Source organism: Calypte anna, chromosome 14 (assembly GCF_003957555.1).
Source record: "Calypte anna isolate BGI_N300 chromosome 14, bCalAnn1_v1.p, whole genome shotgun sequence".
In the NCBI taxonomy this organism is placed as follows: Eukaryota; Metazoa; Chordata; class Aves; order Apodiformes; family Trochilidae; genus Calypte; species Calypte anna.
In genome coordinates, this window is record NC_044260.1 from 9,354,481 (window position 1) to 9,477,125 (window position 122,645).

A 122,645-nucleotide genomic window follows, 5' to 3' on the forward strand; every position below is an offset into this window, starting at 1 on the left:
ACACTTTTGCTGTTTCTTTTTCTGAATGTCCCAATTAAGGATTTTTCAAGCTGTCCCTCTTGACAACTATAGTCAAACGTACTGCATCGTTTTTTACCTCTCTGAGTGAAAAACTTCTGCCTGACAATGATACTATACATTGAAGACAACCTAAAAAACCAAATGCATTAGCTGTGCTCCCTCCTGCTCTTTCACTCCTCTCTTCCCTTATTCAGATGCTTAAAATTCACTCACATTCCAGCTCAGTTACATCTAAATGGAACATTGCATTCCTTCTTAGAAGTATCTGCAGTAAGGTGATAATTCATAATGCAAAATCCAGTCCCAGCTTAATGTGGTAGTAATAGAAAACCTCTTTTATCCCCTTCACTATATAGACATGCTATATACTTTTACAGTACTACACATGATGCAATACTGCAGGTTCTAGATGAGTACAAATTCAATACAGAAGGGTAATCAAAAAGGAGAAAGACTGTTATGGTCTACGTGGTACTAAATACTTCTCTTGTTTATTCATGAGGTTTTTATTAAACTCCCTGTAAAAGAAATCCAATAGAGATCCACCAGAGAGATCTGATGCAAGATTCAGAGCTAATAAAAGCCATAAAGAAGTTGAATAATCATTCTTCTCTATGACATTAGATGTTATGTACGCAGCCTGCAGACTCGTTTCACTATAATTTTACCCTCTTACTCATCTTACTCTAATTCAGTGAATCAAGAGATGACTCACAGAAAATCAGAATCCAGGCACAACAGAGATACTATATAACCAATCTTTTGTTTTATACTGGGAATGTCAGCAAACTTACATGTATACAAGCTGACTGCCCTCCTTAGTACTCAGTTTAAGGTTTTGACTGTTGGATAATCTCTTTTTACCTTAATCAACTGCACTGTGACATTAAATTTTAAAACAGGCTGGGGTTTTTCCTATGGTAATAATGCTGTACAACTGACTCAAGAACAATTGTTAAGGATAAAATCGTAATTAAAGATATGTGCCCAATTTACTTGTGCTTAAGAACTACTTATTACTCATTCAAAGGAATACTTTCACACAGATTAAAAACACCATTTCTATCTATGCTAGGCATGACCCTCCACAGAATTACAGAGGGAGCTTCTATGATTATAAACTTGGCTTTTGAGCTTGTGCCTTAAGCACTAATCTGATGCACAGCTTTTTTGACTCCAGCATTGCAGGTAACTTGTTCTCATCCCCCCTATTTAGGGAAAATAAGATAAAGAATAAATCCCTTATATCTGTCACCAAACCCCACTCTAGTAGTTTTTTGTCCACCCTGTGGTGGACACAAATACAGTCCACTTCACATGTTATCAAATACTTTTACATGGGTACAGACTCTTACAGAGATTTTTATAACAGCAAATTGAGCCTGAACACAGCCTGAAGGTTTCACAAAGAGCCCATCTTCTGTGAGCATCTCAAAGTAGTAGTAAGAGGGCTGCCTCCACCCTACTGTTCATTAACATCTCTATTAACATCTCCAATAACATCACCTTCTCTCTTGGTGTTGACTGCCCATTACACATAGACTGAAGGTGAGTCAAGGACACACTGAAGAATTTTACAAGTCCAATCAATGTTTCAGAATATTGCTGCAATAATGAAGTAATTTGACACAGTAACTCACAGTCAATACACAAGGAAACAAATAAAGTGCCCAAGTGTGTAGCAGAATTTCATGCTTTAGCACAAACAGGCCATGAGCAGAGGGTGAGCTTGTAATTGAGAGAATTGCTATGGTAACCAAAGGTGGTCACACATAATTCGGTGTGAAACCACATGAGGCTTTATGACAGAGGTGTCTGCATATATTATCCAGCACATCTTCTGTTTCTTAAATAGAATTATATTGTCAGGTCAGACAATATTTTCCATATTTTATGTGCCTCCTTTTTGAGCAACAAAAAAAAAAAGGCATCTCTGTGGGCTTCAGTGACAATTTCAGCTCTTCAGTACCCTTCTTATGGACAGAAGCTTAAATGTGACTCCTTCATTCAAGTAACAAGCAACAAGAGAGAATGATGTTTGCAATGTATTTATAAGAAACTCAGGAAGAAATCTCTCATCTATATGCAAAGAAAAGTTTGAAGTGAGGACTCTCAGCCCAAATTTACTCTCGAGCATGGGTCAAGAACAGAGACATTTAACTGCTTCCTAACCCAACTGAATGAGACAGAGAAGCGAGATAATTCCCTGTGCTGGTAACATTGCTTCTCAAAATGGGACTGTTCACACTGTCTAGCTCCTTGATATCATAGCCTTGATACTATGCTGTCTTAGTTAAAACAGTTGTTGTTTTAAAGCTGCTATTCTGTTACCACAATTAATGGGAAAGAAGAGTTATAATCTTGGAGAGTGAATTATTCTGTGCAACCAAGGACAGTATGGGAGGAGCAGAAGGGATGCTTAAAACTCACACTACGTCACCCAGTGACACCTGCAGCAGCAACCAATTGTTATTAAACTGATCTACTTATATTTATGAAAGTTATTTACCAACTTATGCATCTCCTGAGTTCTGAGTATTATCGTAACTAATTAGATTATGCATTATCTATGTAATGAATCATCTATTATCTGTGTAATGAATCATAATGAAGATGAAAGGAAAAATCTCATTACTTCAAATGGTTGTTCTGGCACAAGATTTCTAAGGCTTCTATTAAAACCCTTTCTTGAACATGTGGATATGGATGAAAGTTCAGATCTTTGAGTAAACACCCCCCAACACACCCCATTTCTCTATATAAGCTGCATTTAAAAGGCACAGACCTACTTCAATGCATCCAATATGCCTCTCATCTGGAGGAATCTTGTGATGTTCTCAGGCCAGGATGGATTTAAAAATGGGGATGATAAATAAATCAGCTCCTGCAGACGAGAGATGCTTTGAGACTCGATTCTGCTAAGAACTTCAAAATCTTAAATTGCCCTTTTTCAATCTAGTGTGTATTACTGGGGATTCTCAAGGTGCATTGTATTTGACAGTACCTCTGCATCCAAGGAGTCAATTAGCAAGTTTTGACTTAACACATTTTTGCATTCCTGTTGTCTACAAAACAAGAACATACCTGTTCTGCATCTATAAATGAGGTGGTAGTGAGTTACTAGTCTCTCTGCATATCTGAAAAGGCTGCTCATCCACTCTGAAAGTGCAATCTGTATACACAGTAGGACATGAAGGCAGTCAGGAAAAGCATATCAGACTGGAAAATACACAGAAATAAGTAAAAACTCTCAGTCAGCACTGTACTGCCAATCTAGCTGTTCTCTGCTGTTTCTGCACATTCAGATTTGCCATTAATTACATCCTAGCAGGAGTTCTGCATAAGCAATGTGGTCAAAGAAATTTTCAATCACTAAGGTAAAGCAGAACATCACAGTGAACCTCTGTCATGCAGGGAGGAGAACTTTGCCCATGCTGATTAAGTACAGCAGCTGACAACAGATGTTATTTGTTAATTACTGACATATCCAAAGGGTCCCATGGTTTTGACAAAATCCGTAACAGATACATTATTTACTTTGTTGTATGTCATCATTGAATATGTGTTACCAGTTTGATGTGGAACACTTTTTAATTGTTGTTTTTGATACCATCCTGCATTAAATTCCTCACTCCTTTCTCTGTTGCCTCTTGAGGCAACAGAAAGTCTTCTTTTGTTTTCCTTTTTTTCTAGTATCCAATTGCCCTCTATTTTCTGATACAGTAGGACTACTCAGAAACACTCTTATATTTTGTGTGCCAATTCACACATTTTTTTCATCCTTAAATATCAACCAGATGGTTTAAAAAAATGCCAGTTATGTCTAATACATTGTTAGAAATTAAAGTTTTACTGCAAAATGCCTCAGTTCTTATTAGCTGCTTGAATCTATATGTTATCACTTTGGATGCACAAAAAACTTTGTTCCATCACTGTTTGAAACAAAAACCTGCTGAGAATTTAAGGTGCTTCAGGATAAATCTGAGTGAACAGGGGAACTGTGTGCTGCAAAGTATTAACATGTCTGTCTAATGCTTAGATCTGAAAAGCAGCTGCTCAACAGCTTAAATAGCACAGTACAAAGGGCATACTGATTTTTTAGTCTTACAGCTAAGAAATACTTACTTGGGTAGATCAGTGGAGACAAAATATACTTCTGATGACAAATGTCTGAGGTATTCTCTGCTTTGACTTGTAGATGAGAAGTTACTGAATTACATTCAATGATATTTCATTTCCTACTTCTCTATAAGCCTACCTTCTTCCCAGCTTGGAAGGCACCTGAAAATCTCCATTGCTGAAAAACAATTTTCTTACAACATATAAAATTAGTAACTTTAATAAATAATTTAGTTTCATACTAGAAACTGAGATGTAGAAACTCTCACTGAAGTCAACACATGTGCAAACAACGTAATTCAATGATGAATTAGCACTTGAAAAAAAAATTGGGAAATGAGGAAAAAGAAAAAAAACCCAAAAGATATATTTAAAAATATTAAACATTAAAATATTAACCTGAATAATTATTTTCTTGTTATATTAGTTTCACCTGTAAATATTTTTCACACAGGGAAGCTATGTAATATGAATATGAAATCTATTTGACAATAACTCCCAAAGAAACCTGGAATTTGATTGCTCTGGCATAACTAGTTGGCATCATTATAGAGGCTTAGGTCATGCAAAGTTGATGACTTAAACACAGAGTATAACAAACTATTGATGTACCTTAGCTGTTTCTGAACATGTTGCACTAGGAATAAAATTCATTATGAAAATATTCTTAATAGGAAAATGAACTAGTTAAAAGTCAGAGCTGAATCACTGTGTAAGGATGAATTTGCCAGGCATACAAATGCTGGAAAACTGGGCAAGGGCAGCTCTTTGGGATCCGAGAGGGACTCCAAATATATCACAAGCTCAACACAGAAAGGTGCGAAGAACAAAAGTTCAAGTACAATTAAAAAACAAATAAACAAACAAACAAACAAAAGCATATAAAGCTTCATATACAATGAAGAAGCACAAAAGCACAAACCACAGCAGACTTGGCATTTGGAACAAAATGTAGGAAGTGCAGAGGCTCACTATGCTGTGAGAGGCAATGCAGGCACCCAGCCAGGGCAAAGCACAAGTCACTCAGAAGAAAGCTCCATGGGAAGGACATCTACTGATGCAGTTAATGAATCACCTCAATTAATGGAACAACTATAAGGTAGATATGAGCAGGGATATAAGAGCACTTGAAAGATAAAGACTTTCTTATTTAGAAATAACAAATCCAGTGTATTTGATGTGGTATATGCATTTGCTGAGCAGCTTTAAATACTGGGAAATTTTAAATGTTGAAAATGATGTGAATATTGTTCAACTGGAAGTACAAAAAAAGTTATGATCATGGTACTTAGACATCATAGAATGAAAACTTTCCTTATCACTGAATCACAGAAGTCCTGCAGAGCTTGTTTTTACATGAGGGCAGCATCCAGGTAAGAACCAGATACAAAAGTATCAGCCTGAATATCCAAAACTGTTGTATCTCAATAAAAGGACAAATGTATTTATGGCAAGGTAAAAAAGCCAAACATCACAAAACACTATAAGCATGTAAAATCAGTCCTTGCAGAAAACCTCACGACTCATGGGATTTTTTAGTGTCTTTTCCTATCAGAATGTGGCTTGCAACATGGAATGTGGCTCATTGTACACAGACAAAACCAACAAAAGGCACCCCCAGCCCTGTTCCAGCAGAAAGTGAAATACAGTGATCATAAAAGTCACCACCCTCCAAGGAGTTACAAGCTTGTTTGCATATCACAGACTTTAAAAAAACTGCTTTGTAATTCTTGCTTTCTATAAAAGGCAATGAAATCAGAGGAAGAGTGACATTTCCAAAGTAAATCCACATCACAGGTGTGAAAACAGTACATATCCCAGACAGTCTCCTGATCTGTACTGAAACTCCAAGTAAGCTGAAATTATAGAGCCATTTAATTCCCAGTAGAAACCATGTATTCAGTAGTTTTTTGTAGTAGCAACTTGCATTGCAGTTTTACTTCTTCTCCATGTGAGTAATTTATCCAAGATATGTTTAAAAACTAAAATGTTTAAGATCTTTTTCAATAAATACTTCTCATATGATAAAAACACTTAACAAATCTGTCTGATACCTACATGCATCATTCTAGAATCTCACTGAAAAAAAATGAACATACATGAGAAGCAATTACAAAACAGCTGAAAAGAACAAGTAAGGTGTAAGTGTTTCAAACAAGAAAAGATGTTATTTTTTATTTTCTTCTTGGTAAAGTAGCATATTTCAACCAGATTACAACAAAATTACCACAGGATACTTAAAAAAAATACAGGAAAGTATTTAGAAAATTATTTATAAACACATTGGCTTAGAAATTCTATAATGTAAACATTAGCTTAACAAATTAAAATAATATTACAAACAGTTTATTAATAGTTGTTTGAATACTGTACATATATATGCTTCAGAATTAATACTATGTTTCCTAACACAACAGAAACAAAAAAACAAAACAAAAAACCCCAAAACCAAAACAAAAACCAACAAAAAACAACAAAACCCCCCCCCCAAAATGCACAAATAAAAATCAAGAGGAAAATCCATCTTTTTCAATTGCCAACAGGTTTGGTCCCACATACAAGATACTTAACTTTTTATCTCAGTGCTAAGGTAGAAAGAAAGCACAGCCTTTCAGAATTAGATTTGTAACCACATCTATATTTCTATAATATTTAGCATCTTAATTAATACTCCACTCAAAAAAAAATTAAAAAATAAAAAGAAATTTTTTTAAAAATTTAAAAAACTTTTAAATTTAAAAACAAAACAACAACTCAAACCAACAAACAAACAACTACCACAGTTTAACTTAAGTCATGGCATGGACATAATTTCTGAAGTCTTCTTAAAGAAACAGATTTCACCTACATAGAAGTCCAATACCTCTGTTTTAATGCAGCAAATTTTTTTTTTTTAAGTCCAGATTTTTGCAGCAATTTGTAAGTATGGAAAATTCATTCCTCTCTAACCATTTCAGTGCTGTTTTCTAATATGAATTAATGCTATTATTAAACAAAACCTATCCCATTACTATTAATTAGAAGTATGCTCTGATTATTTTTAACAAGAAATTTTATAAATAATCTAGACTATTGATAACTGGACCATAAAGGCACAGTTAGTGCAGAATAAGAATCAAATGAAATGTAGAGTGCAGACCACTGTGCAGAATAGGTGTTTTACCTTCCATTCAATATGTGTAATACGAAGCAGGTTAACTGAGATTCTTAAGCATATTCTATAGTTCATATATATAATTTCATATATTAAAATGATTCTTTCCATATTTAATGCTAAGAAACTACTGAAGTGGCTAAATAATCAAATTTATATTCCATGTGATGCAGGGTACTGACTGAAATATCCTAGCATACAGAAACTGGAGAAAAATTCTTTACTTTCTAACTTGTTTAATCACTTTTCCAGAAGTGACTCTAGCTCCAATTCAAAAATGTTCTTATTGTTTCAAGGAGAAAGTTTTTCTCATGTTACACACGTTTACTTTCATATACACTTGAACTCTAGCTAGAAAAGCACAGTGCTGTTGCCAAGATCTGCATGGGTGTAAAGGAGCAGAATTTGTTGAAAAAGTATTTCTGTTCCTTTTAAACAGCTGTGCAACATCATAATTTCAGCAGGTGACTGTGCTTCTATTCACAGGTATATATTACCTGTCCTCAGACTTACAGGATTTTAGATGACAAATGTTTTGGAGTGAGGGGTTTGAAGCTTTGAAAAGGCATGAAACTTAGAGCAGAAGTGAGAACACTGTGTGCTTGAAGCAAAAAGAATTACATCCATATATGAAAGTATTAATTACTGATTCTGTTAACAAAATAACGTATTCTGAAATCATTAATATGTCCTGACAGTATCATTAGTTAACCTAGGGTTCAGAGAGTCTCATTATTATTAGCTTGCTGCTCTGAGTCAACCCCAATTTGTTAGTAGGTTCTTATTAATTAATTTGACAGCTGTCATGCAGTTATTGTTCTAGACTATAAAACACTGCTTTGTAAAAAAAATTGTGACCTTAGCAATAGGTCACACTTTTGAGCCAGTGATCTTTAATACCGTTATGTCCTTTCTCTTACTACTTGTATTAATCCAATCACAATGGTTTATGACTTGCATTAGATTCTGCAAGATAGTACAACATGATTGCAACTATCACATCAACAATATATTCCATAAAAACTACTAGCTTTAAAGTTATCAATCTTTCTACAAGTATGTAACATAATAGACTTACCAATTTAAGCCTTTATAACTATGTCAATAACCTGCTTATATAAACCTTGGAAATTTATTATTATTACTGAGAAACTTCATTTAATGCAAAAGCCAAATCAATACTGTGCATTCTCTATATTGAATGATAAAATGTCCAAATAAATTTTGATTCTGAAAAATCATAGTATCTAATGAAAAATGATCACATCTGCAAAACATGAGTTGCAGAGAATTCTGAGAGTTTTGCCTGCCTTGTGTTTCTTAGGAAATCATTCATTTTGCAGGTAATTGGAGAACTGCATTAAAATCAAAGCAGTCCCACTTATTTTTACAGTGTATTTTGAATAGTCTCTAAAGGCTCCAGATGAGCAGCCCTAGAGACCTAATATGGCCACGACAAAACAGGAATGAAATGGAAATGGTATTACAAATTCAAAGATAGGGTCTTTTAATGTCTTGAGGTGATAAAAATTTGGGCATTCTTATCACTAGGCATCTACTTGCAGTCATGCAAGTACCTCACTGATCTTCAAAATAACCAGGTGTTTAAAGAGTGAAAGCTATCTTGTAAAGAATTATCTTCTGAGATTTTAGAGGAACCACAAATGAGCTTTTAAAAGGATTAGTAATGCACCCGTTATGGTATCTTGTATCACGAAGTTAACATCATTTGCAGTCTGTAATCTTAGGAGCTGATACACAATTCAGCTAAAGCCAACAAAGAACAATTTGGACACAGTAAACAAGTTTAGTATTTTTATGTCATTTATATACCTAGATTAAAAATTACAAGAGCAAGATAATCAGGAATGAAATAATTTAAGAGCCAAAACTATATACAAAAGAGATCCCTTCTAAACACCACCACCAACAACAAATTAAATTTAGTCTGCCCTAAATAAGATTTCTTACTATTTGCAGGTTTTTAAATATAGAATACTTTAATGTGCAAATTTCCTGAAAATTAATACATCTTCATGTTACAAATAGATACATCACAAAGGTTTCCACATAGTGTTTTCTTTCAGATTTGCTGCAATTCAGTGTTAATACATGTGTGTCACATTTCTACTAACCAAGTCTTCACTTTATGAAAAATGCACTTAGAATTGTTTCAAAGTGGGAACATCATTATAGCTACTTTTCTTTCCAACAGAGACAAACTATACTATCAGAAGTATAACAGACTGATGAGCTTGGAGAAGCTTTAACTGATAAGCCACTCACTTTCCTTTCTTCTTAAATAAATGTCCATCTGTAGTTTACATAAAACACCAACAGTAACTAATCTTTTAATAAAACAAATAAGGTAGCTCCTAGGCTGGCCTTTTGGATTTCCCATTAATTTATTTCATAAATGAGATATCTTCTGACTGAAAAACATTGTAACATGATTTTACTTTGCAGGATTTTACTGAAATTTCTGACCAGAAGAGTGAATTCCACTCCTCTCAGCCACATTTTACTACCCAGTGCAACCTCTAAGCTACACACTTCAGTGTGTAGAAATCCAGCACCTGGGGCTCATAGTTGGGCACTCACTGTGTGTAATGAACCCCAACTCACTCTAGAAGGGCCACTGAGAATGACTGGACCACTTACCTGACTAAACAATACATGATGGTCACATGTTTGTGGAATCAAACTTCCAGTTTGCTGGAACTTTAGGAAAGCACCAAAGTAAAAGATCTGTTATTAATCATAAGCTTGTTTTTTTCTCTGCAGGGTCTTATTAGATTTCAGTATCTAAGGATGTGACAATGTAATATAATGAATTAATAATAAAATTACAAGACACGTTAATTTAAATAACATTATCCAAAAGAACTACTGAGAAGGAAGATGTTATTGCACAAAGGAAAATCAGAATAAAATTGATAGAAAATTTCAATGTACACTTAAACTTAATGAAGACAAGAAGATAGCTAGCATATAATTAACTGCCTACGGCAGTGCAGCTAATGGTTACTGAACTGGATTCCAGTTAATCCATGTCAGGACCTCCATCACTTCTAACAGTTCTTGTCAATTTTTTCAGTTACTTTCACAGTAGTACCATTACAAATTACCTTTCAATATGAGGTGACAGGTAACAGGCACTTTCATTACTGGCAATTTTTAAGTATCACCATGTGAATGATTTTCCAAAATCAGAGTAAGAATTCCACACTGCCCTGTTATGATGTTCTGTTCTGTAACATTCACAATGAATAAGTAACAAAATAGAACCCAAGACTTGAAAACATTGTTTTGTACCATGCTAATTTTGTCTATCCTTGTGGTGGTTTGTAGAAATGAAGAATATTGCACCCAGAGAAGAGCAAGACTGAAATTTCACTAAAAAATTATTACATTCTCCAACTTTAAAGAATTCCTTCCCACAAATGAAAGCTAAGAAAAGTGAGAATACCTAACTAGAAATGTACAAAAGCTATTTTCCACCTGTAATGTTTTTCCCTTGTCACCTACTTTGTCAAGTTTAAGACCTTATTGTGTGTCAGGTTTACAATAAAAAAACCCCAGTCTTCCTATTTACAAAAGGTAATAAATTAGTGAGGTTCCTTTAAGTACATCTTTCTCACATGTTAAGTAGTAATAATCATAACTTTTCTTCTAAGGAAAAAAAAATAGACAATACCCATGTCTCTCTGGAACAGGAAAATGTACATGCGGAATGGGAGTCAACACAATAGAAAGAAGGTCTTCATAGTAAGAGGAGAACTTCTGAAGAACAAAAGAGAATATGTGCAATGCTGCTTTACAAAACAAAGAAAATGCCTATCAGTTTGCTGAGCCCTTGTGAAGAGCCCTCATATTCTTTTGAGAAACTGATTACCGCCTTTCAAAGTAGTTGATCAGGATATGACCCTTAGTAATGAATGTCTCTTTTTCAGGAGTTAAGTTGATGCAGCTGTAGTCTCTTCAGGAGCTTAAATTATAAATAGAGTCTAGGAAGGAATTACCGAACAAGTTAAAAGTACGTGGTGTCAGTATTCACAATTAGGAAAAAGGGTCAAAGATCACCACTCTGAGGTTCCAGGCTTCGTGGCTCTCTTGGATGGCTACGAGACAGTTTGGGGAAGCGTGGAGTCACTCTTAAGCGATTGCTTTTGCTTAGTGGTTCTCCAGAAGGTGGAATATCACTAGGAAGACAAGAAATGAAGACAGGAGCAGCTAATTTATGTTAGACGTAAATTATTCTGTAGTTATTCCAAACATGAAAAAAGCAGATGTTATGAGGGCCTGGCACATGACTGCAAAGTATGGCACACATCTTCAGCTACACAGAACTGCATTCTTTCTACTGGTATCTCGAATGTGAATTACAAAATGGGCTCTTTCAAAAATGAGAACTAGTAGAACTTTCAGTATGTTATGGAAGATTGCAAATTACAGGATAAAAGCATATCTCTATGAGCTGCAGTTCAGAAATGGTGGAAAAAGCATTTTGAAGTGATAAAAGTACAAGCAAAATAGACAAAAGCTTGGATGATGCTCTATTTAACAATCCTCTAATTATGGATGGATGTATCATTACATGATGAGGTACACTAGTAATACATCCCTGCTGGGAATTCTTCAGTTTCTTCTGGCCCACAACACACTATAGTCATGAATGAGCCTTTTGGAAAAGACTCAGAGAAGAAGTACATTAAGTTCAACAACAAGCAGTAACAGAAAATTCCAGCTTACCTAGGTGATATTCAGAGGCTATAGACTCCTCGGAAAACTACAGTATAAAGGGATAGCATTGTACTTTTGCCATTCTTTTAGAGGACTCCACATGGTTTTTAATTATACTGCTTACATACAGATCAATAAATAAAACTGAACTTTGCATTTTGCAACTCAGCTAGGCAATAAAATTACACAGTGTACAAAGCCAAGCTTATTTGTGTAAGTTAAAAAAACCACACCCGGTAATACCTATAAGGGAGGATTTTCTCATCAGCAGTTCTTGCCAGGTTAAAAAAATACAGATATATTTTAGAACAATCCCTGCATTTCCTCTCTTTAGTTTTTCTAAGTATTCCTCTTTTTCCTGCATTGACCTTCCTCACAGGTCAGACACATGTGAAAGCCACAGGCACTCAGGCTCCACTTCAACATTTTGAGCACCTGCATGAGGAGAAATCTGAACAAAGCAAAAGCCTTGAATAAGTAGAGGGACTGAGATGAAAATTCACCTGCAGGAAGTAGAGATCTTCTGCAAGATAAGGAAGAGGTATCACTGGTAGCCATCAGCTTTACTTATCTAAATTCCTGATATAATAATACAGGATTTTTCTAAATTAGGATTCACCACACTCCTGTTATTTATTCTTCCTAGATAACTAGGTTATTCTAACCTAGATAACTAGATAACTAAGCATATCTATCTTCCTAGGTATCCTAAAGAATTCCTTCACATGAAAACCTGCATAAAATACATGTTGTACACATCCTCCTCTCCACTAATAACAATATGAACAAGTTAGAGCTTAAATTTTTTTTCTTGTCACTAAGCAAAAATTAATGTAATGTGTTATTAATTCTTGGTAGCCAATGATATAACCAGACTTCCAGTTCTAGTCCTATGATTTATTTTGAAACTGAACTATGCTATCAAAGCTGCTGTAAAGAATTCTGACCATGTAAATCCAATTTCAGCTGTTCTCATTAGCATGGATTTCTGTTAGTAACATGAACATTATCACCCATTATTTTTATACTATTTATAAAGTTGCAGCAATATAGTGTTGATACTCCAATGCTTGTAAAGGAGTGCATGGCATACTGGTTTCAGGGTGTTTCATGTTATATATGTATTTCTCAGAGCATGTAGACATAAAAGCATCTAAGTATCAAAAGCACAATAGAATAAATTAATTTTTCAATTAATCTAAAACAGGTTATTAACCAGCATTATGTCTGAAGCTGATAGTACTTTATCAGGCAGACTGCTACATATATATGGTAGTTTACCCAGCAGGTGCAAGCAGTGTGTTATGTGTGATCTCTAATTTGCTTAATGCTTTATAGAAAGTGCATTTTAATACACAAGCTCCTCCTGCTGGCACATCCACAAAATGACATTAGTGTCAACCAACTGGGAAGTCACTTTTCCCTTCTGGGGAAAAGCAACATTCAAAGGAAAAAAGTGCAAAAGGTATGAAATTAATCCCCTTAAAAATAAGATATATTAATTAATATCAGTCTATCCTGATAGACATAGCTGAGATAATAAGATCATCTTATGATGATTACATGAACCCAAATGCCCATGGACAAAAATTGCAAATAATTCTGCTAATTTAAATTATGCTACTGCAGAAAGATGTATCTAACAACAAGATTATAGATAATTTGTCTTAAATGTCTAAGCTAATTTTTATAATAACAATCCAAATTCTAAGACAAATCATTATGTTGTATAGGTTTACAGAAACTAATTTATATCTGAGGACTTAGATCTTCATGCAAGTCATATGTTTAAAAGTATATATCTCAACTCCTTTTCCATCATCCTCCCTTCTCCAAAACCTGGTAAGAAAATTTTCTATCACACTGGTCTGTTTCAGCTCTAGCTTTTTACTCAACAATGAAAATGTTGACTTTCAAATAACATGTGGAAAGTTTAACTACTAAATTTGGGAAAAACATTACCAACCACCCCCAAATGCATGGGAATTAAGTACGATGAAAGGATTATTCTCCTATCCCTCTGTCTTCTGTTATGGAATTCAATAATTTAGTTCTGGCTTTGACAGACACTTCCAGAGTCTCTGGCACTATCCAAGACACCTTTTCACCTTCTTAAACCTACTGACATTTCAACAGATACTCATTGCAGATATTCCACGAACCCTTGGGCAGAGGTACCCACCTTAAACACCTTAAAATAATCCTGTCAGTATTTCTGGCAAACGTGCATGAAGATGAAATTGAGATGCTTGAGGAAGAAGGAGTAAGTACAGCTACAATGTTTGCAAGTCCTCTCATTTGCCTTATTCAGCAAAACCAGTCTCTAGGCTATTTTTTTTTGGGTTGAGTTAGAGTTCACCTATAGTTGGCAGATGTACTCAGATTAAAATAAAAATTTTATATATATATATATACATATATATATATATAAATCTAAACCAGTTAGCAGATACTCTAGAATAACTCTTCCAGAACAGCTACCAAAGTCCCTGTGGTGAGCACTTACTCTTTGAGTCTAAATCTGTCTGAGTTACCCCTGTTCAGTTTTAGTATAACATTCTGCTTCATTCTATTACCTTCTCAGCCCCTGAAGTCTTAACAGGGTTTAATTTTCCAAGCTGAGTCTGGCAGGCAGCTGGATGCTTGCCAGACATTACCCTGTTCAGCCCTGGAATATCCAAGTATAAAATGCTTGAGTTCTACATTCTCAGCTTGTCCCATTCCAGAGAAAAACAACTTGCTCAGGCAATAAATTCCTCCTTCTCACCAGTTCACTGTTTAGCTTTTAAGTATTTCTGATTGACCTGCCCAGCGCTTGTTTGGATACCAATTCAGTTTCATTGATTTTGTTTTGGTGTCAAGTTCTGCCTGAAGTGCATCTATAGAAAACAGCTTAAAATAACTGGTCTTTTTAATCAGCTTATGGGGTTTTTTTATACCTTTCATGTATTGCTTTCCATGTATCAAAGTGTCAATTGCATTTTGTGTGGTTTTCTTTACATACTTTGACATAGAACTGCAGTAGTCTCTTAGTTGATATTAAGAACATCTACATGAAAAATATTATTTCCCATCTCATAGTCTACTCTTTGGGATAACAGAAAATTTATAAAAATCATATCTCATGAGAAAACAGAAGTTTAAGCAAATCTTAGGAGTGTAGTAAAGGTTAGAATCAGGTATTTCTGATCTCTCTCTCTCACACATGTAAATCCATCTCTGGAGACATTAATGATTCTAATTTTGTTTGAGTTATATTCTTGTGTTATTAGTATTTTTGTTTGTCATGAAAATAATGTAATTTCTGGTTATAACTGGATTAAGGCAGGCAGACTCCTAAAAAATCTAGTACTAAACAATGTCAGTACTATATCGAGATCCTTCATTGACAAATGAGAAGTAATTCTGAATTGCCAATACAAGGTATTTAATCTGCCAATTAAAATCAGCTAAAACACCTTCTTACTCGCACTGTTTCCAGTTTGCTGAAGTGCAAAAATATTTGGAGCCACAGTCATGCCATAACTCCTCACTTTTAAGAAATGAAATATAATTATTAATGAGAAACAGTGCTCTCCATCTATTAATACAAATAATTAGGCTGGGATGCCTAAATAGTGAGCTATTAAGAGAAGAGATAGAAAGATCTGGGTAAAATGATTCCTCTGTAGTACACTGACATTATGAATCCAGAAGATACTATTAATATTGTCAGGTTAAAACTGAGTAATTATTTCCTAATAAGATTAGATCTGAACTGAACAAAAAATGAAAAGCAGTAACTGTAATATTCTATTCAACTGTTCCTTGGATGGTTCCTTCTACTTCCACATGCATACTTCTCCAGCAGAACACACCATTCATAATGATGGATTCAATCTCATCTTGATGTAAAATAATTACAAACACATAATCATACTCCCACTGCTGTAATTTAAATGATCCTAACTTGGAGATTCTGATGCTACACATCACTTGCCATATCAGCAGGAAAGTTTTCTTCATAAATATAACCTGCATTGATATTTGACTTTTCCTGTAAATCAGATCTTATCATCCATTACCTTTACTTCAAAGTTGGCATAACAAGATGGTTACTATACAGTTCATGTTTGGTATCCATTAGTTATACGCTATAAAATTACAAATACCTGTGATTAATTTTGGATGAAACACACTCTCATTTAGGAAGTGCTCAGAACTCTGTAAAAATGATCTTTTGTTAATCAACATCTGAGCAACACACCTAGAGTCTTACTTCTTGGCATTCTAATGCATTATGACACTTGAAGTTGGAAATAGTTACTTCCCAGCTAGAATAACATAATGCATAACTATGGTACTCATGCAAATGATCTCTTCACAACTTACTAAAAAGTCAGAAACTACTCACTGAACATACAAGAAAATGTTCACCAACATATGCTATTTATTTATAATTGATATATTTGTTTTGTGTATTTCAATGATTAAGTAAAAGGCAGTAAGTTTGGCTATTCCATCTAGATTTCCCCAACATTCTACTTGAGTGAGGATTAGCTGAATTTCTGTAGGCAGTATAATCTATCACTTCTCTGTGATAAGGTAGTGCAATGAACAAATGCTTCAGAAGCAGAACATGTTCCAAGGTTGTTTATATAATAACAAAATGTAGGATTTGCTTTCAGAAGAAGAGTGTTCAGTGAATACCTGAATTTGTTCTTTCCTCCTAGTACTGTAATTATCATCTTTAAGGAAAGCAGAGACAGATCTAGGATACATTTTCAATGAAAATATTGAGGTAACTAAAAACAGAAGATGGCCATCAGGATTTAAAATGCATCACATATGTGAAAATAAAAGGAGTAAAACTCTTGTTTGACAAGTAGCAATTTCTGTGTGCTGAGACAGCAGTGCCTTAGTGATTACCCAGGCATTTCCTCCTCCATATTCACAAGTTGTTTGAATGGAAAAATGACATGATATGGAGACAACTTTAATTACCTAATTAGCTTTTAAACAGCCCATAATCAATACAATTGCCATTGGAAGTACAGAAAGAGTTTACAGAAAGTGTGTTCTCAGGCACCAGAAGAAGCCAGTAAAAGGAGTTATATATTAACACTTGTGAGCAACTACACAGAACGAAAAATGCAAAGGAAAGTTGGCCACTTTTCCTACCCAGCAGTGGAAAAAGAAAAAAAGAAAGACTTATCATCTCTTCTAATTTGCCCAATTTTGCCAATATCACAAAAAAGAAAAATCAAAGCTTAAAATGTTTCTTCCTACCAGTTCATCTCTATCATTTACCTGATACTTGAGCTCACTAATGTACTTAAGAGTAATTTCAATAGAAAATCTGGTGCATATTCCTGCCTTACTTCACCGTGTCTGTCTTTTAACCCTTGGCATCAGCTTCCTGGGCAATGCAGCACAGACACCAGTCTCCTGTTCTGGAAATCTGCCACCTACATTTCCACTTATTCTGGGAGCAAACAGCTGTTGGTGCTTAATTTCTAAGCTATGGGTAAAGGCCCTGGTGGAGCTGGTTGGCTGCTGTTTCCCTGTTGAGAGTCTTTGTCCCCTCCATGCTCCTTGACTCTTCTTTCCTCCAAATTCAGCTAGGCAAGGATACCTTCCCACAAGCACCAGCATTTACTCAACATAGTTTAAATAGTGTCCATGAGAATAACACACCTCAGCTGTCTTTGCTTTGCAAGTAAACTGCCTATCATAAAAAGCAACCTACACAATTACCATTATTTTATTTTTAAAAACAAAACCCTTCTTTTAAAATCACCATAAAAGCAAACAGAATTGAGATCAAAACATGTTGTTTTGGTCTTCCAAGCAAGTGCTTGAGTTTTAATTGCTCCATCAAGTTAAGAGGTATCAGCTGCTTCTCTAAAGTATCTTTATTTCTCATGAAGATTACAGCATGATATTAACATATGCAAGAAGGCAGAATAGAGCTGACATGACCATTCTTAGCAGCAGATCCAGATTAGAATGCATGTCACGTTAACAATAATAGTTATGAATGGGAAAAATTAACAAACTTTAAAACTGCTACTAGAATGATACATAATCATAACTCTTTCTGGAAAAATATGTTAGAAATAATAAAAGACAAGAACAGTGTTTTATAGCAATCACTTTTTCTGATTTTAAATTTTTTTAATTACTAAGAGCAACTCAGTGCACTCCAACCATAAACCTGATAGTAATACTAATCCATGACCAAAGAACTCAAAAATATATAATTTAATCTCAACCTTTGGGAGCTTCTAGAATCCTCATAATTTTAGCCTATTATTTTTAGATTCCATAAGCTAAAAAATATTCTAATTGAGTTGGATAGCACAAAGAGAATAGTGTACCTGCACCTGGGAACATAATGACAGTAAAAGACTAGAGACTTGGCACAGTGGAATTAAACCTGTACTTCCCAAGTAAACAAAGGTAATCAAGATGCAAAAATATGTAAATAAAGTCCAGAATTGAGTACTGTCAGCAGAGTAACAAGGGAAGTGCTGAATTTGTTCTTGGTGATGAAAACAAGGACTAATGTTTACATTTAATCCAAAACAGAAAAGGAAGCTAATCAAAGAAGGTATGACATTGCCCAGTAAATAACTAGGGAAGCCACCTTGGGATGCAACAGTTGGGATGCAACAGTCGTGATGGAAGAGACAGAAAATAAACAAGCATCAGGCCAGCCAGCAAAGTGAAGACTACAGTAATCAGAAGCCAAAATCACATTTTCTGTTTAATGAGATTTCAATTATTTTCTCTGTAAGAAAGAAAATAGCCATGATAAATACAGGTTGCTCCTTGCTTAATTATGACTTTGAATGAGGCTAAAAGAAAGCAAAACTTGCTAATAGGACTAAAGGCAGAGTACATGATCTCCTGAAATATGGAGTCAGTCCTTCAGGTTCAGAATTTTTAAAATTTATATAAGCTTGGTCCCTCTTTACTGCAGATGCAACTTTGCCAACAAGTTCATAATAAAAGTAAAAAAAATTTTCAGTAAGCCTCCTCCTTGCTATAATATTGAAACAGAAAACAACTTAAAACAACAGTGATCAGCTGTGACTCCCCATACTGCTGGCAGCCATTTAAGTGCAAATCCAGCCCTGGAGCTGCATGCCTGGCACCTGGGCAGTAGCAGCTTGAGAGGTGCTGAATGTTCTCAGCTACACAGTAAAACCTGTAAATGCCTGCTGCTACCTGAAGTACCTGTTTGCAGCCCAGCTGAGTTTTATCCCATAAGGAAGTGAGAAGATCACAAGAAAGGCATTTTCATCTTTTACCTATGAACTCCCCATGAAGTACATCCTCTTCTTATCTCTGAGTTTTGTGGCTATTGGTGACATAAAGGCTCTGATGTTGGGAGGATTACTACAACCTTGATACAGGACATTTTATGGTTCTGAATAAATTTTAACTAACTGTTAACTGAAAATCTGCTGATTTACCAAAAGAAAAAAGTAAAAAAAAAAAAAAAATTCTGATTTTACACTTCCCCTGATTATTTACAAATAGACCAATGAAGTTCCTGTATGGAGAGGTCAGGATTGCACATCAATTTATAAAGTATGAAAAAGCAGTAAGATTATGCAGAATTTTATCCTTGTTAGGTAATTTCTGCTTTGTAAGCAGCAGAAGAAAAGTCTTATGAGATACAGTACATAGCATGTTCCTACAGTTTGTCCTGGCACTACCACTGTATAGGCCTGGAAAGCAAAGGACTACACTGGTGCAATGTGACAACCACTTGTGCCCCACATTGCTGCACAGGGGACACACCTTAACTTGACTGCAGTAACAGCTCTAGTGTTAGACATGAAGCATTTTCAGTCCTACACATACAGCTGCCCTGTGCTTAGGAAAAGCTGGACACTGGATTTTGTTGGAGACCTCAAGGACTATGCATTTGGCTCAGCTGTAGTACTAATAGTAAAATTATGATAAAATATTCAGTTTGCCTGACAATGCAAACCAGCCCTATTTTATTTCTCTTGGTCAGACCTAGTTATTCTCAATAGCTACTGCTCTAGGATTTCTCTTTTAATATGTAGGAGTCTTCTACTGAAAGAATTTTAAAGCAGCCAGACGTTCAGAGCTCTTCCGTATAGCTATGACTTACCCAGAAACTGTTTTAAGACAAGCTGTTTACAATGCAGAGGTCTCTAACACTTTCTACAGTGAACATCAGTCACAGAAGCCCAAAATCTTAGTGGTTCTCCTTACCACTCATCATGCCTTTTAATAAATCATTAAGTGTAGATGTGTTATACTTTTAAAATCTTAATCTAGAAATAAACCTGCACGCTGCTGTTGTATAATCAACCACTGGGGGACTTCACTTCATGAATATGTGAAGATGTGTAGAAAAATTACTCTCATCTGCTGTTGGACATGGTGTCACCAGCCATCCCAATAAAAAAAAAAAGATCTTTCTTGTACTTTCTGTATGGAATTGGGTTATTTTAGTAAGAGTTACATTGAAGAAGCCCATTTCACTATAAAGCATTAGGAAATCTGCAGCTATTGACTACATCATCATAGACATTAATAGCTTGATGTTATACTTAAAATTGTGTTGTAAATACATGAAGTACTCCAGTCATTTTGTCCCTGGTTTAGGGCCATACTGAAACAAGCATGGGGAGGGAATCTGTGCAATCTCTGCATGCTGCAGAAAAACCAGAACCCTGCGATGAAGCTGCCCCTGTTATTTCTGCATAGACTTCAATAGACCAGGTCAATTTGCACTTCTGGTTTGTATCTATATTTGTTAATTTGTATCTATAGATAACACATTTGGAGACCTCTGAAGCAGTCTAAAGAATATTCCCAAGGAACTAGCAACAATCACTTTCTTTACTCATTTGTTAATGAGGTGAAGTGATATAGCAGGGAAGTATGCATGCATATAAATACTTTTGGTTATTAATAGATGAGTGCTTATAATTACCCCAAGTCATTCTAGAAACCCTTCAGCTAAGTGGTTATGGATTTTGCTATCATCAGAGACATACCAAACATTAAAAATAAGAAACAAAAATACCACCCAAAATACAACAGACTTGAATATTATAGCTAGCAGATTAACAAAGTCAAGGAACAAAGCTTCTGGAGGATGTTTTGAATTTCAGTGATGGCCTGTAGCTAATCCATGCTACTTTCACATGAGAAACTGATGGCTGTTGAAATATTTTTTCAGCACAGGTTCAAACAAGGAAAAGAAATATCCCACCTCCTTTTGAAAAACTGTGCAGTTAGCCATAAACCAACTTGTTATGGTCTCGATTAAAGCCAAGGAAGTGCACAAGTACAAAGATGCCTCCTTTATGAGGATTATTTGCTTCAGGTATTTGAAGCAAATATGAATGCACACATACGTTTATCCATTCCTGTCAGTGTTGCACAGAAAGGAGTATCAATAAGCACTGGAAAACTGCAATATAAGATGTATAAACAGATTTTTCTAAACCACATTTTCATGAGTATTCTGTACTGTTTCATATGCTAAGAGAACAGACTAAAGAATATATATATCCACCTCAGCAAAGCCTCTTTCACTCCTTAAAATCTTTTCCACTGTGTAAAAGTAATTTTTGCTTTTATTCCCAGTGAAATAAGCATTACAAAATAGTTTTTCGTCCAATACTCCAAACCTGACAATTGCTTGAAGAGAAAATTTTTAGTAATTTTCTTTCATTAATGATTTTTTAAAACAACTTGTCATTCTAGTAATTATGTAGAATTTACACATGGGAGTATATTTACACACACACACACATTCTGATTTAAAGAACAGCATCTTTTCAAGACTTATTCCCCCACTTTTTTACCTTCCTAACAGATTCCTCAAGGGCAACTGAACACTGACATTTCAGGAGATCTGTAGCAAACATCATAAACTCATGTTTGAGAGCTTAGCTTACAATATTTCTGACAATGGATTACATAAATACACTACACCAAAACTATTTGCAAATGCCATCCTGTGCCAAAAATGTTTGCAAATGTCACAGAGAACCTCCCAATATGAAAAGGAGCATTCTTTAATCTAGAGTGATTACTTCTGCTCAAAGGCCTGATCTAAGGGTGACAGAACACAAACAGTGCTTGACTGATGCCTGCTGTGCCCCACTATAATTTGCATCAGGAGGAAGTGAAAGGATGCAGCAGCTTACATGAATCGTTGTTTTTTGGCATCAGATATCTCGAAGAAATACCATTTCCAATTTCACAGAGCACCAGAAAGACAATTTAGTGATAAGACAATGGGTGTTTGAGAACACAGCTCTGTTGCCCTGACTAGAAGGAGGTAGAGCTAACCTCTTCAGTCATGTTACTCAGGCCCTGGTTCCTAAACAATAAATCCACAAAATCATGCTCTCACTGGAGAGTGCTGCCTTTGTATAACAAATACTCATTACAGGTTATTTGTGATTGCTTCCATTCTTCCACATTTCAGAAAGTCTTGGAATAAGAGGATTTTTTACATGGTTTGTATTGTTGGCAAACATCTTAATCTTTAATAGAATTTAAGCTAAAAATGGTATATCAAAACTTCCTCTTGAAAATAGACTCTGAATTTAGGCATATCTTTCCTTTCAGCATATCAAAGAAAGTCAGGAGTAGAAATAACTTCACCCTTTGTTAGAACAGCACAGCTTCAAAACCTCCTAAAGTGCCAGAGTTGCATCATATGCAACTTGCAAATATAAATATAATGTGAACAAGAGATTGTTTTGGTTTTTCCAGTTCCATTAATCGTTTTTTATTCATTCTGTGAACATCTGTGTAAACCAATACATCCCTCTTAAGCTGTACATTTTGAATTCTAAATAAAAAATAAATAAATCACTAAACGTGATTTGGGCTATGAGAAAGTATCCACAAAGAAAGAACACAATCCCAGCTATTCAAAGCCCTTGTGCTACACTACCTACCTGAAATCTGCTTTCAGCTGTATGGAGAATGTAAATTTGAAACTTTCTCTTCCTGGAAATTTCATGAGCTTTTCCAGGACTCTGCCATTTCAAAAGAGAGAGTACAGATTTTGGTGTACTCAAAGCTATCAGTGTACACTGTGGAATAAGAGATCATCAAAAGGGGTCTCCTCTAAGGCACTGTACTGAAGATCATGGATCTCAAAGCTTTCATACCCATCTGCACTTCCACATTAGATTGCTCTGACTGACCAGATGCCTTCTTACAAAACAACATGTTTATTTGAATAGTTTCCAAAGCACTTTCTGGTGGTACACTTATTTTCTTTAAGAGACCTGCAGATGGTTCCCTTTCCCTACCTATACGTTCTCCAAAATACATCTCCTGAACTAGCTGTTACACAATCTTCAGCCACATATGCTGATATTTTACTGTGAATATCTAAAGCTGGCAGTTTTCTTAAAATATTTTTCATAAAGGGAAACTTAACAAGTAATTATAGAACAGCCAGTTTAAGTGCAGCTGTGCAATAAGTATTAAAAACTATTCTGTGGGATTTAGTAGGCCAAAAACTAAGCTTTGAAAACCACAATGTCATTACAGGGCACTCATGTAGATTCAGGCAAGGGGGGGCATGTTTTACTGGTGTTCTTTGACAATGACTTTAAAATAAGAACTGAGAAATCTAAGACAGAAAAACAACCATGGCAGAGATTGTTGTTGTTGTTGTTAAATCTCTTTTCTGTTTTGATTTTACGTTGCTCACAAAATTAAAGAGAGTATTACAGCTGTACTCTCCCTATTGTGCCCAGCTTCAAAACTGAAACTTTCTTTCCTGCCTTCACAGCCCATTTTTTGATACCATGGTCAGAAACACCTGGCGCAGTACAGAAATGCCTCAATACAGAGAGTTCACTTTTTAACAAGGGAGTGCATGTGATTTGCTTGTTACCAAGGAAACAGGATCACTGCTGTAATGACACAAAACTTTGCCCAGCTTTCTTTTATGAGAAAAATCTTAACCTCTTCTTGCACTGCTACAAGTCAGGGACACAAATGGTACAGTTTAGAAAACTTCTCTCTTGCTGAAGAGAGATTACTGGCAAGCAGTAAAGGAGCAAGACAAAAAGGAAGAGGTAAACACTACTAAGAATGACAAATCCTCTCTCAGAATGATCTTTTATTACTAAGTCTGTGCTTAATTGCAAAGGAAAATTACCTAAAGTGATGATGCAACTCCAGGGGCCCAATGAAAAAAATATTTAAAAGCATCTTGATCTAACCAGTTCAACTGACCAGCATCCCATCATGCCCCAAGTTTCCTAGACTATGAAAAATGTTTATGCAAAATAATTGTGTTATGCAAACTGGGAACCAGGCATAATCAAGAGTAATAAAAGGGACTCAATAACTCAATGTCACTACATTAAGCTATTTCTGCATGCCATAGAGGTGTTAAATTAAAAGATATTGGGTAAATTGATTATTTCCTATTTTCATGGTAGGCAGTTTGGCATTTTCTTTAACTTTGACAGCCACTTTTATTTGCACAAAAAAGACAGATGGAAATAGACCCATCAGAAAATGCACAGCACAATTAAAACCTCATTTTGTATAGAAGTGAAGTTTGCTGTAACATTGAACATGGCTTTGTTCAATATGGAGTCCATTTCTTTCAGAGGTTCAAAACTGTCTTTTTATAAAGAAAAATGATATGTAGCAATTAGTTAACAACAGCAACACATAAAGTGCTTTCTGACTGTTACTGTCAATGTACTTGCTTGAATTTTTTTGTCCCATTCTTTTAAACTACATAATGGAGAACAACTCATGTACATTTCTACACACATAAAAGAAATATATAGTACCCTATCCCTCATTTGCTTCAACCATTTTAGACACTAAGCATCAACATTGCCTGTTTTAACATTCTTATTTTCTCAGGCAGCATTAAACAAGAGTTTGTTCTGAGGCAACTGTAAAAGATCACAAGCCCTCAAATGCCTTCATCGGTGAACGAAGAGTATTCAATCCCAGTACAGTATTCACTACTCTCATAAGCACTGTAAAGGTCACATTGAATACAAAGAAGCATGACAAAAATCTACTAGAAAGAAATATGCTCATAAATGTCTATTTGTGGGGCCTGTTGAAGAATTTGTAGCAATTAACACTGCAGAGCAAGTCTCACTCTCTTTATTGAGACGGTAATCAGTGTAAGAGTCAGACTATTTCAAAGTGAAGTTGATTTTTTTGTAAGAGCAAGACTTAATAATGAGGAAGCAACACAGATTTTTGATCTGAAATGTGAAAGATTACAATGTTCATATGCAAAGCAGATCTCACTGGTAATTTCATGTGCCTCTTGTAAATCATTAGTAACTATACATAAGAATTATTCCCAATTAAAATTTGGTATTTAAGCTCAACATGGTAGTTACTTTATTGTTAACTTCTGTAAAACTAGTCCCAACAGAACCAAGTTGAAGTCACCAGACATGTTAAATGCTGATGGGTATTTGGAATACATGCCCACCTACAGCAACTGTCTGATGCTCTATTGCCATAACTATCCTGAAATAAGAACATCATGGACTGAAAACTCTTTGATTGGAATGTATATATATTCACTCAGAATGTTTATCAGAAGAAAACTGCACACTGAAGAAGACTGATAGGAAAGATGTCAACTCTATCAAACATGAAATAGAGAATCCCACATAGAGGCAGGGAAGAGGAGGTGCAGCAAACACGAACAAAAATGTGTATATATCACTGCTCTGATCACAAATTAGATTAATTCTCTCTGCAATACTTTCAATGACATCTCTGTAATGCAAATCGATCCTTGGGATCAAAAGAGAGAAAAGCAAATGAAATTTCTTGCTAGTACAGATAAATTCCTCCCAGTACAAGTGGCATCTTTCATAAGTATTTCAAGGGTGTGTGCTCCCATAAAAACACTCTTAATTCATATTAATTGAGCTGGAAAAATCCCCAGAGATAAAGTAAGATTTGATCAATAATGTACTCAAGTTAAAACAGAGCTTCCTGAACTCTCCTGCAACATCTTTCAACACACAACACAATCAAATAAAACTGTGCTACAGTTTGCATTACGGAGGCAGTGATCTTCCACAGATAATATAGTTTCCTGACTCAATTTACAGTTTTTAGCATTTATTCAGATCATTTAAGAGACTAACTGCTTGTATGTAAAGTAAGAAATAATTTTGCAAGTCTTATGTCTGAACAAAACAGGAGGATGCAGGACAGTTCTTAACACATGGAAAGGTGCAGCAGAGTTGCAACACGTGCTGACATACTTGGCACATGTTTGGATAAAACCAAAAAGCCAAATACCTCTTGTAAAGCTGAAGTAACATTACTTCTCAGTACTGGTTTACTATATTCAACTCATAGTCCTTTTAACCTTAAACATCCTGTGCGTGAATCTCTCCCTGCTTATTCTTGCCCTATCACTGTTTCTGTTCCAGGTGATACATTTATTTCCTTATTTTCCTCTAAGATTCACAAACCCTCTACACAGAGCAGAGAAAGGAGGATTAAATGAATTTGTAGAATGCCATGTAATAAATGTCTTCAACGTCAAAACATGAAATTAAAAAATAAAAATTGAAACATCATAATACAATTTTCTAATCTTAATTCTTACAGAAGGGAAAAAAGAGATTAAAAGTATGAATTCCCATATACTTTGACTTGACAATTTTTGCCCTGCTTCTTTCACATTTCAGTTAGATCAAAACAGGCATGATACTTTTTTTAAGTTTGATGCAAGGCCTCATAGGTAATGAGAGGCTAAAAACAAAACTGTCAGTTACAAAGTGAAGAACACAGAAACCAAGAATAACAGCAAAACAACCAGAAGTTTCTTAAGAACAATCCACAGAAGAACAATGCATTTTTGCAATGGAATTTCCTCCATTGTAAGAACATATTAATCAGATTTTAGATATCCAAGGTATTTTTACTTCAACAAGCAACAGTGCTTGACAACACAGTTCTATTAAAAGATAAATATTGTGTAACATCTCTACATAGTTTCCAAAGTAGATCAATCAACACAGCAATAAATCAGTTTCATTAGCACGTTTCAGGCATTAGAAAGTGCTTTACTAATTAAAAGTCACATATTTAAATAAATGCTGTTCCCAGTTTGTTCATGTAAATTACATTCCTCTGTATCAGTGCTTACTTACTGTTGCAGAACATAACAGATATATTAAAGAGCTACTGATGTCATTCAGTGCTAAGTTGATAAGACAAGCTGCCGCTTCAAAGGATGCAATCAGGTAAAAATCTGGCCACTAGCCATGATACTGTAATTTATTCTATTGGAAGCAACAGATATGTACACTAATAGGTTTAGGTGTCATACCATTGCCAGCTCTGTGAGAAATTAATCTATTCAAAATAGAATTTAAAACTTCCTGACTTCACATCAGTATTACTTTGCAGTATTTCAGGGATTGCTTTGTTTGCTTTTAATCTTTATCTGTCAGTGCACTACCTGCAAGATACTGGCACCATATGCACTGCAAATTGAATGGACAGGACAATTCTGCTCTCTCATTTCTAATTCTCCCAAGAACTTATGGGCTGGAACTGCAGCTCTAACATGTTTCAGAATGTGCAAAACAAAAACCCAGCAGAAAAATCAAGTCCCTAGCATTTATTGGAACAGGTGTATAACTAAACACCACACATCCCACAAGCATCACTGATGCATAACTAAATATACAACCACACCCTAAAAGACATGGATGTCAAAAGGATCACAGAAGCTTTTTGGTTGGAAAAGTCCACTACCTATGAACAGAACTTTTGCTATCAAGTATGCTGCCAGTAATGTCATCAAGTGGATATTTTTTGACTATTACCATGCTCTAATCATCACTGAGAACTGTCAACTCCTCTGGTGATCAAATGCATCCTGCAGACAACAGTTTCTCAGAATCTGTTATAGCCTCTTCTCTGATGAGTTATTGGCAGATTCTCTGCTTTCTTTAAAGAATATGTTTGAGCAGCTGCCTCAAGAGAAAATATGCCCAGCTCTGCAGCTCAGGAAAACATACGATTGTTATCTAGAAACTGTTCTAAGATGTACAGAACCTTCAATAACACACTGGCTTGCTTTTTTTTGTGTTTCGTTTTGGTTTTTTTTCCCATCTATGTTTAAAGAAGCAAGTTATGAAATTAATTTGACAAGAAATTGCTTGTTCACTAATTCACACAGCTACACTTAACCATTTTAAAATAAAATATAATTAGACAGGAAGAGAAAAATATACAAATTTGCAATTGAATCTTAAATTCAATTACAAATGTATTTTCTATCTGGACATATTAAATGTTACCATTAATGAAAATAGATTGTGTTAGCAGACTGCAAAATTCAGCTAAAACAAGTTCAACAACTTGACACTTCAATCTGATTAGTAAGTAGGGTAATAGTGCTCCAGTCTCATCCTCCAAAATAAATAGAAAAACAAAAATACAAACCTCACACCGACAAAAGCAAAATGAAACTGAAAAAGACAAAATAAAACAGAGCAAAACCACCTAGTGTTTGAAGAATACCTATGGATGTAGTTTTTGAGGTGTCTCTGATATTTTTGAAAGCTTTATACAGTGATTTTTGTTCAGTTGCCATTTAAATAAAAAAATACTTCACATGTCATATATTCCTTTAAATATTACAGAAGCACTTATTTGAATTCTAGTTCCAAAAATCACTGTTTTAAAGAGTTTGGAGATGTCTGCTTTATATTTTAAATTAAACTGTGATGAAAAAAGCTTAATAGTTTAACTACTTCACTGATACTTACACAAAAAATGGCATCAGCTGAATAAGAGTCTCTTTTTTGGGATTGGCTGTGAATTCTGGCACAGTTTGAATAATTTTGTTCATTACATTCCTTAGGTAATTTTGTAGCTGCTTGCGTCGCTCTTCTACAAACTTTGCATCCTAAAAACAGAATGGAAAAATATAAATGGTTGAAGATGTTTTCCAGTTCTATAATGTGACTATGCAGCCCTAATAAACATAAAATTTGATATTTTGATGATCTTTGTTTATTATGCCTATAGAAATATGTTGGCAATATGTAATAAACCCTTGACTCTGTTCTTTTTAGAGATAAAGGAAAACCATGCAACCTAATAAAACCTGATTCACAAAAACATCCACTGACAGGATGATGAATTCTCTCTTTGGCAGAATGCCTCTTCTATGGACCAGAATTCTCCTCTTATTAGTAGATCTCCATAAAATGCTACCATCTGAGAAAAGCAGTGCATTACACGGGCAGAGAGACAGTGGCATAAGAATTTATGTGATTCTTTTTAAGATGCAGAATTACCAGTCTTTGCAGAAGGAAATACCAATTTATTCCCACCACATCTTCACAATTCGTACTTTTCCTATGCTGGGCACACAAACTCCAGAATGGATTCATTTTTCTCCAGCTTTTTTATTATGTTAATAAATTACTGCTCAGTGATAGAATTTTCATACAATAGAATCACTGAATGACATAGTAGATTGCTCTTTTAAAGATCATATCACAGTTCTCATAAAGCCACTTTACTCAAGTTCCTATAGTATTTTAGATGTCAGGGTTTTATTCTATATTGAACTCCATAAATAAACAAAATAATTCTATAAACTCCTAATTCTGCTGATGGACCTAAAAATTAAAAGTCTTAACAACCAGCACAATGCCAAGCATCCTGTAACATCCATCCTACCTTAAACTTTTTTCCTATGAAGAACATCAATCACAGTGAACTATAATATGAAGTCTACACATTTCACTATAATAGGTTTACAGTGAAATCAGGTGCTGGCAGGTTTTTACTACAGTCATTACACTGTATCTAAAAAACGCAGGGACTCTAATAGCCTGGTTTAAATGTCAGAGTGTGTTCTTGAGGCATGCAGCCAAAACTATTATTAAAAAATAATAGCTCTCAAATGAAGACTATTGTCTGTAAATGTGTCTATCCAACCTGTATTATTTATGGGTAAGAAAAGCCATTGAAATAAGTTCTTGTTTCTTGCCAAACAACTGACAAGCCACCAAAAAAACACCACAAAATATATTTGACAACACTCAATAAATTCACTGTGTTAAAGCTGTTCCAGCCATGCTGCCATGAATGGGATGCAAATATGAGAATCATTCCTTCCTTAGGTAAAACAGACTAACTCATCCAGGCAGGAATGGTCCTTCAGATTCAGGACTGCTGGAGACTTTCTAGAACATTCATTGACATTTTGTTCTGTTCTTGTCTCTCATTAGGAGAAATTACACAGAACAGCAACATTTTTAGGAGACAGAAGAAAATGAGAAAAGATTTGGAAAGGCATTCATCAAAATAGTAATTTAAATTCATAGAATTAATAAAATCAACCAAACAAATAAAAACACACTAAACACCCAGCCAGTTAAGTAAGGTACATTTTCAAATATTGGCAACTAATCCTGTATATGAAAGATAGCCACATTTTTTATAACTTAAGGAAGTCTTTTCTGCTCATCTTTGATTTGCATGTGATTACTTAATAACACATTGTTGCTGTAACATTTATAATAGTAGAAGGCAGTCACTTATACAGGCTTCAAAAACCGAGGCAGTGCACATGTTGTTTAATTAAGTTCACAAAATTCTTAATTACACATTATTTTTTGTTTTCTAAATATGAACTTACACAGCTCTCTGGTCTTCTTTTACATTCCATTTTTATACAAATACATGTAATTAGCAAGATCACTGTGGAAAAAAAACCAACTATGTATTACATGGTTTTCTTTTTATCAGTCCCATTAGTTTTCAGCAACACACACGTGCTATACACACAAGTTGTGTCAACTGGTTTACTGATAAACAATGGAAGTCTGAAAACTCTTGGAGACTGATACCTCATTAAAAACCAAAGCTGCATTGCTGTCACTTCATGCATTCCACTCTGCAGAGGCACTCACTCACTACTCCATAACTGAGTACACTTACTACTCAAAGGGAACAGAGCAACAGCTTGCTCCATGCCCCTCTGCACTGATGAAGTCTGGACAAATGTGTGGAACAGAAGTCTATACAAGCTGCTGGGAAACATTAAAGCAAAAATTTTAATGTGGCAATACAGAATATTAGAAAAAAAGGAAATCTAATAATAAATAGAAGTGTAGTGCGATACAAATTAACTAATTGACTAACATAAATTTTATTATTTTTTCTCTTTTCATTAAGACTTCTGTTTCAACTGGATTTTTTTACCAGCTCAAGGAACAGCCCTGCCTTCCTATCTTTTACTTAAAACACTTGACCTATCACATTAGTAGGGACACTGATGTGCCACCACCAGCTGTGTCAGGCAGAACACAAGAAAGTGTGGCATACAGAAGACCTCAGTGAAGAAGACAAAATTTGTGGAACAGCTTTGGTTCTGAAAGCATGAGCCGTGGTGGGTTTATGTTTGACACGTGAGACCATATCAATTTTGGAGTGATCCTCTCCCCCAGTCTTACCTGACTGTGTGTAATGGAGGAAGGAGGTAGATTTCTTTGCTCTACTTGCCTGGTCCCAGTGCAGACACAGCCTCAGCTTAGAGCCATTCCAAAGAACCACATTTCCATGAGTGTGTTTCATAACTTCTAGCAATTATGCTTTCAAGCCCCCGAGAAATTCTTCTTTTTTAACTACCACATTCACTAGCATTTTTACAGTTCTGAAGAATTTTTTGGTAATAAATCCTCAACAAAGATATTTTCAGAGACATCTCAATTATGTTAAAATCTGTTCTTGAGCAGAGGCTGCATTCTTTTAGTATGACTTCTTTACTGAACATGTATTTAAGTAAATATTTGTATCACAGGCTGGACAACTTTGTTATAAACATAGAAGCAAAATGCTGATTGTAGGTACTTTTTATCTCCTATGTTATTGCAAGGAATCTCATTATCTACAGAAAACAACAGCACAAAGGAGTTTTCTAATTAAGACTGCCGGAACATGCTTGGGAACTGCATTTTTGCTGTTTACAGCTGATCAAAACAGTGCTTTTAATATATAGCTATTTTTCTGCCATTTATTCAAGCGAAATACAGAAAATCTCAGAAATTAAACTCAGCCTGAAAAGAGTTCAAACTGTTCTTTTAAATTTGACCTCAAAACCAGAATTCAAGCAATCTACCATGAAATTCTGTACCATGTACTAAGGCCCACTGTCCTTACCAGAAGTAATGTACACCAAGGTCAAAACCATTCAGCTCTAGGTCTATACTTTATCACTAAATGTGCATTTTGCAACAGCAGGTCAGCTACTCAGAGGAATTATTTTACCACACAGGTGCTACTGCCAAGTTGTTGCAGTAATAAAGAGGTTTTGTCACAAAACTGTAAATAGAATAACTGGTAATAGAAAACTACAATTGGTTCAAAGCTTGACCATTTACTTCACTCTCAACTTAAAAAAATGTACCTGTTATCCCCTTTTCATCAGACCCAATTATCTACAACTTAAATCTAGTTTATCTTTAATATTCCAACTCCTAAGTTGTGTTTTTGTTTACAAGAAAATGGACAGGAAAGGTTCTGTTTTGGTCTTCTCCCAGTAGAAAAACCTCGTTTCTTTAGTAGATATATATCTTTGGTGTTTGTATGAGACTGTCTCTGTCAATACAAATCTACAATTCCGTATCTATTCACACAGGAAACATCAAAGATCTTCCCCTAAGATTCAATATACAGATTTATGTATGCTTGATACAAATGTGCTGTGAGGATAAAGTCATTTTGTTAAAATTACAACTACATATACTTATGCAAAACAACAACAAAAAAAGGATATTATTACAAAGACAAAAGGTACTTTAGGAAATTCAGTTAGGACAAATGTATAGAAGAAATTGGATGAATACAATGAATAAATAGCAAGTCTTGTCTCTAACAAGGTAACAGACCTTGTGTCTTGAATCATCAAGCCAGTCACTGGAGCATTTGAAATCTGAATCACAGTGGAAATTTCTTAGTTTCATAAATGCCTCTTTTTATTTGCAGGAATGCTTTATGAATTTTACCTGCCTTTATGACATATGTTGCTTTTTGTAAAAAAACAGCACTAGCAGAAGCTCTGGACAAAACCCAGTAAGTTCCTTCAAATATGGCTATAAAAATAAATTCTGAATAATTGTGGCCCTTTTAGGTTTTTTTCTTTCCCCAGAAGCACATGCCAAAAACGGCACTAAACCCAGCATTGGCCCAAAAATATTTAGTTCATGTAGTTTCAAGAGCTTTAGGTGTTTACAGGACAACATATATATCATTTGGAACTACTACAGACAAAACTGAGTTTTATATAACTTTCTGTCCATTTTGATACATGCATTCTTCCATTAACTGGATTCATCCATTAACAATTCAGGATCACATGTTTTTAAGCATTTCCCTGATTCAAGCCCTAAATGCTATTTCTAAAAATCTTTCCTTAAAGCCGTTTGAACAATTAGCTACAATCATTACCATTTTAAAACCAAAATGCATCCCTAACTGACCCTTTTAGTTACTTCTGAGTCCAGTGGTAGACTGGTCCCACCAAATGTGAAGTATTCAAAGAAGGCAGAAGCTCTGCTTTCAAGATCTGAGATTCCTTTTTAGATCAAAAGATAAAACTTTGGAGCCATACATTCTCAGTGTGAGGGATTATTTATGGACAACTACTACCACTCTTTGTAATGAAATTGCAATTACCATGCTGTACTTGAAAAGCAGCTCCAATCTAAACCAAGAGACAGCCTCACACATTCAGCACCACCTGATTAACAATACATTAAAGGATTCTGTACACTGAAAAGGAACTAGGATATGCAGGGATACATTGCCTGTGACTATAATCTAAACCCCTGCCAAACTGGTTGAGAATCTCTGTTTCCTTGTTAAAAGAAAGGCTACTGTAGAGAGAGGGACTCAGTTACATAAACCTGGAAAGACTCTAATGTGTCTGAGGGCACCTTGGCCATATTTACCAACACGTTATGCAGAGTAGAATTATTGTAAACAAAGTGTTGATTGTGACTTAACATGCAGCATTTACCTTCAATCTGTAAGCACATTTTCTAAAATATAAGGCTACTGCTGTTTCTGCACAAACTACTGCCCAAGTTATCTTTTAGACCACAGTTCCACAGCTTGTACTTTTGATTAAGAATCCACAAAATTTCAGTAAACTGCTTCAGATTGCAGAAGCATCAAAACACATCTGGTAAAATATTTTTAATCTGAAATTAATGGGTCCCTAAATATTTCATGAAATCCTTTTTGTCTGAGAATTTGCCAAATTTCTGCCCACAGCAGAATGCAAAATGTTAACACCAAATTACTAATCTCTAGCAATAAGAATACGTAACTGAAATCTTACAAACTCAACTGATACATTAAGCTTTAAAACCATTAAGAAGAGTCTAATGTACCACATATATTACACTGTTTTAAAGGTCTTCACTAAAGGCTAAGTTCATTCTAAGTTCCAGTTTAAATTGTTTCACACAATTGCTTGTCTTTCATATACACTGTTAGTATGGCAGATGGTAAAATATTGATATCCTTCATAATTAATGGATCAGCTCACTTAAGATGTTTCAAATGCTTCTGTGAGCTGTTGGAGATGGTATGATTGCCATGGTTACCTGCCATGATTTAGGCACAGATAAAACATTTTTATATTCCAAGTTTGGTGCTGTTGCCACCAACATAAGATGCACTGCTTCTGATGCTCTAAACATTATTTATCATTTAATAAATGATACACCACAACAACAAAAGCAAACAACAAAACAGCTCAGACCTCAAATAGAATAGAAGGAAACAGGCTTTAGGACCTTATTGAGAGCTGTATCAGCCTCAATCAATGTACCCCATCCTAAATAGTGCTATTCAAAGATGAACCTGCAAATGCAGACATAAACTCAGGTTATTCTCACACAGCCTAGTACTTTTCATCATCTTGGTCAACCAGTCTTTGCAAAATTATTCTATCAGCTTTTGTCTATTTACAAGACACCAAATTGTTAAGCTCAAAGTAAAGCTGGAAATCAGAAGCTGAAATGAGAGTAAACATTCAATTGCAGAGTCATTCTCACTGTTTAGTGATTAGAAAGTAGATAGCAAGTATTCATTTACAGTCTAATTGACACCTTTGCAAAGGTCACAAAATAACATGACTTAAATACACCTGTTTTTCAGTGACTACTGCATCATAAAAGAGTTTTATGGTGGCACAGTTTTCAATACTAAATATACCAAGTATTACCATATGAAAACCATCTCAAAATTAGTGAAACTACAGAAGCTTAAAATTTCCATCCTACTTGTATTGCCATTTCTGTACAGCAGAATCTGATACCTTTTTAGTGTGTTTGACACCCTTGCTAGAAAAAAACCTCAATTGGTAAAGTTATGCTAACAAAGTCCAGAGTCACCTAAACACTTTGTTATGTAAAGACATAAATACCAACCAGGTGTCAATTTGTCAGCTGGTCAGAAATAAATTGTGAATCAATAGAAAGGCATCAATAGAAAACTGCACCCCTAGGGATTAGCTTTTGTTCAGCTATTGGACAGGGAAATTCTATTTGTTTTCTCCTCAGACTAAGTATTATCAATCTACTCTTTTTTCATTCAGGTAATGATGGAAACTACCACAATAGTTCATGAAACCGAGATCAACTTTTTCACTAGCTTATATTACAGTAATACCAATGGAACAATAATAGTTAAAATTTGCCTCAGTTCAGTGCTCCCCCCAAAAACAGGAGTTTTCTTTCTTAATTACTCTCTTTTACCAGATTTTAAAATGCCCTGAAGACCAATAAAGAGAGACTCTATATTCAAAACAACAACAGAAGTCCCAAACCCCACTAGAAACATGGTAAATACAAAAGTGCTTACAGCATACACACTTATATATAAAAGCTTATATATAACAGCTTACAGTGATGCCTGCCCTTAAAAATAAAATAACAAATTTATTTCTTAAAATTTGAAAACACAGCAAAGAGACAAACTCAAAAAGAGATTAAAAAACCCCAAAACCCTACAATCTCTCTTCTACCCTCTCAGCAAGTGAAAGACATTGCTGTCTAAAGGAAATCTGCAAAAAGGCCACTCACTGGCTTCTGGCTACTGTCCAAACCTGTGGGCTAACAGTATTAAACAGCTAAATTTTCAACTCCAGCAAGTATGATTTTGGGAAAAAAAATTATCAGTACAGAATTTTACCATCCCAACTGCCAAACAACAGCAGCACAAAAGATGGTATTTGAACTCTAATCCCACTCAAAAGACTTGATGCTCCTTTAATCGAAATTTTATTTAGATACACTCTGATAATTCTTTCTTCTGAAATAAGGAATACTAATACCAAGTGTCCATTATTTACAGTGCTTCCCTGTAAAGATATTTTACATTGTGCAATGAGTAAAAACAGATTTTTCAGGCAGAAAGTGTCTCCAACATTTCACATGATCTTAAGTATTCAGTATTTAATTTTCTCCACTTTTACACAAAATTAACACCAAATATACTTAGCACTAGCCCAAAAAAATGAGGAGAAATTAATATTAGAATTTGCCACTATTTATAAATCACTACCCTTCAGGGCAAAAATAAAATTAAGTCAAGCAGAATGACAGGAACAGAAAGACAGAAAAATACAGGTGATAATTCAGATTCAGATACAGGAGGTCTTAGCTTTATTTCTGTAATCAAGTGTCCCTGTTAAGGTTTCCCGGAAAGGAAATTTATTAATTCAAGTAACTTGGCAATTCAGCATCAGCATCACTGTTAGAAATAAATTTAGAAAAATATTTGTAATTCTTTAATTTTATACCAGGAAGCTACTAGAATACCTAAATAATGCATGAGTTGTTATAAAACTGCAATATTTTTATCTAGCAGTTGTCCAGGCTGCACGTAAATGATATCACATTCCCCCTCACAGTGTCCTGATATAAAGCACCACCACCTGAACTGTTTCTATGGGCTCTATCTTGAATAATTTGTTAGAATAAATTGTTTCTCTTAACTGTAGGATTAAAGTACATGAAAAAGTAAGATTATCTCTTGAAAAGCAGAACTTTGTTTTGTAGACCTTAAATATTCTGCAATATTCTAAATATTCTGAGCAATCCTCAACTTCAAATTTTTAATATAGAACTTCAAGATTTATATTTCTAAAGCTTTTCTCCCTTAAAAAATTGTATTCCATTTCTGCAAGATCAGAGGTTCATAATTCTCAACTAATTCTACTTGAAGACATCAGATATCAAAGCTTAGTACCAAGAAACATCATTTGTCCTGTTTTCCCACAGGCATTAGCTGTAAGTTTTGCTTTCTTCTCTGCTTTGTAAGTCCCAGTTCCCTATGACAGTATGACTTTGACAAACTTATCAAATGAATGATAGTTCCCATGAGTTCTGAACTCCATAAAGTACTAAGGCACATATATCTGAATTTTTTGTTTTAATGCAAGTGAAATACATTTACATTTTAGCATGCTCTGCTGAATCAGAGAAAAACTCCCAAGTCTAAAATGAAATTACAACCTTTCCTAAGATTCTTTCTGAATCATCCTATTGTATTATTTTATGATTCTATGATCATCTTTGAAGCAGTCCATATTTCTTCTGTTATTGTCTATGTACTAGTTAACAGGAACTGGTACACTTCCTATTTAAAAACTTCCTACGTGGCAATAAAATGTATATTGGACATATGCATGGAACTTGTGAGTCAGTTCCTGTTAACTATGAACATGATTTTCCATGTCAGTCTAGAAATCCTGGTTGTGGGGTTTTTTAATGTGACGGTCTAAGATATTTAAAGGAATAATACTGAAATTGGAAAAAGCATGAACACAGGGTCTTCTCCAGACCTGAAAGACGCAGGAAGTTTCATTCTTGCTTTCTGTCAGTACTGAATGCTCGTATGTGAGCAGTAACTCACAGTTTCACAGGATCACAATAGCAAAATACATATTGTGTTATTGTATGTATACAAACTATGCAATGTCCTAAGCACAGGACAATAAACATTGCATTTTGAACTCATGTTCTATGTTGCAAATGAGACAAGTTATGGCAAACACACAGGTGTTTTTCCTGAGGAAATCGCTTTTTCTTGGAGAGTATCTACTGAGTATGCCAACAACCTTGGAAGGAAAATCATGTCAGAATCATGTTGTCTGAAAAATACTAACAGAAGAAATGTTCTGAGGTTTTTTTCCCAAGCAGCTATATCATCTAGTCATTCATCTGTCTCCACAGTCCAGCCCAATAGTAGCTACACCCATCTCTTTCCTACTGAAAAATACTGCCACAAAAGTAAAGTTCCTGGTGAACAGAACTTGCAGAATTACACTCCAGAAGCCAACTTCACAGGTATCCTGAATGCTGTCTTTGATGTAAACACATCATATGTGTCCATGTGTATATATAAATGAATCTCTTAAGACACATACATGTAATATTTACAAACTTTTAAAATAAAACAAAAAAATAAAAACAATATATAAAACAATAGAATTACATATACAAAAAAATCTACCATTTAGCTTGGCCATTGATAGGTGAAAGGGACACATTTACTTTATTAAACTAACATTTGGGCATGAAACAGCTTACAGACTTGAGCTGCTTGGGCTAAAATTGATGAATGATATTGCTCTCAACATTGTCACCTAGACAAAAAGCTTTTTTAAGATTTTTGTATTGTTCCTCCTATATAGCTGAGGAGTCATGGCAAAGTCATTCTGCTCTCATCTCAGAAAAGTGCTGTGTATTCTTCCCATATAGGGTATCTGATGCTTTAAAGGAAAGCAAAGGATATCATGCACTCAAGTCAGCACTCAGTGGAAAGCTACCTTATTCAATTTCTACACACTTAGACAATCACTGAATTCCCATCTTCAGTGGAAGCAAAGAACCATTCTATTTTGATATGTCCTCTACTGGGACAATACCCTTGCAAGAGGATATTTAATTAGACATTTGCTCAGTTACTAAAGTCTGTTCTTCAAGTCTAACAATTTGTCTACTGCAGAAGTACCAACTGAGATTTTAAGGATGTTGCAATATTAAAAAAATCAGAAGACTCACATATAATTACTTATTCATTAGCCTTAAAGCAACATTTCAAGATGTGGGACACCAACACAGCATCAACGAAGGTTCAGAAGCTAAATATAAAGATTCATCTTAAAGGAAAACAATAAGCTATATTGCTTGCAAAAGCATGCAGGGATTCCCTTGCAATCAAGCACTATGTTTTGTATAAAGCTTCTCTTCTTGAGCTTCACATAACTCAGTACGTTCTAGGTCCAGAGGACCAAACAAAAGAACAGTTCAAGTGTTAAAAATACAGACCAGCTTTGTAAGTTTTAAATTAAATGATCTGTGGTTTTAAAAAGAATTACAAAAAAAGAGAATATATGACATTTTTCTTTTATACACAACAAAAGGGAATAAATGTGTTTCTCACCTTCACTCAAACAAAACATAGATAAACTGAAGGAACAGTGCTTATTTTTACAAGGACTACTTAAAAAGATTTTAAGAACTACTTGCTACCAGCACTGAAGGATCATTAGTAGAAAATACACAGGATGGGGACTAGTATATTTGGAACTTAATACATGGACCCTTGCAAACACTATTGTTACATTTTCCTAACTGTTCTCACTTGATTCAAATTTATAAATCAAATCTTTAATTGCTTTAAACAAGTTCTAACTTAGTATATTCAAGTCCTTAAACTGATACACTGAAAATAAGGTTAACAACCTGAAAGGCAAACACACTCTCCTTTGTGATTGAAAAAATGTTACTTGCCCAAAGCACCATTCTTTGCAATTCTCTGTTCATTTTCCACTAATTGCTTTTCTGTATGTTAAATGTACATTTCCTCAAGCATTAAAGCTGGTTCCTAATTCTACATACATAATTTGCTGAAAGATCATGAACATGGACTGTTCAGATAAATTGTCCCAACTTACAGCAAACAAGTGAAAGACAAAAATACATTAAAACCTAATAATTAGAATTACTATATTAGTCTTAATCTATTGTTTTACAGTTGTTCAATATTTTTAAAATTCACTTCTATTTGATGACAATTTACATGCAATAATACTTTATTTTCTTACTTTTTCAAAACCTCATTCAGCTGAAACTACTTTTTTTTTGCATGTTTCCTGTGTCAAATTCTGCAACTTGGCATTTCAACATGATCTCCCCAATTTCTGTTGTAGTAAGCAGGAAAATTATGCATGAAACTTAAGAGCTCTCCATAGTTTTTCCTACATTTACTCTCTTCTTGTCAGGTTCCCTTCTCAGAACTCCAACATTTTGCACAGGAAAAGAGTGAGCAGTATTTTGTGCCTGCAGTTGTGGTTCCAGGTCATTCTGTAGAACATGGTGTCCTCCTGTGGTCTAGGAGGCTCCCTCCATTTGAGACATAACAACATCAAATTTAGTGCTGGTATCAAGGGAGATATCAGTGACTGCAAAACCCTCTTTCAGCACCACTAAAATTTGCACTAAGCTTATCACCTTCACTGGCTTCACAGTGCCAAAGTACAATATCTTTCCAGAGTTCCTGGCCTGTGTTAGCAAATTTCTCCAGTAACAGGGAGCTGAATGTCAGCAGTTTTCAGCAGCTCAGGTACTGTGAAGGAGCAGCCCATGAGTACATTGTACTGAACATGTGTGCAATTAATAACTTCATTCAGATAAAGACCTGAAAGATACAAAAGTGCTGTGGAAACAAGCTCATGTGATAAACTAATGTGAAAGCTCCACTTTGTGACTTGCAAGGTATTTACAGCAGACAGCCACAAGCCTAATCACAAATCAGTTTCCATCATACAGCTGGCATATGTCTCATCGCAGGAGTCTTAGGAGTTCAATGGATAGCATCCAGTTCTTACTGTAAAGAAAAGATGCTTTTTCTGAGATCGGGTTCAACAGAAAGTGATGGTGGGATTGTGCACAATTAAGGTAGAATTTTGGCCCAAAATGAAAGCACTGAAAGAATAAGCAATGCAAATTTTTTAATTAGTTCCTCAACTGATAATTTTTTATGCATCAATTGTGCAACTGAAGTTGTAATTCAATTAGTGTTTAAAGTAATTAAAGATGAGAGATTCTCAAAAAAAGCTTAAAAGAAAGCTTTTGTAATATATTGAAGTGGGTGATCCTCCATCACTTCAAAAAAGAATTAGCTATGTAACAGAGAAGAAAATAAATTATTTCTATTAAAAAGCTGGACATTAAAAATGAAATGGAAAATGCATGATTTTCTAATAAAAGTAAAATAGTAGAAAAGCTCTCTCAAGTATTTCATTTACTAGATTAGTGGGCAGTGAACAACTATGCTAACTCTGAACTTTATATGACTACAGATTCCATTGATAAATTCCAATACCAGATTGATAAACTGATATGTTTATAATCCCCTCCACTTATTTCAGATCACATGCAATACTATTCATTTCATATCACGTCCCAAGCTGATCCACTGATTTTCACAGAACATTTGGGAAACAATTTAAAGTCAGTTCTGAATCAGTCAGAATCTTTAAACATACTCAGTTTACATTCACTGACATCTGAAAGCCATTCAATAATTTCTAATTTTTCTTTTTTTTTTATTAATTTTGTATTACTTCATAGGAATTAGCAATGATGATTTCTCTATCATAGGCAAAGCTGCAACAGCTAAAATGATTCTGACATTTCAGTGATGCATGTATTTACACAGTCATGAAGATCTTTGAGCACTTGAGACATTACATCAGCTTTCTTTTGATGACTACACTGATTTGATGACTACTATGATTGGTGCTTCTTAGATACTTGACAAAAGAACTCAGTGATACTACAGCTACAAAAAAGCAAAAGGAGAAAACCCCATGCAGAAGCAAACAAATTCCATTAACATTAGGAATGCTGATTTAAGCACCCAGGGGTTTAGTACAGACATTGTAAGTCAAAAGCATAATTTAAATCTCAAACACTTTACTTGTGATAGTTAAATGCATTTTCCAAATCATTCCTACATTGTGAAAAAAAAAATTACTTATATAGCTTCTGAATCCTCACTGGATTTGTGATGTATTCTGCAATGTGTATTTAAGCTCTTGAACATTTTAAAGTACTGATGATTAAGGATTAAATTTCACAATACTACATGTTTACTACAAATATACTAGAGCACTAACTGCATTTGTTGCAAAATCCCCACATGATAGGAAAACACAGAAATTCCCATTTAAAATTGGAGAGCTAAAACACAGACACGGATTATGGGATTTAAGCACTCAACTTATTTTAAAAAGCTGGTTCAAAGAACTTATAACAACTGCTGAACAGCACATAAAATTTGCTATTTAGACTGTACAGAAAAATATAATGAATTACTGACCACTGTTATGATGGCATTCATTGAAAAGAATGGAGCAGAGAGTACATTTTGCATATATGACTGTCTAGTCCCATTGTGGGTGATTGGTGCATGTGTCTACTGTGCACATCACCAAGATTTCATTTAATAAAAACAGTTTCCTTTACATTGAGTGGAAAAAAAAAACAATGCATTAACTACAGGACCAGTGAACATGAAGCTGATGAGAGCAGTCTCTATAAAAAGAGCAGGAACTGTCTAGCAAGTGTAAAAAATATCTATGATATCCACTTCCTTGTTTGTGTGGATAGGAAAGGTTTTGTCCCCAACTCTTACTGATCTATGAGTTCTTTTAAGTACCTTGTTTCCAATGGCCTTTTTAGGTGGAAAGTTAAAAGTCCTCACTTGCTGGTATTTATTTTGTAGTTTATGGTGCAAGCTTCTGAACTCCGCATATCTTCGATAAACATTCCATTCATCATCCTTTATCCTAATATAAACCTGGAAAATACAGACATGGAAGGAAATAATTTAAAGACAAACCACTGGACTAATGTATCTACTTTACACTTTAAAGCTTCAAAGCTAAAGAGCTTCCCATTCGTGACACAATGGTACCAGACAATTCAGGATCACTTATCTGCAGATAGATCTTACTGTACATTTGCTGCTTCTGTTCTACAAGTCCTTAATCTTATTTTTTCCCTTTCTCCTTTTCCTCTTTTTTTTTTCTTTTTATTATAGTAATCAAGACAAACGTAGGCTGCTCATTTTAAAATTACTCTGGGGCAACCATGGTAGTGCTTTTTGTTACCATGGTTTCCAGCTTATTCGAGTAGTCAGTGACCAAAGGAAAAAAAACTGCAACACCACAATAAAATTTATCTCTATGTATGCAAGGCCATTTTACAACTTTGAAAATTAACTTTCTAGCTCCAGATTTGCAAAATGTAATTTTATCCAAAGTATGCAACTTAATTCACTTTGAAAAAAAATTACATTGAAAACTAAACTAGAAATTTTATTGTTTGGAAAATAAAAACAGTTCATTCTTTCTGCTTGTATAGGACATTAAGTATAATTTAACACAGCTGTAGTTTTTGTGATTATGTTTTTGTTTGCCACTCAATTATTTCATGAGCATATTACCAATTACATGCTAAATATTCCCATTCTCTAGAAAAATTTCATGCAGAAGTGAAATGCACTTGCAGAAAGCTAAGGTTTTATTCATTACTAGGAAATAAGCTTTCCTCTACAGAAATAAACCCACGGTTTAAGAGTGGGTGAAAAGCACATGTCATAAACTACAAACCAAGCATCAAAACTTGAGATACAGAGTGACCTGTTTCTTAGCTGCTTCTGTAGAATCTGCAAGCTCATTCCTTCTCATATGTGTGTTAACTTCAGTATTTTGCATCATAAATTGAACTGGAATACTACTGATGACACTGCACTGCCTGGCTTCTCCAACAGAATCCAGTAATATACTGTTGTATGGGAAATATCAGGAGAAAATATAAAAATCACATGAAGAGTGGGCAGTAACAACTTTATTTTTGTGAACACTAAGAAAAAGTTAAATTTAGATTTAGATGTGGCTGATTCCACCTCTCAATTGTAGATATTCCTGAAGACTAAAATATTAGCAAATTGAGAGGAGAGGGGCCATGCTAAGACCTTACCAAAAAAATTTTACTAAGGACTCATGGTATTTTAGAGACAAAGTGATGCCAAGTGAATGTTTTCTCCCAGAAAAGCAGCTTATGCAGACTTCCTTTGGTTGGGCCTTTAAGAGGTCCTCTTATCTCTGCAGACACCTAGTTTCTCAAACTTACAGGAGGCTTCTGTCTTGCAACAGTACACAGTATACCATGCAGATACCATGCACCTTCTGCAAAATTATAATATATCACTGTAGGGAATACTCAGATATTCCTAATATTTGATTCTATTGAGTAACATGCATATTTTGGGGTTGCTAGTGTACTTCATGTTTCATGACAACAAAAAATTAATACTGTAATTCCAAACTTAGCATATATAAGAATACAGGAGAGTCAGAGCACTGTGTGAATTGCAACTATATATGTAAACAAAAATTCAACTAGTTTTGGTAATAAGAATACAGACAGTGTAATGATAGACCCAATATAATAAGTCTGCAAAAAGCATTCAGATTTCTTTTTCATTTTTTTTAAATAAAGCAAGGATAAAGTTAAACACCTGCAGGAAGACTTGTTTTTAAAATTCAGTACACCTCAGAAGGAAAATGAAGGCAAACATCAAATAGAAGTATTTTGTATAATGTTGATGAAATTAGTTTAATGTAGAAAAATTGTACATTCTTATACATACCAAATAATCCTTACTCACCCAGTTCTAACCTCTCTCTCTGCCTAGCTTGCTTCAATTGTTTGAATATTGTTTGAAATTTTATATACATTTCCAAGATTCATATTTCAGCTTCTATATGGGGGACAGGGTCAACAAAAAAGCTTAAACTATTTTTAAACAAATTATTTAATACGGAATTCTAATTTAATGAAGCCTTTATCTTTGCACATGTAATCTGGTGAATCACACAGTTCAATATTACCTGTTAAGATGGAACCCATACTTAACTAATTAAGGAATCCAGTACACTGTAATTGAAATTTTTAGAGGACTGCAAAACCAGATTAATTTCTTAGATAGAACTGTAAAAATTATTTCTTCCTGTTTTCTTCTATGTCCATAGATATCGATTTCTTTCAGAAGTTAAAAAATGAAAATGCAACATTTGAAGCCCTGTGATACATTGAATTCATTGACAATCATATAATAGAGTATATGAAAGGCATAGTAAAGTTCCTGATGTAGTACACATTTAAAGCTTTATTATCTCAATGGGGAATATTATTCACAAGCCAAGGTATTTCAAGACACTTAAAGCAATTTCACTTGGGAAATCAAAGCAAATCCTAAATGTAAAACTGCTTGGATAAACTTTTTTTGTCAAGTCACATAAGGCATATGGAAGGTGAGCAATGAAAGACTACTAAACCACATAAAAAATGTAATGGCACAAGATGTAAGAGAACTCAGAAAATTTCAGCAGCAGAACACATCAAAGGATATAACGAATACTGAGAAAGTTTGTAAGGAATCATTCCTATGATGGACAAAGTCATAGTCTTTCTTATCAGCCCAAGGGAAAAAAAAAAAAAAAGATGGGCAGTACAGGGAATCAGAAAGATCCCTGGAAGCTACTGTGACATTTAGCACCTAAACAGGCATTACTGGGGAGTGTGGGGAGAGGGAGGTAAATAAAAAAAGAGAGTAATAAAAGCTGTTACTTCTTCATCATGAAATATTTCTGTATTTCTGAATCTCTTTGCCTCAGTAATAAAAAGAAGGTTTCTGGAGAGCCTTTTCTTTCTTTATGCTTTTCAACTCGCTCCCCAAGCATATGACAACAAAAAGAAAAATTAGCAACTGCTTTGGTTGAGACAACTCAATCAACAGGAATACAAAAACTCAACATGCCAAGTGGTACCATTATTATTTTAATGTTAAGAAAGCTAAGCTTGACTGGTGACAGTTTTCTTCTTTTACCTTTACATGTCAGTCCAGCAAGAAAAAGGAAAGCAGACACTAATTTGTCATGGGAGTTCTGATCATGGTAAAGAAGCTGTAAGTTTTTTCATTAAGATGAGAATATTTGCTTCAGATACAGAAATATCTGCCTAGAGAGAACATAGTCCTCAGAAAGGACAAAGTAGACTTGGAACAAATAAAAATTAAACAGAACAGCCTGCTCTGCCCTCCTGTTGGGTTTGAAAAGCCAGTAGAAGGGAATTATATCAATGAAGTTCAAAGATTTCAGCTTGTCCCCTCCTTACAGGCAGAATCTACTGACAAAATATTGCATTGCCTTTACCTCTTGCCTTTAAAATAGTACATTTACATAATTATATATTATATTGTATTATATAACACAATCAAATAATCATAAACCAACCATAATTTCATCCCAGGCCCAAACTGTAGCACTTGCAATATCCCCAAATAATCTTCTAAACTACTATAATTAATTCCCAAAATACTTTAATCCTACTGTGAACCACACTATCTTTTACCAACCTTAACAGTAAGGGATAAATTCAATTCTTTTTTATTCTCTCAAAAAGTAATGTACTAAACAGCCCCAAAAGACATCTTCTTGTGCTACAGCTACAGAGGGGAAACAACAAGCACATGACAGGGACCTTTACAATTCAGTTCAGAATTACTGCTGGAGAGTTGGAAGTAATACAAGGAAACAGAATCTCACCTGCATTAGAAGTTCTCCTCAATTACCCACCAGGCTTACCATTTCACTACCTCCACTATACATTTCCCTTAAAAAAACTAAACCAGAACACACCAGCTAGTGCTTCTGTAGAGTACAGCTACCATAATCTAAAAAACCTGACTGAATAGTCTTTCTCTGGAAAGAAGAAGATTAATTCACTTCAGCCAGAGGTGCAGATATATTCTGGGATGAGCTTCCATCATTACTACCAGTTCTGTTTCTCAAATATTGGACTATAATGAAAATAAAGTTTAAAAAGTCTTAAAACTAATTTGACTTGAATGTACATCCTTAATATTTAGAAAAACAAAATGTAAAAGAGTTTGATCAGTTTAAGAACTGACTGTTTTGAGGGGATTGGAATTACCTTTCCTATTTTATACTATGCTTTTCTAAGAGGACTGATGTATTTCCATCTAGTTAGAAAGCTTCCACCAAAATTATTTCTGCACTCAAAATATATAGAAGTATGAATCCAAAGGGGAAGCATATCATGAAAAAAGAAAAAATAGTTACATTTCTTGACTACTTCAGAGCAATGGGACTCAGGAATATAAATTCAACCTGAATTCTCAAGTTACCTTTCAAGGGTGAGAAATGAATACAAATGGAAGTTATATTTTGAAACAGCTGCAAGACTGCATTTATTGTTAAGTTCCCCCTTTGAAAATGATCCAAGAATTTCTGCATAATGAACAACAAACCAAACAATGAAACTTTTCAGCTGTGATATGAGCAGTTTTTTGTCTGCCTTTCTACATAGAGACGTAACAGGAATTAAGGTGAACGAGCTTTTATCTCACTAAGACTATTTTATCTACTTACACAAAGACTAAAAATGCTGTAGTACATTTTGATATGTAAAATCTTCAACTTTTTTATATTTAGGTTCATAAAAATGAACAATACAGTGTCAAATATTTAAGAGAATGCAAAACAAAGCATGAGTTTTAAAAACAGGCAATCTTTTTGTACCAAAGAGAGAAATATCATGGCTAAGCACTCAATTACATACATGCAGAATTATGTTCACTCTGTTTCTGTAGTTACAGTTCTGTCTCTATTCAGCAAAGCAGGACTAAAGTGACTGGACACTAAAGAAGAAAAGGTACATGACTGTGCTTTTGGTGGATGTAATCAATACCTTTTTTATTTTTAATGCAAATCAAATCAGCACAGATTTCAATCAGTAACATAATTAGATCTTTTCGACAGTGAAATATTACTTATAAAACCCCAAAATAACTAGCACCATTCCACAAACATAAACTTCAAATTCATGCAGTCACTGCAATGCATGAGAACCACTGCAGTGAAAGAAGTTTCTGCAGAAAAGAAGATAGGCAAAACAAGAGAACAGCTGGGTTGTTCTCCAAAAAGAGTATTTTGGGTACTCTAACAAGGGAAAGGAGAATATCTCCCCAATCAATTTGTAACCAAGATGACTGCTATTATTCTAGATATTCACTGGATGCAAATTATTTTCTTCTTTTCGCAGTAAGTATAAAATAATTTGAAAATTTAAAATCTACTTTTATTTTCCTAGTATTGTTTACATCCAAATTAGCATTTCTGTAAGCATATCAATGTATTGAGCTGCATCATGGATTCCTTTAGAAAAATAAGTAATTGTAAATGTCTCCAAAGACTGATCTCATATTTGTATACTCCCTCCACCCAAGCTTTTAAAAAGGTTTTCTCCTTTACCTACTCCTATGCTTCTCTGACATGTTCTAAAGTCCCATTACAGAAAAAGTAGGATACTCTCCTTTTTTTGTCTTATGCATCCTCAAACCACTCTTTTTCAGAATGGCATGAATTGCTAACCTTCTCTGAAATTCTCTCAATTATTCTAGGGCATCTTTTCTACTTGTGCTGAGCTGCTCTTGAGAAGGAATACGATTAGAAGATTATATCTATCTCCATTTGTTGCCTATTCTGCAACTATTTTAACTATCTATCCACTGTCTTCCCTTGTTAAGACTTCTACCTCTGATGAAACACTAACACTGTGCTGGCTGGTATATAAATTATAGTCCAACAACCACATCTGGCAGACCCCAGACTGCTTTCACTGCTTCATCTTTCACATAAAGAATTTGCTGGGCACTCCCCCTCAAAAACTCTTGAGTACCAGCTACTATTTTCTTCTATTTCTTTTATGCTGTTTTTCTGTGAAAATTGTTCCCTGTGTTTAAGCATTAAGGCACTGTGACTAGACCCTTTGTATGACAGTCTCCTGCTTTTCCTTCAGAGCAGAAGTAGAAAAGAAAAACATATCTGCATAAATATTTGTTCTGTAAAAAGAAATATCATGATCAAAGATATCAGTCAAGATTAAATCTAAGACTGAACAGAGTCAAAGGACTGAAAAAGCTGTAAGAAAACGATGTTTATTGATTATAGTCTGGGGGGGGTCCTAATCATACACAAATAGCTACAGTTTTACCTGATTAAGATTTTGATCTTTAATTTCATTTGGTATAATGTAAATGGTTTGCTAGTCTGCAAATAAGGGAGATTTGTAAGTAACCATTTAAGTCTTGATATCACTCTAAGAATCACAAAATCTCTTGCATTATCTTAAGTGTCAGTCACTGGTAATTATAGCACAAAGGATAGAACTAGTGGTACTTGCTGCACACTTCACAGGACAGTGAAATCCATATATATGTATATATATATGTATACACATTTACAGAATATGACAAGATGCACTACAGATGGGAAATACAGTAAAATAATACTTTTACAATTATCATCTTGCTTCACAGGCACTAAAGAAACTGCAATCAACTATCACCATCTAGAGGTAAAATGTAAATGCAAATTTTTTTATTTTTTTTTTTTATCTGGATTCTGTGTTTATCCCTGTGAATATAGTAGGGAAGAAATATTTTTAATTGTAGAGTGACTGAGCAACATCTGCCTCACAAAAAAAAATTACAAGAAAGATGAGCATCAAACTGCTAAGATCATAAATTGTAGTAATCAAAAAGCAAATAGTTAACTAGAGAAGCCAAGATTTTTTTTAAGAGCAGCCTTTTTCCAGCATGATCCTGATATTTAAACTGTCTGTTCAAAGGACTAGACTTCCTTATGAGTTACTTTGTACAAAATAACATAGTTTCTTTATAGGTGGCTAGGTCCTTCAATACTTATGACTAAACAGTTTAGCTTACTAAATATCCACTACAAACTTCGATATTATAAACTTCTAAACCTCTGATGTTACTATTGGACTCAAACTGGATAACAATAATTGTTCCAGTGTTTTTGCTAGAAGATACTGTTACAAGAATGTAGCCTGAGCTCCTGCCACAGCCCAGGTAATTTCATCCACTAAATAATCCTTATGAATTGTTGATTTATAATAAGGACATCAGCAGGTAACCTAATTAATCTTTCTACTCAGGTGCAAAATTAATTATACGAGTAATCTGTCAGCACTAATGAATGTCAAGACAGTTGCCAAGATACAAAATTAAGCAAAAAAAGCTGAGCAAGTATAAAAAGAGAGGATGCACTTCTGAAAACATAGGAATTATCTTGCCAGGCAACGTTTTTAAAAATTGTGTCAGATTAGATAATTTAAAATCTTCTGGTACCTAAATTCAAAGTTCTTTTGTCAGTCAGTTTTCAGCTATTTCACCCTTAAATTCCTGGTCAATTGCATGTGGAGATTTATATGTTGTTCAGTAAGATCTTCAACTGGTATTTCATTTAGAAGAAGTGTACACTTCAGCCAATGCAGTCCTTTTACTAGCATATTTTTTAAAGTATTAAACTACTGAAAGTCAAAGGATGAAATATGCAACATAAAATAACAAACAACATGATTCTATGCATAAATATATATGAAGTTACTGATGCTGTTCATCAATTGATCTCTAATGGAACTATACAGAGATCTTTGAATTATTAAAAATGTGCCATTTCAGTCAGAAACTTTTACACAGAATCTAAGTTAAGATGTATCACTTACCTGATAAACATGGAATGCATTAGCAGCTTTCCCACGCAAAAACACTGAGGGAATCCAAACATTAATAAGAGCACGATTTGATCTGAGGAGAAGACAAAAAAAACCTTTAAAATAAGGCATTTTTTCTTATGTATAAGAATTGCAAAGCATCTATGTTTTATTTAGATAATGATCAAAGTGGCCAATAAAGCAACTTAACATTTCAACTGGAGTATCAGGAACATTGTAGTTCTGCCTGATCCTTTCCTGTCTGCTTTATCTAAAAGTGTTCTGTAAAATTAACATAACTGAAAAAGAGTACTTGAAACACTACCTATTGCTGTTGTTTCTTTGGTGGTTTTTTTAGCAGCATGCATTTGGTAACATTACATTATACATATTAAACAAAAACTATTAATTCCGAGAAACAATATTTTGGTCTGCAAAACTCAGGAAAAAAGAAAAAAAAGTTAGTTAAATAAGAGCACTGTACAACTATGGAGAAGCCATTTCCATCCATTTCTTTTAATTAATTGCCAAATTCCTATGATTCAAAGACACTGGCCACATTCACCCACAAAAAGCTAGATTCATTATTCTGACACTAAGCAAAAATCACTCTAGAACAATCTGGGATGACCAACTGGGATGCTTACAGGGTTTTTTAGTACTACATCCTAATTCTGATTAGGAATTATTCTGTAGAAATGAGGAAGATTAATAGCATCTAGCATCTATCAAACCCAAAAAAACAGAAAACAGTAAGTTCTTGGTGCTTTCTTAGGATATCAAAACCTAGAGCACTGAAAGAACATTCCAGTGCAATCTTCAAAAATCTGAAGTCCTTGCATTACATAATATTAAAAAGCACATAAGGGCACAGCCTGTGCCTCTTCATACTTTTTAACAATAGAACACCGTGGCTGTGAATTCAGTTACTGGAAATAATATGGTAAAAGGAAATTATTGAATAAGTTTGCTTAATATTCTGACCCATAAAGACAGGATGAAGGAAAAAGTATGTGTATCATGAAACTTACATTTCAAAATCTGACAAACTCTGATCTTCAGATGTTTGACTCAAATCTCCAGGGACCTATATTTACAGAAGAGAAGTAGTTCCCACACACTTGTTATTATGCCTTATATATATATATGTATATATATACATAATATTATATGGAAATTACATTTCAGCATTCAATTTTGAAAGGCAAATAAAAACTACTACTGAGGAACAATAAAAGAAAAACAAACAATAATGCAACAGAATCATGAACATATCAACCTTGCCAGTTTTTCATCTTGGAATTTTCTTTTACAACCAACATTTGTAATCTTACAAAACACTATTTAGCTACAGAAGGACCTAAAGATAGCAATGATGGATCAACACCTGCAGAATCATAAGTAGCAGCTGTGCAAAAAAAGATCAAGAGTACTTGGAATTGAAAGTGTATTAGCTTTTTACCTTAACACTAGTTAAGCAAAAAAGGGTATTTCCTCACCTTTAACTACTGTAAAATCTAAAGCATAACTAAGAATATTTATTGAGTTTTGATGAAGGAAAACAGCTAAAAGTTATTAACTTCCTCAGACAGCTTCTACATTACTTAAATACTAGTTCAGTGTATCTATAATGTATGTTGCATGCATATTACTATTTTTCAGAATGCTTTCTTCCAAAGAGACCTAAATATACATTATTGCTTTTGTAAAGCCAGTATTTCTGTATTAATTGCAAAGCAATAGAAAATTTCTAAGAGAACTAAAGAAAATTCAGACGTTTTGGCAGACTAGCTCAAGACCTGACAACACATGAGACAAAGCTGAATTTTGTCTTCCCAAGATTAAAGGGATATGGCTCAGCAAAAATAGGTCACTCCTGCCAGAGAAAGGAAAAGAGTTTTGCAGAGTGAATACAGCTGTATGACATAAATACAGGGCATATATAACAAGTCCTGAACCCCTCTGCTGTCTTTTTTTCATAAGGATGAGGTGAGAAGGGCCAGCACAAACTCTCTCACCATTACCACCATCAGCTATTTTCTGTTCACAGTCCAGTCCACCCTCCACTGGGGGATCATGCAGCCTGATTTGCCAGGACTCTTAGGTAAGAGATCAGACATTCTTCTGTCTTGCCTACAACCTGCACCCTATTTCTGCATTTATCTGAAGTGGCAAATGCTACCATCGGATTTATAATTAATTTAATTAACTCCAGTAAAAGTTCTGTATAAAAAACTCAAAACCAGAGTGCGGACTTTGGAAATAAAATAAAATTTTAAAAGGATTACATTAATGAGCTCCAGTGCTTGCACATCTCTGTTGAAACAGAGTGGCTACCAGTTTTGAGAAGGTAATTGCAGTGTTATTCATTGTAATCAAAACAGTGAGAGAGACATCAATGTAATTCCTCATACCCTTGAAAACATAAGACTTTTTGTTTTAATATTCCTCAATGTTTGATGCAGAAATTCTGAAACTCAACAACAAGAAACGAAAACATCATTATGAACAACTCATTTATAAATTACAGCCATTAACATTTATTATCATCATTAAAAGGAAAGGAGGAGACTCTGAAGAATCATGGAAGCTGTTTTTATAACAAATTGTGAATTAGACACTATTTTAATAATATAACGTTAAGACTTGTCTGATACTTTTAAAGAAGTCGAAAGGCAACCAAATATTCACATCCCACCATTTGTGGCAGCTACACACTTTACCAAGTTTGAAAGTTCTAATTAAAGTCAATTAGGAACAGACAATTAGCACAGAGTTTGTTTACTAACACAGAATTCACTTCCTAGGACAATGCAAAAATCTTTAGCATCATGTTCAATTCACAGTTTCATTCTAGACAATAGTAACTAAAACCAACTAGCATTCAGCTAGGCTTTAAAAATACAGTATCACTTCCATTTCTTAAAAAGTTTAAGGAATTACTTTTCTCTTGGTGCCTGAGACACTGAACATGGTATCAATATCTAACTACTTGATTAGGATATGGAGATACATGGGTAAAACCAAAAATCTCTGAACAGGGACCCACAGCCCAAAACCTGTAAGGAAGAAAGCACAGCTCTAATATGCATATGATTCATCATTTGTCATCTCTTAACACAATAATGTGACTGTTCCCATCTAAAAGGGTAAAAATTATAGGTGAATTCCTGCTTCACTAATGCACAGAACTGTCATAAGCCACCTTACAATAAATGTTATGATAAAACAGGAATGAATGCTTCCAATGTAAACAAAAAAGTAAGGAGCAATACCACATGATCATATGATGAAAACCTAAAAAAATATGCTCCCCTCAGAAGGTAGACAACTATTAGGAACATTTTTACTCATTCCATTTCTTCTTCATCAAGTTTCAAATTTCAACCCAATTTTTCTTTTAAAACAAAAAGCCAAAGTGAGGTAGTAGTGGGCATAGAACAATTTTATTGTCTGAATTTATCTTTTACATTAAATTCTGCTAAAGAGAAATAATAAAAAAACTACGTGAGTTCATGAGAGATGTGTTAATAGCTGTTACTTGTTATAAGTTGATATAACTTTATTTCACCACAACAGCTTTGAGCTTATTCCAGATTCTACATTGTAATAAACAAACACTTACTGGCCCTCTCAGATCAATCAGTTCTTGTCTCATCTGGGACACCAGAGCTTCTTTAGCCATCAGAGCACGGTGCAGCCGCTCATTGAATTCAATCAGTTCCCCATGCATTTCAGCTACCTGAAAAACAAAGGCAAGAGATAATTGTGTTCTACACTGAATAAAACCAAAGCACACTATGTAATTTCTTACATGTATATCAATATTTATATATATTATTTTTTATTTTAACAAACTCGTCAAGTAGTGCATCTCCCTTGCTAATGCATTAGTTTGGACATGAAAAACAGACACTGTTATAATGATTTGTTGTAATGCCTTGAAATGTTGGTATTGATTTTGAGTTGTTCTGAAACCAGCAGCAAATTACTAAAATGCAAAAAAAGTAATTACCTAATAACTAACCTTCCCTGTAATGGGATTATCAGGAGGAATAAAAGCTGAAGACTTCCAGACATTATTTAAACCCAAACAGACAAACATTTTTTGTTTGCCTGATTATGTAAATAGCTGTGGATTAATATTGGTGGTTTATCTTACACAGCAAAATACAAAAAGCATGCAACATATCAGAGTTACCATTCTTTTTCACACCTCACTTTCTGGAGTTGCAAAGGTTTAATGTAATATTAATATAGTTTCAACAATCAAAATAAGTTTATTACTTTTTATAGTGTACTAAAACAGCTTTAACTTATTGCTTTTTTCTTCCTGTCAAGCATTTCTGTTGCACTTAATCCAATCAGAAAAACTTTGCCTCCTAGACTCTCTTCTGGCTCCTCCTGACAAAAATCAGAATATTATGACTTTCATGCTAATAAAACCTTATGTATTCGTATTTCAATTGTTCATTCAACATCAGCCTTGAGAAAAAAGCTTCTTAGACTTAAACACTTCTTAGTAAATAGTAAGCTCATTTAGGAAAAAGAAATCTAAATCCATATGAACAACCTAATGTAGTAGGTGCACTTAGCAACCAGCTTTGTTTCACATATTACAAAATTATCCACTAAATCATCAACTTTACAAGATAAAATAATAGTATAATGTCATTAGTTCTGAATAAATTATTTTCCATACTAGCTTAACCTCTCATTCCAGAAGTGACTGATGTAATATTTAAGAATAACATAGGCCCCTCTCTGATTCAGGTTAACAGTAGCAGAATATTGTTAATACCAGAGAGCCTGGTCTGGGGGGACAGAACTACCTGGTACTTCTCATTAAAAAAGATGCAGTATGCTACTAGTTGCAAAAACAGAGAAAAAATGTATTACTGCTAACTGATTCGTTGTTATCAAAAGCAATAAATAAATTTATAAGCAGATTCAAAACACAGTAGTTTATGTATTTGCAATCATGTTTGATTTTTCAGTGCCTGTCTCTATTAGAGCAAAATCCAAAACTATCCAATGTAATATCCAACAGGTTTTTCTCCCTTTAATTTGCATGTCCTTGAGATAAGTTTCTACTTGCAGACTCAATTAACATGTAAATTCAACAGCTCTCTCAAAACACTGGAAATAATACAAAAATTTGTGTCCCTAGCAAAGTTTAATCATAAAAATAAAATTCATAAGCAAATAAGACAGCAAATCACTTGTTACATATTATCAAAAGGATAAACTGGCAGTTATGTTACTTGTGAAAATAATTTTTATTACTAGTTAAGTTACTTGAATGTATTTTTCTTAGACAAGAAAAACTATTACCATCACAGCAAGCCAAAAGGAGCTATGAGATTTACTGCTGAAAAACAATATTAATTTAGGTTCCTATAATTTTTCCTTCATCAAGACCTGCTAAAAACAATACAGAGGTCTCATTATAATTATGGACTTCTGTTTTATGTCATCACACCTTCCTTAATTCATTCCACACTGAAGCTTAAGCAATAATTTTCCCTACTGGGACTTCTGTCATCTTCAGTTATTTCTGTCCAAAGCAGTATTTTTGAAGCAAAAACTTGAAGAAAAAATGAGCTAAGTTTCCCTTGGCCAGATAATAATTCTGATGTGGTTCTGCTTGGAGAGCTCAAATCCTTTCCACAAAGGGGAAGTGAGGCTAACATGAAATATGTAGACTCCACACTAACATAAGGTGTTCAGTCAAAAGACCTGTTGTCAAAAGAACCCAAAAACCTAAGATTGCTCCAGTGCCTGGCAGCACAGCAGCTATACTGACCACTGTGATCACATCTGAGAGCAGTCTCCAGAGAAGTGGCAAAGGTAAACACCACCTAATGTTCCATAGCAAAGGACTAGGATGTTAACTTAAAACATGCTAGGAATGCTTTTGTAGGCCTATGAATAATACAATCTGTCTTAGAAGGACATTCTTTTAGAGGAGAGAAACAGACTTTTAAGAACTTGCAATAATAAAAAATTAATGTTTTTTTTTTAAAGGATGTTTTAGTGGAACTCAGATTTATATATATATATATAATTTGCAACTAAAATTTGTGACACCTTTTGCACTAGCCACATTGGAATTTTGTCAGCTATAGGCCTTTGCCCACAATTGTGAAATACAATACAATGTTTTTCTGAAGAAACTCTTTACAGAACTGGAAGTTACTTCCTTTTGCTCTCAGTGAAAGCACAGGCATATTTTTTCCATGAGATGTTCTTTTGCAAAAATTAACATTCTACTATATTTTTCCCCAACAGAAAAAGACAGATTTTGTTCCTCCACAAGTGAAAAACATGAAACCTCAAAATGGAAGACAGTTCAGAAGAATCGACTGATATAGCCACAAAATGCTTATTAATTGCTTTCTTTTTCAAAACTTCCATTTTGTGTTCCTGATATTTCCATCTGCAAGCAAGCTATTTGGTTCGAGGAATACTATTTAAGAACAGGGTTGGGCTTTGTTTTGGTTTGTGTTTGGGTTTTTTATGATTTTGGTTTGTGCTATGGATTTCTGTTTGAGTATTTTTGTTTCTTTGGTTTTTCACTACAGCTACTTAAGGTAAGCACAAATCACAATCAATCACAAACAAGCAGAAAATAATCTGTAGCTTTCACCTGAAACCACATTGGGAACTGTACACTCTAGATGAACTACATATTAATGCTTGCAATATTTCACAGTCTTTGTAAATTGTGTGCAGTATTACCAGTGTTTACTGAGATTAATCCTGACATACAAAAAAGCACCAACGTGTCGAACAGGAAAAACACTCCATTGGCAAGACCTGTGCCTAGCCAGGGGAAATGAAAATAACCAGCAAACACAAAATCAGATACACAGGATAATGAGATTAGTAAGTATTAATAAGGGGAATAAAAATTAGGATGTCTCTAGCAGCTGCATCCTTCCACGTATCCTCATGACAAAGCCCAAGATGAAAGAGCTGAACAACAAAGATTAAAACAAATCACTATGGACCATTACTATCTTTTCCCAGATCCTTTAAGCTTCTCATTTCACACCTAGAGGAAGGTTTCACCTTATCCACTGTGACGAGAGGGCTATTCTGAATTGCAGCTCATTATCCCTTTACTCAGATTATCTTCATGAGCTAACACAAAATGTTTTGCATGTTCAACAAACATTCATAGAGATAATCTGAGATCAGCACTGAAGTACAAATAAACAGTCACTACCAGGAGACCACTTCTCATAAACACTCTGTAGCCTACCTCCAAAAGCATTGAGATTTTGAACTAAAATAATGTTACTACTGGACACTAAAAATCAAGATCAAAAAAAGTGAGTTCACATGCCACAAAACATTGTCAAGTGTAAATCACTTTAGAGATTTAATTCATTTCAAATAAAATCTTGACAGGCTAATTTTTACCTAGCAGGCTTTACACTTTGCATTTTGTATTTGAACTACACAAGTGCAATTGTGGTTCCATACCTAATCCTAACCAGCTGGTGAGTTGAAGCTGATTTAACAGCATACAGATCCAGCACTTATTAATCACTATGGAACCCAGAAACTGCAACAAAGATGTTTCCTTTCTTGCTCAGTTTTCTCATTGCTACCCCTCATCTGCCATACTTTGACCTCAACAAGAAAATTATTTCTCACACCATCAGCCACACTTCTTGGCCCCCTCTTCTGCAAGAGGGCTGCCTAAAGTCATGTCCATCTGTGGTTTCATTTTAGATATTCTTGTAGGTCCAGAACAGAGTAAAGGAAACAGAAGAACCTGACCAAAGGTATGAATTAGGGAGAGAATTAGTTTCACATGGTCTTATGACAAAAGGATAACCAAGTACAAATGTTTTAGAACTGTATTAATCTCTTTGATGCATGGTCTGCATTTTTACTCATCTTCATGTTAATCAGTTAATATGAGGACCCAATTTCAGAGTATTTTGGGTAAGAGAAAGATATAGAGAATTGTTATACTTTTTATAAAAATGTTCATTTAATATTTAATAGCAGATATGGGTATTAGAGATTCAATTTCATTACTTTTGTCTGGAAAATAATTTTTATTTCAATTTAGGATGAATCTCTAATTTTCCTTTTTTTTTTTCTTCAATGAGTTTTACATTAGCCTGAAAAGTGACTCTTGCATGAAGAACTTTTTCTAACATGGTAGATGTTAGAACTAGTATCTCCCATCATCCATTTCCACACCGTAGCATTCAATGAGCTACATGATACAGTATTACAAAAATGCAATACAGTTTGGCAATCACAAAATAGTATAAAAGCACAAAAAGTTTCAGATTTCAGTATGTCCTCATTTTGGAGCTCAACTGACAAAACAGCAATCCCTGTAATTATGCACTGTAACTTACACAGTACCAGAAACCCTGTGATACTTTCAACTTTACTACAACCATTTCTAACCTAAAGGAATTTGTTTATTTATGAAAATCTTCATTTTAATATTGAAGTACAAACATGTACCATTATTAGGAATACTATTTCTAGTTATCTGAATTGCTTTAAACATGCTTTGGAGTTGAATAAACAAATTTGTACCTTAAAAACAAAAGCCTGAAAATAGCCTTTTAAAAAAATTTTTAAAGCAAAAAATCAACTTCTCTTATACATCAATGGGGGAAAAAATAACAAATAAGCAAGTAAACTATTTACACCTTCAAATGTTGTGTTAAAATTATAATTCCATATAATTTGAGCATTACAAACTTTACCTCAATTAATTTTCTTTCATAAGAGCTGGCTAGTTCCTCATTGCTTTCTACTTGCTTTTGCTCTGGAACAGTAAATTCACCATCAGTGCTCCAAATGTTTGGCAGAACTACAACAAAGAGATAAGTCAAATTAAAATGTTAAACTACATTAACATCTAAGACAACCTGTTTAAAAGTAAGAGCTCTAAAAGCAACAATTAGTAAATATCTCAGAGTAGGATGTGATACTAAACATTATTACAAATACTAAAATACAAATGCTGCAGGAAGCTTTCTTGTGAGCAAGATTTTATACAGGTACATATGCAAACTATATTTGGCTGTTCTATGCCTACAGCAAACCAATATATGTAAGGTAGTACCTGCAAGTCCTATCCAAAGCCTTTGAAAACTAAGCCTATGTTTCTCTTTTAAGTCTTTTCTATTTCTTTTCCAAAACACCATTCCCTATTACTTGCACAGTATACTTACATATCATAGACATTACAGAAAACAGGGCTGAGAATGAACATTCCATACTTCATCTAGTATTTCATGGGTTTCCATAAAGCAGAATAAGCTGCAGTTATCTCATTCTTGACAGTTAATTGTCTGGTTTATTGCTAGAAACCTCCAATAATTGAACTTCCATGCTTCCCTGAACCATCTACTTAAATTTAAGTATTCTTCTCAAAGTTTTTCTTGATAGCTAATCAAACTTCCTCCACCTGCCATTTAAGCCCATTACTTCTTTTCTTACCTGCAGTGAATGAAAAATACAGTTTATTCTATTCCTGTTCCTACCTATCATTTATATATTAGATGATCACCTAAAGGACTATTCTATGTAGTTTCCTCTTCTCCCAAAGTCCAATTCAGCTTTTCCTCACAGAGCACAAATTTCTGAAAAAAACAAGTTAGTACACACAGAGTAGGCAAGCCCTGATAAAAGAAGGTGTGACAAGTGCTTTCATCATTTTTCAACATCTAAACTATACATGAAACTACTATAACATAGGCAGAAAACACCATAATTAATCTGAATAAATACTCTCAAGCCTGGACACCAATTTTTGTTTCATGGAAGAACAAATACATTCAGAAGTTTATTATTACTGTGAGTGAATTTTGAAAGCTATTTTAGAGCTATTTCTTGCAAATCTTGCTCAAAGTTCTTCCACCAGAAACTTCAAAGATCAGCATTTTCATACACATAACATTGTTCTATCTAAGCATGTTTAAAAAATGGCATGACATCCACCTTCCTGCTGATGGCCGATTTAAACAATAATTTCAGACTGTTCAATCTACAGCAGTGATCACTCATTTTGAAAGCTGATATGGTATTCTTGACACAGTTCTGATTCTTGGGCAATTTATTCATAATATTTGTCGAGTGCTTTTTTGTTGGGTTTGTTGTTTGTTTTTTCTTTTTTTAAGTCATCACAAGACAAAGGATAAAGCCAAGTTTCATTTATTATTTTAGGAAAGCATTCAAAACTCATATTCAGTAGCATCTGACTTGATTGCTGTAGCAAACGTAGATTCTTCTGTATTTATAGTCAGAAAAATAACAGCAGAAGCTAAATTTATTTTGACTCTTTTACAGTAGTTTCCCAGAGAGTCTAAACACAGCATTCTAAAATCTACAATACATTTTAGGACTTTTGCTTTGATCCCACTTGGAAGAAGATTAATCATCAATGAAATTACCCATTATGGTAACAGAGGGCAGCAGTTGTTTGCAACAGTTTATGCCTCTCCAATGAAGACAATTTCCTAACATTACAGCAAAGGAGGACAGCGAGGAGGTTTCAAAGTTTAAACAAACCAGAACACTTACATGTCCACATGTAAGGCTAGATGGAAGGCAAGAACCACAACCTCCTACTGAGGAAATTAATATATAAATCAGGAACAAGAATTTTAATTTAAAATAACAGAAGCACAGAAAATAGTAATTTCTTCATCCTATTTTCTTTGCAAAAACGTCACAATCTCAGAACACAGCGATAAAACAGCTCTTGCAAATACTATGTAACCATCCTAGGCATGTAAGCTTATTAGAACAAAATAACTCCAAGACAAGTTGTTACCATCACTTTAAGTTACAGGATAATCGGAACTCAATAGTTTGCCTGAAGTTACACAGTGATGTAAGTACTGAAAAGTACAAATAGCTATTTTCTAATAAGCAGTAATTCTTACTTATGAAGGCTCACATCTGAGAAATATGAATGCCTGTGACAAGACAGTGCATGTCATATACACAAACTATGGATGTAACAGATCCTAGAAATCTGCTAAAAGAAAAAAAAAATTTGTTTCACTCTCCTTTTTCAAGTGTATCTAAACATAATAGTTCTCAGAGATTATTTACATGCTTAAGCACTTTGAGTCAGAGGCCCCAGTATTTCTGAAATTTTCACATAAATCTCCATTGGCAGCTAAGGAAAAAAAATTGGCTTTATAAAAGTAGAATGTGTAAACCTGCAAATGCTGCTTTGTGGCTGAAATTTATTCTGGCCACTAATGATCAATATTACAGAAAATATCTGAGGAATTATTAAATATTCTTTGAGCATAGAGCATAAATGTCTTTATTTTTAGAAATTTTGTTTCTGTTCCATCCCCCTTTTTCATCTATCAAATCTGACCATCCTACTCAGTTTCTATTCTTATCACTCACTAATTTGCATAATTTTAACATGGCAGAATATAGCTATGCTCGGAATACTTTTTTTTTTTCTTTTCCTATAATTACACTCATCATGAGAACTGTCAGCATCTAATGAAGGATAATTTCTGCTATTATAAGAGGCTTAAGAAATGGTTTTCATGAATAATTCTTAATATGAATCACTACAGTCAAGCAAAGTCGGAAGTAAAAACATGTTCTCACTAACAAAAACCCTTTTAAGGATCAATGAAGTTCTTAAACCACAGACAAGTATATCAACTAGCCCTTAAGAGCAGAATTAATGCAGTATTCATTTATACAGCCACTTATAAGACCACAAAAATGATAACTCAAAAAAAAGAGACAGATAGTGAATTTCTGAAAGGCCACGTTGTCTCTCAAAACACCTTCTGTAGCCAGCAGATACAGATCACACCAGATGATTTAGTATCAAGACTCCAATGCACTGATTCACAGACACTTCTATCACCACTGACCACTGAGAAAAACCACCACATAACACTGCTGCTAACTTAACTTATGATCTTACAGATATGAAATCTGCTCATTAGACTCAGAGAAACTAAGCAAAGGAAGTAAAATGTCCAGTTATAATACAGACTTCAAACAAAAAATGCAAACAGTCTGCAAATACTGATCACCAAAACAACAAGAACTTTAATCTTGAGATACTAAATTTTCTCACAGTAATGATTCTTACATTCCATACACATTTATTCACAGATTATTTTTGAATTAAATTTTCATCTGATAGAAAGTTTCTTGTTGAAAAAAAATTAAGACGACCTCATCTATCAGAAAATACTCTGGAAAAGTACATTCAAAAATATGCACTGGTATTTTTCTCAAAAGGAAAAATATATGAATTTTCACTGTTAGGAGATATTACTCTATCATGGTTGGAAGAGATGAACAGGGCTTATAATTACCTCTTGCTAACCCCCCTTGCATGTAAGTTATTTCATTTGTTTTGGCAAAGACTCAGAAAGGAAGGCAAAGACTTCTTGATTGTTTCTAATCAGCAATAATTTGACAGCACGCCAACACATAACACTGTTTTTGTTTTATATCAATCTGCATTACAAAAAGGTACACAGAATGGCCAATAGCCCAGTCAGAGACACATCAATTCTCATAGAAATCATCATCTTTTTCAGATGCTGGTATTTTCCAACAGGAGGAGGGTTGATGTCATAATGGTTAGCATATGGAATCACGAAACATGTCCCAAGCCACACTTGTTTGTGTGGAACCACTTGCACAGGATTGTGTGGCTGGTTATCTTCAGAGATCCATTCCAGGATCAATCAGGGGAAAAAAAATAAAGTAGATTCTTGTAAACCAGAGATGTGGCTGTTAAATGGTTATTCAGTTTTCATACAAGTGCAGGAGTCATTTCCATTATCTGGTTACAATGTTCATGCCTCCAACAAACAATGCCTCAATGGTAACATACAGGAAAGCAAACCCTGTGCATGGACTCCTGTTTTATTCCCCTTCACTTTATCCTTACCTTCCACTGTTTGACCTTCTCTCCTGAGCATCTGGACAGCTCCTACATACTTCTTAAGCTGCACTTTCAGCACCTCATTTTCACTGTTGATAAAAAGAATGGAATTAATCAGTATTACTGTTTTTTCAAAACAGAGAAAAGCCCATTCCAATGGAAACAAACATCCTATCTGTAATAAGCTTTACCTAAGTTGTGTCATCAAGAGTAAAAAAAAATTCCACATTAAATAATACATTCACAACAGAGTACCAGGAAAACTTGTTTTCTAGGGCCACATAAACATAGCAGTGCAGCAGATTATCTCATAATAAAAAACTTTTAATTATTTAACTTAGATTTTCAATACAATGCTACACAGAGGGCAGAAAAAAGCCATAGTGTGTCTAAATCAAGTCAATCAAAAAATGATGGATGGGATAGTGGAAAAGAGAATTCAGGATGGCTTTATCATTGTAAGAAAATGCCAGCACTTCAACTACAATATTACAGGCAAAAGTTTTCCACTAAACTTATCCTACTAAATTACCTTTAAATATTCATGAACAGTAAACAGCCACCAAACATGTTAGCAAAAATAAACTCTCTTTTTGGAAAACTATCTGGAATGACCCATTATATAATAAATGCAAGTTGTCAAATACCTTCAATGCCCTGCCTAATTTTGAATCAAAAAATAGCTAACTTCCTGTCAATTTCTCTATGTAAAAATTAGCATTTAAGAAAACCCTGCCGAAAAAACTAATAAATAAATAAACCTACTGTAAGGATGATTATTTTTTTTTAGCAGCATAAAACAAGTTCCCTTTTTGGGAAGCATAAACATGACTATGTATATAATGAATTTAAAGACAGCATGCACTATTACTGATAAACACACATCCTCACCAACAAGTTAATTCATGTCAGGAAGAGTAGCAACTGTTCCCTAAGGACTCTTGTATCAAGAGGATGAATTTAGCAGGATAAGAAGCAGCATTTTGTAACATCAAAAGGGGAACATGGGGGAAGAGAGATGCTATTCATATGGAACACAGCAGTGGTTCAGCCCCCCAGCTGGGACTTTGCTGTTCTTTTGGAGAAGGACCAAAGCACCAAAATCTTTCTCAACTTCCTTGTACTATAGGATCCCTTTTAAAAATTATCATTATGAGGGGACAAGGGATGTTGAAAGAAGTTGGTTACTTTTCAGTGACACATGAATTTGTTGTACCTAAGCAGCTTTCAACACTGTTTTTATCACGTGACAAAGTAAACTGTCAGAGGAACAATCATCAGAACATACTCAGTCTCTGTAGCAGTGAGAGAAATTAAAGAAATTTGTTTTAAAATAAGTCAGCCTGAGTGAGCATATCTTTAGATCTTGTTATAAAAGCTCTATCTATTCTTTTAAAATTTAAGTGCCTGACAAATACCTGATTCACCCATATGTGAATGTAAATTCTAAAACTGTGGGGGAAGTGAGTCAAAGAAATACAAAAATACAATTCCTATAACCTGAAACGTGAATATTAAATGATGAAGTATTTGCACTGTCTCAATTCCCCTGCATCACATGAACTTCAAACCCACTTTTGCATCTCTCTCCCTCCCTCAAAGCGAGTTTCAGTATGATGTGTCATAAAAGCAGAACTAGTAATGTTCTAAATGTTTTTGGTTTTTTTTTTAAAGAAAGCTTTATATTAATCAATTTCAGATAGTAGTTCTACGTAATGAAAAGCCTACAGGAGGCTCAGCCATGGTACTTCACAATTGGCACTAAGCACTCTGCCTGTGCAGGCAGAAAACAAACAATTCCCTCTGTGATAAGGCACAGATTATTCATCTTATTTAATGTTTGGGACAGGTTTGTTGTTTACTATAAATGTGATTCATCCCCAAGATCCCAGGCATCATACGTTACTCTAGAGCTTATTTACAATTGTTAGAAGAAAACTACACTATTGCAACAGCATTTTACCTTCAAAAGTCTTTCCTAAGCTAAATCACACTTAAACAGGGAGAGGGTTACAATTCTTCTCATTCAGTGTAGCTGTGGCACAAGGTCAAGCAGAAGGCACAAAGTCATTATGGGGCATGATGTTGCTAACACCTTCATTAATGAACTGGATGCTGGGACAGAGTGTACTCTCAGCAAGTTCATGGACTTCATTCCTTGTTCCACTGCTGCTACTTTTTATGACACTTTCACCACTTCTTACCGTGCCAGGGCCTGAACTTTCGTAGCATGGCGCTCTTCCTGTTCTGCTACTTTCCTTCTCCAGTTGTCCATTTCTTGCCTTAGCACTGCAGAATGTTCCATCTCTCCATCAAGCAGGTTTCTCAGAGATCTGGAAGAAGGCAGCAGCCTCTGTTAGAACATGTCAAACTCTGTCTAGTAATTAGAGGATACTCTATGAAGCACAGAGCAGTTTATCTGATTTATGTACCAAATATAATCCTAAAATTTCATAATTCTACGTAATAAATTCACCTGATTTGATTATACAGAAATTCAAAACCCTATAAGGAAAAATGACCCAATCAAAACAACTGCAAGTGCTACTATTAATTTGTATTATAAACTCATCAACGTGCCCAAAGCACCTATTACAGAATCTGCTGTACCACCATGCAGAAAGAATTCCCTACAGAAAACAGTTGACCATCTGGTTTCAGCACATCAGTACAATCCATACATCTCAGGAACATCAGTACCAATACATTTTATAGCAACTACAGGAGACAGGGAGAGGTCTTGTCTCTACTAACAGCACAGCCATAGAGCTCTGTGTAATATGAAAGATGAGACAGCAAAGGTCAACAGGATGCACAGCAACAAAACCTAAAGCATCCTGGTCCTTTTGCCAATTGACACAAAGCTGAATGAGGCAGTAACTTGCAGTTATGGGAGTAGGCAGGATAAGAGGCAGAAAAATGTGACCTGTTGGTAGTCTTGATACTAAAAAGAAAAACAAACCCTAATTAAAATACCTACAGAAAAACATAATTTACCAGAATAGCCTTACTAGTGAATAATAACAGCATATATTTAACACATTGGTACTCTCATTCATCTAATGATGTGTTCCAACAGATTATATAAATGCAAAGTAGGTTTGATAGCATTCTAAATAAGTGACTTATATTTTTTCCATTTACATCATCATTTTGCCACAACTGAATATAAAGACACAAGTGACAAGCCAATTTCAATATAGCACTGTTAGCCACCCTTGATCACTCCTAGGCCAGAAAAGGCAAAAAGGAATTTTTCTGAATACCTGTATAAGGCCAAGCACCTACTCATTTGGAAAGATATCCTTAAGAAATCTTCAGAATCTTTTGGCTCAAAGTTTTGGTTTTCAAAAAAATTCAACTGGCAAAAGCTCCCAAGACACAGTTATATGCAATTCAATTTCAAAGGAAAAAGCTGACCTGCAAACATTACTTTTGGCTATCAACAGTTGAATATTGAACTACTAAGCTTACCTTTCACAGGAAAAATGTGTGTGTGTGTGTGTGTGTGTATACACATCAAAAAGATAACACAAGGATTATGTATAGCTTTACACAAAGGATAGCTAGTATTACAGAACAGACCTTTTTTAATTATAGTGCTTCTTGACTAAAAAACCAAAACTACCTATTCTGTTCTTCAAGTTCATCCTTTCTATTCATCATGGCCACAATAGCTTGACGTAGTTCATCTAAAAAGAAATGAAAAAGATTAATTTCTCTGTGTATTTGTGCTCATTTGAGATCTAAAAGTCATGTACATAATGGCACTAATTCAGCAACAGATTAAGTCTGATAAATTTCAGTAGTGGACAAAACATTTAAGTTTTTACTGCATCAATCAACTATATCAGTCAGTGCAGACATGCCAGTTTCAGTCTGGCACTGGTATTCTGCTGGTAAACTCTCCCTTCAAAGATTGAACAGTGTTCTCATATCATTTGAAGCTTTTTCATACTAGGTTTTTTTCCCAAAACATTTCTGCTTTTTTGGCCATGGAGAAAGTAGATAATTGTTTTCCTACCCATTTCACATTAGAGCATAAAAACTAATTGACATTAGTAAGAAACATTTCAGTAGGTCATTAGAGAGATTTTGCACTCCATTAATTCAGTACAGGCAAAATAATTATTTTTCTACAGTTACTTAGCATCAGTATACAAGTTCTCTGTATAAGTATTTTTAAAAAAATGTATAAGTATTTTTAAAAAAATGTATAAGTATTTTTAAAAAAATTCCAAATAGCCAAAAGTTAAATTTGTGGGTATCCAGTACTAACACAAATACACACAAACAACAAAAAAACCAAACAAAACTGAAGCAAACACAGAAACAAAATAAACAAAGAAAAATCAACCTTTCTCCCTCTGTAGTATTACTCACACTCAAAACCAAAGCTGTGGTTACATGGCTTCTCTAAACAGCCTTCCCAATGCTGTACTTTCAGCAAAAAAGTCATTCCAGCTTACATTACTTGCCTTACCTACCACCTCCCTTCTACAGGCACTGGTATTTATGTACATGCTGTGTCCTAGCAGGAGCTGATCCAGCTCAAAATTGGTTTTGTTTTTTTTCAATGCTGGGCTACTTTTCAGACAAGCAATTGCAAAATGATCTTACTGTTGAGTTTAATACTGCTGCTGGCACAAATCACATAGCAGAAAGCAGTCAGGGCAGAACAGAACACCTTTTTAGTCAATAAGAATGAGGAATAAAAGATGGATGACCCTATTATTTCTATGAATAAACTTAAGTCATTGCTACTCAAACACGTTATTGTAGCACTGGCTCTGCACTTACACTGGGATGAATACTCTACAATGATTGCCTGTACTCGGTCTGTTTAAATATGTACTGATGGATTAACAGTCATCTATTCTATCAATTACTCAAAACAATCACAATAATCATCTAGTTTATTACCAACAGCTCTTTAACCTAAGCAGTCCACAGTAAACACAAAAGAGTCAAACTTGTATAAATAAATAAATAGAAATAAAGCAAAACAAAACCCTTTAACTTCCTGGTCTTTTGGTGCAAGTAACTGACTAGAACTCAAAGGATATAATCTTATTTAATTCAGGTATAATATTCAAAACTTTTTTAAAATGTACTATTTCTTATTCTCACTTATGCCTCTTCAAAAATTTTAGCAGCATGTTAGAACAATCAGCTGAATGCAAACTAAATCCAGTAGCATACACTGCAGCAGGTTCACTTCAAATCTGCCACAACACCCACAGTTCATAAGCTTTTGTCTGTTATGCTTGTCTCAGAAATCAGTGTATGATCATAACCTGATTTTTTCAGCTAACTTATGTCATGTTCATTGTGTGGGCTTGAAAAAGGAATAAATTAAAAAAAAAAAAAAAATTAAAAAAAATCAAGTGTCACAGCAACAACTATAAATTTGGCATTCGTTGACTTCCAGGCTTTGCAGTCTTCAACAGTGGGAGAATGGCCAAGCATATCCACTTCTGAAAGCTGATGTTTGAATGTATGTCCTACTTCTGAGCTGCTTTGTGCATTGGTAGGCTGTAAAGTAACATTAACTGCAAGGGATACACTACTGTTATTAAGGATCAGCATTCAACACCAATATACCCAAAAGTTAAGTTATAATCAGTTTCATAAAGACAGATATAATAAGATAAAGTCTTCTAAATTACGTAATCTGAAGAGATATTTGCCCAACAGTAATTCCAAACCAGGTCTTTCTTTATCAGTAGAAAAAGACAACATAAAAGCAAGGAATGTGCTAACTAACTCTTTTGCATTAAGCCTCACTTCTTCAATCTGTAGCACCTAATTACTAAGAAAGCAAGTGCTTGCACTAAAACATTTGTCATTCACTTTCATACTAGATGCAAAATTTAGCTTCTATAAAGCTTTTATAAAAGTCACATTCAGAGCATGAAATAAAACAAGTGCCATGCTTTAAGACACATCTGTCAGTTCCCAGATCTCCAGAAAAGTCAAAAGTTTCACAACTCTCTGTTTAGCCAAAGATTGGGTATGATTTGCAATCACCTGAAGACTGAGCTCTAAGTGATATCATCTCAGTGTATATAAGGTCACACAGCACTCCTCTGCAATCCTGCAGATAGAATACCAGGCTGAGCTGGGAGCAGTCTATAGGAATAATTTTTATTTTTTTTTTTTAATTTTCCTGAGTGATACTCTCATATTTTCAGAGACAAATAAAGCCTCCAGCAGACTAGTTACATCTTAAATCAGAAGACTGAACTTTAGAGACATGCTCCCTAAGCTGCCTACATGAACACTAGTTATTAAGGCTTTATTTAGTGCTCAAAAATCTCGTAAATATTACCCTGTTATGTCAATATTAATGGGGAAAATTTTAGTAGGAAACAAATCCAACAATAATGTGTTGGCTTTCTATTGTATAGAAAGGTTCTGATTAAAAAATGTTCATTGATGAACTGCTGCTTTTTTCTCATTGATGAAATCTATACACCTTCTTTCCACAACAATTTTTATTATCTGTCAGTGACCAGTGACAATAACTTACAGAACAGGTCAGAAGCTTTTTTAAAGGATAGAGAAAGTCCAGAAACATGCATTCTATTTGCTTACACAGCAAGGATAAAAACATAATATGTAGGTTTGATTATTCCATTAAGTTCTTCAGTGATCATAAAACACTGCAGACTTGCTCAAGATTACAAAAGGAAATAGGATGTAAAATGCTACAACCTTCGTGCATTTTGCCCAGCTTTAAAAACAGAAGAAAATTACAGCAGAAAAATTAAGTTCCCAATTATTTACTAAAATTAGCTCTACAATCAAAAAGCCTTGTAAAGGACACAAGTAGCATCCTTCTAAAATGAAAGTTTTGGAACTGCTTTTTTTCCACTAAAAAAGCAAAGTGGGAAGACTTGTGTTGGTAGGAAGAATTTTTCTGGTACGAAACAATGCTGAAAATATAATATTCCAATGACAAAAATTGGAGCAGACAAAGTTTATAATAAGATAATAGGATTTTTTTAAAACTAGAAAATTGTATAATAGTAAATTTCTGACAGACTTAATTCTTTGCAAAATGGATTGTAAGACACAGCAACCAGTAGAGTAAGTTTTCAAATTATGTCCAACATACACAGGGAAACTAACTCTATGTATTTGGATTCCTCGAGTGATATTAGTAATTTTTTGAGATGTATCTGCTGCTAAGTTAATCTTTACATTACAAATGCACAGAACATAAGTTCAGGAAAATCATACAGAATGGGAGAAATTTTTAAATACAGCTTCTTTCTGTAACACAGATTTCTAGCCAGTGTAACAAAAGGACCGAGAAAAGGTTAGAACTATCCTAGTAAATTTGAAATAGATTTAAAAAAAAGCAAAAACAAAAAACCACAACAACAACAAAAAAAAAAACCCACAAAACAACCCAACACATACACACACACACACACAAAAGAAAACCAAACAGCAGCAATAATTTCAGGCTTTGCCTTCAGAAGTAAGCAGCACAAAAATTCAGTCACTGGAGACCTCACTGCTTTTCTCACTGCATTATTGCAGTCCATTTTTCTTGTCTGATGTGTTAGAATTAGTTGCTATGCAACCAAGCTATAAGCCTCACCATTTAATAATTCTTCTGCTAATTGCAATAGAGAAAGAGCTTCAGTGTCTGCCTTTGTCATTGCACTGAATTCTTCCTGTACAGAGAATCTATGACCAGTAACAACCAACTTGATAAAAAGCATTTTTATTTAATTTATCTGGGATCTGCTAATTTAAGGGTATTAATTTACATGTGGAGTCAGCTGAATTTTTAATATGATGATAATTAGATTTACTAATTGTTATACTAGCTTTATTGATTTTTTTTACATGCTTTCCCCCTTCCTTCCACCAGAAACCTCTGAAATGTAAAATTAATGGTAGTGTATATGCTTCTGTTGATCCCATGGTCCATTCATTTACAAATTGCTAAGTACAGAGAATGAAAAATCTTAGAATTTCCTTTCCATTTTATAGCTGTCTTAACTACGGGTAGAATGTGAGGGACCGAAGGAGACCAATTGCGGCCCCTGCTGGTACTTTGGTAATATACCAAACCTAACAATAAAATCAATAGACTGCAAGAAAACCATGAAGTTTTCCATTAAAATTCTAATACTGAAAAATAAAATTAAAATGTAAGAAAAAAAAAGATATTTTAGTAACAACATGAGCAGAGAATATCCAGTGATCGATGTATCACCAGCATTATCAACAGTAACTCCATCTACATATTCAATTATGTCCCTGAAGGGTCTCACACTCGTGTCCCAGTTCATTCAGTACTTTGTAGGAAAGGAGTTTTCAGCTTTGTAAAGTTCAGTCAGCAGACACAAGCCAGAGCCTATAACAGCATCCAGTAAAAATATGTGGTCTACCTCCTCTGACATACATTGACAGATACGTTTTGAATGTGACATTAGAACATTGGATTAGAGTATCTTCCAGGCTCATTAATTTTGATTATTTCATAAATCAGTTTCAGAAGATAATCATGGCTGAATCATTTCTTACTTTCCAAGTGACATAGTTTTAAATATGTACAAATTTAAAAAGGAAAACAACACCCCACCCAAGAGCCTGAGAAATAAAGCAGTATCTACCAATTCAGTTTTAAACTTTCTGTACAGTGAGGAAAATAAAACCATGCTGGCTTACATGTTTAGACAGCTAGTTGGTTTAAGAAATAATATTTTGTTCTACAAATTTATATGAAAAAAAAAGGGTAAACAAACTAAAAGGTACTTTTACCCATCTCTTTCTACAGGAGAGGCTATGTTACCCTGTCCAGCTCAACTCTTAACCCCACTGAAAATGCAACCAACCTCCACCTGATTATTAACTAAAGTTTTTGCTTATGGAAGACCACTTTTAGGTTTAGAGCAGATTTCCAAAGCAAAACTACAGATTGAGTGTACATAGAAAGAGTCCCAAATTAGTTTGGGTTTATTTCCAACTGGACATTTATGTAAATAAATTATGTGAAATCACTTGAGAATCAACTAGTGTCTGAAAAGCTTGCAGAGATCAAAAGACATTAATCAAATTAAATCATGATTGTTCATTTAACTACTCAAGCCTCATGGCTGTGGAAAGAGAAGCTAATGTCATACCAGTTGCAATGAATCATAACCTGGGATCTGCCAATACAAAAATCATTTTAGAGAAAGGATTTATAACATAGCCAGCATACCAGAAGTGCTATATGCCTCTCTAAACAGATCTTAATGAAATAAAAATAGACAGGAAGAGCTGTAGGATCTTCAAAGTTAAATCTATCAATCTAGATACATCAAGGAGGTACTTACTAATTGTCATGGATTCTGGCACAGTGGCTGAAGGCAATATATTGCTTAAAGTATTCACTTGAGCTGGAGGAGTGACTTCCACTCTAGTCATAAAAGTAAAACGTTATCAATAAACAAAAACTCAACCTTGAATTCAAAACTTAAGAAAAAAACATTCCAGAAATTGTATCAACCATGTTCAATCACCTTAATTTAATTATCCTTTAAAGTATCTGTTGTGAGTCTGATTAGAATACATACAAAAAGATGCAAATCAACAGGCCAGAGGATACATTAAAAAAAAAAACACACAACCCAACATTAAAACCTATTTCCAAAACCATGAGGTTAAGTCTGCCTGTTATTTGACATGACTACGTGACCTATTCAAGAAAAGTTTGATATATGAGAATGTAAAAAGGGTACTGTAGGCTTTTGCATTTGCTTTCCAAACATTTGAAAATGACTCTGATGAACAGTGTGCTTTGCAGGACTGAGTAGCTATGCATTAGGTAACAATAATAAGTTGACAGCTGCAGAGTGAGGATTTCTTTAAAGAAAATATATTTGACACTTACCTGTAGGGAAGATCAGATCTTCTTGGAATCAGCTCTACTGCATGCACATTTTCATGCTCTTCTCCATTCTCCAAGTTATCTAAAATAGATTGTGCAAGCATTAGCTTTCTTCAGTGAACAGTATTTTAAAAATAAAAATAAATTTTAAAAATATTAAGAAGGTTAGCTATGCTTCTAATTAGAAAGACTCATCTTTGCTAATGCTTTCAAATTTTTCCTTCAAGGTTGACTTCTGCACATAAAAACTGAAAACCAGCAGGACCGTGAAGTCCTGTACTTTTACATTGATACAAAGTACATTTCATGCTGATAATAATGTAGCAAAACTTTGAAAAGAGGACTTACTGAAGTTATTTTTTTTCAAGCCCCAGGAGTTTAACCAACATGTTATCTGATACTCATTACACATCTGCCTGTGACTTGCAGGGAAAGAATTTGTGGTTAGTCCCCTGTATTTGAAACCTTCAAAATCACCAGTCCTTTATGTATTCACAACAGAAAACCATGGCTTCTCTCTGGCCCCTTTATGCCTACCAGAAATCAGACAGCTATTTTTTTTTAAAACATGGATAATAAGCATTTGTCCACAGATCCACAACTGTCAGGATCAAAATACACACACCACTGGACCTGTCATTAAGGTAGCTCAGGTGAAAAGAAACAAAAAATCAGATTTTCTGCACCTCACTAAGTGTTACAAAGTTACCATAAAATAATCCTAAAATCGCAGGTTAAAACAGCACAGAAGTCAGAAAACTGGAATTCTAGGAAACGTAACAGGAATTAACAGTTATGTCTGAATGATTATGGAAGAGACAGTTCATTTATTAAACAGTAGAGTTTACTGAATCTCAGTTCCTGAAACACATATGCCATTATTCTTCCAAGCAACTGAATTTTGATTCAGGCTTTCTCATTTCTAGGTAGATGGAGATATGATATGCTCTGACACACCCCTGAAGCACTGTCTTTAAAACCGTTCTGAGATGAAGCAAGATGAAATATGGGCTTTTGGTATCTTAACCCTGTTAGCCCCTGTAACACCTAAGAGTTGTCTTCTCTTGTAATTTGTTTACCTAGAATTTGGTAAACTAAAACACCTACCTGTCTGGGAATAAGAGCCAACAGCACTGACAGGAAATAGAACATCTGAGTCATCATTCAGGACCTGCAGAGGAGTCCAACTGCATATCTGAGAACTGAGTGTGCCTATTTCATGAGACCTGAATTTAAAATAAATAAACAAACCTATTTATATTGCAAATATTCATGATCACAATGTTTATATTTCTTCCAGAGACATCACTGCAAGAAAAGTCTTGACTGCAATCTTCCTACCTACTTCTTGGTTCAAACACATACATTCATTAAAGACCACACCATTCCAAAGCAGATGAGACAAGCAGTGCTTGTGTCTTTTCCTCCAAAGGGATTTCTGTGTCAGAAATTGAGGGCATCTTAGTATCTAAAATTATTCTTTTTCTCTCAGTTTTGTCTTGTCTTGTATAACTGTGTACTCTAACTATAATAGGCTTCATCTGTTTAAAATATGCTGTCTTATTGTGAAACCAAAATAGAGCTGATGTCATATTAAGACTAAGGAAACTTCAGATAGGACAGAATTATAGCCTGGATATAACATGCAACAATTTCAACTGAGAACTTCAAGAACAAACCCGAAATATCAAAATTTTGTTTTTCAGTGGAATGTAGACCCAAAATACCATCATCACAGTGGTCAAAATGGTTTAAATTAGGGAAAAGGAAAAAAAAAATAGAGGGGAGAGGGAAGGGAAATAAAAGAAGACAAAAACCTGTAGTAGAGTTAGTTAGATAAATTTGCCAATACCCATGAAAGAGAGAAGAGGAAAAATAAAATCAATTTTTAAAAAGCATGGAAAATTTACCACTAGCTCATGCAGTATTACTTACTTTTCCAAAGCTTCAGCTTCACCTTCTGTGCCTTTATTTCCTACCATTTTTCCATATAATTCATCCTCATCTGCATCTTCATCATCAATGTTTTTCACATCTAGTTTCTGGTATTCATATTCTCCATTCATTAACACTGCACTGCTCTTCCACGAATAGTTACTTTCATTTCCATTCAGATTTTTTCTGAGAGTGCTTTCAGATCTCTCTATGCTCTCCTCTGAACTTTCTGCTGTAAGTGGAGTCTTTGTGGCATCCCCCAAATTTTGTTCATCTTCCTCTTCATCAAAAGAGATAATATTTGTCACTCTCTTCTTCTTTTTTCGGTCCTTTTTATATTTCAAATCTAGTAACAACATACAAATTTACACAGTTCAGAAAGAAGAAACAATGAAATACACTTTTTTTTTCTTGAAAGAACTCATGTACTAATGAAATTAGTACAGAAAAAACCATACGGATCTACAAGGCATTTCATTCTCTTTCAATACTGAGGAGCTTTTAAATCTTTTTTAAATTAAAAAAACCACTAACAACACAAATAAAACCAACAACTTGCAACCAAATATAGTTTTGTCTATATTCTGTAAATAAAAGTCAACTATCAGAAAAACACAGTCAGCTTGCTTCCTCACTCAGCTAATGAGCTTGGTCTAGAAATATACCAAAATCCTCTCCAACTACCATCTATGCTGTGACAGCACTTACTTTTAAATTATCACCTACTCTCACTGATTCCATTGTGTACGTGTGACTAAATGATCTTACAAAGTTGAAGCACTCCAAGAACTATCAGAAATTTACTCAGCAAGACAACTTACATCAGTACTAAACTGTTTTGCTTAATTCAAGTCCAGCTGTTACATATCCACAAGAGATATTAACATATTTTTAAGAGTAAGAGTGTTCATGGGGAGTGCAAACAGAAATCCAGCAAAAATCATAAATTTTAATGAAAATTTCCCATTTGGTCAAACATTCAACATACATATAATGGCATTTGAACAGACCCAACTTTTTAAAGCAAACTTTTAGTGTAAGCTGTACAGTACATATACTGTACACATAATATACATTATATTTCAGTTACCTGCAGCACACAGTCAGTTATTCTGTTATTTCATCTTCAAAGCTTGTTCTACACTAACTCTTGAATAGTTTCTGAATGACACAACCATTGCAAAAACACTTACCAGCATTTACAGTTCTTGAGAGGACAGGAAGTGGGTCGGTCTCTTGATCAGGTTTTATTAGAATTGAGACAGCCGATGATGCAGTTATCTCTCTAAGAAGGCTGCTAACACCCTGAGTGGATTCTTTCAACAATGAGGTTACATTTTGTGTTGATTCCTTTAACAAGTCAGACACGGTGGGTGTGCATTTGCTCTGCCCATTTAAGTCCTTATTGTCAATATTGATTGCAAAAAGAATGGAGTTCAGACCTTCAGATTAAAGAAAAGGGGGAGGGAAAATACCAAAAATTCACTATATACTTCATTCAAAAGTTATGCAGATAGAACCTAAGACTTAACAAAAACATGGCATGTTAAATGCTTTTCCCCTTAAACTTCCCACAAGTCTCCCTATATGAATTTCATATACAATTCATTCTTTTTCAGATGATGCTCAAGCTGCATCAAGATGATGCAGTTTTGAATTTGTTGGTGGCTACTGAGCTGCTCATTAAATAAGCAGCAAGTACTGTATTTAAACCCCTTTCACTGCAATTTTAATATTTGTTAGTTTCTGTGAACCCCATCTTCCAGGATGACCCATGTGATAATGTATCTGAGAAAGGGCACGTAAAGGGTAAGAATACATTGCTTCTACAGTCAAATTCCAGCAAATTAAATGATCTATCATTCCATACTCTTACTCTCCTTTCCATGTGTTCACCTGTAGTTTGGGTCTTACTATAAAATTCCATCATTGCTCTGTTCTAGTCAGGAAGAATGCATATTGTTTTCTCTAAATTGACCTATTTTTTTAAAAAAAAAGCCAGCCCTGATCACTGAAGTTAGAAAATTTATGTGGCTTCTGAACTGTAGGAAGGCCAGATTTAGTGTTTAAAAAGTTCATAAATTCACAGCATAAACTGACATAATACCTTGACCACTCACCCTGAATGTGCATCTGACAAACATTTTCCACAGAAGCAGAAAATGTGATAGAGAAGCTCCTAGCAACCAGAAACAGATATAACATCCCAAAATAAAAGTTTTCCAAGAAAAGTAGCATTTAAGAGAAAGTCTTACCAGCTGCCATAGTAGGGATCATACTAGAGCGTTCTTCATCCATCATAAAAGACCAGTCTTCATAGAAGACACTGTAATTTTAAAAGAGAAGAAAACAGAAAAAAAGTCCTATATTAACATATATTCTACTTCTGCAAGACATGAAAATGCTGAAAACTAAGTATGAGTGGATCACATTATGTCACAATAACTCCCTGAAGCCCTGAAATAGACTGAACTGTCTGAACAGTTATGAAAGACTTGCTAAATAGCATTTTATCTTCAGTTTTAGCTCTCCAGTTTTTTTAATGGGAACAGCTATTCAGGGCAAGGAGGTTCATACTGCATTAGCAGTCACAATATTTCTCTACATCTATTGCTACACTGCGTATGTTTTTAAATAACTTTAGCTGACCACAATTATCAAGCTATTTTATAAAAAATATTAGAATGTGTGAATACAACCAAAAAGATCCACTTCATCTTGAGCAACCTGATCCAGTGAAAGATGTCCCTGGTCACTGCAGAGGGGTTGGTCTAGACAATCTTTAAAGGTCCCTTCCAAACAAAATAATTCTACAACTACATCAATTATGCTAAATAGAGACAACTAGGAATTTGAATGCAGGGGAAGAAAAAGTTAACATTAATTTCACTGTGTACACATGAATTTAGCTATTATAAATAAATGTGTTATTTTAGGAGCAGGATGCTGCAGTTTTACTATCAGGATTCAGTTAACTAATCATAAAAAACTGACAGCAAGGAAAAACTCAAACACTATTAAACAATTTTGCCAGATTCATATAGAAGTTTCCAAAACCATATAAAAACTGGGGATGGAAGCTGGTTCTGTAAATCCCATTTCATTGCCTAACACTTATATCTTATTCTGGAATAAGTGTTTTCAGTAATATTTTATGTACAATGTAGGGAGTGCTGATAATCTTGCTATTGAGCAAGTATTGCTACACGCATGTAATTAGTGACATAGCAATCCAAGTCACCAATTTCCTCACAACAGTTTTCAGTTTTTTTCCTTTGATTTCATATCAAAATCTATCTTGCAAGAAGACACATGGGAACATGTTCTCACAATAATCTTATCCACTACATCCATTAATAGATTCAAATGAAAATTTTCCTTCAGCTGAATTCAGTGGACTTCATCAAGCTCAACCACTATTGATAAAAGGAGAAAATACCCCAAATTTCCAAAAAGAAAAGGAGTTGAAGACATACAAGAAAAAAGGTAGGACTCAGTTAACGATGAACTTAGGTGCATTTTGCACAGTTCCCAATAATTTCACAATGCATAGCAAGCTATTTTCAGTAACTCCAACACCCAGGTTCACCAACTGGTACAAAACTACTTCCAGGTGACCTGCAGTAGTAACCTATTGCTCGACTTTTGGAGATTCCCAGTTACGGCATGAATATCTCCAAAAGGCAACAGGCAGTTAACAATGATGAATTGGCAAGACCAAGGTTGCAATTGCATACTATTTTAATGAAGTAAGAGAGGCACCTCAAAGCATGGTGTCAAGGCCTCAGTGAGGAAAACTGCTGAAAAAACAGGAAAGAAATTGGGAAAGGATGGAAATGAAGATGAGGATGAAAGCATCCATTCTGATATCCTAGAATGAAGTACGTTTCCTGTGACATGTTGATAGAGGCACAAGCCATTATCTTCATGGCTGCCAACATTTTAAAAATGAACAGAAATATGAGGTTAAGTGACATAGCAATTGATATGGTTTATTATTATAGCTGGGGGGTTTGGTTGCTTGCTTGGTTTCTTAACATCAGTACTTCATTTGTGAACATATTTCCTACATTACAAATACCAAACAGAGTACCTGAGTCGATGCTTGTCAGCAAGCAGCATATGAACATATCTTTCCAGGGAATGTTCATTTAATGCACAGCGCAACCAAGCCCGGCCTCTCCCAATGTCTGTTGTAATTGTCTTCAGAGAGTAAAATCGCTGCAATTCGTGTTTATTCAGAACTTCTTTCACATAGTACCAAAACACTGGCTCTTGAATAAAATAAAAAATAATCGTTATTAAAAAAAAGACCAAAAAAACCCCACTAAGCTCATATCTGAATGCATTTATCATGCATTTTTATAAAACAAGAAGGTATTGGCATATAACTTGGAACAAAGGTGAATCATTTACTGTCTTCATGTAATTCTCCAGTTAAATAGGTTATTTATTTCTACAGAATGCAGCCTATCGAAGCACTTGGAACTTTTCACTTCACTGAAAAAGACAAACATACATGAAAGGATACTTTTATACATTTTTAAATAGAAGTGACACTTGAAAACTCGCCTAAGCAGCCTCACATATTCAGTTGAGAATATTTTATGCAAAGGGATAAAATGCTTTAGACCCCTACCTTATTTTGTGTGAATGTTAAAAACTACATGCAAAGGAATGGGTAACTCGAGAACTTGCAGAGATACAAAGAACAAATTCATGTTATGCAAAATTAAAAAAAAAAAAAAAAAAGTTATATTTAAAAGGCATTCATACCCTTTACACTAATATAATTTCTTTGCCCTGTCCCCAAATATTCTTTAAAAAGGTTTTTGCAGTTGTCTCAAATGTCTCTGTTGAAGGTAATAAAAAACCTACATGAGGAACTGTAAATGTACAATAAACCACCAAGTATTTTACATATTCCTGTTTCTTAACTAAATAAGGACATATTAAGGACTAAATAAGGACTTTAAGGACATATTTCTTACAATTTATCTCTTAAGGTTGAATTTTCTCAGAGTAATAAGAACAAGCAAACACCAGATAATTCACAAGTACTTCACAAGACTACTGAATAGTTACTGTATGGTATAGTTTGGCAATCTTTAGTCATTAATATTGCATCAAACACTACTTGAATGCATCTTATAACATTAACAATAATATTCACATGGCTTTGATTTGTTATAAATAGAATTAGTTGAATGATGAGAATACAGCTATTAACACATTAAAAGACTGAATTTAAGACCAATAGGATAGTTTTAAAAGCCAAACAAATCCAAGAAACCAAAGCATTACAAAAAAATTTAGAACACATCAGTCTCTTCCTGGCTTCTTTTGCCAGATTAATGAACACCTTTGCTCAACCTTTAAGTTAATTAAAAAAGGAAAAATAATTCTACTGAACAATTGAATCATACACTTTCACCTCAAATACTACACCAACTTTTGATCATAATCTCAATGTAGACAGCTTAAAGCAGAAAAAAAACCTCTTCAAGGTGAGAGAAATTGCTTATTACACCTGAAAAATCTTTTTAAATATAATAAGAATTTGTAGAAAAAAACCATCCATGATGAGACTCTTTCTGCTAAATAAAGAGCATGCAGTCAGATTTTTAATAGGTTTTCACTGCAGCTTATGACTTCTTTCAATGATATATGCTCATTTGAGGGTACAGAAATTCTTTATAAACCTCTGCTGAAAGCCAAAGACAGCATTAAATTAGCAAAGTTTATAATTTTGGAAGCCTAAACAAGCAGTTTAGATTCACTAAATTAGTAAAGGTTTTGTGAAATAAGTCTCACAACTATACAAGAATAACCCAGAGTGGGGATAATTGAACTGACAATGCAGATGCAAAACTAGAGAAAATTGGTATGAAAGTTAGATTAAGAGAACAATAACCACCTTCACTCCTTCATGACAGTCCAAGTATGCTACCAACGGTCTGCAGTTTGGGTATGTTGCTTAAAACTAGCATTGTGTTGCTTGCTTGCACTTACCAACTGTTTAAAATAGAAAATTAATATTAACAAATCACCTGTTTCAGCTTTACTGGAGAAACCTGCTGCCTGTTTGATTGCTGCTGCTGTCAGTGCCAACCCTCGGCTCCTCCGCAGACCATGCTGAAACACAGCTTCAAACTGAGCACACAAACAAGTCACTCTGCAAAAGAATTTGTGAAGAGATCATATGAAAACAACTCAATTTCTGTATAGCAAGTTCAATCCAAATCTCTTTAAAGGTGAACCATTACCTTATACGTAGTGCAAGACCCCACATATACACTAACATTATTTGCAAACACTATAATTTAATTACACCAGCCTCATCATGACTATTCAAAGCTGTGGCACAAATTACATTCAGGAGAACTGGCAATCAATTTGAGAAATCATCCTCAGCAGCTATAGGGGTTGTTAGTCATGTTATTTCAAATTCAGATTACTGGCTTTTCATGTAATGCAATTACATTAAATTTTTCATAAATATAATTTGTACTATGCATGCAATTAATTATTTTCTGAAAATATGCTTCCTATACATTGATATACAGTTCTCTAAATTTGCAGTAGTGCACTATAGCTCAAGACTAGGAAAACAATTAAACACGCATTTTAATGTCCTTCAGAAATCCTTGGCATAGGAACATGATTTTTTTTACTGGTGATGGGTTGAAGCTTCAGGTTTTGATTATGTTATCTACAACACTATTTATAAATTGCCAATTTTTTAAAAATATAACCCAGTTAATAAACCAATTTTCACACAGGCAGGAACATTGCAAAGCTAGCAATTCAGCCTGCAAAGAAAGGAATATTATTGCAACCAACAAGGAACAGTAAGGCTTTGGGGGCTTTGAGCAACCTGGTCTAGTGGAAAGCATCCCTGCCCATGCAGTGGGATTGGAACTAGATGATCTTTAAGGTGCCTTCCAACGAAACCATCCTATGATATAAAAGACACAAATGCAATCTATTTGTTTTACATCTTATTTTCTCTAAATTTGGGGGGTGGGGGACTATATTCAGGGTAAGAAAAAATAAGAATGCAAATTTTCTTAATGAGTATGTGTTAAACACAGCTGACACTTAAGTGTCAAGCTTCATAAAACACAGGTGTACTGATAATAAATATGCACTCATTTTATAAGAGGTTTTAGGGAAGGTGAGTTCCCCAATCTTATGTTCAGACCTCAGAAGTCAATGATTTGTCATAAACTTCTAATACACTTGTGGCTTCATATAGAACAGCACTCTTTAAGCTGTCAAATTTGTAACAAGATAAAAAAATCAGAGTCCCATGTCAGTCTTCATGTAAACAAAAAGAACTGGGTTGGTTGGGTTTTTTGAGCTTGTCAGTTGTTTTGTGCCATATGTTTTATGTCACTATGATCCATAATCTAAGCATGTTAAAAGTTACTTAGACTGGTTTACCTGCTATCAGAATCTGAAGCAATTTCTTTTCTTCCTCCAAACCGTATTTGACACTGCAATAAAAAGATTTTAGGGATTTCTTGTTACACTAACAAACTCAATACTGGGAAATATTTCCATATAAGAAACAAAGTCATTACAAAGAGAGAAGCAGTAGAAAATAAAGCACTGGCCAATACAGCCTACCAAAAAGTGATTTACAACACCATGCTCCACTAACTGGCTACTCTTGCAGGTCAACTATTTCCTTGCTTGCCAAAACAACACACATACAGCTCCTTCAGTAAACTTAAAATTGAGTTAAAATTACTATTTTTGAGTTTTAAATGTACACCCCCCCCAAAAAAAAAAAAAAAAAAAAGCCCCTATTGAGTTCAGCACTAGAGAAGAATCATTCTTAAAACAATCACTGGCTTAATTTTGAGGCAGACTTTTGCCTCCCAAGCTCTCCTAAAATCAATCATCTATGAAATCCTATTTGCTGAACTTCATGTTCATGCAAGATACATACACACAAAAGCAAACACCACCTTTAACTGTATCTTAACCTTTCACCGAAATCCAGTACACTATAATTTAGTTCAGACATGTAGTACAAATATAAATTTATCATATATATTCTATAATATATACAAATATTACAAATATGTCAAGAACAAGAATTTTAAATGCTAGTTATTTGCTAGCAGACACAAAAACTCAGCAGTACCATGTGAAAGGCTTCTCAATTGTCTCATAAAGAAGACAAAAAAAAGGCAGGCAGTTCCTACTAGTACTGACAACTCTGAGTAAGTACACTGTAGAAATATGTAACAGATTTCTCACCTGTTTAACTGCATCAAGTAGCCGTTCTAGAAGAAATTGCCTTTTAGTGTCATTGTTCTGTGAACCTGAAATTCAATAAAACTTTATTAAATTTCATAGCTTTTTGAGAAAAATAGATTTGGGAAAATACCAGAGCCCTGAAAATTTTCTTCCCATGTCAATTATTCCATTAAATTAATTAATGTATTTTTTCTCAGTAAAATAACAGTGCAAGTCTGTGGTTTGAGGGTTTGTGTAGCCTTTCTCCAACATGCAAGAATATTGTTTGAAATATCATCTAGAGCTTTAATTCAGTAAGATTTTGGTTCCATAATATAAGATATATTACAACAATACCAAATACAGTATAACTGTGCATAATCAGCACAGCTTATCCCTAGCTTCTTAGCAGAACCACCTGTGGAGCCTTAACATAAGCCTATAGCTGTTCTATTTTAAGATGGGGGGACACATCATCACAGCATAACACAAGAATGGAAAATGAGAAAGATGACTATCTTCTTAGGGTCAAACAACATTATCCTAGAAAGTTTTGAGTTATGTGAACAGAGAGCAATTGTTACAATAAATGCCTTAAAATGTAACTCTCAGAAGCACAGGTCTCCTTGATGAACACTTATAAAATCTAGTTTGTTACTATGCAAGCAACTACACAAGAGGTTCTTTAATTTCTCAATCATTTCAACAACCAAAAACATTTTGGTATTTGCTTGACAGAATATTCTTTATAAAATCCTCTGAATATGTGTAAAATGACTTTATATGTGTCAAATGCCACTACAATTCCTTCATTCTGAGCTTAAGTTCAAAATCTACTTCAAAATCTGACCTCTTTGAAATTAGTCATTCTGGTTTTCTTTTCCTCTCAAAGAACACACAACCAATACATGCACACACTTGAAAGCCAATTAGCAAAACTGCATGGGCAAGGTCTTCCAGATACTGAAAACCAAACACCACAGAATAAACCCTCTAGCAAAGAGAGATAATATTCAAAGAGAAATGTTTCTTCTTCTTGCTGTCCAACACATTGAGGTCCAATCCCAGCACTTCCTATCTTCAAAATACATTCAAAGCAGTTTGCTCCAAAACCACCAGGAGGAGACAGAATTTGTCCTACTGCAATTATTCTGCCTTTGTTTAATCCTAAATATGGGAGTAGGAGAAGAAAAACCCCACAGTAAGTCTACAATACACAATGCCTGAATGAAGAAAATGGAAAAAATGTGCAAATGTAGCCGCTAATTAAGCTTCACAATTATTATTTAGCTGATTTCAGGGGATTTTCAAGAAGTTATACTTCTTATTTTGAACTCTGACTCAAACTGAGCAGACATGGGATGCATGAGGTTTGGTTCTGTTAGTCAAATATCCCAGCACATGCAAACTCAGGTGAAAATGCAAACAATGTTCAATACTGGCAAAGGACTGCCAGAAATAAACCCCATACCAAGTAGGTAATAAATTCCAAACAGCTATGCTAGTTATGCTACTGTGAAGGTAAGGTTAAATTCATATAACCCCTTCTATGCCACTTTGTTCTCCTTCAGAGATTACAGTTTTATCAAATTATACTCAGTGTTCTTACTATGCATGCTTTGCCAAAAACTGACATATGCCTATGCATCTAAACACCTTATAATAAATCATGTAACTGTAAAATAAGGAAAACAATTAAATCTCAACTTTTAATACTACCCTTCATGCACAGTAACGTTAAAGACACACAAACCTGCAGATTTTCTGTACTGTTTCAAAACCTGTTACTTCTATGTAACTTCAAAACCTGTTACTGTTATGCTATCCACACACCTGCAAGAATAGGCTCAAAACTACTACTTCAGAACAATGCATGCAATCCACCTCCTGAAAAACATCTGATGAAAATACTAAATATCTGGCTTAAGTTTGTCTTCCAAATGCAATAAATATTACGTTTTAAATTCACATCTCTTTGGCACCTTTATCTTGTAACACAGAAATTATTTGCACCATGATACCAGACTATGATCTGTATTTTAAAAATCCATAAATACAGAAAACCTACAGAATATCACTATGCTAACTGATGTTCTAAAAGACTAAAGCATGTGATATCAAACAGCCTTAAATTTACATACACAGACTGAGGGGCATTGTCATTATTTTACTTGTAAAACTGTACTAATAACAATTATGACTACATGTGATTACAACCAATAATTTAAATAATAACCATAAACCTTTCAGATCAACTTCACAGTTAACAGGGCTATGAGGCCACATAATGTCCAAACCAAAAGATAGCTGAGGTGTTTTCAGGCTCTTCTGTTGCTCTGCTTACCAAAGAAATTTTCAGGCAGAATTAGAAGAATATTCACAAAATCTAACATTTATTTTAAAACTGAAATATGAAGTTGTGGTTTTTTTCCAAGCAGACAATATTTTATTTTTTTGTAATAAGACCAGAAAATCTAGTACTATTTAGCAATTATTTTGTTTCATGTAGATGGAATGTAAAAATAAATGTCTACCAACTCTAAGATCTCGCTCTTTTACAGTCTTCATTTCCTAAGTCTCTAAAAACAATAAAAGCACATTTTCTGCCAAGAGCACCAATTAAATGCCATCAAGTCTACTTGATTTAAAGACTAACAGTGTATTATAAACTGTTACAAAATATCTTTCTACTGATTCACAATAGTGGTAACTGCAGTAACATACATACAAAACACAGAACACAAAAACAGCATTACTCAGGGAAAAAAAAAGCTATATTTAGACCACTGCAATAAAAAAGGAAGTTAATACATGAGTCTAAAAATAATTGTAAGAACACAACTTCAACGCTGCAAAAACTAAGAAACTTAGAGACTACTCCCAACAACATCTAAGTCAAAAAGACATAAAAATAGCCTCAGGTACTGCACCTGCCTATGTGAACCTTGTCATTTTTTGTCCTTTAGGGTCATGCTTGTCTCCATACTCTGACAGAAATACCCACACCTACAGCAGAAGAAAGCTGACTATGAAAGTAAAGAGGATTCTTCACAGTTACTGCTCTCTTCACCATCACATGTAGCATACAGGTTAAAAGGAAAGATTAAAAAAAAATAAATCTGAGATTGTTTTTACATAGCTCTTTAAGTCTTGTATACAAAATTTCAGTCAGTAATTCCTTTTGCTTGCTCCAGTACAGGTTCCAAGGGTACAAGTTTAAGTTTAATCAAACACAGACCCCAGTTTCAACACTACCTTTTATCATTCCTAAATTAGTTGCATTTTTATGTTTTTTGGAAACTGGCATTGAACAAGTGACAATGGCCTTTGTTCTTGCTAAATACATAAATCCAGTATCTTTGGGTCACTCTCCTTTAAACTTTAGCCTGTTCAACACCGCCCAATAAAATATTAGTATGCAATTAGTAAGTAGCATTAGTAATATTACTAATAACTACAGTAATGCCCAAATCAACAGGAAGTTACCTTCACATCTACTAGAAATAAACTGCAGTTAAAAAATATATATATTAAAAATAATTATAGCCATTATGAAAGGGGTTCTTCTATTTGTATTTTACTTTCACGGGCTAAAATCGGGCAAGGAAATAAGCAAAGACAGTGCTGTGACAGCCACTAAAAAATTATATGGTTAAATTTTATCATGTTAATATTTGCCATCTCCTTTATCTGAAACACTCAAGATGATGACACACATTTCTCTGTCCTGACCTCTTCAGCCCTACGTTATTCTAGAAAAATACTGTAAGTATTGTATAACAGTAACGTTTGACAAAGTGCAAAGTGAGCACTCTTTTTGTTATCCTGTTGTCTAATCGAACTTGTTTCCCAGGTCACACAGCTCTTGGCAAGAGCTACACATGGGTAGGCTGACCATGCACTTGAACTATTAGCCTTAATGTCACCTTAAGCATTACAGTATCTTAAGTAAATGTTTTCTGTCCTCAGAAACCTCTCTCTCTTCATTGTTTAAAAAAAAAAAAATACTAAAGGTATTTAAAATAACTACATAATGAGGCTTTATGCTACCCAAGATGCCACCTTGCCTTTTGACTCACAGAATTCACCTAGAGCTCCCAGAGATTACTCACTTAGAAAGATTTACGTTCTGATTTGTATAAATTTGCAGGTGACTTGTCCCTGCCTGAATTCATCATTGAAGCACTGAGGTTTTCCATATGAAAATGCTGACTCTTAAAAACTTCAGAGTTAGGATTTAGACTGAACCGTGTCAAGATCTGAAATATTAAAAAAAGCTTCCTCTTCCCTTGGCTTGAAAGATTTAACTGTTACTTGCATCTTTCACAGTGGTAACAAACAGTTTTCTTCACAATAATATTTTTTCTCCATCTTCATCAACAAAAAGTCTTTTGCCTTCCTCTTACCACAAAGCTGAGAACAAAACAGACAAAGCACAACTGAAGTGTATTAATTTTGAGGAATGACCGGTATCCATGAAACATGCAGCATTTGGTTACTCCAGTTAACTCTTCAGTTCTTTTTCTACTATCTTTGGCAACAGATGTCACTTGTATTGAATCAGGGTGGGAGAAAACCATGATATAGTTGTCAGGTGCCAAGTGCTGTCTGCAATTTCCATTACTGAATTAAAGAAACCCATGAAAGCATTTAGTAAACCACCTTTTTTTAAAAACACCCTAGCAAACCCTTGACAATGTATTTTAAGACACATTTACAGGAAAATCTATCCAAATTTCTTCTTCCATCCTACTAAATAACTCTCCATACTAGCCCATTCAGATGGCTGTACCTCCTCCAAATCTACAGTGTGTGGGTCCCAATTCTCATGTTTTTAAATATTTCCCCTCACAAATACCTCAAAAACCTCATGATTTAGCACATGCATCACTTCACTGTAACACAGAGGCCAAAAACCGCCACATCCACAACCAACACAGCCTCATCAAGTCTGAGCTAGAGAAGAGGAAACAGTAAACCCTACATACTGGAAAAGGCCACTTTTTCCAGTACTCATGCTTTTCGCCTTTCTCACCAACTGCAGGCCAGTAAGTTCGGTTTTGGTTTGGTTTTTTAATGTATTTTCTCTTGCTTTTTTTGAAAAATGTCCTGTGGTTTTGCACAGTTAAGGCAACACTGACCCTTTAGCCCAGCACCGCTTGTGCTGTGAACCAGTGTCACGCTCCAAGCCAACCTTTAGAACGAGGTAAAACACTTCTGGGGGGCTTTGGGGGCCAAAATAAGGAGCGGGGTGTGGTGATGAAGCCAAGGGCCGAGCCCTACCCCGCCCTCGGAGACAGAGCAGCCGAAGTCTCCTGTGCCTCACCCACAACCCCCAGGCCCACCAGGGAGAACCAAGGGGGCAAAAAGGTGCCTCAGCCAGCAGAGCACAGGGCCACGCCAGGCAGAGCAGGCAGCGGGGATCCCTCAGGCAAGGTTCCACACCAACCCCACAGTGGCCCAGAGACCCAGTGGCCCAGAGACCCAGTGGCGCAGAGGGTCCCGTTCGAGCCCTCCACTCACCACTCATGGTGGCCGCGGGGCTCCCACCCTCCGTCCGCCGGACCGGTCCCTCCTCCTGCACAGCCCCGAACCGGGCCGGCCAGTGCTCACACTCCGCCCCGGAACTTCGCCCCGCCGCCCCGGAAGGTAAATACTGCTCCGTGCAGTCGCCTCGGCACTGGAGGGTAGCGGGGAGTTCGCCTGTCCCCGCAGGCGCTTCCCGGGAGAGCGCTCCCGGTGCCACCTTCTCTTCCCCTTCTCCTTCCCCCTCTTTTCTTCCCTCCCCTCACAGCGCCGAGCGCGGGCTCCTGCCGGGCGCGCGGCTGACAGCCCCGCGTGCTGCTGAGGGAAAAGGCGCGAAGCTGCTCGGTCGGTACCGGTACCGGTACTGCCACTGGCACCGGCACCGGCACCGGCACTGGCAGGCAGTAACGCCGTGTGCTCAGCCCCGGCGGGAAATCCTGTCGCAGTTTCTCCACAGAAAACCTAACGGTCCAGCCCGTGCGGTAATTCTGCGGGGAAGTGAAGAAATACCGGGCGAATGGAAAATGAGAAAAAATGAGATAAAGTGTTCAGTACATGTGCTGTGTAAGATAAAAGCCCTGAAAGATTCGTGCTAAAAAAAAAAAAAAAAAAAAAAAAAAAAAAAAAAAAGAAGGTACAGAAACTGTGAAAGCCTCTGATACAAAGAAATGGCAGAGTAGTGAAATGCTTTTACTAAATGTTGTAGACTCCCTGTGGGGCACCATCCTGCTGGTTTGGTTTTGCATTATCTAAATATAGAAATACATTGCTGTACAGAAATACATGTACTGCTCCACGCTCTTGGGAGCAACTGAGCATAACTTCTTTCCTTTCCTTTTCTTTCCTTTCCTTTCCTTTCCTTTCCTTTCCATTCCAGATAATACAGTTTTTTTATTACAGATTTTTCACATCTGAGCAACAGGCTAACTAATCAATAGATCACACAACTCTGAGCCTCCATCTAAAGTCACCTGGAAAAAAAGGGATGGCACTTGTAAAAAAGACAGCCTTTCAGCCTTTATTTTTAAAGATAAACACAAGGAAGAAAAAAAGGTTGTGCTTGTATACAAAGGTGAGAGACACATGGCTACCTTGGAATATAATGAACTGAGCATATGAAGTATTTGAGAGGTAAGGAGATAGGCACAGAAAATTATAAACTGGTATCCTGGTGTATGGATCTATGGATTTCTTTTGCTACCTAAAGTAAAAACAACTTAATGCTTTTTTTGTGGCCTGCAGTATATGCTTTCACTTCTCCAAGAGAATAGCTTTGACTCTAGAGACCTCAAAAGAAGAATCTAGTTCGGAATCACTCATCACCAACGCACAGTTAAATGTATAAAAGTTAATTTGCTAGATTCCTTTGAGGATGCCCTTTGCAAGCTTGGAGTAATTCTACCACTGGACTGTGGAAAATAGCTTAAGCTATGGTGTGACATTTGGAAAACCAGTTATGTTCAGCACACGTAGCAATTATGTGAGCGTCCAGCAGAGGGAGAGTAATAGGTCGGAAACAGCATAGGTTATCTAGCAGGTTTAGAACAGACAAATCCACGAAATGGTAATGGTTTTATATCAAGATATCTTAATTGGGATTATACATGGACTTGTGTGAATATAGAAGCCTCTTTATAATTCACTTACCATTCAGGAATAGCAGCAAATCTTAGGATCGACTTAGCTCTTGAAAAAGCCATCATGCTGAAACATTGTGTGGGGTTTTTGTTCTCTTGTCAGCTGCACCTGGAAATAGAATTTGCCAGAGTTTAAGAATATCAATTTTTGATCTTCTGGCATTTAATCAAGCTTAAATTATTTAAGTATTTTCAATTCTGTGCCAGGCCTCATTAATATTCTGAAAGGTATTTAGAAAAACTTTTATGTGGCCTTCCTTCAAGAGAGGTGTGTCATTTGTACTTAGCTAGAGCCTTAATTCATGTTTTCCACAAAAACTTTCTGGATTCATTTAATACTATCTCTTTCATCTGAGTAAACTTAATTTCTAGAATGTCTTTTGAGACTGTTTCTTACATAAGCCTCAGATAAAGAGCTATGTTTCTAGAATGGCACTCTCATAGCTGAGCACAGTTGGCTATGTTTTTCTTTTAATGATTTACCTTATAACTCTTATCTTTTCTTCCTCCTAGGTAAATAACTTGTTCTTTTTCCTTTGTTTTTAAAGGCTCACTCTGACTTCAAAGCAATTTTAAATATCAAGCTACTCATTAAGTGCATAACTAATACACATATTTGAATACTTTTAAATTTCAGGGCATGGCTCATGGTGTGTCAGTTGAATTTCAGCTTGCTGCCATACCAGAAAGGGAAGTCTCATTCCTTTCCTGCTCCTCCCAACCTCAGCCAAATGCTTTCTTTTCCACTTTGCATCAGCCCAGGAACTTACCTGATCTCAAGATAAACTGATTCAACTCACTTATAACCCAGCACCCTAAACCCACTCTCCTTCCCCCTTAGACTACTGCTATTTTATGCTGCTTTTTTTTTAAGTTTACCTGTTAGTGGTGAGCAGTTAACTGCTCAAAGCTGTTCGTGTATTTGAAACCTAGTGAAATACATCATTCCTTTCTGCTTCAGATCACATAACCTAAACATTGGTATTTCATAGGTATATTGGTTAGGGTGAGAGTGTTTGTAAGTAAAATTTACTACGAAAGAACAGAATACTGTTCCTAGTATCATGAATGAGGAGTTTAATTTCATTGCTCTAGGACTGACGTACCACAAGCTGCAAACTAGTGGGGAAGCTACCCTGAGAGTTTAATATGTGAATAGCTTTCTCTCACTAACAAAGCAGTCTTGTTCCCCATTCTTATTTTATATTAACTCTGGCATATGTTAAACACCTCTTAAGAGTTGATTCATTTTAGTAACCCAGGAGGAAAAAGAAGGTGGATTGTTCTGTAGCTAAATGTAATGAGGTAACAGACTGACTCAGCCAAGGGTCTAACAAGCTAGAAGGCAGCTCAAGGACAAGTGGAACTGTGACTGTGGGGGAGACAGTTTCTCTGCACCCCAGTCCCCACTTGTTAACCCTGAGCTGGTCTATCCTCTTCTTCTCTAAGCAGTGCTTTTTAGAAGTCAAGGCAGACTTGATGTGGTGGTTTTATATGGGTACTTCTCAATAAGAAATTATTTTCAGTATTTATTAAATGAAGAACTAGTATATTTATTCTCAGCCTCTTGATGAGATTTAAATAGATTTAAACAAGCAAACCCTTTATAATGCCTTAAAACCTCATCAGAACATCACCATTTACATTCCAGTAGATATTTTGCCAGCGCATATGTCATTATTCCACTTAAGTTTTATTTTGAGCTGTTTGGAAGTGGTAAAACAAACTATTAGCCCTGTTAAAAATCTAGTGTTCGAGTTTACACAATTCCTGTGTGTGGCACAGCCTGCAAAACAGGTTTGTACACTGTGAAGGACATCTAGCATCTTCTGAAATTCTGTGGACTGGATGTTTTTATATCCTAGCAAGGAAGGAAGGAAGAATTGTTGGATGACACAAGTAATTATTTTCTCCTGAAATCAGAGGTAATGCACTCTTTCATACCTCTGATCAAATATATATTTGGTCTCCTCAAGAAGACTTTTTAAGGAATGCCAAAGTGTGTGTAAGCATTGCTGCCTACATATTCTGTGTGATGGCAATCTTAAGGTAAGTCTTAATTGCTCTGGAAATGGAGTACCTGCCTCCAATTAAGCCTTTCCCAAGTTGTAGACTGTGTCGATGCTCAAGCAAAAAACAAACTTGCAATACAGCATTGCAGCCATTATAAACATGAGCTATTAAACCCTCATAATGACAGTAAAACGTGTACCACAACAAGGCACTGTCAGCAGAACTCATGCAGCTTGGTTTCCACTGCACAATTCAACAGAAGTGACCCATGAGCTCCTCTGTTCCAAATCTTGTTATCTTGTTTCCAGACTAAATGTAATGTATGGGATACAGACTGGTTAATAAAGGTTACCCTAATAAGCAAAGGTTAGTTTTTAAAAAACAAACAAAACAAAACAACCAAACAACCACAAACAAATGTTTAGTAAGTGGAGAGTGCTATACTGAAGTGCTCCTTATGGTATTAGTTGCTTAGGAAACATTTCCTAGTCCTGTGGCTTTACTTCTAACTGCTTCCTCTAATCCCTTGTTAAAAAAGGGTCATAGCCTATTCCAGTTTCTATCCCAGATCTCAGTGGAACAACATATTACAGTAACAAGTGAGAATCTTCCTTAATAATACTCAGCTTTGAAAAACAGAGGCCCTGGCAAAGTGTATCTGAAAACTGGAAAGGAATTCTGCACCAGAGAATAACCTGAGAGTGGTTTGCATAAGGTCTTTAAAACTCACTCTTAAGGCTCGGGTGAGGGTAGGCTTGAAGAAAAGTCTTCCACTTAACAGAGGCATATATTCTTTCATTGTGAATTACTATTTTTTTTTCTTTCAAAACGTATTATTTGTGGTGCTTGTAGGGAATTTTATTTATTTACTTACTTTTGTAAGGACTTCCCAGTTGGAAGCACAACATGTGCCCATTGACACATGTTCATTACCTGCTATGTGGAACTTTTTGCTTGTCAAAGGTGTACATGTTGCTGCTGGTGTGCAGCCAGAAACCAGCTTGTTCTTGTACCAGGATTGTTTCATAAATGCCACTTCAGGGAGTTTGTGTACTTTTCCAACCAAAACTGCACCAGATTTTGTATTGAATGGAGATCTTTACATTCCAGTTCTAAGCCTGGCTGCTTTCAAAACAACTCTGTAACCTGCCCTACAGTGTTCTAATATAAATAATACTGCAGATGACTCAGACCTTGCATGTGAACACTCCAAGAAATTCCCTTCTCACAAACACTTACTTTGTCTAGTTATAAACACTTATGCTGAGTCTTGCAAAGTGAAATGCTGCCACTGACATATGCAGGCTGCTATCCAAAATGTACTTGTTTCCCCTATATTCATCTTTGTCTCCTCCAAATATACTTAACTTCAAGCAATGTTTTTAAAATGTATTTATTTTTAATAAGTTCTAATAGTTGTAACAGTCAGTACTTTATAAGTCCTACTGATTTTGGCTTAACTAGATTTTTAAATTATTATTCTGACCAAAGTGTGCTGCAGAACTGCCAAATGGGAACTTTTAATGCATCCAGTCAACTTACCGCTGGAAGTTTACTGACCCAACACCGGTGCTGCCATGGAACTATCACTCTGCACCTACGCTTTCTAGGACTAGGCAGGTGCAATTTTGCATAGGTAAAAGCTAAAACGAGCACATCTTCACCCGACTCCAGGCACTGAGTTCCAAAGGGAGGTGGGAAATGCAGCGAGGTGACAACCCCCGCCGGGGCCGTTCTCCTCAGCCTCTGCCGCACAACCTCACGGGACAGGCACGGTTCCTGCCTTGTCCCATATGGAAAGAGCCTCGTGTGGGACAAGGGAACACTGAGCAGCCACCCGCCGACACAGCCTCTTCTCAGCCTTTGCGAACTGCACCTCCCAGAGGCCTGAGGGGAAGACACAGCCACCGCCTGAGGGAAGGCCGGCGCCTGGCCTGCTGGGACGGGTAGTCCTTGTCCCGCCTGAGGCCTTCGCGCCAACTACATGTCCCGACTCCCCTCTGAAACTGGAGGCGGAGACGGCAGAAACGAAAGGCGAGCGCATAGGCTGACAGGAACTGTAGTTTCTGAACGCCCAGAAAACTCAGGCAACTACATTTCCCGTCTCTGCCTGGGAGGTGGGCCAAGACGGGCTCGCGCAAGTCTTGATGGGTGTCGTAGTTCCCGCGTTCTGCCTCGGCCTTACTGCGGGATGAGAGCCCGGGGAGCTAAAAACTACTAAAATGGCGGCGGGGGAGGCTGCGGGGAGGGCGTACGGGAGCTGCGGAAGGCCATACTGCGCTCGCGTCGGGGAGGTTGAGTACACGCGGAATCGGCGGAGCGAGTGCTGAGTCGGTGCCGCCGCCGGCTTCCCCCTTACCCCGGACGCTGGGAGACGCTTCGGGGACGCAGAGGCTTGTGGGGCAGCCACAAAATGGAGGCGAACGGGAGCGGCAGCGGGAGCAGCAGCGACTCGGCTCCCGACTGCTGGGATCAGGCGGACATCGAGCCGGGCAGCGGCGCTGGCTCGGGGTCCGCCCCGCCGGCCGCGGAGGCCGAGGCCCAGCAGGAGCTGCTCGGGGCGGCCTTCAGCCGGCAGCTGAACGTCAACGCCAAGCCCTTCGTGCCCAACGTCCACGCCGCCGAGTTCGTGCCGTCCTTCCTGAGGGGGGGCCCGGCACCCGGCCTGCCGCCACCCTCGCCCCCGCCCGGCCTGCCGCCACCGCCGCCCCACGGTAGCTGCCGCGCCGGGACCGGGCTGCGCCAGCGGGTGGGCGCTGAGGGCGGAGGGATGGGGGCCATGTTGGAAGGGCGCGGGGCCGTGCTGCGGAGGGGCCCGGGGCAGGGGCTCTTGGGCCCCGCGGGGGAGGAGGAAAAGGGCCACGCGGGGCTGGATCGCGGCGCGGAGGGCCTCCGGCGGGCGGGCGAGAGAGCCGGGTTGGGTTGGGCCGGGCCGGGCAAGGAGGCGGCTGGCAGCCCGGGGTTCAGGCCGGAGAGGTGCGGGTGGGGCGGCAGCGCTGGGCCGAGGGCGCCGAGAAGCGACCAGGGCGGGGGGTTGGGGCCCTGATGGCAGCAGGGTCTCATCAGCGAGGGGCGAGGGCAGGCGCGGCCGGGGCTGCTGCCAAAGGGGAAGCCTTGCGCGGGAGAGGGGTTTGAGGGAAGGCGCTGTAAGGCAGAGAAGCCACGGGGCATGGTAGAGGAGCGGCCCCGAGAGTTTGTGGAGGCCTTGGGAGGGGGTCTGCAGGCTGGGGTGGCGGGGACCCTGCGGCGTGTGCTGCGGGAGGGCAATCCGGGGTGCAGGTATTGTGCTGGAGGAGCGGCAGTGACTGGGGTGAGCTGGCTGGCTGTGGATCCCCTGTACCTTCCCCTGGTACCTTTACAAGCAAAGGGTCGCCCATGACGAGAGGAAACCACGTAGCTGCTTGCTTCCTAAGGCACTAGAGAAGTTTTGGCGGATTTTGGTGGTAATAAATTTAGTGTTGCTTGGAAGAACAGCATTGCTTCAACTGGCAGTGGTTCAGATTTATCTTAACTTGCTATAATCTTCAAAAAGACATCTATTTTTCTCTAATATAATGCCGATAGCCGATTAGTAGGGGAGGGAAATTTGTCCATCTGGCATGAGTCAATGGAATAACTTGAATTTACACTGCTTTGAATTGCAAAGGATCTTCGGGTACACAACCAATGTTTATACTAGGTTTACTTTGCATATGGGAAATTAAAGGTGAGCTACTTTTTAATTCTGAGCTCAACCAAAGGTCTGTCCAAACATCAGACATACTCGTTAACTTTGTGGTCATATTTTAGTGTCACTCTTTCAGATAAGGAGTTTAAAATCTGATTAAGTATTTAATTTTAATTATATTAATTTAATACCTTCCTATTTTTTCTATAATTTGATGTATCCCTATTTGTGTTATAAAGTGAGTGTTTGAGATACAGATTCTGGTAATTTAATTTCACTAAAGCAACTACTTGTTACATTGTTAGTCACGATTTCCTGTTGATTATGGCATATTATTTATTGTGTTCTGATTTAATATATTAAGTAACCCTGCTCTCCGTAGTATCTAAAGTTATCAGATGTTGACAGGTATTTGTAGCTTTAGTATATGAAGCTTTCCATTTTTCATAATGCTATACTAACTTGTTTTGTGTATTAGAGTAAACGTTAGATTATGTGTTCTCCACAGCTATTCAGCACTCCTGATTTTTATCAGAAATAGTAGCTTATGTGCTATTCAGACAGGAAATGTGTAAGTTCGTTAAAATAAACTTTCAAGAAGCTGTGGCAGACTCTTTGGTTCCATTTAAAGTAAATGGATATGTTAAGGTTAACAGGTGTAAAGGTAAATAGTTCTAAGGCTGTGCTGACACATTTTTGTAGAATTTGTGTTTACAAATTTTTGTAGAATTTAAACTACATTTAATTCTTCATGCTCTCCTTTTCTCCACTTTTTTGCTACTTCTGACACCTATGATGAGCTTTGTCTATTGAGTTTTAAAGATGACTTCACTGAAAGCTTTGCTTCCTAGTCACCTACTGTGATCAGGATAATGCTGTAATCTACCTGGTTTGAATTCACCTTACTTCTCTATCTCCTTTAAAGTTTAGAATTTTGAGGTTTTAGAATTAATTTGAATGTCCCTAAGATTAACCAGATGGAAATCTGCAGTTAAGAAATAGCTGAGGTTTTTTGTTTTGCCTTTTTTTTAACTGGAATACTACACTTGTTACATACCTTTTCAGATCTGATGTACTCGGTTACAGAAAGTGATTGCCAGTCTTGTCCTTGCAGATGTTTGTATAAGGTGACAGCTACTTTCCTGGCCAGAAGAACTAGGTGGAGCTTGCTCTGGAAATAAGTCAGAATAACATGTGATTAGACAATAGTCTTTTCAGCAACTCCGTTTGCGTTTGCTCCTGTAGTGAACTAGGTGTTCCATAGCATTCATTCTTTATCACATTGTGAGAAAAAAAATATTTATCATCTGTATTGTGTTCTGTACATATACTGGTTTGTACTGGGAAAAATAATCCTGATTCTTAGGAGGAATCTAAAAAGCTGGGTGTTAGTTTGAGGACTTAAGCCTATAGCTTTCTCCGGGTGAGGTTTTGTTGGAGTCATAATTCCATAGTAATTCAAAAGATGGTGTAAGTTGAGGTAAATGTATAGTATCAGCATATAGAAAAATTACACAGAACTCATCTCCCTTGTGTGGCTGTAGTTCTTTAATAGTTCTTCCTTTCATGTGGTCTAACTCTGTGTTTTAGTAATTTGTATAAAATTCCTGTCACTTATGTTAAAAGCCATTTGGGCTTGGAAGCCATTTAGGGCTTTCTGGGGCTTTTTTTCTAGGGAAGCTCCTCAGACCTGTATTCCAAGTTGTTTGCTTTAAAACCTCTGTTTTCTTTGCATGCATTCTTCTGATTATAAATGGTTTATTAGGGAGAAACATTTCTGAAAATGCAGCATCAACCTGCATTCTTGTGGCTACATTTTTGTCATAGCTCTTAAATACTCATAGGATTCATGGTAAAATTGATCACAGCTTTTTGTGTGAGCTTTACTATCTTTCATATTTTTCTTCTCTTTAGAAGCCACTTGTAAGTGTTCACTCTTCACTTTGCTTGGAGCCGGGGACTGACCAGGTTATGTAGAGGTTGGGGTAAGGAGAAATGTGTTATTAGCACAAAAGTAACAAGACCAGAAAGTGTGTGACACATAGCAGCCTAGTTTAGGGAAAGGTGCAATTTATCCTTCTGGTGGTGTTAGTGCTTCATTTGGTAGCTCTTTTGACCACTGCAAGTAAATTTCTGAACATATTTATTAATGACTACAGTTTAAACAATGCACAGCTACAGTCTTGAGCCAAGTAAACATCTGGTTTAAGATTCAGCCCTTTAAATTGCTTCACTCTCTAAATATCCTCACTCACCTGCAGTAATCACTTCTGAAATAGCTAACATTCAACCAACTGGACATCCTCAGCTTTCAAATGTTGTCAATAACTGGATACCTATTTATGGTTTTCCCAGCCCTCATTTTTTCTTGACCTTGTAGCTGGCTGGAACATGCATATATTCCTCCCTCTCTCACCAATGAAAATGAAAGAACCAGTTTCAGTATCTTCAGCTTCACTTCTGAAGCCTGTCATTTCCAGAGTACCATTCTCTGTAGATGATATATTGAGACTCTTCAACAATTTGAGTCCTCAGGAGACTTCAGCTTACATAAGAATTGGCTAAGAAAGTAATGATTGTCTAAAACTAGAAGTCCACCATTCAAGATTTGCTCACAAGCAGGGCATTGGCAATGCCACTGTTAATACTCTGTAACTGTAAACTTGAACTGCTGACATGACAGCAAATCAGTGTCATATCATGAATGCCTTTGTATGATATAAATTCTTATTATCAAAAAAATCTTGCTTGAGTCATCACTTCTAGAGCAGTGTTTTTCTGTATCAGCTTCTCTAGACAGATGAGCTGAACAACCTCTTTAAAAGCAGTCAGTTCAGAGAAAGGCTGAATTTCTTGGCACTGCTTTGCCAGATGATCAGATACAATGTACCTGTGTGATGCACTCACAGTGCCAATGTATTACACAGATGTCTTTTGTCTACATCTGAACTGTCCCCAGGAAGGTAGCCGGGATTGTGTTGCTCCTGCTAGAATAATTCATCATGCTCGTGGCCTTTGTGTGACTCCAATGAAAGACAGATCTCTGGGAGCCAGCAGTGCAGCAGGTGAACTGTCCTGGAGTCTACATGCAGTCTGCTGACTCTGTGTTCTGCCCTCTGGTTTGACTGGGTGCTAAATCAGTAACTGATGTTACTGGCATTACTGACTTCACATATTTTAAAATATATTATCTTAAAATGTGATTGCTCTATCAAAATGAGTGCAGATATATTTGGTGTAACTCTTGGGATTCTGTTAGCAATGTGGTTTTACAATTACACCTGCAGAATTTTGCAATTTCTGTCCTGTTGTGTGATGAGAGACACACAAGCAAGAGAAACAGCTGATGGTATGAAGCTAAGATAAAAAGCTGGTATTTAAAAACTTTATTTATTTATTATGAGGGAATAAAGCAGTCAAAACTTAATCAGTTAAATTTCAGACTGTGTTTTGAAGAGGTTTATATGAATATGACACTAATTGAACTTCAGTACCAAAGTTAGTTTAGGACACATAATAAGGTACTAAAAACGTGTTCTCAAGAATAGTCGGAGAATTTGTGTGCAGTTTTTACTCTTATCTGTAAATGTTATCACCCTGAGCTTAAGTTACTGAAAAATCCATGGGGTGCTTAGGTTTGGGGTTGGGTTTGTTGGTTGTTTTTTGGTTTCTTTTGTATTGGGGGGGACGTGTTCAGTTTTGGTTTGTTTTGTTTTAAATTTCTACTCCTGTTTCTGAGAGAGTTTTGTTAAATAGTGACATCCTTAGCTGTTCCTATACAGAGCTTTATTTCTTGACTATCTGTCTCAAAATCAACTTATCAATGGAGTACAAATACTGGGCCTTAAGGAAGTGGGGTTTTCATTACATTCCCTGAAAATCCCCATAAGCTTTTTCAGACCTAGTTGTGAAGAAGCATGTCAGTTTTAGATAAGATGAACTTAAGGTGTGTCCTCTCTGGGGAAGGCAAAACGTGTGTGTGTGGGGGGCAAACATCTGTTATGTATGTAATTCTTTAAAACTGTTGAGACTAAATGACTATTGTGTAAATATGTACTGAGCTCAGGTATTAAAATCACACCTAGAAAAAGTGAGGAGAACCTTAAGGTGAGTGTCATGCATTTCTCAGCTCTTCAGCCTTCCAGAAATTCCTGTGAAGGGACTTGATGCCTTTGGAGCAACAAAGTCCCTATACAGACCATCTAACTGCTCTAGATAAGACACTTCTTGCAAACTGAATTTTTTCTTTTTTTTTTTTAATTTCTTTGTTTTGTTGTGAGGTTTTTGGTTGTTTGTTTGGGTTTTTAGAATCTTTGTGCTCTGTTGTGCAAGAAGTTTCATTAACCCCGTAACCTACTTCAGTTGTCAGTACCAGAGCTATCTGGGCTCTTGCACTCCAGCAGTAGAGCAGGCTGGGAGCTGTGTGTCTCCATGGAGAGCAACAAATGGTGGCCTCGCCAATTCTGTGAAGGCATTTTCCTTGTGGCTCAGGTACCTGCTGCTTAGGGGTTACCAGTTAAACACCAAACAGTATCTGCTTGTGTGGAGACATCTCCTAGCTTGTTCTGTGCATGTAATAAACACTGTGTAAAATGGGATTTGTCATTACTACTTAACTCTTTAATTTGGCTTTAATAGTGTATTTTAACTGCACTTCTATGATTGATTCCCATTCTACCAGCTCTTCCTGTTCCATATATGAACATATTGTTTTATTCTAAATTTAATTATAAATCTGTTTCATATTGTTTCTGTACAAGCATTCTAAACTAGTAACACTTTGAAGTTCCTGGCTTATACTGATTTAAAATAATAATTTTCAGGGGACAAGTGGTAACTTTTAATTCATTCTACCTGTGCAGCTTTGGTTCTTGTACAAGAAAAATGTATGCTAATACAAAACTTGATCTAATATGCACCAAACTCCTCAGCTGTAAAAGAATGCTGTGGGAAGGAAATAGGCGGATTGAATTTTTGTGGTTTTATTGGCACATCAACATTTTAAAGAGACCAATCACTGTGCTCTAGAAGTTCTGAAATTTTGAACTCTTTATTGGGAGAATGGGTACTTCTCTAGTAAATTTTATATTAAAAAAAAGTTACCATACTCAGGCAACAATCTGAATTACATAATGTCCTTGCTTGATGGTCTCTCAGTACCTGATGTTTGAGAGGAATAAAGATAAACTTCTCACCTGCAACTAGTTCTTGACTTATAGTTTGACGAGATGGAGTATGGTAGATGCTATGTAAAATGTAATTGTTAACTAAAAGTTAATACAAGAATTTTTTTTTTTATTCTTTTTTTTTTTTACTTGGTTTCTTTACAATTAATGTTTTTAGAGAGGGGCTTGTATTCCTTTTCTACTTTGAAGGAAATGTATCCTTCATGCAATTCAGTGTCCTCTTTGAAAGCAAGTCTGCCACTTCTATAACTAGGTGATAAGAATTTAACAGATTACTGTGGTCACAACTGAGTATCTTTTGCCCCTTGACTGTGTGGCATTAGTGCTGTTTAGGTTCCATAAAACTCTCTTATTGATTCTCTTGTATGTCAGACTCATAAAATTTAACAGATGGATCTTTTTAGGTTGTTTCCTACCTTGTTTGCTATTTCTGAAGGAACTTCATTTTCCTATCTGTATGCCTGTGTTAGAGACCAGAATGTAAAAATTGCATTTTTTATAAAGTGGTGATTGACAGTGTATTTCTAAGGAATTAAATACATCTTCAGCCACTTGTAGAGCTTCTGTTTCAAGGCAACTGCATAAACACTGTTATTTTATATATTTTTCACTATGGAGAAACTTCAGGGGTAAAATAAAAATCCTGATGAATTGATCTTGTAATGAAAATACTTAGGCATCCCAACTATAGTATAAGTGAAATAGCCAGCAATCTTCTGGTGTGTTAAAAAGAGAGGCTATAGGTTCATTCCTAGATTCTGTGCCACCAGCTTACCACACTCACAAATGGGTTGATTTGAGCTTTTTCCAGCTCTCACATGGATGTGACACGTCATTTCTTAAAAGGAATCTCAGGGTATTATATTTCTATGCTTTTACTTACCATACTAAATAATTCTCTTAACATTTTTATTCTTGTGGCTTTGGTACCCTGGATCTCAGATTATGTATGATACAGCACAGGAGTGTTGGGAACCTCTTCTGTGTTGCTGTGCCCGCTCCACTGTTTGCTGCTGGTCTGTGCTGGGCTTTGGTGCTGGGCTGTGACCCACATTCACCCTGCCTGCAAGCTTTGTCCTCTGGCACTATTCCAGCTTTTGCAGCACTGCTCCAGTTTAGAGAAGTCTGCAGCAAATACGCAGGCAGCACGAAATCAAAGAGGCTTAGAAGCAGGTCCTTCTCTGTATGTTTTTGTTCTTTCTAGGGGATTTGTTTCATCTTTAGGTCCCATCATGCATATAGAGCAAGTAATGCTTTAAGGTCTGTGATATTATAATGGGATTGAAGAAGAGCTAAGTACAGCTAAACAGTATGAATTTAGTATGTGGCTGAAAAAAAAAAAAAAAAAAGACTGATTTAATTCAAAGAATTATAAAGTTGAATCTGTACCAAGAGAAAACTAAATAGGTTAAGGTTTTAGGCATACTTATAGAAGGCTTCTTGATTATGTGGAATTATGTCCTGAAACATCAAGTGGTGTAATTTTTAATTGGAACATACCACTCTTGGTAGATTTAATGATTAGTTATACCTCAGAATATAGTTTAGTAGCGTGGTTTAATGCATGGAAAGTTGAGTGATCCAAAAAAACCCCATACTTGTGGCTTTGATAGACATCTATTGGTGAGCTTGTCCTCCAAGTAATGTGATTATATTGTGGTATTTAAGAGGACTGGCACAGGCACATGAATGAATTTATCATCTCTTGACCCTAAAAATTACAGAATATCTTAAGAGTTTATTCTTACTGGCTTGTTTCAATTTTCTATTAGATGCTTACATGGAACTGAGGTGCAGTAGCTTTGTAGGTGTGCCTCTAAGCTGAAGCTGGCAGAACTTTCCATACAGTTGTGACACCACACACACATTGATTCTTTGGATAGAATGAAACTGGTTTGACACTTTTAAAAGCCATCTAGGTACTAACACTTAAAATAGCCAGCATGCCTGAAAAGGATGGGTGGGTAAATTACTACAGATAGGAAAATTTCTTCCTTTAAATCTCGTTTTAAGTGTATCTTTCCATGTGATGAAAAAAAGAACTGTTTTTAGATCTAATGAATTATTTTCACAACATTTAAGCAGTGCTTTGTAGAAGTATTTGTGCTTGGAGACTATATTTGGTACTGGTTTTGGGGGGAGGTGTTTTTCTTAAATACACTTATTGCAATAAGGTTGAGAGATTTTCTTTTATGCCTAGGTGTGGAAATTGGTTATATCAGTATGTTTTAAAAGTTAAACTTTTTTCTCTGCAGGCACATCTGTAGAGACTTCTTCAGAGGAGCAGACAGCTTCTTGTGAAGGTAACTGTTTTCATGTTCTGACAGTAAACAACACAGCTGCATTAAATCTGGGTTTTTTAAAAACACTGCAAAGAATCTCCTTTTTAAAAAATCTCTATGAACCTTTTCCAATATTCATTCTCTTTATCCGCATTCTGCTGTTGTGAGGCAGTGTGGTTATCTGTGGTTATTTACAGTTTTATAGTCAGTCAAGCAAGGCACATAAAGACTAAGTGGTTTATTGAAGTTCATAAAGCTTGCATGAAGCAGGGTTTTAAAAACTGAATCCGTATATTAAATAGCATTGGCAAGTGCCCAAACATCTGAACTATCCTTTTATTAATTTAGTCACTCTGTTTTTCTTTGTTCTTGATACTTTATAGGTAAAAATGTGTCCTTAATATTTCCTTTTTGTTGTTATTGTTGCTATTTTTTCCCTAGGTTCAAATGCTGCTGTTAACATGGAAATTTCAGAATCTGTTGGTAAGATGATAATTGTTCCATTCTAATATGGTAGTGCTATAAAATAGTACTGTAGTGCTTTTGCTGAATCATTGCAAACAAAACTGAAGAATACTTAATTGAGCTTCTGCATTTTCAATTATCAGTTTTTGTTGTGTCTTTATACTTAGATTAGGAAAGATGTAGTTGAACACTGGTATGCTCTGACTGGGCACTGAAAAAAGCTCAGTGCTTTATTAAGAACTAATTTCATATTACAAAAAAGTCCCATTAATATGTGTGAAATGCTGATTAACAAAAAAAGTTAGAGATCAGTAATATGAGCAATCAGAACATGGAAAATGTACCTTTCTCCTTGTATTTGTATGGCTTCTGAGAGAACTTAAACCATTATCCTTCCCCTTTTTGTAATATATGGTAGCATTTGTCTGTGGATTCAGACCAGTGTGATGATCTGAGTGGATCTTTGGATTTGCTTTTTCCTTGTAAACTTGTCTTGTTAAACAGAAATCTCTTAATCCCTGTGAATGAATCAGTTTTCTGATGTCAGCACATAAGCTAGTCTGAAAGCTCTCAGTAATAATAATTTCAGAAACAAGCAGCAGTTGCCCATTATGATATAGGAAGATAGTAACAGACTGAATAGTTGAAGTCTTTGGATTGTATCGGGGGGGGGGGGAAGCAGTGGCTTTTATCTGCAGTCATTGCTTTTTTTTACTTCATCATCTATTTTAATATATCTGATTACTTTATAGTGGAAAATGGAGAGACAGAAATGTCCCCAGAAGAGTCATGGGACCACAAGGAAGAAACAAGTGAAGCAGAGCTAGGAATTGGTCCTTCAGGGGATGCAAGGCCTTCTGATGAAAGTGCTCAGGAAATGATGGAAGAGGATGAGGAAATACCAAAACCGAAATCTGTCATAGCACCACCAGGTGCTCCTAAAAAAGAGCATGTAAATGTAGTATTCATTGGGCATGTAGGTAAGTTGTAAGTAAATATAAAGTAAGTGGCTCTTAGTGTTGTGCATTACTTAGAACTCGGAGGACTGGGAAGTAATCCTGCTTTTTTTAGGGATGTATGTATTCACCACATCTTGAGGGTAATAGGATCGTTCATTCTCATGAAGCTGCTCTGGAAAAATAAAAAAAACTTAAAAGGTCTGTAAGGAGTAGAGTGGTTCTGTTCTCTTGGACACAACAGTGCCTGTGTTCATAGTTGCTCAAGTACCTGATCTTCTGAGTGTTTAAGTGACAAATCTGTGTTTATGATCTAAAGAAGAAAATTGTAATGCAGTGCTCCTTTTCTCCTTCCCTTAAATATTTTCAGGGGGTTCTTATTAGATCTTATTAAATTCAAAAATTATTCAAAATATTGAAAATTGCAGAGCTGTAAACAATAGGTTCACATAGTTCTGGGTTAAAAGCATTTATAGCAAAATGTCCCAATTGAATAGTTTCAGCAAGCTTCAAAAAAAATCTTAAGTGGTATCAAAAGTACAGAAGAATAATGGAATTGTGAGTTTTACAGTAAATTCTGTATTCTTATTTGTATAGTCTCTTATTGCCTCATAACTACTTTAACTTAGTCCTTAGGCAAATTCATAATGGAGTCACACATTTAAAGAGGCAGTGAACAGAAATACATCCCACTATTGAAGAGCAGCCTACAAAAGATGGGGATAAGGGAGAAAGAAAGCAGGGAAAGGGATTTTGCACAAGCTGCCTGCACTGTTGCTGGCTCATCGCTTGTTTGTGCTTTGGTTTTTTTTTGTCCTGGATAATGCCATGGCAAAATTCAGAGTAATTGAAATGACAACTAATTATGGAAACAGGCTGAGAGATGCTTCAAAAAAGTTAACAATTAAAAATATATCTTTGGAAATTAATGAGACAATCATGTTCATAATTGTTTTCTGCTTTTTCTAGGATTTTATTTTAATTTGTGAGTGACTCTTTTGTTTTTATTTTAGATGCTGGCAAGTCAACTATTGGAGGACAAATAATGTAAGGAAACAAAGATTTATTTTTTGTGAACTCAAAATGAGTAATTTCTGTATTTCTTTAATCAGCATAAATTAATATTTTTATAATAAAATGTTACTCTTCCTTCCAATTTAGTAACTTCATGTTTTTGTAATTTCTCAATTCCAGCAGATTACTGTTATCAGTGTAGCAGTTTTGCTTACTTGATAGAAACAACTATGCAAAAGCATATATAATTAAATTTTAAAAGATAATTTCTTCACAATTTCTCTGGTTTTCTTAATAATTTTAAAATACTGTTTGAAACTGCCTTATACTCTTTGTTAAACTTTGTCTTTTTTACGAGATTTTAAAAAAATAAAATTTTATTCCATGATGTTAACATTATCAGGCATAATTTAATTTCAAAATGTAAAATTAGGAGTTAATCTTTAAAGATACAGTATCTAGAGACTGCAGTGATTTTTATGAGGTAAATGAAGATTCATGAGGTAAATGAATGCAGTGAGATTTTACAGTTTGTAAAAGCAAGGAATGGAGAGCAGTATGTGAAGAAATAAAACCTATCCTGCAGATGTAAATTATTTCTATGATTTTAAAATAATAATCTCAGCAAGAGTAGGAGCTCTTTGTCTTGGCATTTTCATCTTGTTTTGTTTTCATCAAACCAGAATGTTAGAATTGTCATGCTACATTTAACCTTGTAGTTCATCCTAGAGCAAATTAGCATTTTATTATCTCATATGTCTGAGTATTCTCCTCCTACAAGATGATGTCTATCACTAACACTCCTACCAATATGTTATGTTCCTCAAGCTTTTTGTGGTCTTTGCGTAGCAGAATAACCCTTTGTTATAAAGGGAGGAAAAAATAGGGGTACTTGCACTAACTTTAACATGAACACTGTAATAATTACTTTTCCTTATGACCTAAGTATATTACTAATTGAAGATCAAGTAGAAATATCTAAAGGAAAAATATTACAATTTTAATAAAATCATGCACCACTCATCTGAAGAATCTCTCTTAAAAACATCAGTTTCCTTCTTCTATCTAAAAAGAATTGAAGAAAAGGTGTTTTTCTTTACATTTCAGATATGGGGGGAGAGTGTGAAAAATTATCGTATTACAACTTTAATTTTGAAACATTGGATTAAACTCAGAAATGGAATTAACAGCTGCAGTTCCTTTACAAAACCTGCCTCTGGCACTTTACAATTAGGCTTAAAAAATACATTCCTAACACTTCTGCTAAAACACTTTTACACCACTGTAAAAGTACTGGTGTACTTTTACGTATCAGATGGTGGTGTGGTGGGGAAAAAATTACACTGCTGCTCACATCAGGCTGTTCCAGTTTATCAAAATAATCTGTAGGGATTGTGTAAGTATTTAGCTATTTGGAACTCTGTTTCTGCTTTTGTAAAATTGCACTTTTTTTCCCTCCTCCTTAGGTACCTGACAGGAATGGTTGACAAAAGAACACTTGAAAAATATGAAAGAGAAGCTAAAGAAAAAAACAGAGAAACATGGTATGAACTTACTAAAGTTTAGACTGTGCTTTTTCTCTTTGCATTGTGATGAAAAATGGTAGTTTGTTTTGTTTTTTTTTTTTAGTCTCTATAACACTGGAATCCTCAAGGAATGGGTTTCAAGTGGGGGAAGAGGAATCTTGTTTTCCTCTAGTAGTTTAGCTAAAAGTATATGAAACAGTGTGATTCACAATGGAACTGGTTTTGCTGCTTCTTGGTTTGTTTTTTTTTAGGTTGGTTTGGGGTTTGTTTTTGTTTTTTAGATGTGCTTTACGTTCTGATTCTTTGGTTGACTTATTTGTCTGGTAAAAAGTACAAGGCGGACACTTTTCTCAGACAGCTTTTGGGTTCATTCTACCCATGTGTTTTTCTCCTGTAAATAGCACAGAGATATTTAAGGGACAGAGATCGAAGCTATTGGTTTGAGAGAGATGAGAAGAGAGTAAGTGAATAGTTTTTGCTGGAACATTTACTCATATAAAAATGAGATAGGGTCTACAGTTGTTAAATTTCCTCCAGGCAAGAGAATGGTGCTGTCCTGTCTGGGTTTTTTTTTTTTGGATTTGTTTATTTTGGATTTTGTTGTCTTTGTTTGGTTTTTGGTTTTGTGTGTCTCTGTACAGCATATGTAGCAGCCTTTTTTTCAAACAACTCCTGGAAAAATTATTTTCCTTTTGGAAGCTTGCTATTTTTAGCTGTCTTGGGGAAAAACAGGGGTTCTGAGGGCACTGGAAAAGTAGCAGCTAAAGGCTTGCTTAGGAGTAGAGCAGCAGTGAAGCACACTGACCTGAACTAATTGTATTGTGTATGAGAGAAGGGGACTGAAAGGGGACACACTTTCTTTTTATAAAGAAAGCATCATGCCCCTGTTGGGAGTTGACCATAATAATAAATATTCTGGGAGCTTCCTCAAAAACCCTGGACAGCCTGAAAAGCAGATTTCTTCTTCCTTCTGATTTAGAGAGATTTGCAGGAAATGCCTACTTGAAAGCTGGTTTTGTTCTTTAAAATATATCATGATACATCATGATAGATGAAATAATATATAATACATCATCATACAGAAAGTACAGAGTATCTCTGTGTCATTATCGAAGATCTTGTTAGCTCACTTCATCTGTTGAAAGTCTTGACATTTAAGCATTTTTACTTCATAATTCAGAACATTCTATACTCTAGTGCAGAGCTGATATTTCAGTAAAAAACTCATCTTTTCCTAAAAAAGCTTATATGCAAAAAGGACATCCCATCCAGTGCCACATAAGGATTCCTGCTTGGCTCTTGTTAGTGGAGTAAAACTTCAGCTTTGGCATGGCTGAAATCTTTCAGAAGCCACAGGCTGTGGTGTAGATTACAACACCTAGGAACACAGATACTGGTACAAACCAAAATCCATATATAGCACTTGATCAGTAACAAAAAGATATTGCCAGAGGATTCTGTAATTATATATCCCAGTGCTCAGTGGATTCTCTGCCTGAGCTGGGAAAGGACATCTTTGTGTTCAGCAGTCCCTGACAGTCCTTCCTTCATCACTGGAGTTACCACTGTCTGGTCAGGTATTATCCAGTCCATACAAAAACCAAGATAAAGATATTTATAAACTGCTGCTAATGGGAAAAGTATTGGTATGTTAATCCCGTTGGATTTAATTATTACTACTTTTCTTGTTCTTAGAGCAGTATTTTTTTTTCCTTTCTACTCAACAATTTTCACAAGCCCTGAAGGTGCTAAGCAGTCCTTTCTTGAAATTTCAGTTCAAACTTGTCAGTGGCCAATGAAATAAAATGAGGGGACAGCAGCTGATATGATCAGAGTATCAAATATAGGGTAATGTCTGTTCCATAGTCAACTTCTGTTTAATATGTATGTCATTAAGTGAGAATAATAGTTCTCACAATATGAATATATGCAATCTGAACTATTTTTTAAATTAACTATGCTGAGAAAGAGGAATTGTTTTGTATTTGATCCCAAGGTGTTTTTCAAACTGAGGCAGAGCTAAAAGTATCTGAAGTTAGATCACACCTGGAGAACTCAGTCATTTAAACTGTTGTTTAGAATTGCATCTTTCTAGGTATGCAAGGGAGAGCTGGTATGGGGCACTACAACTCATTAATAAAAATTACTACTGGTCTTGAAAATGCTTATGTCCAGTCATGCTGAAGTAGTTAGAATAGTGAGCAGAAAAAAGGCACTTTATGATGAAAAAATCAAATTTATTAAAAATTATTACAAAAACAGAATATTTGGGTTGGGTTTTTTTTTAGGTACCTTTCATGGGCCTTAGACACAAACCAAGAAGAACGAGACAAAGGTAAAACAGTAGAAGTGGGTCGTGCCTATTTTGAAACTGAGAAGAAACACTTCACTATTCTAGATGCTCCTGGACATAAGAGCTTTGTTCCAAATATGATTGGTGGGGCTTCTCAAGCTGATCTGGCTGTGCTGGTAAGGACAAATCAGATTCTTTCATTATGGTTGTAATAATTAAGCCTCTGATTTTTAGTTTTTGTTTGCTGGTTTACTCTCTTGGTTGGTTACAGTGGGCAAAATTTTCAAATGTTAAGTCTACAAAGTTCAGTGGGTTTTGGAGTAACTTAACAGCTTCATAAAATTGTCCAGTGTCATGTGATTTTTTTTTTTATATGTCAGTGCAGAAAACACTGGGTAATACTGAGGGTATTTTGAAAGCTTTTATCAGTTTAGGTTACACAAAGTTATTTTTGAATAAGGCAGTACTGCCCATTGTTGATTGTTCTGGTGACAGAATTGTAGAACTTTTATTAAAACGTGTATTTTTCATTAGGTTATTTCTGCAAGAAAAGGAGAGTTTGAAACTGGATTTGAGAAAGGTGGACAAACAAGAGAACATGCCATGTTAGCAAAAACAGCAGGTGTAAAACATTTAATAGTTCTTATTAATAAAATGGATGATCCAACTGTAAACTGGAGTAATGAAAGGTGAGTTTAATATTTAAAAAACCCTAATCTTGATTAAAATATTACTAAAATAAAATTATTCCTAAGTATTTTTTTGCATCCCAGTTTTGCTGAAAGAATGGTAGTCTGGTAACTAAACACAGATGTTATCAAAATCGCAGGAAAAACAGAAGCCTGGTGCCTAGCTCAGCTCCTCTCAACTAAACTTGAAGTTCTACACTGCTTTAAAAGATTGGCTTTCAACTGTTTGGATGTGCAGCCATATCTAATGAGCTCATGTATTCTAACACAGTTTAATTGTTGACTTCATACTGAATCTAAAAGGAAGTGGCTCTGTTTTCAGTAGCTTAGTTTACCAGACTGTTGATTTCTTGGCCACCTTTCTTCTAAACTCCAAGTTGAGATTTGGTGAGAGCATCATTATCCTGTTCACCTTATGTGTCCCCCCTCTGTTATTCGGAGTTGTTCTTACACAACAAACTGAATTGAATAAGCAAATAACAAAGTAGTTTGTGATTACAGTCTGAGAAGGGGCAAGGGAATGAATCTTGCCCCATGATACAGGCCAGGTAAAAACAACTAGAAAGTCAATATATAAGATTGAAATTACTAATAAAAAGGAGTAAGTTATTCTTTTCTGTCTTAACACTCAAATCTTACCAAAGGTTTTAATTTTCCTAACTGTCAAAACTTACATCTTTTTATGGCTTCTGTCAAATCCTTCTTCTCAGCCCTTTAAGCTGAATACTAAGAAGTATAACTTAGTCCTTCTCTAGAGATCCTTGTGTACTGATGAGATACAATTTCTTCTACAGTGTAATAAGAGGCTTTGTCAGAGAACTTAAAAGTGCTGTCAAGAACCATGGCAGTTTTTGTGGAAAGCTGTGAGGACTGTGCAACCTTACAGCATCAGCCAGTTTGATAATGAGACGCCCAGTTGTGCTGCCTTGGTTCTGTCTCCTACTTTGACGTTGTCAGCTGAAACTGACTGAGGGGAAAAATTAAGTGCATTAAGTCTTAGGAAATTATGACCTGCTGTCTTGGCCTCAATCTCTTGCTTAAAAGCAGATACAACATATGCTGCTGCTTACCCAGCCCAGTAATTGGAGAAAACTAATGATGCTTTATGGAGCAGAGCAATGTGACAATAGACAATACCAAGTTGTGCCAGAAGATGAAGGAAAAGATGCAGATAGGCCACTAAGCTTTATTAGATTTGCTGTTCACAGAATAACTTCACTGATGAAAAGTAAATATCTGTGGGTTTTGTTGTTTGTTGTTTTTTTTTAAAGTACAGTAGTATGTCATGCTCATAAAATTGAAATTTATTTTGATCTGCTTGTCATTCTAATAGATATGAAGAATGTAAAGAGAAACTGGTGCCATTTTTGAAGAAAGTTGGCTTCAATCCCAAAAAGGATATTCATTTCATGCCCTGCTCAGGACTGACTGGAGCAAACCTTAAAGAACAGTCAGAATTCTGTCCCTGGTATATGTATGTATCTTAAACTGAACAACTTGGATATTTGCTATATTTCAGTCAAAGTAAATGGTACAGTGAAGTTAGCTATAGCTGGGTGTATTGTAAATGTGTTCTAAAGTGATTGAGGAAATGCAGTCAGGGCAACAAGAGCACAGCCATGCAGTGAGCCAAATAATAACCTTTGCTAACTGCAAAAGGTTAATGTTAGCAGGCTCTGTAACAATAGTATTAGCAGTATTCTTTGGCTTTGTGACTTTGAGTGCCTTCCTACCCCATGAACTTTTCAGTGATAAAGCAGTTGACATGTTGCTAGACTGAGTAATTGTTGTGAACAGTTTGCTTGAAGCTGTATTATAATTGGTGACATGTCTCTGACTGTCATGTTTTCCAGTATGGCAGTTAAAACATAATAATTAAAATCATGTCTGGACCCAACTTAGGGATTTGAATACCCTAAACATATTACACATCTAGTAGGAGTCTCAAAGGAGTAATTAATTTGTGTAAAATACGCCTGCAACTTAACATTGCTGGGGTATTAACATGTGAGGGTAAAATAGTCAATAATGATGGGATGTTTTGATAGATTTATCTGTCTTAGCAGTCACTATTTCTAATGATGTCAGAATGAAAACCATTCCTTTTGTTGTACTGCATGTATCCATTCTAAGTAATTTTGAAAGAGAAATATGCTCACAAAACTGAAGAAAATGCCTTCTGCTCTTTTAGTGGATTACCATTTATTCCATACCTGGATAATCTGCCAAACTTCAACCGTTCAGTTGATGGACCAATCAGGCTGCCAATTGTGGATAAATATAAGGTACAAATTAAAATAGTAGGATTGAAAGTATAATGGGCTGTTTTCAGAAAGTAGTAAATGGCAAATTATAGAGTAATTTCCTTTGGTATGTCTGCATTTCCAACGGTAGAGGTGGGGAGGGGAAGTAAATAATTTTGGCATTATATGAAACTCTTTAAATCTATAGTCTTTTCATTAAAACTGTTTCCAAAACATTAAGTATAACAGTGCTAAATAGCTTTATACTGTTAAGTAATCATAAATAGATTTAACTCATAAAGAGTTAAACCACAAATAGACTCTTTAGAAAAAAATGTTTTCCACTTCTATGTAATTTTTTTTTGTGAAGGATATGGGCACTGTGGTCCTTGGGAAGCTGGAGTCGGGCTCTATTTGCAAAGGACAACAGCTTGTGATGATGCCAAACAAGGTATGGTGAGGCTTAGATATTTAAAAAATACTACTCCTCTAAAAGAAGAGCTTGATTCTTAAAGATATTCAACACTTTTAAATTGAAAAAAAAAGGTCTAGTTCATTTGAATACCACTAAGCTTTCATGTTTTAGGTGAGTGATGTTTCCAGGTGTGTGTATGTACAGTTTTTGTTAGCATTCAGAACTCAGGTTGCTGGGCTACAAATCATCACAGTTTATTTGAACTGTGTTTTCCTTGCATTTGTACAATTGGCCCACATGCCCTTTCCTTTTTCCTCTTTGTTTTTTTGTTGCTGTTGGTTTTGGTTTGGTTTAGTTTGGGTTTTTTCCCTTCCCCAAAGGGCTCTAGTTAAGAATAGGTTGTTGGCACAGGCAAGTAGCTGTTCCATACTGGAAGATGACTATTTGGGATTATTGCCCTGCCCTGAAAATATAAAAATGAAGGATGTGAAAACATAGTTGGGCAGAGGCAGTGTACTCAGCTAATGGTGGGTTTAGAAATTTTCTTGTTATCTATTCATGTAACCTTGATTTAAGATGGCAAACTTTTTTTCAATTCTGTAGGCTGAGGTAGGTTACTGTAACATTGTACTCAAAGTACTATAAATCTACAGCTTATTGGAAAGTGGCATTTTCTAATTAAAACGTGTTAATTAGGTTGACTTCCATGTCATCTTTCTCAAGAGCTACTGAAAGTTGAAACTAAACTTAATGTGAGATAATGCTTTGCAGTTTTTAAGGTAATTTAACAGACTGGCTTTTGTATAAAGCCAGTCAAGCACTGCTTGACTGTGCCGGGCACCCATGTTATTTTGGGGTTGATTGGGAGAAATTAATAAACTGTAAATGCCTTTAACTAAAGGGTTACAGGTTTTGTATTCAGTAAGTAGCCAGTGTGTTTTTTGAAATGGTGTAACTTTGGCAGCTAATGAGAATTGAACTAAAACTTCTGGAAGTCCAAGCAATATACTTCTTTCTGAAACTACTTTAACTTCTCTGCCTTTCCAACATTTATTTTCTGTTGGTATGTGTGTAAAGATACAGAAATTAGAAGTTTTATCCTATTTTCCATGAAATCTTGTGTAAATATGCTATAGAATTAGTAACTCATTCAATTATTTTAAATGTTCTGAAGCTTGCAGAACCAAATATAATTAATATAAACTCTAATAGAATTATTTATTGAAATTAAAATTATTTTGTATCAGACTAAAATATTCACAGTAGAAAACTGTATTTTTGCTTTCTTTAAGCACAATGTGGAAGTTCTTGGAATCCTTTCTGATGATGTTGAAACTGATTCAGTAGCCCCTGGTGAAAATTTAAAGATCAGACTGAAGGGAATTGAAGAGGAAGAGATTCTTCCAGGTTTTATTCTCTGTGATCTCAACAACCTGTGTCATTCTGGACGCACGTTTGATGCCCAGGTGGGATTACGAGCGTTTAATTGCCATACATAAGGGTAAAAAGTATTAAAATATTTTTCTTGTGTTTCACCAAGTCTGAACTTCAGTAGTTTGAAGTTTCAGCTCAGATTTCTTGTTCGTTATTAATTGACAATAACAGATATACCTATCACTGAGATCATTAATTTGATTTTTTTTTAAATACCATTTGTTTTGAGTGTAACTTCTTAAACACGTCTAAATCTTAGTTGTGAAAGCAAGATCCTGTCAGGGCAATTCTTCAGTTTTATAATTTTATATTATAAACAACTTAGTCGCTTACAAATTGTGTTCTTTCACAAAAATTGTTGTTTATAGTATTGTTCAACTATACATTCTAATATAGTTCGGTATTTCTTCTTTTTACAATTGAAATGAGGAAAAATACTCTTACTTTTGTTTTGCAGATAGTGATAATTGAGCACAAATCCATTATCTGCCCAGGTTATAATGCTGTGCTGCACATCCACACCTGTATTGAAGAAGTTGAGATAACAGTAAGTATCCTTTCAAGTTGTGATGTCAACATAGACAATCTACTTTTTGGGGTGAGGAGTTCTGTCATAGCATATGTCTGTAGAGCAAAGCTCCAGCCTTGAATGGAATCTTTGGTCATAGAATCATCAGTATCATAACACATCCAAAAATGTCTTTAAATGTTAGCATAAACCTTCTGAAAAGTGTATTAAGTCATGATTAACTCCCGTGCAGTAAATCTTGGAAAGAAAAAAAAAACAAAACAAGTATTTTAGACCAGTTTTGTTTGTAATGAAAAAATAACCCTTATCATAGCACTCACAGCTCTTAATTTCTTTCTTACAGGCCTTAATCTGCTTGGTAGACAAAAAAACGGGAGAAAAAAGTAAGACACGGCCCCGTTTTGTGAAACAAGATCAAGTCTGCATTGCCCGTTTAAGGACAGCAGGAACTATCTGCCTTGAGACATTCAAAGATTTCCCTCAGATGGGTCGCTTTACCTTAAGAGATGAGGGTAAGGCTGCTGGATTGACAGCTGCAAACATAGAGTTGTTTGAAATAGGAGACTGTGCATGGCAACAAGATATTAAAATGCTGGCATCCATTGGAAATCACTATCTGAGTAACAATGGAAAAGTAAATCTAAGCAAGGTGCTGTCGCTGTGCAGGGTTCTTGCTAGCAACAGAAAGTGTGATTTATTTTGGAGGAGAAATGTACAGCAATGTGGCCAGTGAAACAAAAGGTTGAATTTTCAAAATTGGCAGCACTGTTTTCGTAATGCATCCTGGAATGTCCACTTGCAGTATGACTACCATAGTGTCTCTTATAGAGGAGTTAGAAAAGGGAAAGGGACAGAGTCGTATCTTGGACTTTTGACTTGTGTAGTAAAACTAGTGAAACTCATAGATTTGTGGCACAGATTTAGAATAAACTATTTTTAAAAGTAGTAAACAGGTCTGGTAGAATATTTCTGCTTTCTGTTCTCTTTAGATGAGTATAGAGCAGGCTTTCCACAACCCACCTTGTACTTTTTCCTGTGAGACTAGCAGTCTTACTCTTTCTAAGATTTGTCTGTGCTTTTAAAACACACTGGTGCTTTCATTCTACAATACAACTGACTCCCTGTATTATTCCTAATACTCAGCAGAGCCTGTATTTTGGGGGGCAAGCTTTCATGTTCTTAGAGACTTGTAGGTTCTTTCCACAGTCTGTGTAACTCTGTATCTCTCCTTGGTTTAGGTAAGACCATTGCAATTGGAAAAGTTCTGAAACTGGTTCCAGAGAAGGACTAAAGCATTTTTCTCAATGACCCCCGCACAATACTGTGAGGAAAATCAACTCTGCAGAAGCCTACTTCACACCGCCTTCTTATTTTCTGCCCATTGATAAACTTCTCCCCATATTTTGCAAAGACAAATTTCACAGCAAAGGTCCACATTATGTCAGCTTTCTCATATTGAGAGCTCTGCTATGCCACTGTTGAATTTTCCCAAAAAGAGGTTTTTTTTTCTCCCAAATTCTGCTTCCTTGGAAAGATTGGGCAATAGCTTTGTAAGTGATGTGGACATAATTGCCTATTATTATAAAAATCTAAAGGATTTTTAATGTTTAATTTCCCCCAGCATATATATTAAGACCTCTTTTTTTCCAGGCAGATCATTCAGAGTGTGCGAGTGTGTGTGCACCTGTTACAAAGACGACTACGATGTTAATAAACTATTCAATTTGAAATCCTTTTCGGTATTTGAATTGCTTTTGAATAACGTTTTTTATCCAGCTGTAACACAGATGCATCAGCTTTTTAACTTTCCAGTAACCTAGATACTTGGTTACTTGGATTTTTCTAAACTCCTCAGCTTTCCCACACACACAGTTGTAAATGAGGCAATTAGACACTCAACCAAGTTTGTATTAAAATTAAAATCCCTTCCCCTTGTCAAATGCATTCTTAAAATTAAAAATTCATGCAAATGTGGCACCTTCATTAGCTTTACATTTGCCAATATGTTCAGCAAATTTAGGTTGACTTCATTACTAGACACAGTATCTCAATTTTGAAGGCTAGAACTACATGTTGTGTCTCTATAAAAATTCAGCATTATTAAATTCTTAACTGCAGAAATGCTAACAACCAGTAAATCTGTAAAACTTGAAAAATAAGAGAACTTGTGGCAATAGTGCCTATTAGTATTTATAAGAGCTGCATTTTGTGGGAGAACTGGGCCAGTTAAGAAGTCTCAGTTATGCTCACTTCATCCTGACTTTAATTTAGAGGGCTGGATGGTCCTTACTGTTTCAATGATCAGTAGGAACTGAGGGGGAGAGACTATTTAAATCCCTAAGCGTTTGCACATCCTGAAATATGGGAGGGTCAGAATCAAGCACAGTCTGTAAATTTTTGCATATCAAAAAGCAGTGTAAGCTTAGGAGGACCAGTGACTTTTTTCTTGAGAAATTAAAACAAAACTGGTTCAATAAAAAGCTTACTCAGTACAACTTTGAAGAAGCTGCATAATAAAACCGTTTAGCTGCACTTTGAAAGTGGGCTGTCTACATTTGCTGTCCTGATTCTAAAAATTAGGATAAAGACTGTCAGGTTTTTTTGTTTGAGTTGTTATTTTTTTTTCCCACTTTCCAGAGTATTAGTAGTAAGTATTAAAAAAGGTATCTTCAGAGCTTCTTCAGAATGTCTCAAAACAAAATATTTTCAGTTGTACAGTTGTGGAGAGCCCATCTCCTCCCCAAAATATTTACAGTCTAGTGACTGTATCTGAATTCACAGATGACTCAAAACTGAAACAGATTTACCTTTCTTGGGGTTTTTTTGTTTTGTTTTGTTTGTTTATTTGTAACTGTGGAACTCCCATTCATTTCACTTTACAGCTACATTGTATGGACAGAAGAAGTTATTGTCCTTCAGTTTCATATGACTACACTTGTAGCTACCATAATGCATGGAATTAAAATAAATTTTATTATGTCTGCAAATCTCTGGGCTTTTTTTTTTTTTTTTTTTTTTTTTGTAAATCAAAGTTTTAAAGTAACTTTTTTTTTCATACCAAGTGAACAAAATGCACAGTTCCTTGGATCTTAAACTAATGAAGAAAATAGAAGCCAAGGAAACTTACTGTCTTGTTCATGTTCTGTATTGATTTAAGATTTTCATTGCTTCTGATTGTTTTCTTGAAGTAAGATCATGGATTTGAAATTTGCAAAGACCATTGTTTGGAACAGTTACATTCCTATATTTTAATTTGGTTTGTTGTTTTGGTTTTTGTTTTTTTTAAAGCATTTCAATACACCTCAAGACTGCATGATGCTCCAGTAGATTTTTCAACTATTGGGCAAACTTAAAGAGCAAGTTTTACACTTCATTATTTTGATGCTGGAGTATTTATTACTAAACTGAAAAATCATGTGGTGGTTTGAAATACCAAGTAGGTAGAAAGTCTGAGCATTTCCATTACTCATACCATCTAGTGCATTTGATTATCATTTCCATAAATGCAGTTAACATCACCTTGTGTGTAAAGGGAGGCTACATTATTTCATTAACAATCTACATTATACAATTAAAGGTACAGTTTATCTAATTACGAATAAGTTAAAACTTGTAGGAAGGTGGGGTTTTTTTGGGTACCAAATATTTGCATTCTGTATACTGATAGGAAATTGCAAGGCATAAATTTACATTAATTGGCTGCATTTTGGGTAAAAAAGCTGAAAGTATATTTGAATAGTGCTCATATTACATCTCAACAATTTCATCTCCATTTTATAGTCCCATCTGACTACTATTGAATACAGCTACATCTAGTAGAAAAGAGATAATGTGGCTTTGTTTGAAATAAATATTTGCTGATTCACTGACATAATAAACTTTTTTAAATTATGATTTTGAATAATGGCTTTTGTGAAAATGTGGTATGCTGCTTTGAAGATGAAAAAAGAGTAAAGGACCTGTGCAACAACAACAGCTGAAAGGAAGGAGAAAAAAAAAAACATAACAGTTGGATTGAAGCTACAGGAACCATAGGAGCACTGACAGTGTAACTGATAGCACATGATACTAGCAGAGCATTCCTGGGACCTGGCATGGATGGAACCCATACCAGCAAAACTGTGACTCTATTTATGCAGAAAAGCAGATTTTTTTCCCCCAGTATAATAGCATTTACAGCAGTCTGTATGTGCAGTGGGGTGCTGATGAGGATCACACCTATTCTCCCCAGTTGTTGGCCAAAGTTTATAGTGTAGAGACAGCTTAAGTGTATAGTCATGATGTAAATTAGAATTCTATAAATTAAGACCTTGTATGTTCTTGAACTGAAAGCCTTGGTACATGTAATAATATTAAATGTTAAAAAAAATACCTGAAAGTGCAGCAGTACTGATTATTTTACAACAGGAAAATAATTGCATTGTTTCTGAAAGATACAAGAAGTAAAGCAGGCTCAATGGAGTGGGTACACGAGTCCATTGATGTAACTTTGCCATCAACTTGAAACCATCCCAGCTACCTTCATCATCTTTGCAAACAATTGAGAACTGATACATAAACATGATTGTACTGGTTTCCAGAGATATTTATTCCGGTAGTAATTTGTATTCTTGAACAAGAAGATACTGATGGTGTAATAGCATTGTAAGAAAAATGGCTGCTTGGAAGAGGTTTATCCACAGGGATATTTGCTGGTCATGAATTTTATGATCCTCTACAGATTTTTTTTCAGTGGCATAAAAAGCCCAGCAAAAAAATTGCTTAACAAAGAATCTCTGTTTTAGACTACTTATGGCACCAGCTCATATATTAATAATAATGTTACCATGAGAAATATGGTTTAAGTGTTTATAACTGAATGTTACCTAAGAAAAAAAGATGGTTTCAATGTCCCAAGTATTTGATTCTGTATTACTCTGGCTTTTTAGTTCTTAATGCAGACTGTTCAAAAGATGATGTTAAAGCAGTTGAAATGTACTCCAGACAAGACTGTTTCTTTCTGAACTGACACTTTAAAGGCTCTTACTTACTCTGCTGTTTTTGTATATTCTATAGAGGATTTGGTAAAGCAAAATACACCAGCAAAACTGGAGTTAATACTGAAGGTATTACATTGTGAACTTGTTTCTTTCCTTGTGTTTAACACACTATAAACATGGAAAAATAATTCTTTTCATCTGAGGTAATGCTAGAAAGGAGTCTAATCTTAATATAAAATGGAAATCTATGCTAACAAACCAAAAATCTGTTGTGTGTATATATAACTTTTTATAACACATATCCTCTCATTTCCTTCACAAAAAGTCTCAACTTCCAACATAAACTGGACCTTGATCTTCCCAGGGTTACATACACCTAAAAAGGTCCACATATTCTTGAATAAGAGCAGTAAGACATATGACAGACTGTTGGAAGAAAATGGTACCTGAGGCTGTGTTCCTGTTATCTGTTAAATCTGTAGAACTGATCAGAGGCAAAGGATTATAAAAAAACTTGGTGGCTTGTGTCACAAAGATGGGTACCCCTGTTCTTCTGAGAAAGTCTTTGTGAATAACTTGTACTGGCAGCATCCATCTATCTGACAGTTAATTAGGTTACAGCTAGAGGCTTAAATGAGGATGACAAAAAAATGCACTCTAAAGAAAAGCAATGCTTGAACTCCATATCTAGCAGGGAGATTCTCTTCTGAGATCTCTTTTGTAAGGGAGTTCTTACTCCTGGTTTAATTCTGAATATTCTTTTTGCTTGTTTTGTTGCAAGAAGTACCTGGGATTTTGACACCTGCCATCAAATAATCTAGAGGAATGGAAGCTTGAAACAGAAACTTTTGGGACGCAACTAAAGGAATAATCTTAAACCCTGAAGACCTGTTTAGTGCAGAATCAGCTGCTCCTTGAGAAAGTTTAAAATTAGGGATATAGAGAAACATCCTCTTAAATAACTTATGAGTTAGGATGGCTTTAAATTATGTCATTTTAAGTCTTCACATTTCAGTAAGAGGGGCATGGGGCTTGAGGAACAATACATACTTTCATGAGACAAATTGAGGGCTATAGCAGCAAAGGTTTAGTTAACAGCAGTAACACTGATCAAAAGTAACAAACCTGATTTCCCTTGTAAGAGTAACCTGACTTGTTAACTTGGTACATGAAAAGTACTCTTTATGCTCAGTGCATGCTGTATTAAGGAGAAGCATTTCCCATCCAGAGATGAACTAATTGTTCCAAGACAGCTCTAATAGCTATGTCAAACACCTTTCAAAAGAAAATGATCACAGTCAGTTAAATCACATCTTGTGAAATTTAGTCATGTCAGACCTAAAATGTTGCAGAAAAATGTACTTGGATGAGACTGATATGTGAAAAATTTGAATTTGAGTCACTAATAATAATCCCTTTTGTTTTTTCCTATTAATGCTATGCTGACTCTGACAGTCAGACTTCAAGCATCACTCTTCAGTCATACCTTACAAGACCAGCCTGACTTATTTTCAGAGAAATGTCCCAGTCATCTGACTTTTACTGTTTTAATGTTACAAAAATGTTAATTTTTTAATGAAAACATGGCCTGCTATAAGATATGCTAAGCCAAAACAGGAATAGGAACAAGGCTAATATAATTATCAAATTATAAAACACCACAGCTAGTATCATATGTACGAGTTCTACCAGTGCTGAAAAGATTCCAATGAGTCTGCCCCGTTTTGCTACTCTGCATGTTCCTAGCCTTTCAGTAATCAATACTTCATACAACTACATGGCAACAAAGCATTGCTTTTGTTTTTCTTAGCCAGTTTCATTTATTTTGCTCATTTGTGCAAATCACACAACAGAAAATTAAAACTCCCACTTTCCAGGATTTTTTTTTACTCTAAGTCTGGGGAAATCTTGAGGCCATTCCACCACTGGTCCATGAACACTGCTAGCAGTTGAAAACAGAAATCATTACATTAAATTAAGTAGCTTGTCAAGAGACAAG

The 122,645-nt window shown here is 35.4% G+C and overlaps 2 protein-coding genes across 2 annotated transcripts; one reads left to right on the plus strand and one right to left on the minus strand.

Moving 5' to 3' along the window:
• Positions 1–11,195: 11,195 nt before the first annotated feature.
• Positions 11,196–89,389, minus strand: SNX29 (sorting nexin 29). Its single transcript, XM_030459779.1, has 21 exons — positions 89,316–89,389; positions 83,814–83,878; positions 82,989–83,041; positions 81,593–81,717; positions 79,636–79,816; positions 77,798–77,868; positions 76,739–76,984; positions 75,543–75,891; positions 74,715–74,833; positions 73,611–73,689; positions 73,054–73,136; positions 67,341–67,404; positions 65,917–66,045; positions 63,719–63,801; positions 59,526–59,632; positions 54,404–54,520; positions 51,810–51,865; positions 50,791–50,872; positions 42,830–42,970; positions 28,840–28,979; positions 11,196–11,496 (listed from the first exon to the last, which is right to left on the minus strand). The coding sequence occupies exons 1-21, from the start codon at positions 89,320–89,322 to the stop codon at positions 11,367–11,369; spliced, it is 2,427 nt and encodes an 808-aa protein (XP_030315639.1). The 5' UTR covers positions 89,323–89,389; the 3' UTR covers positions 11,196–11,366.
• A 5,825-nt stretch (positions 89,390–95,214) lies between these two features.
• GSPT1 (G1 to S phase transition 1) lies at positions 95,215–118,654 on the plus strand. Its single transcript, XM_030459824.1, has 15 exons — positions 95,215–95,682; positions 104,077–104,124; positions 104,545–104,586; positions 105,321–105,548; positions 106,538–106,571; positions 108,005–108,082; positions 110,353–110,533; positions 110,892–111,046; positions 112,380–112,520; positions 113,238–113,331; positions 113,660–113,740; positions 114,997–115,170; positions 115,596–115,685; positions 116,011–116,179; positions 116,906–118,654. Exons 1-15 carry the CDS (start codon positions 95,382–95,384, stop codon positions 116,956–116,958), a joined length of 1,869 nt encoding a protein of 622 aa, XP_030315684.1. The 5' UTR covers positions 95,215–95,381; the 3' UTR covers positions 116,959–118,654.
• The last annotated feature ends 3,991 nt before the right edge of the window (positions 118,655–122,645 follow it).

Bases quoted from the DNA above. Each gene is read 5' to 3' on its own strand.
- GSPT1 (XM_030459824.1), top strand. From the start codon at position 95,382: ATGGAGGCGAACGGGAGCGGCAGCGGGAGCAGCAGCGACTCGGCTCCC. The intron at 104,587-105,320 runs GTAAGATGATAA...ATTACTTTATAG, and splicing joins GGAAATTTCAGAATCTGTTG to TGGAAAATGGAGAGACAGAA. The intron at 116,180-116,905 runs GTAAGGCTGCTG...TCCTTGGTTTAG, and splicing joins CTTTACCTTAAGAGATGAGG to GTAAGACCATTGCAATTGGA.
- SNX29 (XM_030459779.1), bottom strand. The intron at 59,633-63,718 runs GTAAGGATAAAG...TCTTTGTTGTAG, and splicing joins AGAAGGTCAAACAGTGGAAG to TTCTGCCAAACATTTGGAGC. The intron at 54,521-59,525 runs GTAAAGTTTGTA...TTTGTTTTTCAG, and splicing joins ATGAAAGAAAATTAATTGAG to GTAGCTGAAATGCATGGGGA.